Source organism: Ambystoma mexicanum, chromosome 2q, assembly GCF_040938575.1.
Source record: "Ambystoma mexicanum isolate Mex_15411 chromosome 2q, UKY_AmexF1_1, whole genome shotgun sequence".
Classification (NCBI taxonomy): domain Eukaryota; kingdom Metazoa; phylum Chordata; class Amphibia; order Caudata; family Ambystomatidae; genus Ambystoma; species Ambystoma mexicanum.
The window spans coordinates 378,689,630-378,833,808 of NC_090924.1; positions in this window are offsets into that span (position 1 = coordinate 378,689,630).

Here is a 144,179-nt window from a genome sequence, read left to right on the forward strand (position 1 = left end):
TTTCTACACCGCATGTTTCCACTCCACCAAAGAATTTCATGAAGAAAATGCAGATGGGACCTATTTATATCAAGGTTCAAGTGCAACAGGTCCTATCGGCATAATTATCGGTGACTTACAAAATGAGCCTGTGAGTTTCCTCTATCCATACACATGTAATTAGATCAACTGACTGAGGTACACCAAAATCATTGAAACGTCCTGCAAAGTCCCTGAGATAGTGCAAGGGAATGCCAGTTTTTTCAATGTACTTTTACTGTATAGACCTTTATCTTATGGACTGTGAACAGGGCTATAGGGAACTCTGGCTATTTCCTGTTAGGTCTTTGCATCATGGGTCTCTTTTTGTGTTGTAACCTATTTTATTTCCACATTTTCTCATAGGAAAAGGGTTGGGTTTGCTGAAAATGTGTAATGAAGGGACATTTTGAAAATGATTTCCATGGCCTAATTTGGTTCCCAGTCCACCTCTGGCTGTGGACAGCCCTAAGGTGCCTTTTTATAATGAAGTGCAGCATAAAAGGAAAGCGTCAGAACAGTTTATGCTTTACGTTTACGCTACACTTCATCTTGCAGTCGTCTTTAGGCATAGGAGGGCAGCAAAGTGGAGATAGCAACTCTGCTTTGCTTTCCTACTCATCAAAAGATAATTTTGCTTTTACGGATGCATGAGATTTTGATGCAGGCGTAAAACCAAAGATTCCAGTGAAATACACCTTGGTAGTACACGTTTTGTAAATCAGGTGGACTCCATTGCAATCCATTATAAAACACCTGTAAAGTGCAGTTGCCGGAAATGTTTAATTTCTCTCAAAGTGGGGAATTAAAGTGAAGAGTAAATGCAATTTTGCCTTCCTTTACCGTTTTCCTTTACACCCCGGTTTGAAAGTGTTGAACATTGAATGCAGGTGAACGGCAACAAGTAAGTGCAAGTGTTGGTGATCCCTTGTATGCAATCAACTTATTTTTTTTAAATGACCAAACCAGCTTGACTTTGACTGCTGTAAAGATTCCCAGGGGCCCATTTTCAAACTCCCCATAATTTGTCGGTGGGGACCAGTTACTTTCACACTCCCATGTAAACGGGTCCCCGCCGTTTCCAAAGGCGGAGTGCAAAAGGAGAGGCTAAAAGGTGGCATACAAGCATTTAGGATGCATTTAGCCCTCCACTGTTCACTCCACTGTGCAAATTGATTCATGACCAACTAACAGGCCCTGCCACTTTAGAAAACAAACAAGAAAAAGGAGACCAGGCCAAGCCTTTGTCTTAGACATGTGCCTGGCCCAACACCTGGATACTGTTGCTAGTTTAGAAGTTCTTCAATGGCGTACAACAGTTCAAATCTTTCTTGTAGATGCTGTTCAAAAGAAAAAATCCTCAGTGCATTTCTTCTTACCACAAGCCTACAACAGTTCACGTCTTTCTGGCAGATAATGATCAATATTCAAAAAGAAGGAAAAGGTTTACGATATGTTTCTATTAAAATTAGTCTCTCAGAAAACAGGTCCAAGGTTCTACGACTCTCTGGCAGACTTGCTCACTTTTATAAAATGTTATTTACAAAGGTCACTTGCCGACTCAGGTTTCTCAATCCAGTAACCTCACCGGCTTCACCAGCTTGTATGCAAAATCTTAGTTTTTAGCTTAGCTCGAATCACATTGGGTGCTCGATGCTGAGAGTTTATCTCTCTTTCGATCAGAGTCACAGGCCCATGCAGGTTTGTCAGGCTCCCATAACCTCGTAGGTTTTCCCAGCCTTGGAAAAAAGCATTCATACTTCTCTTGCTCTGATTCAGATACAGCGCTTGCCATCTCAGGTTTCTCAGGCTCTCGCAACCTCATAGTGTCTACCAGTCTAGATACAAAGCATTTGTAATTCTATTGCTCCGTTTCACACAGGATGCTTCCCCTCCTGTCCCGACACCTCGTAAGCGTAGTCTCTCTGTGTGAGCGTTTGCTTGCCTGGTGCTGCTTCTTTTGACAGTGACCGTCCTTCGGGCATGGAGCTCGGGGATTCGGGCTCTCCCTGGTGGTCTGGTCTCTGCGTCGGTTGATAGGCTCCAGGTCTACCACGGATTCTAAGTGGTTGCGCCACCAGAGGAAACAGATTACTCCTCACCTCCGCCTCTTCTCCCAACATTGGCTTCTCAAACAGATGGGCTGCCAGCCTTCCACAGTTCGACTAGCGTTAGGCTTGCTTTCCATGCTACTGCCCATTACATGTTCTAGCATGGCTCTGCCATTCCAGGATATCTCTTCCACAGAGGATCAACTCTGCATAGAATTAACTATACTCCCTGCACACTTGATTCCTTCCCATTCACAGTTCTTCCTGGATTTATAAATGTTATCATGATCAAAAGGGTCGTGTCCTTCTTGTTTGACTGTGGCACTCAGTTGAGATCCAGCATTACCCAAAGCCAAAGAGTTTGATGAAACATCACTATTCAGTGAATCCAAAGTGATATCACAAATAAGACATTTCTGTAGATGCTCTTTGATGGTGGCTTTCAGGTGAAACCTAGCATTACCTGAAAACAAAGGGATAGATGAACTGTCACTGTTTGGTTGATTCAGAGCAGAAGTATTCAAAATAGAAGTAAGAACAGTCATCACTATTCCTATGAAGGCAGATAATGTTCTCTGGACTGGGAGTAAATTACTGGAATGGAAGTCCTTGTCCCCAACAAGGGTATCACTCTCATTGAGTTCCCACTTGTCCAGGCCCGTAGGCAGGGTCTTGCTGAGCAGACACAACTCCCTAGCCTCAGTGGGGATGGTTCTCCTCTGGGGAGAAGGGAGCAATAGCCCAGATTTATCATACTCCCCATAGGAGAAATATCATATGGCCTATGTCTGTTTAACTTCTATGATCCTGCCAGTAATTTGCCTGGTGCTCACTCAGTACCACAGTATTCTCACAATTAAAATCCAACATACATGACGGAAATACCTTCACAGGGGAGGCTGCAATCCCACACCTTAAGGCAGCACACAAGCTTTTTGAATGAGACCGGGGCCCCATGTAGTCTTGTAACAGCGCAGAAGTGCTTAGTTCATATGTTGTTACCCCTGGTCTAAGAGGAGCATGTCCTGTGCAGCTATGGCAACCTCCTCGTGTGACACTCGGGTGGAACGGCATGCAAGTGTATGCCTTTGAGTCTAGCTCAGTCGCCGCTATGCTGCACTGCTTGGTAAGCTAAGTGCGCTCGGCTGCAGCTCCCTGCTGCCTCCTTTCCCAGACCCAAGCCGCCGGTTCGCCCTAGACCAGCTTGCCACCAGCACTAAAAGGCAGTGATGGACACACCAAGCTGGAGTTCTGCTCGAGGCAGATGAGTCCACGCTGTTCTCTGCATTCGATCCCATCCACCATAGCGAGAAGATCCACAAGAGAGGAGTGAGCATGGCTGCTATCCCAAAAATGCAGGAACAAGGTGGGAACCACTGGGGGCTTTCCAGCTTGCCACCACTGATGAAGGGTAGGCCGCACATGCCGGTGATGAGTTGTAAGATCTTTTTATTGTTACAGTCTCACAAGATGTGGGTAAACAAAGCTCCAGCTATAGCGTCCTCCTCCCTCCATTTCCATCAACATCCAACTGAACTTCCCACACCATCCTCTCCCAACTCACTTCTTGATTCAATTGAGGGACACATTCATCTATAAACATGATGTGCTGCAGCTAATCCACAGCACAGTGATGAATGTACACAACAGTCAGTTTTGTGGTTTGCTTCTTTTTAGATAATACAAAGATGTGTCATGGGACTGATACCTCAAACATGTATTGAACCAAAAAGGGGGGTCTTATTCCTGAGTATTCCCCTGGTCATTATAATCCCACATTGTGATATTAGGTAGATTGATTTATGGTTACTCATTAATTTCCAATGTTTGGGATTCTGTTTTCTCTTAACCTTTTCCCATTTAAATTTCTGACTGCTTTCTAAGTGAATCTTTTTTCAATTGTGTTAGATTTCTATGGAGTGCAGAGCTTAAAATAGTTATTGGCTGGACACAACAAACTTGCCAAAGAACTATTGTGTGTTTATTTTTTAAAACACAGTTAAAACCGTAGACTGAGGTACCTCAGAGCCATTAAACATAAGGACTGATTTAGAAAATGTGGTGCATCCGTGTTTACAAATTTTCAGATGAGGTTCAAGCCAGCTCAATGGAATGTACGCTATGCTTTTGTGAATGGCTATGAAACCCACAGTACTCCAAAGGTTGTAGACTGCGACTTCCATGATCCCTTGCTACTGACCACGTTGGCCTGGGCTGGTTGGATGTCAAGTTGAAAACATCTGAAGAAATAAGAATCACATTACTCTGTTTTAGTGCAATTTTTGGTATGTGGGGCAATTGTAACCCAAACTCAAGCACCACATCAGAGGGGAAAGAGCAAGCTTACTAGTAGGATACCCCATTTTTGGCTGCTGGATAACATTTGAAACAATCACCAATATCACTCAAAATTCAAGGATTTTAGCCCATTGCCCGGAGAAAGAAATTATAAAAACATTCTACCACTTCACAGTCAGTTGATGATAAAGAATGAAAATGGAGCTCGCTAGAGCACATTTTGAGAATAGTCTGATAACTTTGCAATTTCTCATTCAAGAATGATGGGCTGATTAAACAAAAGGTCCCATGAGCCTAAAAGTGTGCTTTGAATTCAATCTGCTTGGGCACAGGAAGACACCACGAAGAACAGAGTGCTGGGACATGTTTCAGAATCTTAAATGAAGGAATCCACCCGCTATATTTTCCATCTGTTAAAAATTGCCTTAATCTGTTTCCAGTAGACTCATTACACCAGTCAAGGCGTCAAAAACTATTTTCACCCTATGCGGGTGCACAGCCAAACAGGTTGCTTCAAGTATGGGCTGAATCTCATGATCCACGCCCGACTTTCAAGAAAGGCACCATATTGAGAGCTACAGCCTGGCCATCGACCGCTACATCCTTCTTTTCGCATCCCCCCAAGACCTGCCCCCCTGTGGCTGCACCAGATCTACTACCACAAATCCCTGCTGCCTCATTACCTTTCTGCTGCTCTACTCAGCAACTGGTGTGCCACTTCTTCATCTGACATGGAAATGGAAGAGGGACTCCATGCATAGTTCCGATTTCTATCTCCAGGGCAACCGGCCACTTGATCCTCTCTCTTTGGGCTGCACACTGACCGTTCACTGTGTCTTTTAATTTTACATTGCTGTTAACACCCCATGGATTTGCCTCAAGGAGCTAAAAGCAGTAATCACCCACTTTGCTAAGGCCTATAACTTAGGACCTGAGCCATTACCAACCGGTGAAGTCTCCCAATGGGTGATTATTGATATAAAAACATTCATCAGGTTGACTTTAATTTTCACAAGTGAAAGAACAGATTTTAGTAACTCCTATGATTTGTGGATCTTTCTGTTTTTAAAATAATTATAATACAGACATAAAATGTGCTTTATATAAAAATGACAATGTATAGTTCTAACTTAAAAAAACAAAATAGCCAACAACCTAATTGCATATGGCACACTCATATGTCAGTTCATGTAACTTTTACTTGTGTCTTCTGTTTACACGCCTTTGTAATGTGTACTTTGTTCAGGGCCTATTCCTGTTCGGCTTGCTTATTTTCAAGGATTTAATAATCAACCACAGCAGTCAAATGATAAATAAGATAAATCAGGTTACCGTTTATATACAATGCCCGAATGTATTGTTCCTTCTGCATGCAAATACTTTCCCTCCCACGTTGCTATCAGAGTTGTGTGTTTTAGTTCTCTCATTGGACTACAGGAGCACAATGGATGTTTAGCAGTCTCTATTTCTCCTGCTTTGCACACTCTACTTGTACGTTCCTCTCTTGTTGTGCATGTTCTAGCTCTGAATTAGGAAATTCCTTCAAGTATAACGCTGGTTGAATATGAGAGGAACAAGTCTATATAGTCTACTTAAATTATGCAAAAAACAAGGGGGCGGGGGTCCTGGGAGTTCCTCTGCCGGACATTAGTCCCGGTCACGAGAGCCTTATTCAGAGTCTTTAGATCACTATCATTCACAGAGGAGAAATATCCAAACCATATCAGAGAAGGACAAAGACTGATATGATTTGGATATTTCTCCTCTGTGAAAGATAGTGAGCTAAAGACTCTGGTTAAGGCTCTTGTAACGTAACAAAGACTCATGTCCGGCAGAGGGACTCCCAGGATCCCCTTGTTTTTTGCAAAATTGGGAATGGGCCTTCTTCTGCCTGGCAAAAAGGCCAAGATTTTGGGTTTCGCTATGTGAATCTTGAGGTTGCATATTGTGGCGTAATTTGTTGGCTGTAACAGCCGAGCTTGCAATCCCATAGTGGTGAAATTAAGTAACAGCAGGTTATCTGCATAGACAGGCCAAGCCAAGAGATTTGGGTGTTACCTAGTTTAGGAGGAAGAGAGAGTGATGTAGCCAAATGGAGTGATAACTCCACCTTATGTTAAACAATAGAGGTGCCAAAATGCAACCTTGTTTCAACACATTATATGTCAGCAGGTCAGATGTGAATGTGCCCCTGTCACCAATCCTGATCCTAACGGAGGCGTTATCATATAATGAACTGATTACCGTCAGTAAAACATTTGGTAGGTCCCACTCTTTCAGTTTAAACCATAATGTGTTTATGTTCACAGTATCGAAAGTCAGGCTGAAATCTACATAAGCCACATAAATCAGTTGTTTGTATAAACTCCATGTGCTCTCGATCACAGTATTAAAGTTATAATATTATCCAGGGTTGAGAATTATTTACGGAACCCGCTTTGATTAAACAGTAAAATCTGCTTCTGATCTACCCACACAGTAAGATCCACAAGCAATACCCTTGCAAAGATATTTTCTGCATCGTCTAACAAAGCGGGTATCTGGGAGCTCATGGGGTCATTGCAGGGCCCTCATTTATAGATTGGTACTACTGTACACTTTAGTCCAGGATCCCGAAAACCAGCCTGTCCGGCTAATTGTTTGAACTAAATTGAATAGACCCTTTCCCCAAGCTAATGGATTCATCTTCATCAAGAGATTACAAATGCAGTCCAACACAGGAGCTCTGGGGTCTTTACTGTTTTTGATAAAATCAATGATTTTGTCAAATTTATGATTTAGGCTTCATTTTGGTCCTTCCCACGGTCTTACCAAGAGGCATCCAAAATATATCCCAGCATACGTTAAGAGCTCTCAGGCTTCCTTGGGTGCCCCTTCCTCCAATGTATTATTCCCTGTGTTGCCATTTAACAATGTGCAGAACATTTCTGTGTTTTTACTCTTAATTATCTGAATTAAGTTTCTCCAACGTTCGAGTTTTTGTGTTTGTCTGTAACTTTATAGTCAATTTCGGTAATTACACTTTAATTGGTTGCACCCACTGGCAAAAATAGCCACCTCAGGATTCAACCAAGCAGCTTTTCTGAGGTTCCCCCTCAGTATTCTTTTCCTATCGCGGATATTGCGATCAAACTGATATGTACGTACACGCTTGTTGTTAGACTTCGTCATGCGCAAGCCTCTGTCTGTAGATTTAGTAAAGGCAAACTGACGTTTTACCTTTGGATTCCTCACCAGGGAATCTGGATTCGGACCCACACCCAAGATAAGGGTGCAATGAAAACAAAGAGTGGGCAAGCTGCTATGATTCCTCCAGAAAGTTACGGGGTTCAAGCACTGTGAAAAGATAAGTTAAAATGCAGCATCTTCCAGATGCTCCTCAAGATGGACACATGCGGGTAGAACGCAAGGATCCCGGGGAGAGGAAATAGTGGGGATGATGATTGCTACCATCTGGAAGGCCCCAATAACTGTCATGAGTTAATCAAATGGAATGTCTTCTATGTGGGGAGAGCAGCAGGAGCACAGGAGTGTGGCGTCAGGTGGGATGCAAATAGTAGGCAAGTGAATGCTCTGCTTTTGCTGTGCACACCACTGGTAACCGGAAGCTTCTATTCTGGTGTGAAGGCCCCACACTCAAAAGCATAAAGGCAAACTGCAAACTAGTGGAGAGATTTGTTACCAAAATGGAGCAGGGTTTCTGTCACACAGCCTGCAATGATAGGCAGCTGCTATGCCCTCACGCTGTATGATGCAGATGCAAAGCAACACAGAGGTCCCCCTTAAGTGCTAAGGGACTGTATGTTTGTCCTGAATTCACATAAGGAATCATTGTAGTCTCCGCCCACTGCCGCACTGTTAAAACACCAGGTTGGACAGACGAAAAGTACAACCTTTTCTTTTAAAAATAGATCTTGATGAAATTATACCTTTATTATATTTTGGGGTGATAGCTTTTAAGACACGGGCGGATATTTCAAATACGTGTCAGTTGAACACAGAAAAAGCAACTTTTCAAAAGCATGTTAGTCATTCTGATTGCATTTGATGCGGTCTAAAGGGGAACGCATTGTTTTCTGCAAGTTCTGTGGTCAGTCTTGTAATGCAATGCTTGAGAAGCAGACACAGCATTTATAAACAAAGGTGGGAAAGGCACATTTTAATGACTGGGATTCAGGGGTAAAGTCCTAAAAAAAGAACTGGGGGGACTCTAGCATAGCCAACCAGAAGTGACATCGCCGGAAGTGACATTGGTTGCACTGCCTGCTTGCTGCGGGGTACTGCACAGATCTGGCTGCACACATTAGACTGCATTTCCTGTGGTGCAACCAAGCCCATAGAAAACATAGAAAACATCAATTGGCACAGACTCTGTTCTGTTTCACCCAAACTCCCACTCCCCCCACCCACACCAAAATGGGCTTTGTGCAGGAATTGGAACTATGGCATTTAATACAGTTCAGCAGACAAACACTCACCCAAGATTGTGATTAACCTTTTAGAATTATTTGGATGGCAATCTCAGTGACCCTTGTGATTCACACACCTCTTGGCTCTGGAGTTTTCCCACATCTACAAACAATGTGCATGTTTAAATGTCTGCCCTGCTTACTTGCACAGCAAAGGATGCACATTGTGGATTTAAAGTTTCTCTTTTAACGTTAATACCCAGGTGATATGATTATCAGTGAGAGTCCACAACATGTGGCTCTCCAGATTCGTTAGACTACACCTCCCATGATCCTTCATCATTGACTATACTGGCAAAGGCTGATGGGAGTGGTAGTACCAAGCATTTGGAGAGAAAAAGGTTGTATACTCAAATTCTTTGTGTAACTGCAAAGTCTTCAAAGCTATCTCCAGGCTGCCTGAGTGAACTTCGCTTTGAAGTGTCTGTTCATTTTTTGTAATGTTGAACAAGCAGATTTTTGTAAAATAAAATGTATCAATGAAATGTCAAATGAAATCCACGTATGTTCAATTATATGTGTGGTAGCCTCTTATTTTCTAAAGAATAAGATGATGGAAGAACATGTTTTTTAAGTTAGTGCCAGCCAGTGGCCAGTGCTGAAAAGATCCTCACTTTCATGCAAAGCACACAACGCTCTACAGAGCATTACAGGTGGGTGCTAGAGGTATCGGTCACCATATGAGGCTGCAGCTGCACAGGCTAGACATGTTTTTGGGTGGAGGTGGCGTGAGCATTTTCTCACATTGTTCAGCTCTTTTTCTTGTTTTATGGTGCTTACATTTTAGGCTATTTTGGTGGGGCATTGGGTACCCATTTCCTGTAGCTAGGAGGCTGGCTGGTCTGTACTTTAATTTCACTCACTATGACTTCTGTGGACACACGCTGCCTGGTCCTCACTGCGTGCCATTAGAGGAGGGGGAAGCAGACTAAAAACTGGAAATGCACAGTGCTTACAAAAGGCTGCAAAGTTATGAAACTCGAGTAGTTCAGCACACATCAAAATGTGTGCCCTAGTGTACGTAGTTGCTCCGTTCGAGCAATGTAACTACTAGGTGAAGCTTTTGATTTTGGGTGCCGAGCAAGTCTTTTGTGTGCTATGGTCTTTTACATAACAAAACAATGACATTTTACAGTAGATGGTTTAGTGGGGCTTTAACAAGCACTTTCATGTTTGGGCACCCAGGCCAGTGCTCTAGGTCGGAGGCTGGCTGTCTGTGCTTTCAGTTTTGCATGCAATCTGCCCCAAAATGAGCACGCACACGGAGACTCTGCTACTCTGCTACTGCTGACACTGTGATGTCACTGACCTGACAACATTCCAAACATTTCCAACTCCAACAAGCAGCTCATTTTCAGACATGATTCTTTCTTTCTTTTAGCCTTTGCTTTTTTTATGCCGTTCACATTTCACAGATGCTTATCGTCTGTGAAACGTGAACGGCATAAAAAAATAAAGCAAAGCCTAAAAGAAAGAATTGTGTCTGAAAAATGCCACTCCCCTCAATCTGTTGCTGTAAGCCACGAAGTTAAAGTAATTAAATACGTCTGAAACTGTAGTGACTGACTCACTTTCACTTACCACTTAACGGCAACTCAGCAAGGAATGCCACATGCACAGGTCCGCTCTGCCTCTTCTGGCTCGGCTCAGCTAGGCCAACCACGCGCCCTGCCTAGGCTGGCTCACAGCTTCAGGGAACTCTGCTGGAGAATCTGCACAACTGTTTGCTGCGCTGCCTATGGCTCCTTTTTCTTCTTAATTATCGGATGCGTGGGCGGACCCACGCAGGCGCTTCCCCATCCTAAAGGATGATGTGCACCAGACCCACCAATACATACTTAGCTCACATAAACTCACAACTCCTCCCACCGCCCCGTCTGCCTCACAAAATCCAACATCACACTGCTCCTCCTCCTGCCTCTCACCCCGTCACCTCCCAGCAAAGCCTTCCCACTCAGCTCAGCCACACCCAGTGCAGACAACCGAACCCTCATCAGTTCTCTCCTCAACATTTCTCCCACACCTAAGCAGAAAATGTCCCACAGTCTGAGGCACCCCACACACAGCACAGTCCCTCGACTCATGCTTCCCAACTCGAAACAGACAGTCATTCAGCCCCACATGCCCTATCCTCAACCAATTCAGCATCACCTCCTCCCCCCTCCTCCATTCCAGACTCCCCGCATCCACCTTCACCGACACTTTCCCACGAACACCAAACATCCACCTGCCCTTCACCCCACTCACCCACCTCTCCTGCCACTCATCCATGACCCGTCGGACCACCACAGCCTTCACCTCATCCACCCTCAAAGGCAACCTCACATCAACCGCTCCCCTTCTCATACCCTCACCCGCCGCCAGATCCACAAACTCATTACCAAAAATGCCACTGTGACTGGGGACCCACGCCAACTCCAAATCCATTCTCCCACGCACACACCGATCAATCTTCCACTTGATGTCCAAAATCACATCCTTCCTATCACCATCCCCTGCCACAATCGCCTGCAACCCACTCAATGAATCCGAGAACACCACCACCTTCTCATACCCCAACTCACACACACTTTCAATCGCCAATGCAATAGCCACCAACTCAGCCGTATAAATAGACACATCATTCGTCAGTCGCCCCACTTTATACTCCCCAGTGCTTTCCAAATAATACGCCATACCCACTCTCCCAGACATAGGATCTTTCAAACCATCCGTGAACACCTTACATCCTTCCTTCCCTGCCACATACACCTGACCCAAAGTCTTGATCTCACCCCGCAAACCCTGCTTCTTCGACACCACACTCACCAACTCTAAACACACCTTTGGAGACCCCAACATCCACATCGGCCATCTCACCAAATCTGTACCCGTCACAGCCAACAACTCGCCCACACCCCACTGCACCCCCTTCTCCCACATGTGAAACCCCAAAGTGCCCCCCTTCCTCCTCCACCGGTCCCCATAGTAGTCAAACCTCCAAATATACTTCAAACATTCACGCACCGGATGAGCCACACTCTTCGCACTGCACTTCACCCACCACCTCATATTCAACGCATCCCTCCTCAACCCCAACGCCATCTCCCCCACAAGCACCTGCACCGCATTCACTGAAGAGGACCTCATCACACCCGTACACACCCTCAATGCCCTCGCCTGCACCCTACCCAACCGCAGCATCTGACTCGCTGTGAAACCCACTGCCACCTGGCATCCAAAATCCATCACACTCAAAATCATCCCCTTATACAACATTCGTAAACACTTCTGCTGCGCACCCCACTCTTTCCCAGACACCGCCCGCAACAAATTCAACCGACGTTTACACTTATCTACCACACCATCCACCTGTAAATTCCAGTTCAACTTCCTATCCAAAATCACCCCCAAGTACCGAAACTCCTCTACGCTCTTCACCCTCACACCTTTCAAAACCAAGTTCAACTCCTGTTGCACCCTTTTCCTTGAGAAAACCATACTCACACTTTTATCCACAGACACCAAAAAGCCCCATTTCCCACACCACTCCTCCATACGCACTATCGCAGCTTGCAGCCGACTCTGCACCAATAACAAACTCCGCCCTCTTACCCATACCACACCATCATCTGCGAAGAAATCCACTTGACTCCCGATTCCCGCCAAAGCTCGAATCAACCCATCCACCATCACATTAAACAGCAATGCACTAATCCCACTCCCCTGAGGCGTCCCATTCTCAATCTTCCAAACTTCAGACAGCACCCGCCCCACTCTCACCTGAAAGGTCCTATCAGCCAAAAACGCCCTAATCCAGCGAAACATCCTCCCCTTCACACCCATCTCCAACAGTTTCACCAACAACCCACTCTTCCACACCATACATACGCCTTCTCCAAATCCAAAAAGAACGCTCCCACCATCTCCTCATCACACAATGCCTCCTCCACCCCAGTCACTAACCTCACTAACGGATCAGCCACCGACCGATTCCTCCTGAACTCACTCTGGAAATCACTCAAACACCCATTCGACTCCAAATAAAACCCCAATCGCTCAATCACCATCCGTTCCATAACCTTACACAGCACAACAGTCAGCGCAATCGACCTATACGACTTACACTCCGTAGGAACCTTACCACCCTTCAAAATCACCACCACAATCGCTCTTTTCCACAACTTCGGCAAAACTCCACTCTTCCAGATCTCATTGAACAGAGCCAATACCTCTAACTTACATTCCACAGGCAACTTCTCCAAAAATACATGCATAACCCCATCCACCCCTGGGATAGACCACTTCCCCTTCCGAATCGCCCCATCCAACTCCACCATAGAAAACGGAACCTCATACTGTTCCTCCCAAGGTCCAACATCCGCCAAAAACTCCTACATCTCCTCCTCAACCACACCCATACTTAGCCTCACCGCTTCTGGGAAGTTCCCTGAATTGTGCACCCCCGCAAAATACTCCCTCAACAAATTCGCCACATCCCCATCCACACTGACCACCTCTTCCCCTTTCAACAACACTGACACACCACCCTGCGGCCTCATCAATCCGGACATCCGCTTGAACAGTTTCCAAACCTCACCCACACCAGAATCACTCTCCAGGGACCCACAATAGCCCCTCCAATATCCACGCTTCTTTTCCCTAATTACCCTCTACACCACCGCCTTAGCCTTTTTATATGCTACCAAATCCACCAACATTCCTGATCTCACCAACCTGGCCCTAGCCTTCTTACGCACCGCCACAGCCCTCGAACATTCCACCGACCACCAAGGAACCTCAACCTTCCCACCCTTCCCCTTCTCAATCACCGGAACTGCCGCCACAGACGCTGCTCTCATTCCCTGCACCAGATGCTCATTCCATTCATCCACCCCCCCATCCCTACCTCGAGGAACAATGAATTCCCGACACACTCCCTTATACATATCCCGATCAGCCTTCCTAAAATTCAACCGGCTCCCAGACATCTGTGGCCTGATCCCTACCTCACAGTCACCAAAATACCAGAATGGTCACTCCCCATATCCCCATCCTCACGCACCTCCCAATCACATTCTCCCACAATCGCAGCAGACACCCAGGTCAAACCCAAACATGACAAATTCCCAGTCCTCACATCCAATCGCGTACCCGAACCATCATTCAGCAAAAACAGACACAATTCATCCGCCATGTCCTCCAAAAGTTCCCCATTTGCATCTGTCCGATCACTACTCCACAACGTGTTGGCACATTTAAAATCGCCACACAAAACACAAGGTCCCACATGTCCCCTTATCACTCCAGACAGCACACCCACCTCCACCACCTCACACGGATTGTAATAATTTAACACCAATACTTCCGATCCCCGTAGCCGAATTCCCACCCTGATAGCCTCCACTGCTCCATCCACCACAATCTCTCTTGCAACCAACCCCTTCCGAACTGCCAGAGCCACACCCCCCCCACCCTCCAATCTATCCTTATGAAACAACTCAAAACCCGGAATCACAAACCTCAGATCACCCCTTAACCACGTCTCCTGAATACAAACCAAATCAACATACAATTCCCCACACATCGCCGCTTTCAACTCCTGCCCATTCCTCAGCAAACTCCTCGCGTTCCACTGCAAAATCCTCAGGCCGACACCCCACTCTGCTTCCGCACTTTAGTAACCATCCTGAACACAACCTTTTCCAACACATCCACAACACTCAAAAACCTCCTCCCCGCCTCCACCACTCCTTTCGCAAGATCCGACATACTGACAGACAAATTCCCCTGAACCAGCTCCAGCACACTCACCATAAAGCACATAAACTCAGTTTTCGGGACAACCACCGTTTCCACACCTTTCACCTCTCTCATCATACTCTTCCTTCCCACAGTCTCATCAACCACCGGCTCCCTCACACTCACCTCACTCACCACCCGTACCGGTTTCACCTTTGCCGCAGCCTCCGCATAAGACAAACCTTCCGCCACCCTCATATGCACCACCTCTCTTGCCATCCTGTGACTCTCACATCCCCTAAACGCAGTCGAGTGCCCTCCCCCACAATTCACACACTTCTCCGGGGTCTCCACCTTGCATTCCTTAATATCATGATCTCCTCCACACCTCCCACAATGCCTCTCATTCCTGCACACTCTCACCACATGTCCAAACTGCTGACACTTATAACACCTCAACGGCATCGCCACATAAACTTTCACACGGAACCTCTGATAACCAATCTCCACCACCTCCGGACACTCCGTTCTCGCAACCCTCACTGCCACAGTCGTAGATACCACATCCCCATGTGCATCTCTCCTCCCCAACCTCCATGCCTCCACCACCCCCACACCCTCCAACTGCTCCTCCACCTCAGACATACTCATAGACACCGGTACTCCATACAGCACCCCCTTACACGACACACCACTTTGATCAAACACTCGCACTGCATGCCTACCCAGACAGCGTACCTCCAGAATCTTAGCCTTACTACCAGCGTCCGTCCCCTCCACCAACAACCGGCCCCCAGCCACCACTAGCACCCGAGTAACATCCCCCACAGCCGCCTTCACCCATCTAGTAATCTCCATCGGATTCTCCCCCAGAAACGTCTTCTCACGATTATCAGGCTTCAACACCACCTTCCACACACTGACACACTGCATCTTCTCCTCCCCGGGCACACCGCTCCCTGAGGCTTCCAACCCCTCCAGAGCACACTTTTCCTGGGTCCCCTTCCAAGAGTTGCCCCGGTCCAGCCCCCCTCCATCATTCCTCTGTGGAGACCTGCTGCGATGCCGCCCCTCACTTCCCTCCTTCCCCCCATCCACAGATGTAGATTTCACAGTCAGCGTCTTCCCTCTCTTCTCCCCCTCCTTTACCCCCCCGCCTTTTTCTCAGCCTTCTCACCCTCCTTTGAATTCCTTCCCATCTCATCCATGCACACTCACCCCCTGCACTCGCCTGGAGAACCGCTCCGCCTCCTCGAGCCCAGCACCCTCCGCCCAGACACTGTTCCGCCCTGCCTGAGTCTGCCTCACCAACGTCATTCAACACGGACCTCAGCGTCTGGTTCCCCGCACACTTCTCCCTCCGAACAAAACGTTCTGTGTTCTACCCGCTCTGTCCCTAGGGCTTCAATTGTGTGGCGGACTCTCCCCCGAAAACATGGAAGAAGGACTAAGCTGTCAAGAAGGGAACGAAATGTCAAACGGGAAAGTGTAAAAGAGCAGCGGCAAGGCACCATGTAAACAGCAGCTGCCTATGGCTCTCATGCGCCACTGCGCCAACCTCATCAGTGATCACAAATTTAATTGGCTGACACAAACAGCCAATTAAATAAATGTAAGCATTTTTCTGGTGTGTGTGACCCGGCCTGACTGATGTCAACACACTGTATGTCTATAACTACTTCATCAGCATATCTGCTGTAGTGGTGAAGTGCCCCACCTTCAAACCTGACGGCTGTGGTTCGAATCTGGGGAACTGCCTAAGTTCAGAATAGATGATCACAGCCAAATGTTTCTTCTGATTACATTCAGCCTCTAAAATACCAAGAGAGACGGCGTCCACCCTCTGAAAAAAGTGGGTGGATGTGTGCACCCTTAACTTGAGACCTGCTGAGATTGTCCTCTTTTGAAACCCCTTGCCTTTTAAAAGACAAGGTGCCTGATGTACGAAACGTTTTACAATGGGATTGTACCATTAGAAAAGGCTTTTGTAAATTGGTCCCAAGCTCTTCGGGCCACAAAAGCAGACAGGGGAAGCATGTCTGCATGGAATTAAAGGGCGGGGTTTAGCGAAAATGATCTAATTCTGCTTGCCATTGTTTTGCCGGTGGAGCATCTGAAAGTTGGGCAGTAAAAAATGGGGGTTCGTATTTGTATTGAGACATAAATCCCAAGGCCCTCTTTATTCTGGTTCACACGCTATTAAAGGCCTGAATCCTTTTGTATGTATGGTTTTCTATCTGTATTTTGCACACCCCGTTCGTATCCTGGGCTGGAAAATGTTAATGTTGTGGATGTGGACATTAATGTGAATTGCTGTCCCATGTTGCTAACACCGAGCATTACAGCCCGGCATTTCAGCTGGGCTTCTAGGTCAGGCAGTCAGATGGACTACATGCAGTGGTGCAAATGGAAAAAATGGAAAAATAATAAAGTGGGATCCCACAAGGGCTAGGGTGGGTGTGGAATTTTGAGGAGGGGCGGTCTTCGGATAAGGTAGAGTTGAGAGGGGGCAGAGCTGGAAGTTGAACTATGCTCAGAGGAAATTATAGTTTAAAAATGGGCAATTTCTTTCATGCTGCTTCTTTCCAATAACTATGCTGGAAAGCTATAAAAGGTGCTTACCTTTTAAACCCAGCAATCTACAATGCAATATTCCTTGGAAATCAAAAAATCCAAATATGGGACATGTGCTTTGATAACAATTGTATTTGGTCTTGTGGGTAAACGACAACACTGGTGGCAACTTGGGTGAAATCTTGGTAGCCAAACACTTGAGCAAATAATGTGTTGTATATTAGTTGCCATACTTAAGCATTAATCACGCGTTTGGCAGACTACACTGGCCCGTTAACGGCACCAGGTGATAAAGACCTCACCTCGCTCAGGCCTGTAATTTGGGCCCCAGGCCATTACTGGCCGGTGTTGCCCATAAAACGCCTGTTTAATGCTTAAGTATGATAACTAATATACAGCACATTGTATTACAAAAATGAAAGTCATATCCTCCTGTCTAACAAGAAATTGAATACTTTTTCTGTGCAACTAGTATTTGGTATGGCAACTAAAAGCAAAACCGTCACTTACAAAAAAATAAATGATGACACATATATTTTTGCAAATGCTTGCCAGTAGTTGGTGTGGCATCTAAAAGATGGCATAGTCACTTACAGCCACTGCATGTATTTTTGTGCCTGGCTCCAAACAACGCTTTAGTGTTCTTCTCCTCAAATTGACAAAAAATCTGAAGCACATCTTATCAAGCAATTTAGTAATTTGGATGTAGTAGAGTCAGTAGTAGTGACAAAAAGATGGCTTATTCTATTTTATTTCCCTACTTGTTCTTCATCTAAATTCTATTACAATGTTTTACCTGTCGCTCGATTAAATCTTATCTAATTTTTCTATCTGTTCCAGAAGTAAAGTCTGATTTAAATTCCCAACTCTACCTCTAAAGCTTATTCCCTCAATTTATCTCGGAACCTCCTGCTTTATCCTCTGCCCAGCAAGATTGATTTCAAAATGGGACCACTCCTACCCTATTTATACCATAGCAAGAATTTAACCAAATCACTAATATTGCTCAGAACAACAGTTTTTGCTGAAAATGTGCAATATTCTGGTGTTTCACTTTATGGCTGACATTATTTGCAGAGGATTTCAAATGATGCAGTTTACCCAAAACTATGGTTCTTCTCGATGCCTGCGCTAGTTGGCAAGTGCTCAACCCGGACATAGCATATTAAGAGACAAGTGCATCATAATAATGAAAGTCTCCAGAGTTGTTTGTATTTGCTAATCAATACCGAAAAAATATCAAATTGATCATACCTTGAGATGCGACTACTTCCAGCACATTCTACCATGTTCTAACCCTCAGCTGACTACATGACACTTCTGAACACAGGATAGTGAGAGGGAAAACAACACCTTGAGTCCATATATCACCAAAAAATCTAGGGGACCAACAGCAATGGCAACGGGATACAGAAGAGGCACCAGAAGACATCAGGAATGAATATGAAATATAGCCAATCTATTCAATGAGGAAACAGACTCTACGGAATAAACCCCACATCCTGAGAGTAATGAGGAAACTTGCCAACAAGACCACTATAAGATGAATCCAAGAATAAAAGAAAGCACTATGAAAGAAAATGCACTGCAATCTAATCAAGGCAAGATCAAAGTCCAATCACGCTACAGAGATCTACGAACTGCTCTGTGACATTGGAATCGACATCCTATTATTGACAGAAACTTAGTTAGATGACAACTACAAAGTCACACTACACAGTTGTCTCGCTGACAACTTCAAATGCGCACAGGTAAACCAAAAAGTAAGAAGAGGAGGAGGACATACAGTAGCCTACAAAGAACACCTAAAAATAAAAACAGCTAACCCGCTGAAAATCAGAAACTGTGAATCCCTTGTCCTTCACCTGACAGTGGACTCAAAAACATACTTCACATTCATACTCATCTATAGACCACTGACCTATGACGCCACCTTCATAGAAGCCCTCACAAACCTGCCCATCAAGCATGATCACATGATAAATATTTGGGACTTCAACATATGGTTTGAAGAAGAGAATGCAAACTCACAAAAATCACTAATCAAGCAGCTCAAGACAATGAACTATGCCGGATGGTTATGGGAGCTATGCACACAGCAGGACACACTCTCAACACAATCTTCAGCAAAGAGAAAACTGATCTCAACTGCGCCACCAATACAAATACTATGGATCGACGACCTCATCACACTGTTCCTGATCCAACTACCATCTAAAGCACCCAAACACCCCAAAAAGTTCCTCCCGATCTGGAAAAGAAACTGGAATACCATCAAAAGAAGTAACCCCTTAACTGCCATGGGTATTTCTCCCCAGTGCTAGGGCCTTTTTTGGTGATTTCGGTATGTGGACATTCAATGGCTTGTAACTTTTTTATTACATGAGGTATCTCGGACAAATTTGGCTCCTTTTTTTCCCACATATAGGCGGTCGTAATGCCACCCAGGAATCCTAGTTTGCTGTAGGGGGGTGAGAGAAAATAAGCAAAAAGAGCGAAAATTCTGGGTTTTTTCAGAAAATGACAATAAAATGATGTACATAGAAGCCTGTGGTTTTTTCCTTGTAAGAGCTAGGAACGAATGGTTTGCTGTGCTGAATTCCCCAATTTCCTGGCTTTCAAGAACAGGTTGAGTGGAAACGAAAAAAAATATTTTGATGTGGTTATCAACCGTTTAGGCGGTAGGCGATTTTGGCAATTTTTGCCAATTGGACATGCATGGACGGAATGGAAGAAAAGGGTAGGAAAGCCAAATTGGAGGACAGAAAGGTAAGTATTTCTGAAAATTAGATACAATTCCAAGATTCAGAAGGGGTGATTTGCGTAGGTCAGGCAACAACTAGGTAGGGGAAACTGCCATAGATTGGGGGAAAAGCAGGACAATTACCGAAAAAAAAGGTATGTGTTGGACATGGTTGGCTTGGTACGGCAATGGCTTCTATGAATTTTGAGAAAAGCAATGCTCTGCTACATTCCCCCGACCCCTGCAGTTAGGAGAGAAAACATTTTTTTTAGTGTTTTTCAAAACAAGCAATACCACAAGCCAAACACTGAGCCATGGTACACAGGAGTTTTACGCTCACGGCCTGAACAGATGCACTTAGCATGTGTAAATCGGAAAAACCAATGTGGTGAGGAACGGCAAGCATACATTTTTTGAAAGAGCACAGGCAGACCTTTTCAAGGGTAGGTGACTTTTGCAGGTTACAAAAGTGTATGGTGCCTAAAGCAGCGACTAAATGTAGGTCACATTTGGGAAATGAAAGGGTTGAGTGACAAAGGCCACCAGCAAATGGGTCAAAACGTTATGAAAACCACAAAAACACAACAAATGGCCTACTGTCCCACGTTTTCACAGGTGTCCCGATGAAAACAGTACCTCACATGTGTGGGTGCACCCACCTGGCCGCCAAGGGGAAAGCCTAAAACACAAGTAACCCCAAGTTTGTTTTCAGACCGGATTTTGAGACGCTCTGCCGACCGGCCTTGGGTGTCCAAGCCACCGGGGAAAACAGGGAACCCCATGCATTTCTGAAAAGAGGACACCCGTGGGAATCCGCAGAGGTATGATAAGCCCAAATTGCCCCAGAATTAATTACCCAGACACCCCCGCAAAGTCCGAAATGAGGGGAGAAAAAAAACATTCTCCGCACATTTCGCTCGGCTCACCCATCGAAACACGCCCCCAACAACACATGGCCTACCGTCCCACATTCCCACAGGTGTCCCGATGAAAACAGTACCTCACATGTGTGGGTGCACCTACCTGGCCGCCAAGGGGAAAGTCTAAAACACAAGTAACCCCAAGTCTGTTTTCAGACTGGAATTTGAGACGCTCTGCCGACCGGCACAACATACAAATATGGGCCTCGGGTGTCCCAGCCACCGGGGAAAACAGAGAACCCCATGCATTTCCAAAAAGAGGACACCTGTGGGACTCCACAGAGGTATGATATGCTCAAATTGCCCCAGAATGTATTACCCAGACACCCCCGCAAAGTCCAAAATGTGGCGAAAAAAACGCATTTTCCACACATTTCGCTCGGCTCACCCATCGAAACACGCCCCCAACAACACATGGCTTTCCGTCCCGAGTTCCCACAGGTGTCCCGATGAAAACAGTACCTCACATGTGTGGGTGCACCTACCTGGCCGCCAAGGGGAAAGCCTAAAATACAAGTAACCCCAAGTCTGTTTTCAGATCCGAATTTGAGACGCTCTACCGACCGGCACAACATACACATATGGGCCTCGGGTGTCCAAGCCACCGGGGAAAACAGGGAACCCCATGCATTTCAGAAAATAGGACACCCGTGGGAATCCGCAGAGGTATGATATGCCCAAATCGCCCCAGAATGTATTACCCAGACACCCCCGCAAAGTCCGAAATGTGGGGAAAAAAAACGCATTTTCCACACATTTCACTCAGCTCACACATCGAAACACGCCCCCAACAACACATGGACTACCGTCCCGCGTTCCCACAGGTGTCCCGATGAAAAAAGTACCTCACATGTGTGGATGCACCTACCTGGCAGCCAAGGGGAAAGCCTAAAACACAAGTAACCCCAAGTCTGTTTTCAGACCGGAATTTGAGACGCTCTGCCGACCCGCAGAACATACAGATATGGGCCTCGGGTGTCCAAGCCACCAGGGAAAACAGGGAACCCCATGCATTTCCGAAAAGAGGACACCCGTGGGAATCCGCAGAGGTATGATATGCCCAAATCGCCCCAGAATGTATTACCCAGACACCCCCGCAAAGTCCAAAAAGTGGGGAAAAAAACGCATTTTCCGCACATTTCGCTCGGTTCACCCATCGAAACACGCCCCCAACAACACATGGCTTTCCGTCCTGCATTCCCACAGGTGTCCCGATGAAAACGGTACCTCACATGTGTGGGTACAACTACCTGGCCGCCAAGGGGAAAGCCTAAAACACAAGTAACCCCAAGTCTGTTTTCAGACCGGAATTTGAGACGCTCTGCCGACCGGCACAACATACAGATATGGGCCTCGGGTGTCCAAGCCACCGGAGAAAACAGGGAACACCATGCATTTCCGAAAAGAGGACATCCGTGGGAATCCGCAGAGGTATGATATGCCCAAATCGCCCCAGAATTTATTACCCAGACACCCCCGCAAAATCCGAAATGTGGGAAAAAAACACATTTTCCACACATTTCGCTCGGCTCACCCATCGAACCATGCCCCCAACAACAACACATAGCCTACCGTCCCGCGTTCCCACAGGTGTCCTGATGAAAACGGTACCTCACATGTGTGGGTGCACATACCTGGCCGCCAAAGGGAAAGCCTAAAACACAAGTAACCCCAAGTCTGTTTTCAGACCGGAATTTGAGACGCTCTGCAGACCGGCACAACATACAGATATGGGCCTCGGGTGTCCAAGCCACCGGGGAAAACATGGAACCCCATGCATTTCCGAAAAGAGGACACCCGTGGGAATCCGCAGTGGTATTATATGCCCAAATCGCCCCAGAATGTATTACCCAGACACCCCCAAAATGTCTGAAATGTGTGAAAAAAAATGCATTTTCCGCATATTTCGCTCGGCTCACCCATCGAAACACAACCCCAACAACACATGGCCTACCGTCCGTGTTCCCACAGGTGTCCCAATGAAAACAGTACCTCACATGTGTGGGTGCACCTACCTGGCCGCCAAGGGGAAAGCCTAAAATACAAGTAACCCCAAGTCTGTTTTCAGACCGGAATTTGAGACGCTCTGCCGACCGGCACAACATACAGATATGGGCCTCGGGTGTCCAAGCCACCGGGGAAAACAGGGAACCCCATGCATTTCCGAAAAGAGGACTCACGTGGGAATCCGCAGAGGTATGATATTCCCAAATCTCCCCAGAATTTATTACCCAGACACCCCCGCAAAATCCGAAATGTGGGGAAAAAATGCATTTTCCGCATTTTTCGCTTGGCTTACCCATCGAAACACACCCCCAACAACACATGGCCTACCATGCCGCGTTCCCACAGGTACCCCGATGAAAACTGTACCTCACATGTATGGGTGCACCTACCTGGCTGCCAAGGGGAAAGCCTAAAACACAAGTAACCCAAAGTCTGCTTTCAGACCGGAATTTGAGACGCTCTGCCGACCGGCACAACATACAGATATGGGCATCGGGTGTCCAAGCCACCGGGGAAAACAGAGATTCCCATGCATTTCCGAAATGAGGACACCCCTGGGAATCCGCAGAGGTATGATATGCCCAAATCGCCCCAGAATGTATTACCCAGACACCCCCACAATGTCCGAAATGTGCGAAACAAAAACTGCATTTTCCGCATATTTCGCTCGGCTCACCCATCGAAACACAACCCCAACAACACATGGCCTACCGTCCCGTGTTCCCACAGATGTCCCGATGAAAACAGTACCTCACATGTGTGGGTGCACCTACCTGGCTGCCAAGGGGAAAGCCTAAAACACAAGTAACCCCAAGTCTGCTTTCAGACCGGGATTGGAGACGCTCTGCCGACCAGCACAACATACAGATATGGGCCTCGGGTGTCCAAGCGACCGGGGAAAACAGGGAACCCCATGCATTTTCAAAAAGGGGACACCCGTGGGAATCCGCAGAGGTATGATATACCCAAATCGCCCCAGAATGTATTACCCAGACACCCCCGCAAAGTCCTAAATGTGGGGAAAAAAACACATTTTCCGCACATTTCGCTCGGCTCACCCATCGAAACACGCCCCCAACAACACATGGCCTACCGTCCCACGTTCCCATAGGTGTCCCGATGAAAAGGGTACCTCACATGTGTGGGTGCACCTACCTTGCCGCCAAGGGGAAAGCCCAAAACACAAGTAACCCCAAGTCTGTTTTCAGACCGGAATTTGAGACGCTCTGCTGATTTGCACAACATACAGATATGGGCCTCGGGTGTCCAAGCCACCAGGTAAAATAGGGAACCCCATGCATTTCCGAAAAGAGGACTCATGTGGGAATCCTCAGAGGTATGATATGCCCAAATCGCCCCAGAATGTATTACCCAGACACCCCCGCAAAATCCGAAATGTGGGGAAAAAATGCATTTTCCGCATTTTTCGCTTGGCTTACCCATCGAAACACACCCCCAACAACACATGGCCTACCATCCCGCGTTCCCACAGGTATCCCGATGAAAACTGTACCTCACATGTATGGGTGCACCTACCTGGCTGCCAAGGGGAAAGCCTAAAACACAAGTAACCCAAAGTCTGCTTTCAGACCGGAATTTGAGACACTCTGCCGACCGGCACAACATACAGATATGGGCCTCTGGTGTCCAAGCCACAGGGCAAAACAGGGAATCCCATGCATTTCCGAAAAGAGGACTCACGTGGGAATCCGCAGAGGTATGATATTCCCAAATCTCCCCAGAATTTATTACCCAGACACCCCCGCAAAATCCGAAATGTGGGGAAAAAATGCATTTTCCGCATTTTTCGCTTGGCTTACCCATCGAAACACACCCCCAACAACACATGGCCTACCATGCCGCGTTCCCACAGGTACCCCGATGAAAACTGTACCTCACATGTATGGGTGCACCTACCTGGCTGCCAAGGGGAAAGCCTAAAACACAAGTAACCCAAAGTCTGCTTTCAGACCGGAATTTGAGACGCTCTGCCGACCGGCACAACATACAGATATGGGCATCGGGTGTCCAAGCCACCGGGGAAAACAGAGATTCCCATGCATTTCCGAAATGAGGACACCCCTGGGAATCCGCAGAGGTATGATATGCCCAAATCGCCCCAGAATTTCTTTCCCAGACACCCCCGCAAACTCTGAAATGTGGGGAAAAAAACGTATTTTTCGCACATTTCGCTCGGCTCACCCATCGAAACAAACTCCCAACAACACATGGCATACCGTCCCACGTTCCCACAGGTATCCCGATGAAAACGGTACCTCACATGTGTGGGTGCACCTACCTGGCCGCCAAGGGGAAAGCCTAAAACACAAGTAACTCCAAGTCTGTTTTCAGACCGGAATTTGAGACGCTCTGCCGACCGGCACAACATACAGATATGGGCCTTGGGTGTCCAAGCCACCGGGGAAAACAGGGAACCCCATGCATTTCCGAAAAGAGGACAACCGTGGGAATCCGCAGAGGTATGATATGCCCAAATCGGCCCAGAATTTATTACCCAGACACCCACGCAAACTCCGAAATGTGGGAAAGAAAACGCATTTTTCGCACATTTCGCTCGGCTCACCCACGAAACACACCCCCAACAACACATGGCCTACCGTCCCGCGTTCCCACAGGTATCCTGATGAAAACAGTACCTCATATGTGTGGGTGCACCTACCTGGCCGCCAAGGGGAAAGCCTAAAACACAAGTAACCCCAAGTCTGTTTTCAGACCAGAATTTGAGACGCTCTGCCGACCGGCACAACATACAGATATGGGCCTCGGGTGTCCAAGCCACCGGGGAAAACAGGGAAACCCATGCATTTCCGAACAGAGGACACGCGTGGGAATCCGCAGAGGTATGATATGCCCAAATCGCCCCAGAATGTATTACCCAGACACCCCCACAATGTCCGAAATGTGCAAAACAAAAACTGCATTTTCCGCATATTTCGCTCGGCTCACCCATCGAAACACAACCCCAACAACACATGGCCTACCGTCCCGTGTTCCCACAGATGTCCCGATGAAAACAGTACCTCACATGTGTGGGTGCACCTACCTGGCTGTCAAGGGGAAAGCCTAAAACACAAGTAACCCCAAGTCTGCTTTCAGACCGGGATTGGAGACGCTCTGCCGACTGGCACAACATACAGATATGGGCCTCGGGTGTCCAAGCCACCGGGGAAAACAGGGAACCCCATGCATTTTCAAAAAGGGGACACCCGTGGGAATCCGCAGAGGTATGATATACCCAAATCGCCCCAGAATGTATTACCCAGACACCCCCGCAAAGTCCAAAATGTGGGAAAAAAACACATTTTGCGCACATTTCGCTCGGCTCACCCATCGAAACATGCCCCCAACAACACATGGCCTACTGTCTCGCTTTCCCACAGGTATCCTGATGAAAACAGTACCTCATATGTGTGGGTGCACCTACCTGGCCGCCAAGGGAAAAGCCTAAAACACAAGTAACCCCAAGTCTGTTTTCAGACCGGAATTTGAGACGCTCTGCCGACCGGCACAACATACAGATATGGGCCTCGGGTGTCCAAGCCAACGGGGAAAACAGAGAACACCATGCATTTCCGAAAAGAGGACACCCGTGGGACTCCGCAGAGATATGATATGTCCAAATCGCCCCAGAATGTATTACCCAGACACCCCCGCAAATTCTGAAATGTGGGGAAAAAAACACATTTTCCGCACATTTCGCTCGGCTCACCCATCGAAACACGCCCCCAACAACACATGGCCTACCGTCCCACGTTCCCATAGGTGTCCCGATGAAAAGGGTACCTCACATGTGTGGGTGCACCTACCTTGCCGCCAAGGGGAAAGCCCAAAACACAAGTAACCCCAAGTCTGTTTTCAGACCGGAATTTGAGACGCTCTGCTGATTTGCACAACATACAGATATGGGCCTCGGGTGTCCAAGCCACCAGGTAAAATAGGGAACCCCATGCATTTCCGAAAAGAGGACTCATGTGGGAATCCTCAGAGGTATGATATGCCCAAATCGCCCCAGAATGTATTACCCAGACACCCCCGCAAAATCCGAAATGTGGGGAAAAAATGCATTTTCCGCATTTTTCGCTTGGCTTACCCATCGAAACACACCCCCAACAACACATGGCCTACCATCCCGCGTTCCCACAGGTATCCCGATGAAAACTGTACCTCACATGTATGGGTGCACCTACCTGGCTGCCAAGGGGAAAGCCTAAAACACAAGTAACCCAAAGTCTGCTTTCAGACCGGAATTGGAAACGCTCTGCCGACCGGCACAACATACAGATATGGGCATCGGGTGTCCAAGCCACCGGGGAAAACAGAGATCCCCATGCATTTCCGAAATGAGGACACCCCTGGGAATCCGCAGAGGTATGATATGCCCAAATCGCCCCAGAATTTCTTTCCCAGACACCCCCGCAAACTCTGAAATGTGGGGAAAAAAACGTATTTTTCGCACATTTCGCTCGGCTCACCCATCGAAACAAACTCCCAACAACACATGGCATACCGTCCCGCGTTCCCACAGGTATCCCGATGAAAACGGTACCTAACATGTGTGGGTGCACCTACCTGGCCGCCAAGGGGAAAGCCTAAAACACAAGTAACCCCAAGTCTGTTTTCAGACCGGAATTTGAGACGCTCTGCCGACCGGCACAACATACAGATATGGGCCTTGGGTGTCCAGGCCACCGGGGAAAACAGGGAACCCCATGCATTTCCGAAAAGAGGACACCCATGGGAATCCGCAGAGGTATGATATGCCCAAATCGCCCCAGAATTTATTACCCAGACACCCCCGCAAACTCCGAAATGTGGGAAAGAAAACGCATTTTTTGCACATTTCGCTCGGCTCACCCATCGAAACACACCCCCAACAACACATGGCCTACCGTCCCGCGTTCCCACAGGTATCCTGATGAAAACAGTACCTCATATGTGTGGGTGCATCTACCTGGCCGCCAAGGGGAAAGCCTAAAACACAAGCAACCCCAAGTCTCTTTTCAGACCGGAATTTGAGACGCTCTGCCGACCGGCACAACATACAGATATGGGCCTCGGGTGTCCAAGCCACCGGGGAAAACAGGGAACCCCATGCATTTCCGAAAAGAGGACACCCGTGGGAATCCGCAGAGGTATGATATGCCCAAATCGGCGCAGAATTTATTAATTTATTACCCAGACACCCACGTAAACTCCGAAATGTGGGAAAGAAAACGCATTTTTCGCACATTTCGCTCGGCTCACCCACGAAACACACCACCAACAACACATGGCCTACCTTCCCGCGTTCCCACAGGTATCCTGATGAAAACAGTACCTCATATGTGTGGGAGCACCTACCTGGCCGCCAAGGGGAAAGCCTAAAACACAAGTAACCCCAAGTCTGTTTTCAGACCAGAATTTGAGACGCTCTGCCGACCGGCACAACATACAGATATGGGCATCGGGTGTCCAAGCCACCGGGGAAAACAGGGAAAACCATGCATTTCCGAAAAGAGGACACCCGTGGGAATCCGCAGAGGTATGATATGCCCAAATCGCCCCAGAATGTATTACCCAGACACCCCCACAATGTCCGAAATGTGCGAATCAAAAACTGCATTTTCCGCATATTTCGCTCGGCTCACCCATCGAAACACAACCCCAACAACACATGGCCTACCGTCCCGTGTTCCCACAGATGTCCCGATGAAAACAGTACCTCACATGTGTGGGTGCACCTACCTGGCCGTCAAGGGGAAAGCCTAAAACACAAGTAACCCCAAGTCTGCTTTCAGACCGGGATTGGAGACGCTCTGCCGACCGGCACAACATACAGATATGGGCCTCGGGTGTCCAAGCCACCGGGGAAAACAGGGAACCCCATGCATTTTCAAAAAGGGGACACCCGTGGGAATCCGCAGAGGTATGATATACCCAAATGGCCCCAGAATGTATTACCCAGACCCCCCCGCAAAGTCCAAAATGTGGGAAAAAAACACATTTTCCGCACATTTCGCTCGGCTCACCCATCGAAACATGCCCCCAACAAGACATGGCCTACTGTCCCGCGTTCCCACAGGAATCTTCATGAAAACAGTACCTCATATGTGTGGGTGCACCTACCTGGCCGCCAAGGGAAAAGCCTAAAACACAAGTAACCCCAAGTCTGTTTTCAGACCGGAATTTGAGACGCTCTGCCGACCGGCACACCATACAGATATGGGCCTCGGGTGTCCAAGCCAACGGGGAAAACAGAGAACACCATGCATTTCCGAAAAGAGGACTCCCGTGGGACTCCGCAGAGATATGATATGTCCAAATCGCCCCAGAATGTATTACCCAGACACCCCTGCAAATTCTGAAATGTGGGGAAAAAAACACATTTTCCGCACATTTCGCTCGGCTCACCGATCGAAACACGCCCCCAACAACACGTGGCCTACCGTCCCACGTTCCCATAGGTGTCCCGATGAAAAGGGTACCTCACATGTGTGGGTGCACCTACCTTGCCGCCAAGGGGAAAGCCCAAAACACAAGTAACCCCAAGTCTGTTTTCAGACCGGAATTTGAGACGCTCTGCTGATTTGCACAACATACAGATATGGGCCTCGGGTGTCCAAGCCACCAGGTAAAATAGGGAACCCCATGCATTTCCGAAAAGAGGACTCATGTGGGAATCCTCAGAGGTATGATATGCCCAAATCGCCCCAGAATTTATTACCCAGACACCCCCGCAAAATCCGAAATGTGGGGAAAAAATGCATTTTCCGCATTTTTCGCTCGGCTTACCCATCGAAACACACCCCCAACAACACATGGCCTACCATCCTGCGTTCCCACAGGTATCCCGATGAAAACTGTACCTCCCATGTATGGGTGCACCTACCTGGCTGCCAAGGGGAAAGCCTAAAACACAAGTAACCCCAAGTCTGTTTTCAGACCGGAATTTGAGACGCTCTGCCGACTGGACAACATACAGATATGGGCCTTGGGTGTCCAAGCCACCGGGGAAAACAGGGAACCCCATGCATTTCCGAAAAGAGGACACCCGTGGGAATCCGCAGAGGTATGATGTGCCCAAATCGCCCCAGAATTTATTACCCAGACACCCCCGCAAACTCCGAAATGTGGGAAAGAAAATGCATTTTTCGCACATTTCGCTCGGCTCACCCATCGAAACACACCCCCAACAACACATGGCCTACCGTCCCGTGTTCCCACAGGTATCCTGATGAAAACAGTACCTCATATGTGTGGGTGCACCTACCTGGCCGCCAAGGGGAAAGCCTAAAACACAAGTAACCCCAAGTCTGTTTTCAGACCGGAATTTGAGACGCTCTGCCGACCGGCACACCATACAGATATGGGCCTCGGGTGTCCAAGCCAACGGGGAAAACAGAGAACACCATGCATTTCTGAAAAGAGGACTCCCGTGGGACTCCGCAGAGATATGATATGTCCAAATCGCCCCAGAATGTATTACCCAGACACCCCTGCAAATTCTGAAATGTGGGGAAAAAAACACATTTTCCGCACATTTCGCTCGGCTCACCGATCGAAACACGCCCCCAACAACACGTGGCCTACCGTCCCACGTTCCCATAGGTGTCCCGATGAAAAGGGTTCCTCACATGTGTGGGTGCACCTACCTTGCCGCCAAGGGGAAAGCCCAAAACACAAGTAACCCCAAGTCTGTTTTCAGACCGGAATTTGAGACGCTCTGCTGATTTGCACAACATACAGATATGGGCCTCGGGTGTCCAAGCCACCAGGTAAAATAGGGAACCCCATGCATTTCCGAAAAGAGGACTCATGTGGGAATCCTCAGAGGTATGATATGCCCAAATCGCCCCAGAATTTATTACCCAGACACCCCCGCAAAATCCGAAATGTGGGGAAAAAATGCATTTTCCGCATTTTTCGCTCGGCTTACCCATCGAAACACACCCCCAACAACACATGGCCTACCATCCCGCGTTCCCACAGGTATCCCGATGAAAACTGTACCTCCCATGTATGGGTGCACCTACCTGGCTGCCAAGGGGAAAGCCTAAAACACAAGTAACCCCAAGTCTGTTTTCAGACCGGAATTTGAGACGCTCTGCCGACTGGACAACATACAGATATGGGCCTTGGGTGTCCAAGCCACCGGGGAAAACAGGGAACCCCATGCATTTCCGAAAAGAGGACACCCGTGGGAATCCGCAGAGGTATGATATGCCCAAATCGCCCCAGAATTTATTACCCAGACACCCCCGCAAACTCCGAAATGTGGGAAAGAAAATGCATTTTTCGCACATTTCGCTCGGCTCACCCATCGAAACACACCCCCAACAACACATGGCCTACCGTCCCGTGTTCCCACAGGTATCCTGATGAAAACAGTACCTCATATGTGTGGGTGCACCTACCTGGCCGCCAAGGGGAAAGCCTAAAACACAAGTAACCCCAAGTCTGTTTTCAGACCGGAATTTGAGACGCTCTGCCGACCGACACAACATACAGATATGGGCCTCGGGTGTCCAAGCCACCGGGGAAAACAGGGAACCCCATGCATTTCCGAAAAGAGGACACCCGTGGGAATCCGCAGAGGTATGATATGCCCAAATCGCCCCAGAATGTATTACCCAGACACGTGACAATGTCCGAAATGTGCGAAACAAAAAATGCATTTTCCGCATATTTCGCTCGGCTCACCCATCGAAACACAACCCCAACAACACATGGCCTACCGTCCCGTGTTCCCACAGATGTCCCGATGAAAACAGTACCTCACATGTGTGGGTGAACCTACCTGGCCGCCAAGGGGAAAGCCTAAAACACAAGTAACCCCAAGTCTGCTTTCAGACCGGGATTGGAGACGCTCTGCCGACCGGCACAACATACAGATATGGGCCTCGGGTGTCCAAGCCACCGTGGAAAACAGGGAACCCCATGCATTTTCAAAAGGGGACACCCGTGGGAATCCGCAGAGGTATGATATACCCAAATCGCCCCAGAATGTTTTAGCAGACACCCCCGCAAAGTCCAAAATGTGGGAAAAAAAACACATTTTCCGCACATTTCGCTCGGCTCACCCATCGAAACACGCCCCCAACAACACATGGCCTACCGTCCCGCATTTCCACAGGTGTCCCGATGAAAACAGTACCTCACATGTGTGGGTGCACCTACCTGGCCACGAAGGGGAAAGCCTAAAACACAAGTAACCCCAAGTCTGTTTTCAGACCGGAATTTGAGACACTCTGCCGACAGGCACAACATACAGCTATGGGCCTCGGGTGTCCAAGCAACCGGGCAAAACAGGGAATCCCATGCATTTCCGAAAAGAGGAGACCCGTGGGAATCTGCAGAGGTATGATAGGCCCAAATCGCCCCATAATTTATTACCCAGACACCCGGCAAAGTCCGAAATGTGGGGAAAAAAACACATTTTCTGCACATTTCGCTAGGCTCACCCATCAAAACACGCCCCCAACAACACATGCCCTACAGTCCCGCGTTCCCACAGGTGTCCCGATGAAAACGGTACCTCACATGTGTGGGTGCACCTACCCGGCCGCCAAGGGGAAAGCCTAAAACACAAGTAACCCCAAATCTGTTTTCAGACCGGAATTTGAGACACTCTGCCGACCGGCACAACATACAGATATGGGCCTCGGGTGTCCAAGCCACCGGGGAAAACAGGGAACCCCATGCATTTCCGAAATAGGACACCCCTGGGAATCCGCAGAGGTATGATATGCCCAAATCGCCCCAGAATTTATTTCCCAGACACCCCCGCAAACTCTGAAATGTGGGGAAAAAAACGCATTTTTCGCAAATTTCGCTCGGCTCACCCATCGAAACAAACTCCCAACAACACATGGCATACCGTCCCGCGTTCCCACAGGTATCCCGATGAAAACAGTACCTCACATGTGTGGGTGCACCTACCTGGCCGCCAAGGGGAAAGCCTAAAACACAAGTAACCCCAAGTCTGTTTTCAGACCGGAATTTGAGATGCTCTGCGGACCGGCACAACATACAGATATGGGCATCGGGTGTCCAAGCCACCGGGGGAAACAGGGAACCCCATGCATTTCCGAAAAGAGGACACCCGTGGGAATCCGCAGAGGTATGATATGCCCAAATCGCCCCAGAATGTATTACCCAGACACCCCCACAATGTCCGAAATGTGCGAAACAAAAAATGCATTTTCCGCATATTTCGCTCGGCTCACCCATCGAAACACAACCCCAACAACACATGGCCTACCGTCCCGTGTTCCCACAGATGTCCCGATGAAAACAGTACCTCACATGTGTGGGTGCACCTACCTGGCCGCCAAGGGGAAAGCCTAAAACACAAGTAACCCCAAGTCTGCTTTCAGACCGGGATTTGAGACGCTCTGCCGACCGGCACAACATACAGATATGGGCATCGGGTATCCAAGCCACCGGGGAAAACAGAGATCCCCATGCATTTCTGAAAAGAGGACACCCCTGGGAATCCGCAGAGGTATGATATGTCCAAATCGCCCCAGAATGTATTACCCAGACACCCCCGCAAATTCTGAAATGTGGGGAAAAAAACACATTTTCCGCACATTTCGCCCGGCTCACCCATCGAAACACGCCCCCAACAACACATGGCCTACCGTCCCGCATTTCCACAGCTGTCCTGATGAAAACGGTACCTCACATGTGTGGGTGCACCTACCTGGCCGCGAAGGGGAAAGCCTAAAACACAAGTAACCCCAAGTCTGTTTTCAGACCGGAATTTGAGACACTCTGCCGACCGGCACAACATACAGATATGGGCCTCGGGTGTCCAAGCCACCAGGCAAAACAGGGAATCCCATGCATTTCCGAAAAGAGGAGACCCTTGGGAATCCGCAGAGGTATGATATGTCCAAATCGCCCCAGAATGTATTACCCAGACACCCCCGCAAATTCTGAAATGTGGGGAAAAAAACACATTTTCTGCACATTTCGCTCGGCTCACCCATCGAAACACGCCCCCAACAACACATGGCCTACCGTCCCGCATTCCCAAAGGTGTCCCGATGAAAACGGTACCTCACATGTGTGGGTGCACCTACCTGGCCGCGAAGGGGAAATTCTAAAACACAAGTAACCCCAAGTCTGTTTTCAGACCGGAATTTGAGACACTCTGCCGACCGGCACAACATACAGATATGGGCCTCGGGTGTCCAAGCCACCGGGCAAAACAGGGAATCCCATGCATTTCCGAAAAGAGGAGACCCGTGGGAATCTGCAGAGGTATGATAGGCCCAAATCGCCCCAGAATGTATTACCCAGACACCCCACAAAGTCCAAAATGTGGGAAAAAAATACATTTTCCGCACATTTCACTCGGCTCACCCATCGAAACACGCCCCCAACAACACATGGCCTACAGTCCCGCGTTCCCACAGGTGTCCCGATGAAAACAGTACCTCACATGTGTGGGTGCACCTACCTGGCCGCCAAGGGGAAAGCCTAAAACACAAGTAACCCCAAGTCTGTTTTCAGACCGGAATTTGAGACACTCTGCCGACCGGCACAACATACAGATATGGGCCTCGGGTGTCCAAGCCACCGAGGAAAACAGGGAACCCCATGCATTTCCGAAATAGGACACCCCTGGGAATCCGCAGAGGTATGATATGCCCAAGTCGCCTCAGAATTTATTTCCCAGACACCCCCGCAAACTCTGAAATGTGGGGAAAAAAACGCATTTTTCGCACATTTCGCTCGGCTCACCCATCGAAACAAACTCCCAACAACACATGGCATACCATCCCGCGTTCCCACAGGTATCCCGATGAAAACAGTACCTCACATGTGTGGGTGCACCTACCTGGCCGCCAAGGGGAAAGCCTAAAACACAAGTAACCCCAAGTCTGTTTTCAGACCGGAATTTGAGACGCTCTGCCGACCGGCACAACATACAGATATGGGCATCGGGTGTCCAAGCCACCGGGGGAAACAGGGAACCCCATGCATTTCCAAAAAGAGGACACCCGTGGGAATCCGCAGAGGTATGATATGTCCAAATCGCCCCAGAATGTATTAACCAGACACCCCCACAATGTCCGAAATGTGCGAAACAAAAAATGCATTTTCCGCATATTTCGCTCGGCTCACCCATCGAAACACAACCCCAACAACACATGGCCTACCGTCCCGTGTTCCCACAGATGTCCTGATGAAAACAGTACCTCACATGTGTGGGTGCACCTACCTGGCCGCCAAGGGGAAAGCCTAAAACACAAGTAACCTCAAGTCTGCTTTCAGACCGGGATTGGAGACGCTCTGCCGACCGGCACAACATACAGATATGGCCCTCGGGTGTCCAAGCCACCGGGGAAAACAGGGAACCCCATGCATTTTCAAAAAGGGGACACCCGTGGGAATCCGCAGAGGTATGATATACCCAAATCGCCCCAGAATGTATTACCAGACACCCCCGCAAAGTCCAAAATGTGGGAAAAAAAACACATTTTCCGCACATTTCGCTCGGCTCACCCATCGAAACACAACCCCAACAACACATGGCCTACCGTCCCGTGTTCCCACAGATGTCCCGATGAAAACAGTACCTCACATGTGTGGGTGCACCTACCTGGCCGCCAAGGGGAAAGCCTAAAACACAAGTAACCCCAAGTCTGCTTTCAGACCGGGATTTGAGACGCTCTGCCGACCGGCACAATATACAGATATGGGCATCGGGTATCCACGCCACCGGGGAAAACAGAGATCCCCATGCATTTCCGAAAAGAGGACACCCCTGGGAATCCGCAGAGGTATGATATGTCCAAATCGCCCCAGAATGTATTACCCAGACACCCCCGCAAATTCTGAAATGTGGGGAAAAAAACACATTTTCCGCACATTTCGCCCGGCTCACCCATCGAAACACGCCCCCAACAACACATGGCCTACCGTCCCGCATTCCCACAGGTGTCCCGATGAAAACGCTACCTCACATGTGTGGGTGACCTACCTGGCCGCGAAGGGGAAAGCCTAAAACACAAGTAACCCCAAGTCTGTTTTCAGACCGGAATTTGAGACACTCTGCCGACCGGCATAACATACAGATATGGGCCTCGGGTGTCCAAGCCACCGGGCAAAACAGGGAATCCCATGCATTTCCGAAAAGAGGAGACCCGTGGGAATCTGCAGAGGTATGATAGGCCCAAATCGCCCCAGAATGTATTACCCAGACACCCCACAAAGTCCGAAATGTGGGAAAAAAACACATTTTCCGCACATTTCGCTCGGCTCACCCATCGAAACACACCCCCAAGAACACATGGCCTACCGTCCCACGTTCCCATAGGTGTCCCGATGAAAAGGGTACCTCACATGTGTGGGTGCACCTACCTTGCCGCGAAGGGGAAAGCCTAAAACACAAGTAACCCCAAGTCTGTTTTCAGACCTGAATTTGAGACGCTCTGCTGACTTCCACAACATACAGATATGGGCCTCGGGTGTCCAAGCCACTAGGTGAAATAGGGAACCCCATGCATTTCCGAAAAGAGGACTCACGTGGGAATCCGCAGAGGTATGATATGCCCAAATCGCCCCAGAATTTATTACCCAGACACCCCCGCAAAATCCGAAATGTGGGCAAAAAAACGCATTTTTCGCACATTTCGCTCGGCTCACCCATCGAAACAAACTCCCAACAACACATGGCATACCGTCCCGCGTTCCCACAGGTATCCCGATGAAAACAGTACCTCACATGTGTGGGTGCACCTACCTGGCCGCCAAGGGGAAAGCCTAAAACACAAGTAACCCCAAGTCTGTTTTCAGACCGGAATTTGAGACGCTCTGCCGACCGGCACAACATACAGATATGGGCCTCGGGTGTCCCAGCCACCGGGGAAAATAGAGAACCCCATGCATTTCCAAAAAGAGGACAACTGTGGGACTCCGCAGAGGTATGATATGCCCAAATCGCCCCAGAATGTATTACCCAGACACCCCCGCAAAGTCCGAAATGTGGGGAAAAAACACATTTTCCACACATTTCGCTCGGCTAACCCATCGAAACACGCCCCCAACAACACGTGGCCTACTGTCCCGCATTCACACAGGTGTCCCGATGAAAACGGTACCTCACATGTGTGGGTGCACCCTCCTGGCCGGGAAGGGGAAAGCCTAAAACACAAGTAACCCCAAGTCTGTTTTCAGACCGGAATTTGAGACACTCTGCCGACGGGCACAACATACAGATATGGGCCTCGGGTGTCCAAGCCACCGGGCAAAACAGGGAATCCCATGCATTTCCGAAAAGAGGAGACCCGTGGGAATTTGCAGAGGTATGATAGGCCCAAATCGCCCCAGAATGTATTAACCAGACACCCCACAAAGTCCAAAATGTGGGAAAAAAACACATTTTCCGCACATTTCGCTCGGCTCACCCATCGAAACACACCCCCAACAACACATGGCCTACCGTCCCACGTTCCCATAGGTGTCCCGATGAAAAGGGTACCTCACATGTGTGGGTGCACCTACCTTGCCGCGAAGGGGAAAGCCTAAAACACAAGTAACCCCAAGTCTGTTTTCAGACCGGAATTTGAGACACTCTGCCGACCGGCACAACATACAGATATGGGCCTCGGGTGTCCAAGCCACCGGGCAAAACAGGGAATCCCATGCATTTCCGAAAAGAGGAGACCCGTGGGAATATGCAGAGGTATGATAGGCCCAAATCGCCCCAGAATGTATTACCCAGACACCCCACAAAGTCCAAAATGTGGGAAAAAAACACATTTTCCGCACATTTCGCTCGGCTCACCCATCGAAACACACCCCCAACAACACATGGCCTACCGTCCCACGTTCCCATAGGTGTCCCGATGAAAAGGGTACCTCACATGTGTGGGTGCACCTACCTTGCCGCCAAGGGGAAAGCCTAAAACACAAGTAACCCCAAGTCTGTTTTCAGACCGGAATTTGAGACGCTCTGCTGACTTGCACAACATACAGATATGGGCCTCGGGTGTCCAGGCCACCAGGTAAAATAGGGAACCCCATGCATTTCCGAAAAGAGGACTCACGTGGGAATCCGCAGAGGTATGATATGCCCAAATCGTCCCAGAATTTATTAACCAGACACCCCCGCATAATCCGAAATGTGGGGAAAAAATGCATTTTCCGCATTTTTCGCTCGGCTTACCCATCGAAACACACCCCCAACAACACATGGCCTACCATACCGCGTTCCCACAGGTATCCCGATGAAAACTGTACCTCACATGTATGGGTGCACCTACCTGGCTGCCAAGGGGAAAGCCTAAAACACAAGTAACCCCAAGTCTGTTTTCAGACCGGAATTTGGGACGCTCTGCCGACTGGCACAACATACAGATATGGGCCTTGGGTGTCCAAGCCACCGGGAAAAACAGGGAACCCCATGCATTTCTGAAAAGAGGACACCCGTGGGAATCCGCAGAGGTATGATATGCCCAAATCGGCCCAGAATTTATTACCCAGACACCCCCGCAAATTCCGAAATGTGGGGAAAAAATGCATTTTCCGCACATTTCGCCCGGCTCACCCATCGAAACACGCCCCCAACAACACATGGCCTACAGTCCCGCATTCCCACAGGTGTCCCGATGAATACGGTACCTCACATGTGTGGGTGCACCTACCTGGCCGCGAAGGGGAAAGCCTAAAACACAAGTAACCCCAAGTCTGTTTTCAGACCGGAATTTGAGACACTCTGCCGACCGGCACAACATACAGATATGGGCCTCGGGTGTCCAAGCCACCGGGCAAAACAGGGAATCCCATGCATTTCCGAAAAGAGGAGACCCGTGGGAATATGCAGAGGTATGATAGGCCCAAATCGCCCCAGAATGTATTACCCAGACACCCCACAAAGTCCAAAATGTGGGAAAAAAACACATTTTCCGCACATTTCGCTCGGCTCACCCATCGAAACACACCCCCAACAACACATGGCCTACCGTCCCACGTTCCCATAGGTGTCCCGATGAAAAGGGTACCTCACATGTGTGGGTGCACCTACCTTGCCGCCAAGGGGAAAGCCTAAAACACAAGTAACCCCAAGTCTGTTTTCAGACCGGAATTTGAGACGCTCTGCTGACTTGCACAACATACAGATATGGGCCTCGGGTGTCCAAGCCACCAGGTAAAATAGGGAACCCCATGCATTTCCGAAAAGAGGACTCACGTGGGAATCCGCAGAGGTATGATATGCCCAAATCGTCCCAGAATTTATTACCCAGACACCCCCGCAAAATCCGAAATGTGGGGAAAAAATGCATTTTCCGCATTTTTCGCTCGGCTTACCCATCGAAACACACCCCCAACAACACATGGCCTACCATACCGCGTTCCCACAGGTATCCCAATGAAAACTGTACCTCACATGTATGGGTGCACCTACCTGGCTGCCAAGGGGAAAGCCTAAAACACAAGTAACCCCAAGTCTGTTTTCAGACCGGAATTTGAGACGCTCTGCCGACTGGCACAACATACAGATATGGGCCTTGGGTGTCCAAGCCACCGGGAAAAACAGGGAACCCCATGCATTTCCGAAAAGAGGACACCCGTGGGAATCCGCAGAGGTATGATATGCCCAAATCGGCCCAGAATTTATTACCCAGACACCCCCGCAAAATCCGAAATGTGGGCAAAAAAACGCATTTTTCGCACATTTAGCTCGGATCACCCATCGAAACAAACTCCCAACAACACATGGCATACCGTCCCGCATTCCCACAGGTATCCCGATGAAAACAGTACCTCACATGTGTGGGTGCACCTACCTGGCCGCCAAGGGGAAAGCCTAAAACACAAGTAACCCCAAGTCTGTTTTCAGACCGGAATTTGAGACGCTCTGCCGACCGGCACAACATACAGATATGGGCCTCGGGTGTCCCAGCCACCGGGGAAAACAGAGAACCCCATGCATTTCCAAAAAGAGGACAACTGTGGGACTCCGCAGAGGTATGATATGCCCAAATCGCCCCAGAATGTATTACCCAGACACCCCCGCAAAGTCCGAAATGTGGGGAAAAAAACACATTTTCCACACATTTCACCCATCGAAACACGCCCCCAACAACACGTGGCCTACTGTCCCGCATTCCCACAGGTGTCCCGATGAAAACGGTACTTCACATGTGTGGGTGCACCTACCTGGCCGTGAAGGGGAAAGCCTAAAACACAAGTAACCCCAAGTCTGTTTTCAGACCGGAATTTGAGACACTCTGCCGATCGGCACAACATACAGATATGGGCATCGGGTGTCCAAGCCACCGGGCAAAACAGGGAATCCCATGCATTTCCGAAAAGAGGAGACCCGTGGGAATTTGCAGAGGTATGATAGGCCCAAATCGCCCCAGAATGTATTACCCAGACACCCCACAAAGTCCAAAATGTGGGAAAAAAACACATTTTCCGCACATTTCGCTCGGCTCACCCATCGAAACACACCCACAACAACACATGGCCTACCGTCCCACGTTCCCATAGGTGTCCCGATGAAAAGGGTACCTCACATGTGTGGGCGCACCTACCTTGCCGCCAAGGGGAAAGCATAAAACACAAGTAACCCCAAGTCTGTTTTCAGACCGGAATTTGAGACGCTCTGCTGACTTGCACAACATACAGATATGGGCCTCGGGTGTCCAAGCCACCAGGTAAAATAGGGAACCCCATGCATTTCCGAAAAGAGGACTCACGTGAGAATCCGCAGAGGTATGATATGCCCAAATCGCCCCAGAATTTATTTCCCAGACACCCCCGCAAACTCTGAAATGTGGGGAAAAAAACGTATTTTTCGCACATTTCGCTCGGCTCACCCATCGAAACAAACTCCCAACAACACATGGCATACCGTCCCGCGTTCCCACAGGTATCCCGATGAAAACGGTACCTCACATGTGTGGGTGCACCTACCTGGCCGCCAAGGGGAAAGCCTAAAACACAAGTAACCCCAAGTCTGTTTTCAGACCGGAATTTGAGACGCTCTGCCGACCGGCACAACATACAGATATGGGCCTCGGGTGTCCCAGCCACCGGGGAAAACAGACAACCCCATGCATTTCCAAAAAGAGGACAACTGTGGGACTCCGCAGAGGTATGATATGCCCAAATCGCCCCAGAATGTATTACCCAGACACCCCCGCAAAATCCGAAATGTGGGGAAAAAAACACATTTTCCACACATTTCGCTCGGCTCACCCATCGAAACACGCCCCCAACAACACGTGGCCTACTGTCCCGCATTCCCACAGGTGTCCCGATGAAAACGGTACTTCACATGTGTGGGTGCACCTACCTGGCCGTGAAGGGGAAAGCCTAAAACACAAGTAACCACCAGTCTGTTTTCAGACCGGAATTTGAGACACTCTGCCGACCGGCACAACATACAGATATGGGCATCGGGTGTCCAAGCCACCGGGCAAAACAGGGAATCCCATGCATTTCCGAAAAGAGGAGACCCGTGGGAATTTGCAGAGGTATGATAGGCCCAAATCGCCCCAGAATGTATTACCCAGACACCCCACAAAGTCCAAAATGTGGGAAAAAAACACATTTTCCGCACATTTCGCTCGGCTCACCCATCGAAACACACCCACAACAACACATGGCCTACCGTCCCACGTTCCCATAGGTGTCCCGATGAAAAGGGTACCTCACATGTGTGGGCGCACCTACCTTGCCGCCAAGGGGAAAGCATAAAACACAAGTAACCCCAAGTCTGTTTTCAGACCGGAATTTGAGTCGCTCTGCTGACTTGCACAACATACAGATATGGGCCTCGGGTGTCCAAGCCACCAGGTAAAATAGGGAACCCCATGCATTTCCGAAAAGAGGACTCACGTGAGAATCCGCAGAGGTATGATATGCCCAAATCGCCCCAGAATTTATTTCCCAGACACCCCCGCAAACTCTGAAATGTGGGGAAAAAAACGTATTTTTCGCACATTTCGCTCGGCTCACCCATCGAAACAAACTCCCAACAACACATGGCATACCGTCCCGCGTTCCCACAGGTATCCCGATGAAAACGGTACCTCACATGTGTGGGTGCACCTACCTGGCCGCCAAGGGGAAAGCCTAAAACACAAGTAACCGCAAGTCTGTTTTCAGACCGGAATTTGAGACGCTCTGCCTACCGGCACAACATACAGATATGGGCCTTGGGTGTCCAAGCCACCGGGGAAAACAGGGAACCCCATGCATTTCCGAAAAGAGGACACCCGTGGGAATCCGCAGAGGTATGATATGCCCAAATCGCCCCAGAATTTATTACCCAGACACCCCCGCAAACTCCGAAATGTGGGAAAGAAAATGCATTTTTCGCACATTTTGCTCGGCTCACCCATCGAAACACACCCCCAACAACACATGGCCTACCGTCCCGCGTTCCCACAGGTATCCTGATGAAAACAGTACCTCATATGTGTGGGTGCACCTACCTGGCCGCCAAGGGGAAAGCCTAAAACACAAGTAAACCCAAGTCTGCTTTCAGACCGGGATTTGAGACGCTCTGCCGACCGGCACAACATACAGATATGGGCATCGGGTATCCAAGCCACGGGGGAAAACAGAGATCCCCATGCATTTCCGAAAAGAGGACACCCCTGGGAATCCGCAGAGGTATGATATGTCCAAATCGCCCCAGAATGTATTACCCAGACACCCCCGCAAATTCTGAAATGTGGGGAAAAAAACACATTTTCCGCACATTTCGCCCGGCTCACCCATCGAAACACGCCCCCAACAACACATGGCCTACCGTCCCGCATTCCCACAGGTGTCCCGATGAAAACGGTACCTCACATGTGTGGGTGCACCTACCTGGCCGCGAAGGGGAAAGCCTAAAACACAAGTAACCCCAAGTCTGTTTTCAGACCGGAATTTGAGACACTCTGCCGACCGGCATAACATACAGATATGGGCCTCGGGTGTCCAAGCCACCGGGCAAAACAGGGAATCCCATGCATTTCCGAAAAGAGGAGACCCGTGGGAATATGCAGAGGTATGATAGGCCCAAATCGCCCCAGAATGTATTACCCAGACACCCCACAAAGTCCGAAATGTGGGAAAAAAACACATTTTCCGCACATTTCGCTCGGCTCACCCATCGAAACACACCCCCAAGAACACATGGCCTACCGTCCCACGTTCCCATAGGTGTCCCGATGAAAAGGGTACCTCACATGTGTGGGTGCACCTACCTTGCCGCGAAGGGGAAAGCCTAAAACACAAGTAACCCCAAGTCTGTTTTCAGACCTGAATTTGAGACGCTCTGCTGACTTCCACAACATACAGATATGGGCCTCGGGTGTCCAAGCCACTAGGTGAAATAGGGAACCCCATGCATTTCCGAAAAGAGGACTCACGTGGGAATCCGCAGAGGTATGATATGCCCAAATCGCCCCAGAATTTATTACCCAGACACCCCCGCAAAATCCGAAATGTGGGCAAAAAACCGCATTTTTCGCACATTTCGCTCGGCTCACCCATCGAAACAAACTCCCAACAACACATGGCATACCGTCCCGCGTTCCCACAGGTATCCCGATGAAAACAGTACCTCACATGTGTGGGTGCACCTACCTGGCCGCCAAGGGGAAAGCCTAAAACACAAGTAACCCCAAGTCTGTTTTCAGACCGGAATTTGAGACGCTCTGCCGACCGGCACAACATACAGATATGGGCCTCGGGTGTCCCAGCCACCGGGGAAAACAGAGAACCCCATGCATTTCCAAAAAGAGGACAACCATGGGACTCCGCAGAGGTATGATATGCCCAAATCGCCCCAGAATGTATTACCCAGACACCCCCGCAAAGTCCGAAATGTGGGGAAAAAACACATTTTCCACACATTTCGCTCGGCTCCCCCATCGAAACACGCCCCCAACAACACGTGGCCTACTGTCCCGCATTCGCACAGGTGTCCCGATGAAAACGGTACCTCACATGTGTGGGTGCACCTACCTGGCCGGGAAGGGGAAAGCCTAAAACACAAGTAACCCCAAGTCTGTTTTCAGACCGGAATTTGAGACACTCTGCCGACCGGCACAACATACAGATATGGGCCTCGGGTGTCCAAGCCACCGGGCAAAACAGGGAATCCCATGCATTTCCGAAAAGAGGAGACCCGTGGGAATTTGCAGAGGTATGATAGGCCCAAATCGCCCCAGAATGTATTACCCAGACACCCCACAAAGTCCAAAATGTGGGAAAAAAACACATTTTCCGCACATTTCGCTTGGCTCACCCATCGAAACACACCCCCAACAACACATGGCCTACCGTCCCACGTTCCCATAGGTGTCCCGATGAAAAGGGTACCTCACATGTGTGGGTGCACCTACCTTGCCACCAAGGGGAAAGCCTAAAACACAAGTAACCCCAAGTCTGTTTTCAGAAAGGAATTTGAGACGCTCTGCTGACTTGCACAACATACAGATATGGGCCTCGGGTGTCCAAGCCACCAGGTAAAATAGGGAACCCCATGCATTTCCGAAAAGAGGACTCACGTGGGAATCCGCAGAGGTATGATATGCCCAAATCGTCCCAGAATTTATTACCCAGACACCCCCGCAAAATCCGAAATGTGGGGAAAAAATGCATTTTCCGCATTTTTCGCTCGGCTTACCCATCGAAACACACCCCCAACAACACATGGCCTACCATACCGCGTTCCCACAGGTATCCCGATGAAAACTGTACCTCACATGTATGGGTGCACCTACCTGGCTGCCAAGGGGAAAGCCTAAAACACAAGTAACCCCAAGTCTGTTTTCAGACCGGAATTTGAGACGCTCTGCCGACTGGCACAACATACAGATATGGGCCTTGGGTGTCCAAGCCACCGGGAAAAACAGGGAACCCCATGCATTTCCGAAAAGAGGACACCCGTGGGAATCCGCAGAGGTATGATATGCCCAAATCGGCCCAGAATTTATTACCCAGACACCCCCGCAAATTCTGAAATGTGGGGAAAAAAAGACATTTTCCGCACATTTCGCCCGGCTCACCCATCGAAACACGCCCCCAACAACACATGGCCTACAGTCCCGCATTCCCACAGGTGTCCCGATGAATACGGTACCTCACATGTGTGGGTGCACCTACCTGGCCGCGAAGGGGAAAGCCTAAAACACAAGTAACCCCAAGTCTGTTTTCAGACCGGAATTTGAGACACTCTGCCGACGGGCACAACATACAGATATGGGCCTCGGGTGTCCAAGCCACCGGGCAAAACAGGGAATCCCATGCATTTCCGAAAAGAGGAGACCCGTGGGAATCTGCAGAGGTATGATAGGCCCAAATCGCCCCAGAATGTATTACCCAGACACCCCACAAAGTCCGAAATGTGGGGAAAAAACACATTTTCCGCACATTTCGCTCGGCTCACCCATCGAAACACACCCCCAAGAACACATGGCCTACCGTCCCACGTTCCCATAGGTGTCCCGATGAAAAGGGTACCTCACATGTGTGGGTGCACCTACCTTACCGCGAAGGGGAAAGCCTAAAACACAAGTAACCCCAAGTCTGTTTTCAGACCGGAATTTGAGACGCTCTGCTGACTTGCACAACATACAGATATGGGCCTCGGGTGTCCAAGCCACTAGGTGAAATAGGGAACCCCATGCATTTCCGAAAAGAGGACTCACGTGTGAATCCGCAGGGGTATGATATGCCCAAATCGCCCCAGAATTTATTACCCAGACACCCCCGCAAAATCCGAAATGTGGGCAAAAAAACGCATTTTTCGCACATTTAGCTCGGATCACCCATCGAAACAAACTCCCAACAACACATGGCATACCGTCCCGCATTCCCACAGGTATCCCGATGAAAACAGTACCTCACATGTGTGGGTGCACCTACCTGGCCGCCAAGGGGAAAGCCTAAAACACAAGTAACCCCAAGTCTGTTTTCAGACCGGAATTTGAGACGCTCTGCCGACCGGCACAACATACAGATATGGGCCTCGGGTGTCCCAGCCACCGGGGAAAACAGAGAACCCCATGCATTTCCAAAAAGAGGACAACTGTGGGACTCCGCAGAGGTATGATATGCCCAAATCACCCCAGAATGTATTACCCAGACACCCCCGCAAAGTCCGAAATGTGGGGGAAAAAAACACATTTTCCACACATTTCGCTCGGCTCACCCATCGAAACACGCCCCCAACAACACGTGGCCTACTGTCCCGCATTCCCACAGGTGTCCCGATGAAAACGGTACTTCACATGTGTGGGTGCACCTACCTGGCCGTGAAGGGGAAAGCCTAAAACACAAGTAACCCCAAGTCTGTTTTCAGACCGGAATTTGAGACACTCTGCCGACCGGCACAACATACAGATATGGGCATCGGGTGTCCAAGCCACCGGGAAAAACAGGGAATCCCATGCATTTCCGAAAAGAGGAGACCCGTGGGAATTTGCAGAGGTATGATAGGCCCAAATCGCCCCAGAATGTATTACCCAGACACCCCACAAAGTCCAAAATGTGGGAAAAAAAAACATTTTCCGCACATTTCGCTCGGCTCACCCATCGAAACACACCCACAACAACGCATGGCCTACCGTCCCACGTTCCCATAGGTGTCCCGATGAAAAGGGTACCTCACATGTGTGGGCGCACCTACCTTGCCGCCAAGGGGAAAGCCTAAAACACAAGTAACCCCAAGTCTGTTTTCAGACCGGAATTTGAGACGCTCTGCTGATTTGCACAACATACAGATATGGGCCTCGGGTGTCCAAGCCACCAGGTAAAATAGGGAACCCCATGCATTTCCGAAAAGAGGACTCATGTGAGAATCCGCAGAGGTATGATATGCCCAAATCGCCCCAGAATTTATTTCCCAGACACCCCCGCAAACTCTGAAATGTGGGGAAAAAAAAGTATTTTTCGCACATTTCGCTCGGCTCACCCATCGAAACAAACTCCCAACAACACATGGCATACCGTCCCTCGTTCCCACAGGTATCCCGATGAAAATGGTACCTCACATGTGTGGGTGCACCTACCTGGCCGCCAAGGGGAAAGCCTAAAACACAAGTAACCCCAAGTCTGTTTTCAGACCGGAATTTGAGACGCTCTGCCGACCGGCACAACATACAGATATGGGCCTCGGGTGTCCAAGCCACCGGGGAAAACAGGGAACCAAATGCATTTCCGAAAAGAGTACACCCGTGGGAATCCGCAGAGGTATGATATGCCCAAATCGGCCCAGAATTTATTACCCAGACACCCCCGCAAACTCCGAAATGTGGGAAAGAAAACGCATTTTTCGCACATTTCGCTCGGCTCACCCACGAAACACACCCCCAACAACACATGGCCTACCGTCCCGGGTTCCCACAGGTGTCCCAATGAAAACGGTACCTCACATGTGTGGGTGCACCTACCTGGCCGCCAAGGGGAAAGCCTAAAACACAAGTAACCGCAAGTCTGTTTTCAGACCGGAATTTGAGACGCTCTGCCTACCGGCACAACATACAGATATGGGCCTTGGGTGTCCAAGCCACCGGGGAAAACAGGGAACCCCATGCATTTCCGAAAAGAGGACACCCGTGGGAATCCGCAGAGGTATGATATGCCCAAATCGCCCCAGAATTTATTACCCAGACACCCCCACAAACTCCGAAATGTGGGAAAGAAAACGCATTTTTCGCACATTTTGCTCGGCTCACCCATCGAAACACACCCCCAACAACACATGGCCTACCGTCCCGCGTTCCCACAGGTATCCTGATGAAAACAGTACCTCATATGTGTGGGTGCACCTACCTGGCCGCCAAGGGGAAAGCCTAAAACACAAGTAACCCCAAGTCTGTTTTCAGACCGGAATTTGAGACGCTCTGCCGACCGGCACAACATACAGATATGGGCCTCGGGTGTCCAAGCCACCGGGGAAAACAGGGAACCAAATGCATTTCCGAAAAGAGTACACCCGTGGGAATCCGCAGAGGTATGATATGCCCAAATCGGCCCAGAATTTATTACCCAGACACCCCCGCAAACTCCGAAATGTGGGAAAGAAAACGCATTTTTCGCACATTTCGCTCGGCTCACCCACGAAACACACCCCCAACAACACATGGCCTACCGTCCCGCGTTCCCACAGGTATCCTGATGAAAACAGTACCTCATATGTGTGGGTGCACCTACCTGGCCGCCAATGGGAAAGCCTAAAACACAAGTAACCCCAAGTCTGTTTTCAGACCGGAATTTGAGACGCTCTGCCGACAGGCACAACATACAGATATGGGCCTCGGGTGTCCAAGCCACCGGGGAAAACAGGGAACCCCATGCATTTCCGAAAAGAGGACATCCGTGGGAATCCGCAGAGGTATGATATGCCCAAATCGCCGCAGAATGTATTACCCAGACACCCGACAATGTCCGAAATGTGCGAAACAAAAAATACATTTTCCGCATATTTCGCTCGGCTCACCCTTCGAAACACAACCCCAACAACACATGGCCTACCGTCCCGTGTTCCCACAGATGTCCCGATGAAAACAGTACCTCACATGTGTGGGTGCACCTACCTGGCCACCAAGGAGAAAGCCTAAAACACAAGTAACCCCAAGTCTGCTTTCAGACCGGGATTGGAGACGCTCTGCCGACCGGCACAACATACAGATATGGGCCTCGGGTGTCCAAGCCACCGGGGAAAACAGGGAACCCCATGCATTTTCAAAAAGGGGACACCCGTGGGAATCGGCAGAGGTATGATATACCCAAATCGCCCCAGAATGTTTTACCAGACACCCCCGCAAAGTCCAAAATGTGGGAAAAAAAAAACAAATTTTCCGCACATTTCGCTCGGCTCGCCCATCGAAACACGCCCCCAACAACACATGGCCTACCGTCCCGGGTTCCCACAGGTGTCCCAATGAAAACGGTACCTCACATGTGTGGGTGCACCTACCTGGCCGCCAAGGGGAAAGCCTAAAACACAAGTAACCGCAAGTCTGTTTTCAGACCGGAATTTGAGACGCTCTGCCTACCGGCACAACATACAGATATGGGCCTTGGGTGTCCAAGCCACCGGGGAAAACAGGGAACCCCATGCATTTCCGAAAAGAGGACACCCGTGGGAATCCGCAGAGGTATGATATGCCCAAATCGCCCCAGAATTTATTACACAGACACCCCCGCAAACTCCGAAATGTGGGAAAGAAAACGCATTTTTCGCACATTTTGCTCGGCTCACCCATCGAAACACACACCCAACAACACATGGCCTACCGTCCCGCATTCCCACAGGTATCCTGATGAAAACAGTACCTCATATGTGTGGGTGCACCTACCTGGCCGCCAAGGGGAAAGCCTAAAACACAAGTAACCCCAAGTCTGTTTTCATACCGGAATTTGAGACGCTCTGCCGACCGGCACAACATACAGATATGGGCCTCGGGTGTCCAAGCCACCGGGGAAAACAGGGAACCAAATGCATTTCCGAAAAGAGTACACCCGTGGGAATCCGCAGAGGTATGATATGCCCAAATCGGCCCAGAATTTATTACCCAGACACCCCCGCAAACTCCGAAATGTGGGAAAGAAAACGCATTTTTCGCACATTTCGCTCGGCTCACCCACGAAACACACCCCCAACAACACATGGCCTACCGTCCCGGGTTCCCACAGGTGTCCCAATGAAAACGGTACCTCACATGTGTGGGTGCACCTACGTGGCCGCCAAGGGGAAAGCCTAAAACACAAGTAACCCCAAGTCTGTTTTCAGACCGGAATTTGAGACGCTCTGCCGACAGGCACAACATACAGATATGGGCCTCGGGTGTCCAAGCCACCGGGGAAAACAGGGAACCCCATGCATTTCCGAAAAGAGGACATCCGTGGGAATCCGCAGATGTATGATATGCCCAAATCGCCGCAGAATGTATTACCCAGACACCCGACAATGTCCGAAATGTGCGAAACAAAAAATACATTTTCCGCATATTTCGCTCGGCTCACCCTTCGAAACACAACCCCAACAACACATGGCCTACCGTCAAGTGTTCCCACAGATGTCCCGATGAAAACAGTACCTCACATGTGTGGGTGCACCTACCTGGCCACCAAGGAGAAAGCCTAAAACACAAGTAGCCCCAAGTCTGCTTTCAGACCGGGATTGGAGACGCTCTGCCGACCGGCACAACATACAGATATGGGCCTCGGGTGTCCAAGCCACCGGGGAAAACAGGGAACCCCATGCATTTTCAAAAAGGGGACACCCGTGGGAATCGGCAGAGGTATGATATACCCAAATCGCCCCAGAATGTTTTACCAGACACCCCCGCAAAGTCCAAAATGTGGGAAAAAAAAAACAAATTTTCCGCACATTTCGCTCGGCTCACCCATCGAAACACGCCCCCAACAACACATGGCCTACCGTTCCGGGTTCCCACAGGTGTCCCAATGAAAACGGTACCTCACATGTGTGGGTGCACCTACGTGGCCGCCAAGGGGAAAGCCTAAAATACAAGTAACCCCAAGTCTGTTTTCAGACCGGAATTTGAGACGCTCTGCCGACCGGCACAACATACAGATATGGGCCTCAGGTGTCCAAGCCACCGGGGAAAACAGGGAACCCCATGCATTTCCGAAAAGAGGACACCCGTGGGAATCCGCAGAGGTATGATATGCCCAAATCGCCCCAGAATGTATTACCCAGACACCCGACAATGTACGAAATGTGCGAAACAAAAAATGCATTTTCCGCATATTTCGCTCGGCTCACCCATCGAAACACAACCCCAACAACACATGGCCTACCGTCCCGTGTTCCCACAGATGTCCCGATGAAAACAGTACCTCACATGTGTGGGTGCACCTACCTGGCCTCCAAGGGGAAAGCCTAAAACACAAGTAACCCCAAGTCTGCTTTCAGACCGGGATCGGAGACGCTCTGCCGACCGGCACAACATACAGATATGGGCCTCGGGTGTCCAAGCCACCGGGGAAAACAGGGAACCCCATGCATTTTCAAAAAGGGGACACCTGTGGGAATCCGCAGAGGTATGATATGTCCAAATCGCCCCAGAATGTATTACCCAGACACCCCCGCAAAGTCCAAAATGTGAGAAAAAAAACACATTTTCCGCACATTTCGCTCGGCTCGCCCATCGAAACACGCCCCCAACAACACATGGCCTACCGTCCCGGGTTCCCACAGGTGTCCCAATGAAAACGGTACCTCACATGTGTGGGTGCACCTACCTGGCCGCCAAGGGGAAAGCCTAAAATACAAGTAACTCCAAGTCTGTTTTCAGACCGGAATTTGAGACGCTCTGCCGACCGGCACAACATACAGATATGGGCCTCGGGTGTCCAAGCCAACGGGGAAAACAGAGAACACCATGCATTTCCGAAAAGAGGACACCCGTGGGAATCCGCAGAGGTATGATATGTCCAAATCGCCCCAGAATGTATTACCCAGACACCCCCGCAAATTCTGAAATGTGGGGAGAAAAACACATTTTCCGCACATTTCGCTCGGCTCACCCATCGAAACACGCCCCCAACAACACATGGCCTACCGTCCCGCATTCCCACAGGTGTCCCGATGAAAACGGTACCTCACATGTGTGGGTGCACCTACCTGGCCGCCAAGGGGAAAGCCTAAAACACAAGTAACCCCAAGTCTGTTTTCAGACCGGAATTTGAGACACTCTGCCGACCGGCACAACATACAGATATGGGCCTCGGGTGTCCAAGCCACCGGGCAAAACAGGGAATCCCATGCATTTCCGAAAAGAGGAGACCCGTGGGAATCTGCAGAGGTATGATAGGCCCAAATCGCCCCAGAATGTATTACCCAGACACAACACAAAGTCCGAAATGTGGGAAAAAACTCATTTTCCGCACATTTCGCTCGACCCACCCATCGAAACACACCCCCAACAACACATGGCCTACTGTCCCACGTTCCCATAGGTGTCTCGATGAAAACGGTACCTCACATGTGTGGGTGCACCTACCTTGCCGCCAAGGGGAAAGCCTAAAACACAAGTAACCCCAAGTCTGTTTTCAGACCGGAATTTGAGACGCTCTGCTGACAGGCACAACATACAGATATGGGCCTCGGGTGTCCAAGCCACCGGGGAAAACAGGGAACCCCATGCATTTCCGAAAAGAGGACACCCGTGGGAATCCGCAGAGGTATGATCTGCCCAAATCGGCCCAGAATGTATTACCCAGACACCCCGACAATGTCCGAAATGTGCAAAACAAAAAATGCATTTTCCGCATATTTCGCTCGGCTCACCCATCGAAACACAACCCCAACAACACATGGCCTACCGTCCAGTGTTCCCACAGATGTCCCGATGAAAACAGTACCTCACATGTGTGGGTGCACCTACCTGGCCGCCAAGGGGAAAGCCTAAAACACAAATAACCCCAAGTCTGCTTTCAGACCGGGATTGGAGACGCTCTGCCGACCGGCACAACATACAGATATGGGCCTCGGGTGTCCAAGCCACCGGGGAAAACAGGGAACCCCATGCATTTTCAAAAAGGGGACACCCGTGGGAATCCGCAGAGGTATGATATACCCAAATCGCCCCAGATTGTATTACCAGACACCCCCGCAAAGTCCAAAATGTGGGAAAAAAAAACACATTTTCTGCACATTTTGCTCGGCTCACCCATCGAAACACGCCCCCAACAACACATGGCCTACCGTCTCGGGTTCCCACAGGTGTCCCAATGAAAACGGTACCTCACATGTGAGGGTGCACCTACCTGGCGGCCAAGGGGAAAGCCTAAAACACAAGTAACCCCAAGTCTGTTTTCAGACTGGAATTTGAGACACTCTGCCGACCGGCACAACATACAGATATGGGCCTCGGATGTCCAAGCCACAGGGCAAAACAGGGAATCCCATGCATTTCCGAAAAGAGGACACCCGTGGGAATCTGCAGAGGTAAGACAGGCCCAAATGGCCCCAGAATGTATTACCCAGACACCCCACAAAGTCCAAAATGTGGGAAAAAAACACATTTTCCGCACATTTTGCTCGGCTCACCCATCGAAACACACCCCTAACAACACATGGCCTACCGTCCCACGTTCCCATAGGTGTCCCGATGAAAAGGGTACCTCACATGTGTGGGTGCACCTACCTGGCCGCCAAGGGGAAAGCCTAAAACACAAGTAACCCCAAGTCTGTTTTCAGACCGGAATTTGAGACGCTCTGCTGACCGGCACAACATACATATATGGGCCTCGGGTGTCCAAGTCACCAAGTAAAATAGGGAACCCCATGCATTTCCAAAAAGAGGACTCACATGGGAATCCGCAGAGGTATGATATGCCCAAATCGCCCCAGAATGTATTACCCAGACACCCCAGCAAAGTCTGAAATGTGGGGAAAAAATGCATTTTCCGCATTATTTGCTCTGCTTACCCATCAAAACACACCCCCAACAACACATGGCCTACCATCCCGCGTTCCCACAGGTGTCCCGATGAAAATTGTACCTCACATGAATGGATGCACATACCTGGCTGCCAAGGGGAAAGCCTAAAACACAAGTAACCCCAAGTCTGTTTTCAGACCGGAATTTGAGACGCTCTGCCGACCGGCACAACATACAGATATGGGTCTCGGGTGTCCAAGCCACCAAGGAAAACAGGGAACCCCATGACTTTCCGAAAAGAGGACACCCGTGGGAATCCGCAGAGGTATGATAGACCGAAATCGCCCCAGAATATTACCCAGACACCCCTGCAAAGTCTGAAATGTGGGGATAAAAACGCATTTACCGCACATTTCGCTCGGCTCAACCATCGAAACACGCCCCCAACAACACAGGCCTACTGTCCCGCGTTCCCACAGGTGTCCCGATGAAAACGGTACCTCACATGTGTGGGTGAACCTACCTGGCCGCCAAGGGGAAAGCCTAAAACACAAGTAACCCCAAGTCTGATGTCAGACCGGAATTTGAGACGCTCTGCTGAACGGCACAACATACAGATATGAGTCTCGGGTGTCCAAGCCACCAAGGAAAACAGGGAACCCCATGCCTTTCCGAAAAGAGGACACCCGTGGGAATCCGCAGAGGTATGATAGACCGAAATCGCCCCAGAATATTACCCAGACACCCCTGTAAAGTCCAAAATGTGGGGAAAAAAACGCATTTACCGCACATTTCGCTCGGCTCACCCATCGAAACACGCCCCCAACAACACATGGCCTACTGTCCCGCTTTCCCAAAGGTGTCCCGATGAAAATGGTACCTCACATGTGTGGATGCACCTACCTGGCCGCCAAGGGGAAAGCCTAAAACACAAGTAACCCAAGTCTGTTTTTCAGACCGGAATTTGAGACTCTCTGCCGACCGGCACAACATACAGATATGGGCCTCGGGTGTCCAAGCCACCGGTGAAAACAGGAAACCCCATGCATTTACGAAAAGAGGACACCTGTGGGAATCCGCAGAGGTATGACATGCCCAAATCGCCCGAGAATGTATTACCCAGACACCCCCACAATGTCCAAAATGTGCGAAACAAAAAATGCATTTTCCGCATATTTCGCTCGGCTCACCCATCGAAACACAACCCCAACAACACATGGCCTATCGTCACGTGTTCCCACAGATGTCCCGATGAAAACAGTACCTCACATGTGTGGGTGCACATACCTGTCCGCCAAGGGGAAAGCCTAAAACACAAGTAACCCCAAGTCTGTTTTCAGACCGGGATTGGAGACGCTCTGCCGACCGGCACAACATACAGATATGGGCCTCGGGTGTCCAAGCCACCGGGGAAAAAACAGGGAACCCCATGCATTTTCAAAAAGGGGACATGCGTGGGAATCCGCAGAGGTATGATATACCCAAATCGCCCCAGAATGTGTTCCCAGACACCCCCGCAAAGTCCAAAATGTGGGAAAAAAAACACATTTTCCACACATTTCGCTTGGCTCACCCATCGAAACATGCCCCCAACAACACATGGCCTACCGTCCCGGGTTCCCACAGGAGTCCCAATGAAAACGGTACCTCACATGTGTGGGTGCACCTACCTGGCCGCCAAGCGGAAAGCCTAAAATACAAGTAACCCCAAGTCTGTTTTCAGACCGGAATTTGAGACGCTCTGCCGACCGGCACAACATACAGATATGGGCCTCGGGTGTCCAAGCCACCGGGGAAAACAGGGGACCCCATGCATTTCCGAAAAGAGGACACCCGTGGGAATCCGCAGAGGTATGATATGCCCAAATCTCCCCAGAATGTATTACCCAGACACCCCCGCAAACTCCGAAATGTGGGAAAGAAAATGCATTTTTTGCACATTTCGCTCGGCTCACCCATCGAAACACACCCCCAACAACACATGTCCTACTGACCCACGTTCCCACAGGTATCCTGATGAAAACAGTACCTCATATGTGTGGGTGCACCTACCTGGCCGCCAAGGGGAAAGCCTAAAACACAAGTAACCCCAAGTCTGTTTTCAGACCGGAATTTGAGACGCTCTGCCGACCGGCACAACATACAGATATGGGCCTCGGGTGTCAAAGCCAACGGGGAAAACAGAGAACACCATGCATTTCCGAAAAGAGGACACCGGTGGGAATCCGCAGAGGTATGATATGTCCAAATCGCCCCAGAATGTATTACCCAGACACCCCCGCAAATTCTGAAATGTGGGGAAAAAACACATTTTCTGCACATTTCACTCGGCTCACCCATCGAAACACGCCACCAACAACACATGGCCTACCGTCCCGCATTCCCACAGGTGTCCTGATGAAAACGGTACCTCACATGTGTGGGTGCACCTACCTGGCCGCGAAGGGGAAAGCCTAAAACACAAGTAACCCCAAGTCTGTTTTCAGACCGGAATTTGAGACACTCTGCCGACCGGCACAACATACAGATATGGGCCTCGGGTGTCCAAGCCACCAGGTAAAATAGGGAACCCCATGAATTTCCGAAAAGAAGACTCACGTGGGAATCCGCAGAGGTATGATATGCCCAAATCGCCCCAGAATTTATTACCCAGACACCCCCGCAAATTCCGAAATGTGGGGGAAAAAATGCATTTTCCGCATTTTTCGCTCAGCTTACCCATCGAAACACACCCCCAACAACACATGGACTACCATCCCGCGTTCCCACAGGTGTCCCGATGAAAACTGTACCTCACATGTGTGGGTGCACCTCCCTGGCTGCCAAGGGGAAAGCCTAAAACACAAGTAACCCCAAGTCTGTTTTCAGACCGGAATTTGAGACGCTCTGCTGACCGGCACAACATACAGATATGGGCCTCGGGTGTCCAAGCCACCAGGTAAAATAGGGAACCCCATGCATTTCCGAAAAGAGGACACCCGTGGGAATCAGCAGAGGTATGATAGACCCAAATCGCCCCAGAATATTACCCAGACACCCCTGCAAAGTCCAAAATGTGGGGAAAAAAACGCATTTTCCGCACATTTCGCTCGGCTCACCCATCGAAACACGCCCCCAACAACACATGGCATACCGTCCCGCGTTCCCACAGGTATCCCGATGAAAACAGTACCTCATATGTGTGGGTGCACCTACCTGGCCGCCAAGGGGAAAGCCTAAAACACAAGTAGCCCCAAGTCTGTTTTCAGACAGGAATTTGAGACGCTCTGCCGACCGGCACAATATACAGATATGGGTCTCAGGTGTCCAAGCCACCTGGGAAAACAGGGAACCCCATGCATTTCCGAAAAGAGGACACCCGTGGGAATCCGCAGAGGTATGATAGACCCAAATCGCCCCAGAATATTACCCAGACACCCCTGCAAAGTCTGAAATGTGGGGAACAAAAAGCATTTTCCGCACATTTCGCTCGGCTCACCCATCGAAACACGCCCCCAACAACACATGGCCTACTGTCCCGTGTTCCCATAGGTGTCCCAAAGAAAAGGGTACCTCACATGTGTGGGTGCACCTACCTGGCCGCCAAGGGGAAAGCCTAAAACACAAGTAACCCCAAGTCTGTTTTCAGACCGGAATTTGAGACGCTCTGCTGACCGGCACAACATACAGATATGGGCCTCGGGTGTCCAAGCCACCAGGTAAAATAGGGAATCCCATGCATTTCCGAAAAAAGGACTCACGTGGGAATCCGCAGAGGTATGATATGCCCAAATCGCCCCAGAATTTATTACCCAGACACCCCCGCAAAGTCCGAAATGTGGGGGAAAAAATCATTTTCGGCATTTTTCGCTCGGCTTATCCCTCGAAACACACCCCCAACAACACATGGCATACCATCCCACGTTCCCACAGGTGTCCCGATGAAAACTGTACCTCACATGTATGGGTGCACCTCCCTGGCCGCCAAGGGGAAAGCCTAAAACGCAAGTAACCCCAAGTCTGTTTTCAGACCGGAATTTGAGACGCTCTGCCGACCGGCACAACACACAGATATGGGCATCGGGTGTCCAAGCCATTGGGGAAAACAAAGAACCCCATGCATTTCCGAAAAGAGGACACCCGTGGGAATCCGCAGAGGTATGATAGACCCAATTGCCCCAGAATATTACCCAGACACCCCTGCAAAGTCCGAAATGTGGGGAAAAAAACGCATTTTCCGCACATTTCGCTCGGCTCACCCATTGAAACACGCCCCCAACAACACATGGCATTCCGTCCCGCGTTCCCACAGGTATCCCGATGAAAACAGTACCTCATATGTGTGGGTGCACCTACCTGGCCGCCAAGGGGAAAGCCTAAAACACAAGTAACCCCAAGTCTGTTTTCAGACAGGAATTTGAGACGCTCTGCCGACCGGCACAACATACAGATATGGGCCTCAGGTGTCCAAGCCACCGGGGAAAACAGGGAACCCCATGCATTTCCGAAAAGAGGACACCCGTGGGAATCCGCAGAGGTATGATAGACCCAAATCGCCCCAGAATATTACCCAGACACCCCTGCAAAGTCCGAAATGTGGGGAAAAAAAAGCATTTTCCGCACATTTCGCTCGGCTCACCCATCGAAACACGCCCCCAACAACACATGGCCTACTGTCCCGCGTTCCCACAGGTGTCCCGATGAGAACAGTACCTCACATGTGTGGGTGCACCTACCTGGCCACCAAGGGGAAAGCCTAAAACACAAGTAACCCCAAGTCTGTTTTCAGACCGGAATTTGAGACGCTCTGCCGACCGGCACAACATACAGATATGGGCCTCAGGTGTCCAAGCCAACGGGGAAAACAGAGAACACCATGCATTTCCGAAAAGAGGACAACGGTGGGAATCCGCAGAGGTATGATATGTCCAAATCGCCCCAGAATGTATTACCCTGACACCCCCGCAAATTCTGAAATGTGGGAAAAAAACACATTTTCTGCACATTTCGCTCGGCTCACCCATCGAAACACACCCCCAACAACACATGGCCTACCGTCCCATGTTCCCATAGGTGTCCCGATGAAAAGGGTACCTCACATGTGTGGGTGCACCTACCTGGCCGCCAAGGGGAAAGCCTAAAATACAAGTAACCCCAAGTCTGTTTTCAGACCGGTATTTGAGACGCTCTGCTGACCGGAACAACATCCAGATATGGGCCTCGGGTGTCCAAGCCACTAGGTAAAATAGGGAACCCCATGCATTTCCGAAAAGAGGACTCCCGTGGGAATCCGCAGAGGTATGATATGCCCAAATCGCCCCAGAATATTACCCAGACACCCCTGCAAAGTCCGAAATGTGGGGAACAAAAAGCATTTTCCGCACATTTCGCTCGGCTCACCCATCGAAACACGCCCCCAACAACACATGGCCTACTGTCCCACGTTCCCACAGGTGTCCCGATGAAAAGGGTACCTCACATGTGTGGGTGCACCTACCTGGCCGCCAAGGGGAAAGCCTAAAACACAAGTAACCCCAAGTCTGTTTTCAGACCGGAATTTGAGACGCTCTGCTGACCGGCACAACATACAGATATGGGCCTCGGATGTCCAAGCCACCAGGTAAAATAGGGAACCCCATGCTTTTCCGAAAAGAGGACTCATGTGGGAATCCGCAGATGTATGATATGCCCAAATCGCCCCAGAATTTATTACCCAGACACCCCCGCAAATTCCGAAATGTGGGGGAAAAAATGCATTTTCCGCAAATTTCGCTCGGCTCACCCATCGAAACACGCCCCCAACAACACATGGCCTACTGTCCCACGTTCCCACAGGTGTCCCGATGAAAAGGGTACCTCACATGTGTGGGTGCACCTACCTGGCCGCCAAGGGGAAAGCCTAAAACACAAGTAACCCCAAGTCTGTTTTCAGACCGGAATTTCAGACGCTCTGCCGAAAGGCACAACACACAGATATGGGCATCGGGTGTCCAAGCCACTGGGGAAAACAGAGAACCCCATGCATTTCCGAAAAGAGGACACCCGTGGGAATCCGCAGAGGTATGGTAGACCCAAATCGCCCCAGAATATTACCCAGACACCCCTGCAAAGTCCGAAATGTGGGGAAAAAAACGCATTTTCCGCACATTTCGCTCGGCTCACCCATCGAAACACGCCCCCAACAACACATGGCATACCGTCCCGCGTTCCCACAGGTATCCCGATGAAAACAGTACCTCATATGTGTGGGTGCACCTACCTGGCCGCGAAGGGGAAAGCCTAAAACACAAGTAGCCCCAAGTCTGTTTTCAGACAGGAATTTGAGACGCTCTGCCGACCGGCACAACATACAGATATGGGCCTCAGGTGTCCAAGCCACCGGGGAAAACAGGGAACCCCATTCATTTCCGAAAAGAGGACACCCGTGGGAATCCGCAGAGGTATGATAGACCCAAATCGCCCCAGAATATTACCCAGACACCCCTGCAAAGTCCGAAAGGTGGGGAACAAAAAGCATTTTCCACACATTTCGCTCGGCTCACCCATCTAAACACGCCCCCAACAACACATGGCCTACTGTCCCGCGTTCCCACAGGTGTCCCGATGAAAGGGGTACCTCACATGTGTGGGTGCACCTACCTGGCCGCCAAGGGGAAAGCCTAAAACACAAGTAACCCCAAGTCTGTTTTCAGACCGGAATTTGAGACGCTCTGCTGACCGGCACAACATACAGATATGGGCCTCGGGTGTCCAAGCCACGGGGGAAAACAGAGAACCCCATGCATTTCCGAAAAGAGGACACCCGTGGGAATCCGCAGAGGTATGATAGACCCAAATCGCCCCAGAATATTACCCAGACACCCCTGCAAAGTCCGAAATGTGGGGAAAAAAAAGCATTTTCCGCACATTTCGCTCGGCTCACCCATCGAAACACGCCCCCAACAACACATGGCCTACTGTCCCGCGTTCCCACAGGTGTTCCGATGAGAACAGTACCTCACATGTGTGGGTGCACCTACCAGGCCGCCAAGGGGAAAGCCTAAAACACAAGTAACCCAAGTCTGTTTTCAGACCGGAATTTGAGACTCTCTGCCGACCGGCACAACATACAGATATGGGCCTCGGGTGTCCAAGCCACCGGGGAAAACAGAGAACACCATGCATTTCCGAAAAGAGGACACCGGTGGGAATCCGCAGAGGTATGATATGTCCAAATCGCCCCAGAATGTATTAACCAGACACCCCCGCAAATTCTGAAATGTGGGGAAAAAACACATTTTCTGCACATTTCACTCGGCTCACCCATCGAAACACGCCCCCAACAACACATGGCCTACTGTCCCGCGTTCCCACAGGTGTCCCGATGAAAAGGGTACCTCACATGTGTGGGTGCACCTACCTGGCCGCCAAGGGGAAAGCCTAAAACACAAGTAACCCCAAGTCTGTTTTCAGACCGGAATTTGAGACGCTCTGCTGACCGGCACAACATACAGATATGGGCCTCGGGTGTCCAAGCCACCAAGTAAAATAAGGAACCCCATGCATTTCCGAAAAGAGGACTCACGTGGGAATCCGCAGAGGTATGATATGCCCAAATCGCGCCAGAATTTATTACCCAGACACCCCCGCAAAGTCCGAAATGTGGGGGAAAAAATGCATTTTCCGCATTTTTCGCTCGGCTTACCCATCGAAACACACCCCCAACAACACATGGCCTACCATCCCGCGTTCCCACAGGTGTCCCGATGAAAACTGTACCTCACATGTATGGGTGCACCTCCCTGGCTGCCAAGGGGAAAGCCTAAAACACAAGTAACCCAAGTCTGTTTTCAGACCTGAATTTGAGACGCTCTGCCGACCGGCACAACACACAGATATGGGCATCGGGTGTCCAAGCCATTGGGGAAAACAGAGAACCCCATGCATTTCCGAAAAGAGGACACCCGTGGGAATCCGCAGAGGTATGATAGACCCAAATCGCCCCAGAATATTACCCAGACACCCCTGCAAAGTCCGAAATGTGGGGAAAAAAACGCATTTTCCGCACATTTCGCTCGGCTCACCCATCGAAACACGCCCCCAACAACACATGGCATTCCGTCCCGCGTTCCCACAGGTATCCCGATGAAAACAGTACCTCATATGTGTGGGTGCACCTACCTGGCCGCCAAGGAGAAACCCTAAAACACAAGTAACCCCAAGTCTGTTTTCAGACAGGAATTTGAGACGCTCTGCTGACCGGCACAACATACAGATATGGGCCTCAGGTGTCCAAGCCACCGGGGAAAACAGGGAACCCCATGCATTTCCGAAAAGAGGACACCCGTGGGAATCCGCAGAGGTATGATAGACCCAAATCGCCCCAGAATATTACCCAGACACCCCTGCAAAGTCCGAAATGTGGGGAAAAAAAAGCATTTTCCGCACATTTCGCTCGGCTCACCCATCGAAACACGCCCCCAACAACACATGGCCTACTGTCCCGCGTTCCCACAGGTGTCCCGATGAGAACAGTACCTCACATGTGTGGGTGCACCTACCTGGCCACCAAGGGGAAAGCCTAAAACACAAGTAACCCCAAGTCTGTTTTCAGAGCGGAATTTGAGACGCTCTGCCGACCTGCACAACATACAGATATGGGCCTCGGGTGTCCAAGCCAACGGGGAAAACAGAGAACACCATGCATTTCCGAAAAGAGGACACCGGTGGGAATCCGCAGAGGTATGATATGTCCAAATCGCCCCAGAATGTATTACCCAGACACCCCCGCAAATTCTGAAATGTGGGGAAAAAACACATTTTCTGCACATTTCACTCGGCTCACCCATCGAAACATGCCACCAACAACACATGGCCTACCGTCCCGCATTCCCACAGGTGTCCTGATGAAAACGGTACCTCACATGTGTGGGTGCACCTACCTGGCGGCGAAGGGGAAAGCCTAAAACACAAGTAACCCCAAGTCTGTTTTCAGACCGGAATTTGAGACACTCTGCCGACCGGCACAACATACAGATATGGACCTCGGGTGTCCAAGCCACTGGGCAAAACAGGGAATCCGATGCATTTCCGAAAAGAGGACACCCGTGGGAATCTGCATAGGTATGATAGGCCCAAATTGCCCCAGAATGTATTACCCAGACACCCCACAAAGTCCGAAATGTGGGAAAAAAACATTTTCTGCACATTTCGCTCAGCTCACCCATCGAAACACACCCCCAACAACACATGGCCTGCCGTCCCATGTTCCCATAGGTGTCCCGATGAAAAGGGTACCTCACATGTGTGGGTGCACCTACCTGGCCGCCAAGGGGAAAGCCTAAAACACAAGTAACCCCAAGTCTGTTTTCAGACCGGTATTTGAGACGCTCTGCTGACCGGCACAACATACATCCAGATATGGGCCTCGGGTGTCCAAGCCACCGGGGAAAACAGGGAACCCCATGCATTTCCGAAAAGAAGACACCCGTGGGAATCCGCAGAGGTATGATAGACCCAAATCGCCCCAGAATATTACCCAGACACCCCTGCAAAGTCCGAAATGCCGGGAACAAAAAGCATTTTCCGCACATTTCGCTCGGCTCACCCATCGAAACACGCCCCCAACAACACATGGCCTACTGTCCCGCGTTCCCACAGGGGTCCTGATGAAAAGGGTACCTCACATGTGTGGGTGCACCTACCTGACCGCCAAGGGGAAAGCCTAAAACACAAGTAACCCCAAGTCTGTTTTCAGACCGGAATTTGAGACGCTCTGCTGACCGGCACAACATACAGATATGGGCCTCGGGTGTCCAAGCCACCAGGTCAAATAGGGAACCCCATGCTTTTCCGAAAAGAGGACTCACGTGGGAATCCGCAGAGGTATGATATGCCCAAATCGCCCCAGAATTTATTACCCAGACCCCCCCGCAAAGTCCGAAATGTGGGGGAAAAAATGCATTTTCCGCATTTTTCGCTCGGTTTACCCTTTGAAACACCCCCCCAACAACACATGGCCTACCATCCCGCGTTCCCACAGGTGTCCCGATGAAAACTGTACCTCACATGTATGGGTGCACCTCCCTGGCTGCCAAGGTGAAAGCCTAAAACACAAGTAACCCCAAGTCTGTTTTCAGACCGGAATTTGAGACGCTCTGCCGACCGGCACAACATACAGATATGGGCCTCAGGTGTCCAAGCCACCGGGGAAAACAGGGAACCCCATGCATTTCCGAAAAGAGGACACCCGTGGGAATCCGCAGAGGTATGATAGACCCAAATCGCCCCAGAATATTACCCAGACACCCCTGCAAAGTCCGAAATGTGGGGAACAAAAAGCATTTTCCACACATTTCGCTCGGCTCACCCATCGAAACACGCCCCCAACAACACATGGCCTACTGTCCCGCGTTCCCACAGGTGTCCCGATGAAAAGGGTACCTCACATGTGTGGGTGCACCTACCTGGCCGCCAAGGGGAAAGCCTAAAATACAAGTAACCCCAAGTCTGTTTTCAGACCGGAATTTGAGACGCTCTGCTGACCGGCACAACATACAGATATGGGCCTCAGGTGTCCAAGCCACTGGGGAAAACAGGGAACCCCATGCATTTCCGAAAAGAGGACACCCGTGGGAATCCGCAGAGGTATGATAGACCCAAATCGCCCCAGAATATTACCCAGACACACCTGCAAAGTCCGAAATGTGGGGGAAAAAAAGCATTTTCCGCACATTTTGCTCGGCTCACCCATCGAAACACGCCCCCAACAACACATGGCCTACTGTCCCGCGTTCCCACAGGTGTCCCGATGAGAACAGTACCTCACATGTGTGGGTGCACCTACCAGGCCGCCAAGGGGAAAGCCTAAAACACAAGTAACCCAAGTCTGTTTTCAGACCGGAATTTGAGACTCTCTGCCGACCGGCACAACATACAGATATGGGCCTCGGGTGTCCAAGCCACCGGGGAAAACAGAGAACACCATGCATTTCCGAAAAGAGGACACCGGTGGGAATCCGCAGAGGTATGATATGTCCAAATCGCCCCAGAATTTATTACCCAGACACACCCGCAAATTCTGAAATGTGGGGAAAAAACACATTTTCTGCACATTTCACTCGGCTCACCCATCGAAACACGCCCCCAACAACACATGGCCTACTGTCCCGCGTTCCCACAGGTGTCCCGATGAAAAGGGTACCTCACATGTGTGGGTGCACCTACCTGGCCGCCAAGGGGAAAGCCTAAAACACAAGTAACCCCAAGTCTGTTTTCAGACCGAAATTTGAGACGCTCTGCTGACCGGCACAACATACAGATATGGGCCTCGGGTGTCCAAGCCACCAGGTAAAATAAGGAACCCCATGCATTTCCGAAAAGAGGACTCACGTGGGAATCCGCAGAGGTATGATATGCTCAAATCGCGCCAGAATTTATTACCCAGACACCCCCGCAAAGTCCGAAATGTGGGGGAAAAAATGCATTTTCCGCATTTTTCGCTCGGCTTACCCATCGAAACACACCCCCAACAACACATGGCCTACCATCCCGCGTTCCCACAGGTGTCCCGATGAAAACTGTACCTCACATGTATGGGTGCACCTCCCTGACTGCCAAGGGGAAAGCCTAAAACACAAGTAACCCAAGTCTGTTTTCAGACCGGAATTTGAGACGCTCTGCCGACCGGCACAACACACAGATATGGGCATCGGGTGTCCAAGCCATTGGGGAAAACAGAGAGCCCCATGCATTTCCGAAAAGAGGACACCCGTGGGAATCCGCAGAGGTATGATAGACCCAAATCGCCCCAGAATATTACCCAGACACCCCTGCAAAGTCCGAAATGTGGGGAAAAAAACGCATTTTCCGCACATTTCGCTCGGCTCACCCATCGAAACACGCCCCCAACAACACATGGCATTCCGTCCCGCGTTCCCACAGGTATCCCGATGAAAACAGTACCTCATATGTGTGGGTGCACCTACCTGGCCGCCAAGGAGAAAGCCTAAAACACAAGTAACCCCAAGTCTGTTTTCAGACAGGAATTTGAGACGCTCTGCCGACCGGCACAACATACAGATATGGGCCTCAGGTGTCCAAGCCACCGGGGAAAACAGGGAACCCCATGCATTTCCGAAAAGAGGACACCCGTGGGAATCCGCAGAGGTATGATAGACCCAAATCGCCCCAGAATATTACCCAGACACCCCTGCAAAGTCTGAAATGTGGGGAAAAAAAAGCATTTTCCGCACATTTTGCTCGGCTCACCCATCGAAACACGCCCCCAACAACACATGGCCTACTGTCCCGCGTTCCCACAGGTGTCCCGATGAGAACAGTACCTCACATGTGTGGGTGCACCTACCTGGCCACCAAGGGGAAAGCCTAAAACACAAGTAACCCCAAGTCTGTTTTCAGAGCGGAATTTGAGACGCTCTGCCGACCGGCACAACATACAGATATGGGCCTCGGGTGTCCAAGCCAACGGGGAAAACAGAGAACACCATGCATTTCCGAAAAGAGGACACCGGTGGGAATCCGCAGAGGTATGATATGTCCAAATCGCCCCAGAATGTATTACCCAGACACCCCCGCAAATTCTGAAATGTGGGGAAAAAACACATTTTCTGCACATTTCACTCGGCTCACCCATCGAAACACGCCACCAACAACACATGGCCTACCGTCCCGCATTCCCACAGGTGTCCTGATGAAAACGGTACCTCACATGTGTGGGTGCACCTACCTGGCCGCGAAGGGGAAAGCCTAAAACACAAGTAACCCCAAGTCTGTTTTCAGACCGGAATTTGAGACACTCTGCCGACCGGCACAACATACAGATATGGACCTCGGGTGTCCAAGCCACCGGGCAAAACAGGGAATCCGATGCATTTCCGAAAAGAGGACACCCGTGGGAATCTGCATACGTATGATAGGCCCAAATTGCCCCAGAATGTATTACCCAGACACCCCACAAAGTCCGAAATGTGGGAAAAAAACATTTTCTGCACATTTCGCTCGGCTCACCCATCGAAACACACCCCCAACAACACATGGCCTGCCGTCCCATGTTCCGATGAAAAGGATACCTCACATGTGTGGGTGCACCTACCTGGCCGCCAAGGGGAAAGCCTAAAACACAAGTAACCCCAAGTCTGTTTTCAGACCGGTATTTGAGACGCTCTGCTGACCGGCACAACATACATCCAGATATGGGCCTCGGGTGTCCAAGCCACCGGGGAAAACAGGGAACCACATGCATTTCCGAAAAGAAGACACCCGTGGGAATCCGCAGAGGTATGATAGACCCAAATCGCCCCAGAATATTACCCAGACACCCCTGCAAAGTCCGAAATGCCGGGAACAAAAAGCATTTTCCGCACATTTCGCTCGGCTCACCCATCGAAACACGCCCCCAACAACACATGGCCTACTGTCCCGCGTTCCCACAGGGGTCCCGATGAAAAGGGTACCTCACATGTGTGGGTGCACCTACCTGACCGCCAAGGGGAAAGCCTAAAACACAAGTAACCCCAAGTCTGTTTTCAGACCGGAATTTGAGACGCTCTGCTGACCGGCACAACATACAGATATGGGCCTCGGGTGTCCAAGCCACCAGGTAAAATAGGGAACCCCATGCTTTTCCGAAAAGAGGACTCACGTGGGAATCCGCAGAGGTATGATATGCCCAAATCGCCCCAGAATTTATTACCCAGACACCCCCGCAAAGTCCGAAATGTGGGGGAAAAAATGCATTTTCCGCATTTTTCGCTCGGTTTACCCATTGAAACACACCCCCAACAACACATGGCCTACCATCCCGCGTTCCCACAGGTGCCCCGATGAAAACTGTACCTCACATGTATGGGTGCACCTCCCTGGCTGCCAAGGTGAAAGCCTAAAACACAAGTAACCCCAAGTCTGTTTTCAGACCGGAATTTGAGACGCTCTGCCGACCGGCACAACACACAGATATGGGCATCGGGTGTCCAAGCCACTGGGGAAAACAGAAAACCCCATGCATTTCCGAAAAGAGGACACCCCTGGGAATCCGCAGAGGTATGATAGACCCAAATCGCCCCAGAATATTACCCAGACACCCCTGCAAAGTCCGAAATGTGGGGAAAAAAACGCATTTTCCGCACATTTTGCTCGGCTCACCCATCGAAACACGCCCCCAACAACACATGGCATACCGTCCCGCGTTCCCACAGGTATCCCGATGAAAACAGTACCTCATATGTGTGGGTGCACCTACCTGGCCGCCAAGGGGAAAGCCTAAAACACAAGTAGCACCAAGTCAGTTTTCAGACAGGAATTTGAGACGCTCTGCGGACCGGCACAACATACAGATATGGGCCTCGGGTGTCCAAGCCACCGGGGAAAACAGGGAACCCCATGCATTTCCGTAAAGAGGACACCCGTGGGAATCCGCAGAGGTAAGATATGCCCAAATCGCCCCAGAATATATTACCCAGACACCCCCGCAAAGTCCGAAATGTAGGAAAAAAAACACATTTTCCGCACATTTCACTCGGCTCACCCATCGAAACACGCCCCCAAGAACACATGGCCTACCGTCCCGCATTCCCACAGGTGTCCCGATGAAAACAGTACCTCACATGTGTGGGTGCACCTACCTGGCCGCCAAGGGGAAAGCCTAAAACACAAGTAACCCCAAGTCTGTTTTCAGACCGGAATTTGAGACGCTCTGCCGACCGGCACAACATACAGATATGGGCCTCGGGTGTCCAAGCCACCGAGGAAAACAGGGAACCCCATGCATTTCCGAAAAGAGGACCTTTCGCTCTGGCCACTCGCCGGTTCCCTGTTTTCCTTGCTGGCTTCGACACCCTAGGCCCAAATCTTTAGGTTGCCCACATGAACAAATTGTGCTGTCGCGAAAGGCTTGGGGTTACCAGCGGGTTACCCTTTTCCTTTTGCGCCCCCGGTAGGTGCAACCACACACGTGAGCTACCTTTTTTGTCGGGACACCTGTGGGAACGCGAGAAGATATGATATCTGTTGTTGGCGACGTGTTTCGGTGAGTGGACACAGGGAAATGATTCTGAAATTGGCTGGAAATGCAGACAATTCTCAGATATTTCGCTCTGGCCACCCACCGAAACACACCGCCAACAACACGTGTCCTACCTTCCCGCGTCCCCACACATGTCCTGATGAAAACGGTACCTCACATGTGTGGGTGCACCTACCGAGGGTGCAAAAGGAAAAGGGTAACCCACTGGTAACCCCAAGCCTTTCGCCACTGCCCATTTTGTTCATCTGGGCAACCTACAGATTTGGGCCTAGGGTATCGAAGCCAGCAAGGAAAACAGGCAACCCCATGCATTTTCCAAAATAGGACACCGGTGGGAATCCACAGAGGTCTGCCTTGCGCAAATTGCCCCAGTTTGTATTAGCTACAATCCCTGACAAAGTGTGATATTTGGTGGGGAAAAAACACAATGTTCACTTTGTCTGGGGTTCTGGGTAATAAATTCTGGGCCGCTTTTCGCAAGTCAGACCTCTGTGCATTCCCACGGGTGTCCCCTTTTGGAAAATGCATGGGGTTCCCTGTTTTCCTTGCTGGCTTCGACACCCTAGGCCCAAATCTGTAGATTGCCCACATGAACAAATTGTGCCGTGGCGAAAGGCTTGGGGTTACCAGCGAGTTACCCTTTTCGTTTTGCACTCCCGGTAGGTGCACCCACACATGTGAGGTACCTTTTTCGTCGGGACACCTGTGGGAACGCGAGAAGGTATGACATCTGTTGTTGGCAACGTGTTTCGGTGAGTGGACACAGGGAAATTTCTCTGGAATTGGCTGCAAATTAAGACAATTCTCAGACATTTCGCTCTGGCCACTCCCCGAAACACGCCGCCAACAACACATGGCCTACCTTCTCGCGTTCCCACAGGTGTCCCGATGAAAATGGTACCTCACATGTGTGGGTGCACCTACCGGGGGAGCAAAAGGAAAAGGGTAACCCACTGGTAACCCCAATCCTTTCGCACCCGCCCATTTTGTTCATGTGGGCAACCTACAGATTTGGGCCTAGGGTGTCGAAGCCAGCAAGGAAAACAGGGAACCCCATGCATTTGCCAAAAGAGGACACCCATGGGAATCCACAGAGGGGTGGGGGTCGGGGGGCCACAACAAAAGGTGGGGCAGGACCCCCAATAGATGGGGCAGTAGGGTTTGGGCACCCTGGGGCCAGATTGGCACACTAATGTGGCCATCTGCGTCAGGCGAAGTTGGGTAAACAAAAAAAAATACAAAATCGTAGGCTGCTTTTTAGGGGGGGCTGAGGGGCACCCTAAATTGGCAGCGAATGTTGTAGTGCAACGGGGGGTGGCACTCTCCCCCCACCCCAAATGGAGGTCCCCATCTCATGCATCCCTCCCTGGCGTCAGATAGGGGAGGCCCCACCTCATGCATCCCTCCCTGGGGTCAGATGCCCCTTCCTAGGAGCAGATATCTGCCCCCAGGGAGGGTTACAAGGGGTGCCCCCCTTTCTACTTCGGTTGGGGGGGAGGGCCACCCCCCTTTCAATCATAAAAAATCCATGGTGGCTAGTGGAACCCCAACCCCTCCCCACCCCTTTCCAGGGACACCACTTTTTGTCATATCCCTGGTGGTCTAGTGGGCCCCAGGGCCCCAAACCCCCTCCCACCTCCCCCATCCCTCGATTTTTTTGTTGTTTTTTTTTCACCCTTGGGGGCAGTGATCATCTGCCCCCAGGGGTCTCTGGCACTGTGGCCCCATGCTTTGGGGCCACGGGGGGAAGGGAGCCGCTTACCTAGTAAGCAGGCCCCACTCCCCCCGCGTCACAAACGGATCTGTATTGATCCGGTGGAATTGCTGCCCGTGGATCGCGCGTCCTGCGCCCGATCCGCGGGCAGCAATACCACGCAATGGGTATCATTGGAAAGTTGAAGATCTCCCCTTTCCAACGATACCTGCCTCGATCTCTGGCTTGAAATACAGCCAGAGATCGAGGCGGAACAAGTAGGTCTCTTACCTTCTCTCTTCCCCGTAGCAGCCGAAAATGGCTGCTGCAGGAAATTCACTTTCAGTTTCACGCTGACGTGCATTACGCACGCCGACGTGAAACTGAAGGTAATCCAGCCCCCTGGCAGTGAAGGGGGACCTCCCCCTCACATAGCCCGGGAGTTGGATTACAGTTTTGCTCGATCCCTGCAATGCAGGGATCGAGCAAAACAGAGTGCCTAAACCGACGAGCCGGGTCGTCGGTTGCAACCTGGAGCACTTGCCACCGACGAGCCGGCTCGTCGGTGGCACTTAAGGGGTTAATTTAAAAGAACAACTGTAATCCTCGAAACCATCAACCACAACCCTGGATGGAACAAACCTCAACGATAAAGCAGACCAAACCCAGAAATGGATTGCCGAAACAAAAGCCAGCATTTCCCCGGAAAAACCCGTCATCCCATCATGAAAGGAAGCAGTGGCAAGATAGTGTACACCACACCTCAATTCAATGAAAAAACAAACCAGAAACTTAAACTAGAATGGAGGAAAAACTTCTACCAAGCCAAAAGACTAAATTATCAAAACAAATCTGAGCATGCAAAAAGAAAACTCTCAAAGCTAAAAAGAAATACTATGATGGCCGAATAACAAAAGCCACCAACACACAAAAAGAACTATTCAACATTGTAAATGAGATGAGAATTCCCCTGGATGCAATAACACATTGGTACCTTCACAAAAACAATGCGATGATCTCACAGACCACTTTAAAAAAAAAATAAACGACATCCAACGGATCATACAAACTAGACCAATCAACCAGACCGTGCACTATCCCCTAACTACCGTGAAACCACAGAACAAGCTTCAAAGCTTTACCCATATGTCAAGAGATAAATTACTCAAGCTGGTGAAACAAAGTAACAAAGCAGGCTCCCCAATTGACCCCGGCCCACCAGGCATCTATAAATCAATCCTTACACAGGGCACTCCACATAAATGCCACATAAACATCTTCAACCTATCCCTCTCAACAGGGAGAATACTACAGGCTTTCAAATCTGCGTACATCAAACCACTCCTCAATGATACAACGGGTGATGTGGAAGAGCTCTATAACTACAGACCAATATCAAACAGTCCCTATCTGGCAAAAATGTTAGAGACCTATGTCTATGAGCAAACACTAGAACATATAGAAAGTGACCAACTATTGGACCAGGCACAAGCCAGCTTCTGACCCATGAGAGGGACAGAGATGGCACTTCTCTCTTTTTGGGACAACCCAAAGACCAACGCAGACTCCAACACAAACTCGGCATTGATACTATTCAACTTCTCTGCAGCGTTAGACACAGTCAGCCACAAAATCCTCATAAAAAGACTGGAAGGAATAGGGATCACTGAGACAGCGCTGCTCTGGATTAATTCTTTTTTTTGTCTGAAGACACCACCTCTGGAATACAACAAGGATCCTCCTTATCCCTACTCCTCTTCAACATCTACACGACTCCACTAATCAACATCATCAACGACACAGCTTCACTTGATACAATTACGCAGATGACACTAAAATCATCCACAAAATCGAAGATGTACAAGAGGAGAACAGAACGCCAATAGACTGTCTCAAAGATCTCAATGAATGGATGGACACTAACAGCTTCAAAGTCAACCCGGGCAAGACGGAAATCATGATTTTATCCAAAAACCAAGGAAGCAACCGGTACATTCTATGGCACACACAACTAGGAACAGCACCCACACCATCCAACATTGTCCAAAACCTTGGAATTCTAATGGACAACAAGCTAACCTTAGAACCACAAGTACACATAATAATCAAGAAATGCTTCTTCCACCTACATACAATGAAAAAGATTCCACCATTCCTCTTCATTACGCACAAAACACTGACCATCATCTCCCTCATCATGTCCAAGATAGACTTCACCACATCCAAACAAGGAAACAAACCACACATAGTCTTGCACAACAGCACATGACAGCTACCGACCAAAAATTCACACATAAGCTTAGTGAATGGTTTAAACCGAACTGAAGCTGCCAACTGTACATCACAGCTCTCTTGCTCTTTTTTCCCACTCAGTCCTCCTAACAACCCGCACCACACCGTACCCTCTTTCTTTACAGATCCATCAGAGCACCAAGGGACCACACAGGTGGTGATAGAGGCTGGGAGGATAGCTCAGGGGCAACAAATGTGTCTTGGAAGTCAATGCATAGCAACACAGGTTCGAATCCCGGTATCATGCTTAGAAACCTTCTCAGGCACTCTGGCTGATCTGGAGGGGGAGGGTCATAGGTTAGTTGGGGAAGACGGACAATGCAAGGTAGCTTTGCTGTAATGTTGGTGCGTTCAGACCAGAAGTACATTGTGCTCTGATTGTGGGGCTGTTTTTAGATGCTCTGAGTCAAAACCATGGAGGCATTTGGGTCCAGAGGGGGAGTCTCTTGTGCCGAAACTGATAGGGCAGATTAGCAGTGGGACAAACAGGAGTGGGAAAAGTGGGAGTAAATCCCCCCTATCTCTCTCCAACCCTCTCTCTCTTTCTCAGCCTCTCTTTCAAATATCTTTCAAATACCTCTCAAATAGAAACATTGTGCACTGTATGCAATTAGGATCAGGGAATTGCAGATGAGGCTATGGGGCAGACTGGGGACTCCACTCCTAACTAAAATGCTAAGTGCAATAGGAGGCAGAACATTTGAGATTTAGATGAAGAGCAGCCTGAAATATAAATACCTCCCTTCATCTTCCTAAGTATGATGGATGACAGGGCGAATATCATCGCCAATCTCCTTTTAACTTGTTTGCAGGAGTATTTTGCAGGTCATCAATTTGAAACCTGTTATTAATTACTGTTATTCCCATAACAAGTAGCTGTATATTCTTTTAGTGAACCATTGTGCAGATTTACATTTGGGTTTCACCCACCCCAATCCCCTCTCCTGGCAAGATCTGTTCAGCATTGCTGTGATGCTCTGCACTCGGTATACTGGTCTGCAGAGGGGTAAGCAGGGTAGGGCCTGAGGGGCAAGGCCCACCCAAAATCTGTAAATGCCCACTCAGCAGCACTGTGTGGGTATTTACAGATATTTTTGTCAGTGCAGTGGGCCCAACTACATGAGCATCAGGCCCCATTTGCTAGACAATCCTGGCTACGCCTCTGCTGGTCTGTACCATCAATGGAGGTCCTGTAAACAATATGACCATTGGGAAGATGATGAGGCTGCTTCTCGATCGACATCAGATTCTGTCTGTACTTATTGAAGGCTTGTTTTCAGTTAACATGGATGCAAACATGCTCTCGAAAAGCTAGTGATTCTGCTGTGGCTTTAGTAAAGGAACACATAATATGGCATTAAATGAACCCATACTATTGCAACCACATACTGACACTCTACTACACCAGCCCTTTAATTCTCCAGAGATGATTGAGTAAGGAAAGGCAATGCCACCTTGCTTCCATTGCTGAAGTAGTGGCATTACCTAACCCTCGCACTTCACCTAAAGGCTTAGACTAGAACTCCAATCTATGTTCGTCAATATACTTACCAAACCTTCCCACTTACCTGCGCTCAGGCATGCCATCTAAGATCGTATTATGCCTGCACTAATAAGGAGGCTCTTGAGGAAAAGCCCAGGTCTTCCAACTTTAATCATAGCTCTAGGTAGGCCTGTGCGAAGTTGCCGCACTTCCGCAGTGAACAGTGAACTATTCCGCAGAACGTTGCAAACTTTACGATTTATGAAGGTTTCACCAGTACCTTAAAAGACTACAAATACATTGTTGTGGGCATAGACATGTGCACATGTGATTATTATTGAAATAAAGAATGCTGTGGAGGTTCTGCGTGTATGCCCGACACTAGTAGGGTACAGAATTAATTTCAACTACACCCTTCTGAATCTGAAGTTATGCATCTCGGTTCTAATCATGTGTTAGCTGACCATGCAAGCCTTCTGCTTGCCCCTAAGCGTGAGTGTTTTGATATCGTGTTTGTAAAAACCATGGGGTTTTGGTTGTGAACAAGCAGTTGAGCGTGATGGTGAAAACTGCCTTTTTAAAAATGTCATCAACTTTGCAACGCTCGCACCAATCTCCCACGATCTGACCTTAACCAAGTTGTGGTCTCCTTCAATAATGCTGAACTTGACTACTCTAATGCACTTTAAGTGGGGTTCCTGAAGTACCAACTAGAAGAAGTTCATGCAGTCCAGAATGGTGGACTCCGATTTATTTATTGGGCTATTAGAGAATTGCACTCGGTCTTAACTCCTACCATGCTCTTCATTGTTTCAACAAATGACTATATGTAAATCTAGTCACCTGTACTGTACCCGCTCCATTTGTGACACTCCCTTTCTGTGTACCTTAGTGTTGTTTGGGTTTGTTAATGTTTTGTTTGCTTTTGTCTCTTGAACATTCTTTTGTTTTGAGTCTTGCATTCTAAAAATCAATAGATAAAGTCTGTAAATAAATCTTTCTTTAGTTTTTAAGTGTCTCCATTTTCTTTTTGGGAAAGTTTGTCGATAATAACCCAAGCAGCGTTTTCCGCTTCCACGATACATGTACGTTGAGGAGTCCACATTATACAGGCAAGACTACAGAGGACTGAATTTGTTCAGGGCGTGTCCACATCTTGGAATTCCCATCCCAACGATTTGCTTTCTTCCACCTCTCTGATCTCCTTGCTTGACATATTTTCTATTCTGATGAATTTCCCTTTTCTGGAATTGTTTTACTCCGCTACATCCTTTCCATAGAACCTTTTAACATCTGCATACAGATTCACTGAATTCTGATCATTTCCTGTGCAGCATTAAATGATATGTGTTTGTAAATTTTCAACATTTTGATGAACAATGGTTTCGGATGATAGAGTGAGGCATTAAGGGCCACAATAATAATCACTTCATTTAATATTTTCTGTGTAATGTTTGCCTTTCAGAGGACACAACCGGAGAGGGGCAATGAACAGGAGATCGGCTACAGGGTCAATTCCTCAATGGATCTGCTGCAACTGGAAAGCATTTTCTTTGTTCAGCTATTTATTTGCTACATGTGCTAGCAGGCAAGCCATTGCAATGCCAGGGAGTTTGGTTTCCATTAGAAAGGAGGTCAGTGGTTGTGTGTAGGGGGGGGGGTACGGGGACAGGCGTTTAACTCTGTAAAACATTTACTTTTATTCTAATTATACAAGTTTCTATAAAAAGAAATGTGACGATTTATACTTTGCAGTGATCATTTTTGTAATTTGATTGTCAATGACATATAAAACAAGCAAGTCAATACATTGATTTTCATGTATAACTGATGTTCATTCTAGATTGGTTGATTATTCAAAATAACTGTGAATATTGTCCACATATATTTAATTCCTAATATTTTATTTTTCGACTATCATAAATCTTTAAATATTTTTATCGTCCTTGATTATTTGTTATTATTATCTGTTATCAATATGAATGTTTTTTACCCCTGTGGTATTATTTCAGAATTACTAAACTTGTTTTTATTGTCATTGTTATTATTATTATTATTATTATTATTATTATTATTATTATTATTATTATTATTGTTAGTGTTATTATTATAATTATTATGGCATTTATTGAGCATGGACCTAGCTTCCGGAACCAACAGAGCACTTTACAATCATATGGGGATGAACAGAGTGAAGGAAGCACAGAAAAAAGAAGCGTGGAGCTAACACGGCAGGGTGGGCAATTGGCAGCATGGGGAAAAGACAGTGGGGAGCAGATCACAGAGTCTCAGATAGGGTGAGAAGTGCAGGGTGTGTGGACCAAGGTGTTAAGGCAGAGATATTCTTTGAAGAGGAATGTCTTGAGCTTTTTCCTGAACTAAACAAGTGATGGTGCAAGTCTGATGTTGATGGGAAGGAGGTTCTAGAGTCTTGGAGCATATACAGAGAAAGAATGTCTTCTGGTTCTGTACATCCTGTACTGTTGTATTCAAGTGTGTACATTTCCTTACTTCTGGTGGATCACAAGCCACCGGAGATGCAGAGCTTCTCAGCGAGGTAGCTTGGGGAGTGCAGGGTGACAGCCCTGTCGATGATGCAACAGGACCTGAAGATGACACAGGCCTGCATCGGGAGCCAATGCAGTTCGATGTGGGTCAGGGTGATGTGGTCAAACTTGTGGAGTTGTTTAATGAGTCTTGCTGAAACATGCAGGACAAATTTTAGGGGTGCCAGGGTAGTCACCAGAAGCCTTCCAAAATGGGCACCGCCACCATTTAGGTGGGGGAGGACCAAAACCTGGAGACTAGTTGTATGTGTGTTCCTTGCTATGTGCTGTTTGCATGTGAGGTGTCTGTCGATGTTGAACCCAAGGGTCTTGGAACAGGAGGCAAGCTGGGGTATGAATCCCTTGAGGTTCATAGAAATGAGAGCCAGGTATGGATGTCAGCGTGTTCGATGTTGTTGGTCAGTGGTAGGAATTCACTCTTGGAGGGGTGAGCTTCAGGTAAGCACTGGGCATCTAGGACTGAATCAATGTGAGGCAGTGCTTGAGCCTGTCGATGTATTTGAGGTAGATCTCTTAGTCAGTTGTGTAGTGGTGAATGTGGATGTTGTGTGGAGAGAGGAGGATGCCAAGCAGTTCCATGTAAATATTGAAGATCACTATGGACTGGATGCATCTTTCCGGGACACCACACGTAATGGGTAGAGTTGGTGATCTGGAAGAATCCATTTGTACAAGCTGTTGTTGGATTGCAAGGTAGGATTTGAACCAGGTGAGGATGATCTTGCTGATCCCCATGCAGCGATGTGGATTGTCAGTGAGTGTGTGGTGGTCTACTGTGTTAAATGCTGCAGAGAGGTCAAGGAGATCTAGGAGGCAAGGATGGCCATCTCTGAGCATTTTAAATACATCATTTATCACTAGGATGGTATATATTGTTGTGCTACATCTGAGTCTGAAGCCAGATTGTTAGGACTGAAGGAGGTTATTTGCTTCAATGTGTTGGAGGAGTTGTGTGGCTACTGCTTTCTCAAGAATCCTACCTAGAAAGGGAAGATGGGTAATTGCTGAGAACATCAGGGTCCAATCTTGGTTTCTTAAGAAGCACGAGGATTTGCCCGGTCTTGAGGGTCAAGGAAAAGGTGTCTTGAGTTAGGGAGCTGTTGATGATTGTCAGGTAAGGGAGGAGTGTTTCATTCAGAATGGTTTTGAGTAAGGAGGCATGGAGCATTGGTGTCTGTGTTGTAGAGGAGCAGTTGCATTCGCTTTCCCTAACTACCGCCCCCTCACACAATCATATTGGAAGAGCAGGAGAAGACCCCTATATGGTACTGAATGTGTTATGCCTATACCGCATCGAAGGTATGAGAGACAATATTCACTCAAAAAATCATATCAAACATATCCTCACACTAAGAGTGGCAAGATATAGATCGGAAGGATATCAGCATGCACCATTGGATATCATTTAGTGCTTAGTGAAATCTGACATGGGCAAAGTGATGTCATAAAGAAGATGTGTAAAGACATACTGAAACAATATTAAAATATTTCAGAGTGATGACCTAACTGAAGCGACAAGAGAAACATGTATGAAATGATAAAGTGATAATATACAAAGAAGACAAAGTAACTTGCTGATCAATAAGTGTAAATACCTAGCACGTCAAGGTATATGAGACATATGGAATTTTGCTATAGTTGAAAATATAAAATGGCAAGGATGCCCATGATAGGAAAATAGACTTTGGCTAGTGAAAAAAGTCAATTCAGCTACCTCAGAGACAGACCAGGGGTGCAGAGTCAGGAGACGTTGGAAAACAGATTTGTGTGCAAAATAAAGTGGAGTCTATGTTGGCCTGGGATCAAGGATGTTATTTTTAATGAATAATTGCAAAGCACAAAGGGAGGCAGACAGATACATCATGGACATGAGATATATTTCTCATATTAAAGAAGAAGAAAACATTTACAAGAGCCAAGTATTGGATCATTAAAAGTGTATAAAGTCTATACAAGGTGGAGTAAGCAAGTCTCTAGAGGCCAAGAGGAACAATGGCAACCAGCATAATTGAATTGAATTGCAGTTAATAAGAGATTGAAATTAACATATTTTTGTTCTCTTGAAATGTGATTCAGAAGTAAAAAACAAGGGCTATTAATTGAGCTTTGAATGAAGATGGTGATGTGCTTGCACTCAATTGAATGGTCCAGAACAGAGAGCAGGCTACACGGTCAACTGCAGATGGGAAACTCTGGCTCATGGCCGGACTGATGAGAGATGATGGACTGATTGGGAAAGTGGGAAGTAATCTGATGTGACTCAAGTACCTGGGTTTTGTTTCGCTTACGTGCTGCTAGCCGAGCTGAAAGTCCAAGGTTGGATGGGGATACCAATCAATCAGTGGGTATGTGTGCCAATCTGCTATACAATGTTGCATAGACCAATCCGCTGCCATTTTGTCTACTATAATCAGTATTATGCGTATTTAGAGGTAGTTCAAGGCGTGTCTTACAGATAAAAGACAGCCAATGGTAGACTAACCTCTATGTATTCTATAAGTAGATATGTTCCCCTAACCAATTCCTCCCATCAAAAGGTTTTACAGTTTGCAACGTAGAATGGCATCTTTGATGATGCATATTGGGGCATGACACCTCTGTGCAATCAGGTTTGTGTGTGCGTGTGCATGCATCAATCTGATGTTTGCCGCTTGACCCTACTTTATTAAATTGAGAATACAGTAGTTATTTGCAATATTCTTTGATTCTGTGTGGTTATTTGGTCTGACATCTTTATTGGTAATTCCATGTAGCACAAGAGATTCTTCAAGGTGCTAGAGTACATTTTGGTAGCAGTGTGGATGGTTCAGCTCTATTCGACCTAGGCCCAGATCCAGACCTCCGGACACTCGACTGCTCCCGTTATTAGCCAGAAGACTGCAGAGCTTCCTGTGGAGAACGGCGTGCACAAACATATGTAAAAAGATACGGTTTGGCAGGTCTCCCTTTGTCGGAATCCCTGCCTGCTGAAGCATAACATGGAGGTGTAAAGTTTTTTTTTTTAGTGAAGTGTACAGGTTTTTTGTTAGGGCAACTTAACCAAACGTCCCCTCAACAAAGTTTTTTTTGTAGTGAATTTCACTGGTTTTTGGGAGGGCAACTTAACCATAACGTCCCCTTAACAACATTTCTTTTGTGTAGGGAATTGTACAGGTTTTTGGAAGGTGGAACCTAAGCATGTAATTGTTTCAATGAAGTTGTTGAGCAGAATATACACTGTAATCATGTTATTTTTGAGGGTTATGTAGTGTAATCTATGTACTTGACATACATTTAACATAGAACATATAGAACCCCTTCCCTATTAATTTTAGAAAGGAACGGACTAAGTGCCTATTTGCGGACGGGGCAGTCAAGATCAAGATTACCCAAAGAGGCGGGGGTATCTGAAAATGTACTATTGTTTTACACAAAAAGTGTGAAACATTGAAGAAGGGCATAAAGATATTGTAAGTAGTAATTAGTAAATATGGAAACTTGAAGGTGGCAAAAGAAAGCGACACATTTAATAACCATGTAGAATGAAGTGGAAGGTACCAAAAAAAAAGAAAGGACGCCTTCACTGTAATCACTTCACAGAAACTCAGCAGCCTGGAACGATAGTGGACGGACAAAGTAGGACGAAAGGAGAGTACATCAAAAGAGTGAGTGCAGGTAATTTTTTTTATGTGGGTGTGTTTTTTTTTTTGGTATGTGGAGCAGAAATAATAATTTCTTTCTTTTGTTTTGGCTCAGAAATGGCTAGTACTTTGGAGTGGCTGGAGGAGTATTTCCCGCACAGGGAAATGTCTGAAGACAGCGACAACAATGGTACACATTGGTCTGCATATGCAGAATAGTGACCAGTATTTTATAGGCATTTAACTTATGGTGTTTCTTTTTTCAACAGAACAGGAAAAAAAAGAGGAAAGGGCAACAAACGAGATAGAAGAAGACAGGATAAAAAGGATAGAGCAGAAAATGGACATTTTGAACGACAATTTTCAAAGTTTATGGGAGTTTGTAAAGGACGTTGTGAGAGGAAAAGTTTGGTACCATTGCCCCACCTGCACCTGCCCTGCTTCTCCATTCCCTAATGACCCATCCCCAAATCTGCAAGAGGAAAATAGATGTTTCAACAAAGTATCCATCCCTTCTTCCCCTCACAAATCTTCCCCTCATAACCAGCCCATTTTAAATCCAAATTCCACTATATTTGTTTCAGTGTCCGCTTCCCCCGCTGTTTCTTTAGAATGATGTGTGTGTGTGTAGTAAATGGTTTTGTACAATAGTTGTAGAGAAAGAGATTGTGTTGAATGTTTTTTTTTTAAAAAGACATACAATGTTTGTAAACAGCGCGCCTGTTCGACCTATCCACAAGAAATGGAATGTGGGTGCTGTCTAATGGCAAGTAAGACGGATGTGATGGTTGACTGCCGTAATGGGAGTAAATGAGTAAAAAGGGAGTGTGTGAAGGACAGTATAGCAGTCCGTATTGGGCGCAGTCAAAATGGTGACGTTCGTATAACAGACACGGTGGCCGGCAAATTTGTAGGCAAACAAAATGGAGTTGTTCTAAGGACACTGGAACTGTCCGTACAGTGAACATAGCATGCGTGCACATGCGCAGTACAAATGAAAGTATTGCCAACATTGCGCCAGTTCCTAACTGCCCGTCTCACTTGTGTCGCACTTTGAAATAGTTTGAGAACCAGAACACTGTCCGTAGGACACTTGTGCGCATGCGCATGTTGGATTCTTTGCATTTGCTATCCAGGGGACTTTCATTAAGGGGGCGGATGTGTTGAGGACGTCATCTTGTGACCGCACCTATGCTGACCGTGGGGACTAGTTTCCATGGTTTGTGTGCTTCCGCAACACTAAAAATGAACTTGTAGACACAAGGAAAAGTATTGAGGAGTGTAAAAATGTAATTGCACACATCCCAAACAATAGGCCACCTGAGGAGTTGCTGTGTAAAATGTGTGTACCGCTTTGTAGGGATGAAGACGGTCACAAGGCACACCCCTGCACCCCTTCAAAAGGCCACACCCCCGAGCGCATCTTCATTGTCCTTCTAGCTATAGCAGATAGAGGTGCTTTCCCTTTACTGCTGTAGTGACGAAAAGGAAACTAATCGATATGGCTTCCATGGCTGCTGTTGGGTTATTATCCTCTGCACCACCCCCAAACCCGCCACCATCACCACCTCACCAAGGGCCTGCAGAGAGATAAGTGGGTGAGGATGTAGAGATTGAGGAAGAAGAGGAGGAAGAGAATGAAGTGGAGGAACTCCGCTCTAGGAGCACTCGGCGGGAGTCGTGGGTGTGGCGGTTATTTTCCATTTATGGGAATGTACCAAAAGCACGTGCGAACCTGGTGAAGTGTAACCAGTGCGATGTGGTGTTGAGTCGGGGGAGATTTGGAGCATACATTTTTGGTATGACAACCATGAAGCGACACCTCACTTCGTTCCACATTGTGGACATTCGCAAGGTGGTGCCATGTGAAGAGTGTAGTCATTTGAGTTCCTCCACAGCATCATCGGAATCCGCTCCTCCCACCACAAGAGACACTCCTCTGGGGGAGCGCCTCCCTCCAGCTGCTTCACAAGCCATTCGCAATGCTATGGACCCTTACCTTTCAAAGGTGACAGTAGTGTGCACATATTGTGATGCAGTACTCTGCAGGGGGGAAGAGTTTTCAAAGTGTTTTTGAGGCTGCAGTCACCGAGCACCAGAAGATTTGCTCCTTACCTAAATAAAGATCACCCATAATATTTGTCTATAGAGTTGCCCTTTCTTATCCCCGTGGCTGGTGTCCCTTCCTTACCCTCCTTTCGCCTCTTCTCTTAGAGTGTCGAGTGCTGGTAATTAATGAACGTAAAAACAACAAAAATGACAGAAAAGGCTCTTTTCAGAGCTGCCTTTCTCAGTGTAACAATAGAACTATGAAGTAAAGGCTGTAGACCCCTGCGAAGTTCAGCAAAAGTTTGCGGACAGTCATAGAGGGGAAAAGGGAGGGTCCAAGTGGCGCAAATGCAATAAAGTGTACGTTGGCAGTAAGTGGCGGTTCTGAAAAGAGCCTTTTGGTGGTGTGTTGTGTGGGTCAAAAACAGTGGATTGTGGAAAACGGATTGTCAGATAGGTTAGTGTAATTACAAAAGAGGGCGAAATGCAATTTGTAAATTGTGAACAAACATCTGATTACCAGCATATGTGAAGTGCACTCCATCTCTGCGGAAAATGAAACTGATACGGAACAAAATGTTTTCATTGTGGAAAGAGGACATGCCAACATCTCATAAAAAGGCACACACAGCCTTATTCACATTGCGTCTTGCTTTCTCCATTTGTGGACCAAATGCAGAAGAAAACAACCATTTTTGTCTTTGGGCAATACGAGAAAAAAGTATTTGACGATTTGGAAACATGTCCTTGAGCTTCGCGAGTCCTTCCTTCATGGCAAATTGTAAAGAAATGCCAGATACATGGCCTAAACTGTTTCCTCCACAATGAATGATGAGTATATCTGGAGGATGCTCTGTCTGTAAAGTAACACAAAGAGGAACCAAGTCCACCCATCTCATGTCACGCACGCCATGCCAGTGCACATCCGCATGTGGAAATCCAAGATTTGTAGATAAACTGCAGCTTTCTGTATGCACCTTCAACCAATGTATCCACGAGTCTCCCACAATCCAGATAATCTGTTATAGAGCATGAAAAGCCATGGCTGTGTGGTGTCCTGTGAGGGAGAAGACGGTCATACTAAAGTACGTCGGTCACAACACACCTACTGAACTTTATGGACCAATCCCTAGCTCCACTCATTCTCATTTACATGTGGCTCCACCCTTCAACCCCTGGTGGTGATATGTGCTGGCTGCTAACTACCGCCATGTTCGTGGACATGTACAGGATCAGAGCGTGACGACGGTACATTAAAGTACTATTCCCCTCTTTCCCCTTTAAGGTAGGCTTTGAAAAGAGCCGTTTCTTTTTTATTTTTGGCCACATATCATACAGACATGTGGTATTTTATGTATTTTTTTGTATTTTCTGTCCTTGCTTTACTCATGCAAACATTACAGAACCTTCTCTAAAGCAAGTCTTATGTTCCAAAAAAACATTGCATTTCCCAAAGAGGATAGAGCAACACCATCTCCTTCAAAGTAATGTGCATTGCTTGGAGCAATGTTATCGTGACTACAAAAAAACATACCAACTCGTAGCATGAATGCACGCATGCCGCGATTAATGATGCACCTCCCGATGCTTTGATCTGGACAGAAAACAGAAGTGTTGTTCCATTGCACTCCCGGGAGTAAATCAGAAAAAATAACTTTCGATGTTGGGAAGATGGTCATGAGTGCTTCAACCAACTGAGCCAAATCTGCCAACAAAGTACGTGAAGTCAGGTATCCCAAGTGGCAAGCACCGTAGTGCAAAATTACCACATGAGGAGTGGTCATTCGACGCATGTCTCTGCAAACTTGCAGAATTGCCGCAGCATTGGCATCAGTGTGAGCGCTCCACACCACCTCCACTCCTCACACATAGAAATGGTGTGCCACATGCCTACTCTCGGCATAGTGTTTTAAGCCTTTCACAAAAATGTCTCCAAGCAGCAAAACCCTGACCCTCTGCACCTCTGCCATTTTCAGTGTGCACACCGTCTTTCGACACAAAAGACTAATGTGAACATCTGATTGGCTGATGCCTACAGTCGTCTTTCCATGCAGGATTTGTTGAAGAAACCTGTATGTGACACGCCCTACCAGCGGACACGCGTTGCCTACGTGCGGCACGTAACTCTTACCCAGTCCTTCCACCCTTTCTACAGCGGTACCAAAGCGAGTCCCTCTTTGGACACAACTAAGCAGGCGCACAATCATGCACCAATCACATAGAACATCGCTAATTTTAACTCCGTCATCAACATTGCGCACTTCAAAATTACTGTCGATGATTCTGAATGAAATTTGCGTACCATTGCAAAGCACCTACTTCACCTACTTCACAAGCGACTGTGCAAGGATTGCAAATGTTTATGTACATCTCCATGCATGTGCACATGAATCAGTATAGAGTACAGGTATCTACATATTAATCAGAGTACATTTAGAACCCTTATGATTTAAAATAGACAAATTAATGGTGGTAAATTTCCACAGGGAACACATAACAACGCTCCCCCTTTTAAAGTGTAACAATGCCGATTTGTCATTACCAAATCGCACGACCGCTTACTGTCTTCTGCATAACCTGTACATACGTTGCAAGCATGCCTATTTAGGCATAGCTCTCAACCATTTTTGTCTTAAAGGCGGGTGAAATCAGCCGATTTTGTTTTTGGCTTTTGAGACGCCCATTGGATTGAATGGCAGTGCAGGAGGCTTGGCGGGTGAGTCTGCCCATTAAAAGGCCGGTAACACCCCCTAAAAGCGTGTGAGTTCAGAAGTAGAATTTAGGGCAGACCTCACTTTTGTATGTGAAAATGTCTGAGTTCTGTACTCTGTACTGTCTACAGTAATGCTATTTGCAATGTGATCGTACGAGAATAGTAATCGCTCCCGAATGTGGTGCTCACATGTCCTTCGGAGAGTCTCCCGATTTTTGGACATCGTGCTTTTCATTAACAAGTACAAAATGTTTGCCCAACTAGTACTTTGCACTATCGCTTACAAACCTCTCTCCTATGCATACTACACTTTGTAAATAACAAGGCATTTCCAAACCCTTAACAAATGTAGTTATTGTGAAGGACTTTCAAGTACCATATTGAAAGTATTATGGAAAGACTGCACAGAGAGAAGTGAAATGTGCACGTGGACTGGGTTGAAATATGAAACTTAAATCCTCTGACTAAAGAAATACAAGTAAAGTCTGCCAGTATCATGACCACTGCAAAACACACAAAGTAATTGATATTGTTATTTTAATTCACAGTAAAGACTACTGTCTTGAGAATCAACAGCATTTACACTGCAGACGACATATCCGAAGAAACCTGGTCATCTTGTACAAAAAAGTAAGTACAGTACAACCTTCATATTGTATCTACTCCTCAAAGAGGCTGCATGGGTTATTTGTTTATTTTGGGCACCAAAGCAAGCATTCATTTGTAAACCATTCTACCTACAAATATCCATTTATAGAACAAAGAATAACAGGTGGAATGGCTGACAAATACCTTTGTGTTTGGTACTGAAATAACATAGGGAATCCTTAGGAGGTTAGATTGTGAAAGTATGTTGTGGTAGCAAGTTTTTGGCATTTCAGTTATCAATACTGGTTCTCGTCACAAGTAGGGCACTTTGTACTCTCATCTAAAGCACATTGTACTAGTATACAAACAGTAAAGTAGCCTTACCAAATGATAATTAGAGGTCACTGTGCTTTGACACACCATGACAAAGAGCTTCCACACTTATGCATACATGCACACAGCACACATACATTGGACAACAGACCAAGGCATATTTTTTTTATCTCAACAGATACCAAAGAATGCCTTCCAAAAAGCATCTCAGTAGAAAGAAACGCAGAATTAGAGCAAATAAAAATAAAGGTGCCCAATGTAAGCATCCGCCCGTTGTAGAGTTAGTGGTGAATCGTGGTACAAACCACCTAATGGAATTGGGTAACATAATAAAAGAAGTCTCAACTACCGAAACTGTACCTCCTCCATCAAAAAGTGTCACAAAACACAGAAATGTTGTCAAAAAACGGCTCCCAGTACAACAATGTTCCTAATAATCCTGATAGTGTAAGAAGAACCCATAGTAAAAGAAGTATTTTGGCAAAAATGTTTCGACACAGAGTCCTTCACAATCTACTAAGAAGAGGACCAAAATCATCCTCACCCCTTAAAACGTACCGTAGAAAGTTAATTCTACAAGCACTCGTGGACAGTGCAATCCTTCTCAAAATGAAGTTGTTCATATTAGTGTTAAAAAGGATAAAAGCACTAACAAAACTAAGTACCAAACTACAAAAGAAACTCAGCAATAAACAGAATGTGAAAAAAAAATATTTCTTGCATGTTTGTGGTGGTGAATGGAGTCACACAACAACCACAGAGCCATATTTTAATGAAGAAGCATACAAACAAAATCAAACAAACACAATTGCCATCCATAGCAGTGGACGAGGGTATGAGAAAATCAATACTACCATCATGGAACAAGAAACACTGCTTACAAAACTATCTCCTGAAAACTCAGAATTACCTCTCGATTCAGCAGAACCACACTGTCCAGTATACAAATGGCCATGCACATCAATGTGTGCCAGTCCAAACAAAGCTTTCAAATCTTTACGTCAGTTCTTCAATCAATATGTAAAAGGTAAAGACAAAAGTAAAATGAAAGTGCTGCAAAATATGGATATTTGTGCAGTGCGGAAAGACACAGGACTAAAGGGACATTCATTAGCCTGCATTTCTGGGCCTATTTGCAAAAGTACCTTCCATGATATTAAAAGAATATCAGTACATCATTCCAATGTAAGAAATTTACAGGGTAATTCATAGAATTTCGCAGAAAAGTGTCGCAATCGGCTGGCGCAGAGTGTCCGCGTGCGATTGACTGCGCCAGGCACGTGCGATAAAACCGATTTCCGCGCACAGCGTATTCATGGATTACATGCTCCCAAACCAGCCGTGGCGCAGAGTATCGCAGCGACCCTGCAGCAGCGCCAGTAACGCCCCCAAGAACGCCCTCTCGCAAGGAAAAGCCAGCAAAATCGCTAAATCATCGCAAAGGGCTGCGCTAACTCTGGACCAGTTTACAGGGCAGCCAAACAAGGAACGCAAAGCGGGTAACGTGCATATCAGGGGTACACGTGAAGTCATACACGCGATTAGCCAGGGTACGTGTATTACAGGGGTACGCGGGAAGTTTAACACGCGATTGGCCAGGGTACGTGTATTACAGGGGTACGCGGGAAGTTTAACACGCGATTGGCCAGGGTACGTGTATTACAGGGGTACGCGGGAAGTTCAACACGCGATTAGCCAAGGTAAGTGTATTACAGGGGTACGCGTGAAGTCATACACGCGATTAGCCAGGGTACGTGTATTACATGGGTACGCGGGAAGTTTAACACGCGATTGGCCAGGGTACGTGTATTACAGGGGTACGCGGGAAGTTTAACAGGCGATTAGCCAGGGTACGTGTATTACAGGGGTACGCGGGAAGTTTAAAACGCGATTGGCCAGGGTACGTGTATTACAGGGGTACGCGGGAAGTTCAACACGCGATTGGCCAGGGTACGTGTATTACAGGGGTACGCGGGAAGTTTAACACGCGATTAGCCAGGGTACGTGTATTACAGGGGTACGCGGGAAGTTTAACACGCGATTGGCCAGGGTAAGTGTATTACAGGGGTACGCGGGAAGTTCAACACGCAATTAGCCAGGGTACGTGTATTACAGGGGTACGCGGGAAGTTTAACACGCGATTGGCCAGGGTACGTGTATTACAGGGGTACGCGGGAAGCTCAACACGCGATTGGCCAGGGTACGTGTATTACAGGGGTACGCGGGAAGTTTAACACGCGATTAGCCAGGGTACGTGTATTACAGGGGTACGCGGGAAGTTTAACACGCGATTAGCCAGGGTAAGTGTATTACAGGGGTACGCGGGAAGTTCAACACGCAATTAGCCAGGGTACGTGTATTACAGGGGTACGCGGGAAGTTTAACACGCGATTGGCCAGGGTACGTGTATTACAGGGGTACGCGGGAAGTTTAACACGCGATTGGCCAGGGTACGTGTATTACAGGGGTACGCGGGAAGTTATACACGCGATTAGCCAGGGTACGTGTATTACAGGGGTGCGTGGGAATCATCACACGCGATTAGGCTGGGTGGGTCCTCACAGGTGTTCCCTGTACACCCTCCACGGCCCCTGCAGGCAGTCTACAAAACAGGGGACTACCCTGCACACCTGCTCATGTCCCCCTGCACCCCCACCCCCCCAGCAGTGCAGGGGCAGCCTCCACCAGGCCCCCACTCATGTCTCCCACCACCCCCACCCTCCCGCCACCAGGGGCAGCCTCCACCAGGCCCCCACCCATGTCTCCCACCACCCCCCGCCACCAGGGGCACTCTCCACCAAGCCCCCACCCATGTCTCCCACCACCCCCACCAGTGCAGGGGCACCCTCCACCAGGCCCCCACCCATGTCTCCCAACACCCCCACCCACCAGCACTGTGGGGCACGTGGCCAGCAGGCAGTCAGGCAGCAGCAGATGGCAGGTGGGAGCGTGCTCAGGGCTCTGGGGGGCAGTAATTTCGCCTCCTGGCCAGGAGCGTGGTCTCTCGTGTGTGAACGCGTGGACAGCCTGATAGGTAGTGAAATCCCACACGTCAGCAAAGGCCCTTAGCGCGTAAACCCGTCAACAGCATATGCGCGCCTATAGTCACCTGCACGTGCAGGAAATTGTTGCGTGACACGTCCCAGTGTCAAAGCGTGTGATTGGTGAAAATGGATGTACACGTAGAAGTGACAAAGCGTGTGATTGGTGAAAATGGATCTACACGCAGGAGTGACAAAGCGTGTGATTGGTGAACGTACACGCCGCGTAAGTGACGCTGTACGTGTGGGCCTGTATATAAGGTACATGTAGAACACCATTTCCTTGTACGTGCTTTTCGTGGAGAGCGAGTGGGTGAAATCTGTACTTCTTGTCGTTTCACACGCGATTTACTTCACGGCGTTTCCAGTTCGTATTCCCTGTTACCTCTGACAGCTTTTTCTCTTTTTTCTCTTTTACTGGTTTACCTGGGCCTGTTCCCTCAAACAGTGTCCCCTTCTACTGTTGTCCTGTCTTCTCAGACAGCGTACACATCTTCTTTTGGCGGGGGTTTAGCCAGCCAAACGCGCTCATTCTTCACGCTCTTTTACCTGGCAGACGGTGAGTCACGCACGTATCCAACTTCTGTGCTTGCCCCGTGTGTTGCCTACCCCTTCAGAGGTCATTCTAGGCTGCGTGTGACAGGCATACGTTCATTCTTGTGTTACTGGGTGCCACAGCGTAGTGCAGGTTTTTCTTTCTGCACACGTGGTCTAGGAGGGGTTGCGTGCACGTCATCTCCCTTTTTTGGGCCTCCTGTGCGTTGCGTGACCCGTCATCTTTCCCCAGGGGTTACAATCAGCCGTGCTAGAGCACTAGGGTACAATTACCATCTGGTACCCAACCCCTTTGACCCCCAATTGCCCAGGACAATTGTCTACAGCCACTCCCATACGCACATTAATATCAGTGCCATGGCTGGGAGGCGAGGATTCCGTAAGGGTGGCAAAGGTGGAAGAGCCACAAGTGGTGGCCGTGGTGGATCCGGTAGGGGACGTGGTCGTAACTTGCAGGGTGAGCCTGTCCCCCCATGTGTGGAGGACCAGTCAAGGGCACCCATCATCCCCCCCCTGCCCCCCCTCCCCCCCTCCCGTTGAGGCTGAAGTGGCCGACACCATCCATGCTCAGCCCTTGTTGGACCAGCCCATTGTGGCACCAGACCTGGCTGACTCCATGGCTGACTTCCAGGTCAGCAGGGCTACGACACGTGCGCTGGTGCACGTTGATGCCATCATGCCAAGTGGATCTGGGGCAGCAAGGTCATCTACTGCACCAAGGAGGCAGGGCGGAGTGGCTGCAGGGGCAGCTGCGGCTCCATCCACCCCAGCCCTCACACACCCAGCCAGGACAGTGTCGGTCCTAGTCCATGCTGCTGAGATTCCCCCTGACACCATCACACTCGAGCCAATGCCTGCACCAACTCCCATGCTGAGTGTGCAATCCCACACTCCTGATACAGAGTCCACCAGGGCTCCTGCCCCTAGTGTCCAGAGCGGCGCAGGACACTCAGGATCACCACCACCTTCCAAGCGGAAGAGGAAGAGTGCTCGTCCGGCACAGGCTGATGCCCCAGACACGGCTACACAGTCCGGCCCGTCCAGGAAGCCCAGCTTCACGGATGACGAACTGAATGCACTTGTCGAGTATGTGTCCGGACATGACAACGAGATGGTCATTGTTGCAGGATCCAAGACCACACCTGCACAACGCCAGGCACACTGGAAGACCGTTGCGGACATCGTAAGTGCCCTTGGAATCGTGAGGCGCACAGCCAATGATTGCTATAAGCGCTGGAATGACCTAAAGCGCAGGGCAAAGAGTAAGCTGGCCTCAAGTCATGCCGCAACTCTAGTGACTGGAGGTGGGTCTCCAGTAGTAGACATGGAACTCACTCCACATGAGTCAGTCGCTGGGACCTACGTCACGGAGGAACAGATCCAAGGCGTGGGAGATCTGGCTGATTACGAGGCATTGTCCGGTGAGTGCACATGCATGTGTGTGTCATACATGTGCATGGTGTGTGTGTGAGGGCTTCTGTTTGGGTGCCAGGAGAGAGTGTGTGCGCCTCAGTCGTATGGGTCAGCCATGTGCTTCATGCAATACTACCTGCGCAGCTGCATTTGGCCATAGCAGTATCCCTTCTGCCAACAGTAGACATCTAGCACAACTGCACGCCAGTTGCCCTTGAAGTGTCACCTTGACACAACAGATTTGCTTATTTTTCACTGTTCATTCAGTCAGTTTGTTTGCATTCCACCACTTTCACTAGGCATGTCGCTGTCCACTAGTCACATGTCTGACATGGGTATGGTAAAGGGGAGTGACTTTGTTACCTGGATATCATTTGTACACACATGTCCCTGTGCAATTTGACCATTACAGACTGGCAGCTCCAGGTGAAAAATCTGACCTGTTAGAATCAGAAAAGCTATTACATGCGGGAACTGGACTGAATGAATAGGTGCTGCCCTCCTCTCCATCTTCACTCAATAGCAATGGTACATGCCATCTGTGTGATGGCATGTGTGTTTCACCTGCCAATCACAGGCCAATGTGTGATGCCACTGCCAGGCAGCATGCAGAAAATGTGTTCATCTTCCATCTTGGTGTCATCAGTGTGTGCCGTTTGCCTGCACTTCATACGCAGTGAGGGTGCATGCATGGGAGGGTTTTAGTCATGTGGGACATGTCAATCAAGTACTGGTTCTCTTGCTTCTCAGCCCTCAATGTGTGCCATGGTGCTAATGCCTGTTTCCATTACTTTGTTTTCATGTCTTTGCAGGGGAAGACGCACCTGATACTGCTGGGGTTGTGGAGATGGTGCAGACCCAGGAGGTGTCCCAGGGCCGACCAACCACCAGTGAGGGACGTGGTGTGGTGGTGGGGGAGAACCCACAAGTGCTGCAGGTCGTGCTCTCAAGGGGTGTCTCTGGCTGCACCTCCCCCGAGCTGTACTCAGGTGTTGATTCGGATGAGACCTACGTGCCGTCGCTGGTGAGTGTTCCAGGGAGGGATTCTGTTCTGTCTCACCCACCTGCACCAGGGTCAGTACCCTCCATGGGGATGTCAGTGTTGGCAGCTACGCCTTTGGTGGTTACGGATGCAGGGTCACACTCCGCGACATCTGATCCTGTTCCTGGGCCAGCAGATCAGAGGGGGAATGCAGTCCTGCAGCCTCAGGCAGTGCCGGCACAGCAAGGCGCAGTTCGCCTTGCCCCAGACAGGTGTGGTGCCCGCCGACGTGGTGGCCGTACGCCACCTGGCAATACCGCATGGGAGCAATCCATTTACGGTATGGCTACCCAACAGGCTGCATCATCCGAGATGATGGCTCAGGCCATGGATAGGGTGGCCACTTCCATTGTCCCCCCAGAAAGGCTGATGGAGCGACTAGAGCAGGCAACTGACTCCATCTGCCAGTCACACAGGGAGGACATGTTGGGGTCCAACAGGGACAGGCGGGCGGCACTGGCGACTCTGCAGGAGGCCATCTCCATTGAGTCCCAGGGCCACAGGGAAGCCCTGAGGCAGGAGCTCCTACACCTCAGGACGACTCTTGTTGAGCTTGAGGCTTCAACACACCAAAGGACAGAACAGCAGCTGGAGCGTCTCACCCGTACGCTCTCAGCTGAGATGCAGGCAACGAGGGCGGAGGTCCGGGCATCCCGTGAGTTGTTGCATGGGGACCTCCGCACACTCATCCTCCAGAACCAGACCTACCACACCCGCATGCTTGCAGCCATGGAGGAGCAGACTAGGGCCTTGCGTGGGCTGCCTCCCATAGTGCAACCACCTCCGGATGCAGCTGCACAGGGTGATAATAGCGACAGCAGTGACACTCCCACAATAGGGTAGCCGTGTGGGCCATGAGCCCATGGAGGTGTTTTATTTTCCCAGGATCCACGCAGGTGGGTTCTGGTGTGCATCCTGTCCTCGGACCTCCTGGGTGGCCTCCCCAACCCCCCCGGGCCCATCAATGGCCATTTTTGATTTTTTATTATTTTTATTTTTATTTTGATTTCTTTTATTCCCAATTTTTTTGGGAGGATCTGTTGGCTCCGATCTGTTGGCTCCGATCTGTTGGCTCCGATCTGTTGGCTCCGATCTGTTGGCTCCGATCTGTTGGCTCCGATCTGTTGGCTCCGATCTGTTGGCTCCGATCTGTTGGCTCCGATCTGTTGGCTCCGATCTGTTGGCTCCGATCTGTTGGCTCCGATCTGTTGGCTTCCGTGGTTCCTGTGGGCATACGCTGCATTGTGGCTGGGCACATGCAGGCTTGTAATGTATTTGGTTCCGATGCTTGGGTTTGAGTCACACACACCCCTCCTGCTTCCCGTTTCCATGGGCTTGCAAAGGGTGTGCCCAAGTGACAGTGAATTACACAGTGACGTTGGACTCCCATGACCTGTGTGGCCAGTCTGTAGTCAATACTGTGTATACATTCCTAGTGCATATTGCTGTTGTGTTGTACACTGCATGTTGCATTGATGTGTAACTCTTCTTCTGTGTCTACCTCCCAATTTGCAGGTCCCTTCCTCAAGTCCACACAAGGACCTCTAGTCTGGCGATGGGGACCATGTTGGCAGCAGTGCACCTACAACTCTACATGGCGCCAACACTGCACAGTTGGTAGTGGTGGGAGTGCAGGCATTTCCAGGTGGTGAGACTACTAATATGTTACATTTTTGATGTCATGTTAATGGTACTACGTGCTCAAGTATGTTGTTGGTCCGGCATTGCTGTGAGCATTTCAGGTGTTGCAGGTTTCTAATAGTGCCACTGTACATAGTGAGAGTGATGTCATGTTGTGGGGATTACTTTGTTTACCTGCAATTAGCATGACATGGCACGGTGTGTCGTGTGGCAGTGCTGGGGTTGGGTTGGCTGACATGGCACTGTCCTCTTGTTGCATTTTGCAAGTGGGTATTCATTTTAGCTGCTTCAATGTGTAACTTCACAAAACTGCATTGGTGGTGTCTGTGTGGGTAGGGATGCACACATTGTGACACTTCCAGGTGAACAATCTCAGGCTGACATGGAATTCCCGGTTCATTCTCCAGACATTCAGGATCAGTGTCAGGTTGAGTCATCATTGATTGTCAGATGGAATGTGCCAGGGCAGTGTGCACTCCACAGGGGTGTGATTTCTATGTGAAGTAATTAGCCACTAGCTGTGTACGGGCTGCCTCCCCCCGTGCCCTTTCCCCTCCCATGCGCAGCGGCTGTGCATGTGGTTGGGGATGTGGGGCCACCACCATGTCCACGGCCAGGCCCCGGCGTGTTGCAACGTTGTGCAGGACACATGCTGCCACTATGATCCTGCACACTACTGGGGGAGCGTATAACAGCTGCCCGCCAGAACGGTCAAGGGAGCGAAAGCGTGACTTCAGCACTCCGAATGTGCGCTCCACTATGCCCCTGGTTGTAATGTGGGCTGTGTTAAATCTTACCTGGGGTGGCGTGGTGGGGTTCCGAATTGGCGTCATCATGTGGGGGCTGAGAGGGTAGGCACTGTCCCCTGTGGAGGTGGGGATTGGTATCATTGGTGAGGTTGTGACCTTGCTCAGTATCCAACATGCATGCATGTGCAGTGGCATACATACTCACCAAGCAGCCATGTATCGCCATGCCGCCCAGCTTCTAGGTCCCGGCTTAGGGTGGACATTCGGTAAATGAAGCTGTCGTGGGTGGAGCCGGGATAGTTGGCATATACTGAGGTGATGATTCCCTTGGCATTACATGCTACCTGCACGTTGATGGAATGCCAGTGCTTGCGGTTCCTATAGATGTGCTCAGATGCCCTGGGGGGACGTAGAGCCACATGGGTGCAGTCGATGGCACCTAGCACTTTGGGGAATCGTGCCACTGCGTAAAAATCCAGGGCGGCAGCATGCCTTTCTGCAGGTGTTCTGGGCAGGTATATGTGCCTGCGGACTGATGGGCGTGCAGTCATGATGTTCAAGACCTGGTGTAGGCAGCGTGACTGGGTGGCCTGTGACACCCCACCCACTATGGCACTTGTCCGCTGAAATGATCCAGTGGCTAAGAAGTGCAGTACATTGAGGACCTTCTCCAGGGGGCTGAGTGCTTGGGAGCACAGGGTGGGTGATGTGAGGTCATCCTCCCACTCAGTCACCAGGTCCAGTATGATGTGTGGTGGAAACCTGTACCTCCCATACACCTGGTCATCAGGCATCCCGAAAAGGCTGGTTCTGGGTGTGAATATTCTGGCCCTGACTATCCTCCTCCTCCTCCTTTGGTAGCCCACTGCCACTGCTGCTAGGAACGGTATGTTCATCCTGGCGTCTGAGCTTGTTATTGTTAAAGTCCGCAATTTATGCTTAGCGCGTGTTCTAAGCGAGCGTGTGACCCGCGCAGCCCTGGAATCCTGTTGCCAGTCCAATAGCGTGTGGAAATTCACACGCACCACGGGATACAGCGTGTGACCCGCGCAGCCCTGGAATCCTGTTGCCAGTCCAATAGCGTGTGGAAATTCACACGCACCACGGGATACAGCGTGTGACCCGCGCAGCCCTGGAATCCTGTTGCCAGTCCAATAGCGTGTGGAAATTCACACGCACCACGGGATACAGCGTGTGACCCGCGCAGCCCTGGAATCCTGTTCCAAGTCCAATAGCGTGTGGAAATTCACACGCACCACGGGATACAGGTTCGCTGACGTACTTGCGTGTGTAAGTGGCCGCGCACCCATTAAATACACGTACATAGGCCAATCGCGTGTACGCGCACTTTTGTCCAATTACACGCGATGACACTCTGACGTGCAGTATCTCCACGTGTGCCCCGTCATCACGTCCTGAGTGGGGAACACCCGTGCGGGTCACGTCACAGACGCGCTTACGCGCTGAGGGACTCTGGTCCAATAGAATCGCGTATGGTGCTGACGCGCTTACGCGCTAAGGGCCTTTCCTCGGATTTCACGCTGACGTGCAGGATTTTCACGTGCCAAATCACTCCGTATCAAGCTGGCCACGCGAAAACACACGGAAGCCCACGCTCCTGCCCAGAAGGCCGAGTTACTGCCCCCCAGTGCCCCGAGCAGCCTCCCACGTGCCATCTGCTGCTGCCTGCCTGCCTGCCTGCTGCCACCGTGCCCTGCCATTTGGTGCCTGCACATCAGCCATCTGCAGGGGTCCAGTTGCTGTGTCCACCCCTGCTGGAACTGAAGACTCCCGACTGGTATTACATCGCTCCACAGCCCAGCCCCAGGACCCAGTTGCCCACCCACACCTGCCTCTGGGGTTGCCATGTCGGGCACTTCCACATCTGGCACCAGTGGCAACCCCAGGCCAGAGGGGCAGAGGGGCACCAGCTTCACTGTCACCGAAGTTGGTGTCCTGGTGGAGCATGTCCTGGGGCAGTATGATGCCCTCTTTGGATCGTCCCGCGCCAGCAAGGAAGGACGGCAGAGGATCTGGGCCGACTGTGTGGTTGCCATCAACGCGGAGGGGGTGCCAACCCACGACGTCCTGAAGATCAAGAAGCGCTGGGAGGACTTGAGGTCCAGGACCCTTGTGAAGGCCCGGCGCCTCGTGGAGGGGGGCCGGGGCCGCATGAGTACCATCCAGATGAGGGTCCTGGAACGCGTACGCCCAGCGCTCCACGCCCAGATCCTTGAGAGGGAGGCCCGTCTGGAGTTGAGCGGTAAGTGTCCATGCATTACTGTGTGAGACAGGGCATGTTGCGGTGTGCTGGTTCTATGATACTTGCCTGTATGTGTGCCATAGCCCATGTATGCATGTATGTGTGCAGGGACATCATGGTAATGCATGTGCGACCAGTGATGTGTGATGCACATGGTTGTTGCATGTGTTGAAATGCCGCATGGGGAGCCCTAATCAGATTATGAACATGAGAGCATGCCAGTCTCTGTACCTGAACATGGGTGGGGGTGAGGGATGGGTGCTGATGCCAGGTACATATATGGTAGCCATGTCTGTGTGCCTGACCTGCGTGTCTGTGACTTGTGCATGCCATGGATGCATGACACATGTGTGTGACAATGCAGAGATTCAGTAAAGCAGCAAAATTACCCTTGTATCCGCTGTGTTTGGTGTGTTTGGGGCCAGATGGATGTGACTGAGGTGATGTGTGTGCATGTGATGGGCATGAGCCATGATGCATGTGAGTTACATATCATTGAATGTTTCAAGAGTCCATTGGACATGCATGGAAATGTCCATGGCATGCACCATGCCTGTTACTGTGTGTGTTTTGCCTGGACTGGCCCATGTGTTGTGGAGGGACATGATGGAAGTGTACTTTGACAGTGGTGCTCATCTGCTATTGCTTCCTGTCTAGGGGACCATTGTACAGTGCCCTGATGCTTGTGTTCTTTGTCTCCCTCTACGCAGCGGCTAGTGAAGAAGAGGGCGGAGACGGCGCTGTGGAGCAAGGCGGCGGGGATGCCCCCACGGCTGCAGCGGAAGGGGTGGGTGAGCCCCCACAGGGGCCTGCTACGGTGGGAGACGGTGAGGAGCCATCCAGGTTGGTGGTTTGCACAGAGGAGGAGGAGGCCGCCACTGGGGCACACATGGGGCCTGGTGGGGGCATCCCTGCTGGTGCAAGTGGTGCAGTCCAGGGCCAGGGGCAGGAGGCAGCACAGGTCACCGTGGAGGGGCCTGTGCATGTCGCTGTCCCTGACCCTGTGAGTGCACCACCATGCACCAGCAGGGATGCCCCGTCCCAGGCCTGTCCGCAGGTAGAGGGGATGTCCATGTCACCTGACTCCCCTCCACCTGCGGACGTGGGAACCCCTGGCCGTGCGGAGAAGGTCCTGATTGGGGTCGCGTTGCGCACGGCTGCGATTCGTGATGCCGTGCGTGCTTCCCGGGAGGAGCACGCACGTCATCACGAAGTGCACCGTGCCGACGTGGCCCAATTGGGATCGGCCATGTTCGGGGGTTTCCTGCATGTGTTGGCCAATGTGGCGGCCCTCTCCTCCTCTGTGCAGGCTATCCACCAGTCGTTCTCCTTGCCGTCTTCCAGCCCAGATGCCACCAGGGCCCCCTGTGGACCTGCCCCGACCAATGCAGCCAGCTCGGTGGGGATCCCATCCCTGCCACAGTCGGGAGTCAGAGATCCAGCAGGGGTGGACACCAGAGCAACTGGACCCCAGCAGATGGAGGATGTGACGGCATCATCGGGCAGGGCACGTGCACGACGGCGTCGGTGGTTTCCATCAGCCTGGATGCCGTCGTGCTGGCACAGGCAGTTGCGTCGGAGGCAGCAGCAGGCTCAACGTGGGAGGCATCATGGCTCGGGGCCATCAACATCAGGGGTGTAGGCATCGGCCGGAGGGCAGGAGAACCCTGGAATGGGAGTGGCTTCCGTGTGGGAGAGGTTGTGCCAGCGGATAGGTGCGGAGCGGCAGCGGGCAGAGGAGGAACGGCTCACGATGGTCAGGGCGGAGGACTCCATGCGGAGGGCGCTGAGGCGGGCTGAGTGCCTCGAGGGTCTTCGCAGGGAGTTTGAGCTTGACACTGCGTTATCCCTGCGGGACCTCGGGGCCAGGGAACATGCCCGCCTCCAAGCCATTGAGCAGGAGTTCGAGGATGCCCTGGCCCATGACAACAACCAGTGAGCCGTCCGAATAGCCCGCTGCCTTTGTATATAGTTGTATAGTTAGGGTTAGGTTTCCTTTGTTTTTTTGAATTTTTTTTGGGTTGCGATTGGACAATGCACCACTTTTTTGTATATAGTTCCCTTTTTAGTTAGTAGTCAGTTAGGTTTAATTTGGTAGGGCTCATGGACCCAGGATTATCTTCTTGATTGGCTTATTTTATTTTTTCATAATTTTTTCATGGACATTCATCTTGTTTTGTTTGATTTGCTTTGTGTTTTTTCTTATTTGCTGTTCAATACATATTATTTTTTTAATCTTCAATGTGTCGTATCATCTCATTGCTTTCAGGCATGTCATGTTGGGTGTTTTGTCATTAACTTGCAGCCATTGTGTGTGACAGACATGTGTTAAATTGCATTATTTACATTGGGGGTGTAACATGTAATTGCCTTTGATATGTGGGTGGGTGTGATAGTTGGTTGGGCCTTTTGGCAGGGGAGGATGGGCATTACGGACATGATTGGGGAATGTTGGGACCCAGGTGCAGGGGGGCATGGATTGGACATGGGTGGGGGCCTGCTGGCAGGTGCCCCACAGTGCTGGGGGGTGGGGATGGTGAGAGACATGAGTTGGACATGGGTGGGGGCCTGCTGGCAGGTGCCCCACAGTGCTGGGGGGTGGGGGTGGTGGGAGACATGAGTGGGGCCCTGGTGGAGGGTGACCCTGGTGGCTGGGGTTTGGGGGTGGTGGGAGACATGAGTTGGACATGGGTGGGGGCCTGCTGGCAGGTGCCCCACAGTGCTGGGGGGTGGGGGTGGTGGGAGACATGAGTGGGGCCCTGGTGGAGGGTGACCCTGGTGGCTGGGGTTTGGGGGTGGTGGGTGACATGAGTTGGACATGGGTGGGGGCCTGCTGGCAGGTGCCCCACAGTGCTGGGGGGTGGGGGTGGTGGGAGACATGAGTGGGGCCCTGGTGGAGGGTGACCCTGGTGGCTGGGGTTTGGGGGTGGTGGGAGACATGAGTTGGACATGGGTGGGGGCCTGCTGGCAGGTGCCCCACAGTGCTGGGGGGTGGGGGTGCAAGGGGACATGTGTTGGTGTTCATTAGTTCAAGGAGACATGTGCCTTTGCTGGGGGGCATGCCCATGTTGGGTGGGCTGCCTGCGGGACATGACCAGGGATGCAGGGTAGTCCCCTGTGGTGTGGGCTGCCTGCAGGGGCCGTGGAGGGTGTACAGGGTACACCTGGGAGGAGCCACACTGTCAAATCACATGTGGAACTTCCCGCGCACCCCTGAAATACACGCGCCCAGGCTATTCGCGTGTGGAACTTCCCGCGCACCCCTGAAATTCACGCGCCCAGGCTATTCGCGTGTGGAACTTCCCGCGCACCCCTGAAATACACGCGCCCAGGCTATTCGCGTGTGGAACTTCCCGCGCACCCCTGAAATACACGCGCCCAGGCTATTCGCGTGTGGAACTTCCCGCGCACCCCTGAAATTCACGCGCCCAGGCTATTCGCGTGTGGAACTTCCCGCGCACCCCTGAAATACACGCGCCCAGGCTATTCGCGTGTGGAACTTCCCGCGCACCCCTGAAATACACGCGCCCAGGCTATTCGCGTGTGGAACTTCCCGCGCACCCCTGAAATACACGCGCCCAGGCTATTCGCGTGTGGAACTTCCCGCGCACCCCTGAAATTCACGCGCCCAGGCTATTCGCGTGTGGAACTTCCCGCGCACCCCTGAAATACACGCGCCCAGGCTATTCGCGTGTGGAACTTCCCGCGCACCCCTGAAATACACGCGGCCAGGCTATTCGCGTGTGGAACTTCCCGCGCACCCCTGAAATACACGCGCCCAGGCTATTCGCGTGTGGAACTTCCCGCGCACCCCTGAAATACACGCGGCCAGGCTATTCGCGTGTGGAACTTCCCGCGCACCCCTGAAATACACGCGCCCAGGCTATTCGCGTGTGGAACTTCCCGCGAACCCCTGAAATACACGCGCCCAGGCTATTCGCGTGTGGAACTTCCCGCGAACCCCTGAAATACACGCGCCCAGGCTATTCGCGTGTGGAACTTCACGCGCACCCCTCAAATTCACGCGCCCAGGCTATTCGCGTGTGGAACTTCCCGCGCACCCCTGAAATACACGCGCCCAGGCTATTCGCGTGTGGAACTTCCCGCGAACCCCTGTAATACACGTAGCCCGCTCCCCCAGGCCCGATCGCGTGAGGAACTTCACGCGAACCCCTGTTATACATGTAGCCCGCTCCCCCAGGCCCGATCGCGTGCAGAACTTCCCGCGCACCCCTCAAATTCACGCGCCCAGGCTATTCGCGTGTGAAACTTCACGCGAACCCCTGAAATATACGTAGCACGCTCCCCCAGGCCCGATCGCGTGTGGAACTTCACGCGAACCCCTGTAATACACGAAGCCCGCTCCCCCAGGACCCATCGCGTGAGGAACTTCACGCGAACCCCTGTAATACACGTAGCCCGCTCCCCCAGGCCCGATCGCGTGAGGAACTTCACGCGAACCCCTGTAATACACGTAGCCCGCTCCCCCAGGCCCGATCGCGTGAGGAACTTCCCGCGCACCCCTCAAATTCACGCGCCCAGGCTATTCGCGTGTGAAACTTCACGCGAACCCCTGAAATATACGTAGCACGCTCCCCCAGGCCCGATCGCGTGTGGAACTTCACGCGAACCCCTGTAATACACGAAGCCCGCTCCCCCAGGCCCGATCGCGTGAGGAACTTCACGCGAACCCCTGTAATACACGTAGCCCGCTCCCCCAGGCCCGATCGCGTGAGGAACTTCACGCGAACCCCTGTTATACACGTAGCCCGCTCCCCCAGGCCCGATCGCGTGAGGAACTTCACGCGAACCCCTGTAATACACGAAGCCCGCTCCCCCAGGCCCGATCGCGTGTGGAACTTCACGCGAACCCCTGTAATACACGTAGCCCGCTCCCCCAGGCCCGATCGCGTGAATAACTTCACGCGAACCCCTGTGATGCACGTACCCTGCAAATCGCGTGTGACACTTCCCGCGCACCCCGGTATACATGCACACGTATTTTTTGTCAGCGGGTGTCCGTGTTTGTGGGTACCCCTTTGCACGTCATTTTTCCTGGAGGGCCACAGTATGGGACATTCATCATGGCAGTATATAGGTGCTATTTGTTGGCGCACCTTTTGGCGCACATTTCTTACAGCCGCAGAGACGCTACCGCCTCCTTTCTTGTGGCGGTCGTGTTTGTGCCTTGCGCTGGTTTGAGCGTGCGCTTTTTTCCCCTATTCTATTCCATGAATACGTGTTGTAGGCGAGCGTGTGGGCGTTCCGCGCACTTGTGCCCTGTACTTCCCCCGTGACGCCCACGTTTTGGCAAGTTGTTCCCCATTCCGAGTGTTACGCCCGTGTTCCGCCTACTTTTATTGCGTGCGCCGCGCTATGTGCGATTTTCGCTGTGGCCTGTGCGATTTTCGCTGTGACCTGGCGCACGCTGTTAGATGGCCTGTGCGCTAACGTGCGCCGCGCACTTTTTATCGCACATCCGCTGGTTTTCTCGCGCACGGACTTCCATGAATCGACGTGCGCTGCTTTTCGTGCGATTTTCGCACGTTCACTGCGATTTTCGCTATTCCACTGCGATTCGCACGTTTTTGCCCACTTGCGCCGCGCTAATTATTCCATGAATCGGCCTGTTAGTGTATAAAATATACTATGCAAAAAGTCCAGCTTCAGAATTAGGCAATTTAAATACCACTCTTCTGCATGGTACACCCAAATACTTACAAGAAGAAATGGACCGTATTCAGAAAAAGTATTTTGGAAGTGAGAGCCACGTAGAAAATGCAACAGTTTTAGAACATAGTAGCGACAATTCTGCACATTGCAACCTTCTACTACACACATACAGAAAAGAAATAGTAACATTTAAAAGGTCATCGGCTGAAGTACCAAACCATGTGTGTGTGCGTTGCCGCAGAACGTTTTACAAAAGGAACACAAACAATGTGGACATAGCATACAAACTAGAAAACAATGAAGACTCTAAATGGTTTGAATTAGCTTTGTACTTTTTAGCTGAAAACAAATATGAAATAACTGAACACCTAATATGTTGCAGTTACTGTACTGCAAAATTAGACAACAACCACACTCCTTCGCGTGCAATTACAAATAATTTGGAATTGTTTCCATTACCAAAAATCCTGCAACAGCTCAATTTGTATGAGAGCATAATAATTCAAACAGTTCACTCAATTATACGCCTTCATCCAAAAACAGCAAAATTACCTTCCTCTGAATTGGTGAAAGGTATTCGTGGCAAAGTAGTTTACTTTCCATTAGAACTAACGGAAAATGTACAAACTCTAGGAGTGGAACGTTCAATAGAGCATTCTTTAATAGTCTTGGTAAATGGACTACCAACAAAGGACAAAATAATTTGGCAACAATTAGTGGACTTACACAAAGTTAGACAAGCATTGTAATATCTAAAAGACAATAATGAGTACTACAAGGAAATAAATATTGATGAAAGCATAAGGCAAACAACAAAAATAATTCAAGAGCCATCAGTAACTGGACAATTCAAACTTCTGGATCCAGCTCCAGTATCCACTCTTTTGGACCATTACACAATTCATCCATTGCATTCCAATGAAAGCAAAGATGATGCACTAGAAACTTACCAAATGCGACAAACCAAAGGGTCACCAATGAGTATTTGGGAAAAAAGTATAGAAGCACGTGCTTTTCCACTGCTATTTCCTACTGGGAGATACGATGATAGACCCACTCAGATTGGGGCATCAGAATATCGCTCATTACGAATGTATTCGCAAGATCCCAGATTTAGACAAAAAAAATGTGGAATACATATTCCACCTACTCTCTGAAAGTGAATTAGCAACACTACGTTATGGAGTTGCACACATTCTTAAATCTGGAACGCACTTTCAAAATATGTCAGCTATGCAGTTAATACAAAAAGTACAAGAAAAAGATGAGGTTTTACAATCAAGTATAACAAATTTGTTTGTAAACATGTGTGGTACAAAAGAATACTGGTTTAGACGGCAGGGAGATGTGCGTTGCATGATCAGAAACCTTGGACCACCAACTTGGTTGGTTACGCTAAGTTGTGCAGAATATGCATGGGAAGATTTACATGAGTTCCTACATATTCACATGCTGTTATTATTGATCAATGGTGCTCCAAAAAAAATGTTTTGCAGTTTATCCAAAAATATGTCACATGTGAGCTGCATGGGCAAATTTTACTATTTCAAAGACACAAATGTGGCAAATATTGTTGCCGTAAATACAAAAAAAAGATAAATACTACACCAAATGCCGCTCTGTTTTCCCTAGACCAGTTACAGAAACAGGTGAAGTAAATAAATTCATGTCTTCAGTTCGGCATAGTGTTAAAGGTAAATCACCTAAAAACAAGTATTACATAAAAAGAAGCGAAGAATCAAAATATATCAATGATTACAATGCAATCATTGCCCTATTGTGGAATTCAAACATAGATGTGCAGTACGTTGCAGACAATTCAACTGCTGTTGCACAATATGTTACAGCCTACTTAACAAAAGCAGAAAAAACAGAGCTTCAAGACCTCTGGGATGACCTAGCATCAGACAAATCATTATCACAGAAAATCTACAGTCTAGGCATAAAAATGTTCTCTCATAGAGAATGTGGGGCCTATGAAGCAGCAGATCGTTTAACCGGCACTGCTTTGTATGGAAAATCAGACAACATAGTATGGCTCAGTCTTGGTCCTGCAAAATCTAGAAAAAGAGTGCTAAAATCATATGAGGATATATAAACAATTGGCAGAAATGATCCCGACAGCCAAGATATTCTAAAAAAACAATTTACTTGACACATACTATCCGAACAGGAGTACCCCTCTGGAAAGCATGTGTCTATACCACATAGCTCAAAACTTTGCATACAAAAATAATGTAAAAACCGATGAAAGCAAACGCAGATATAGAGTGACCGATTGTGAAGGGAGCTTAATGAAACTTAACAAACGAAGCTTAATTAATCATGTGAAATTGTCATTAAAAACTCCTCAACAGAAAGAACTTTATTACATGTCTCTGTTACAACTTTTCAAACCATGGGGAAAAGAGGAAGACATACTAGTTAATTATGAGTGCTATGAAGATTCTTTCAAAGCAAATGAAAGCACTATCACCGATGTTAACTATGTGCAGTACAAAACAATGTTACACAATGAGCAGCAACAGGAAGAAGAAATGCAGGCCCAACTAGATAAAGACTCTTCCAACAGTAGTCAACCTTTTGTAACAGGAAGTCAAGAACCATTAGGAAAACCACTCATAGCAAATGAGGCTGAAGTTGCTACGGCAGAAGTAGAAAACACAATGGGCCTCATTACGACCCTGGCGGAGTGGGTTTACGCCAGCGGTATTCGCGGCGGACCCTTCCGCCCTACTACGAGTTCCCGTAGCGCCATGGAGCCGTTTTCTGCCTGGTTTTTCCGGGCGGAGAAATCCATGGCGCTACGGGACCTTGTTGTTAATTACGCCACCGTATTTTACGGTGGCGTAATTAACGCCTTCCCCACTCCCATTATACCCTATGGGGCAAAAATGGGAATGGGGAAGGGTAAAATGGGGAATGGGGATTTACCGCCCCGCCAAGGTCGGAATGGGGCGGTAAATCCGCCAACCCCCATGGCGGTATTGGCAGCTTTCCGCCGTGCTCCATGGTGCATATTGCACCACGATCTCCGCCAGGGTCGTAATGAGGGCCAATGTGTCAGTATCAAGAAGATACAGAGGACTTAACTGTACAACAAGGAAAACTTAACAACGATCAGCGCACCATTTTTGAAGAGGTAACAAAACAAATTGTGCATGGCGTACAACACGAAAATAAAGAATGTACCTGCCAAAATTACAAACCTATACTGCTGTACGTCAGTGGTGAAGCTGGATCAGGGAAAACATTCCTAATCAAAATTATCAGCAAGTTCCTTCAACAATTGACAAGCAACAAACTGTCAGCTGTTGTAACAGCCCCCACAGGTTTAGCTGCCTACAACATAGGCGGTGTGACTTTACACCGATTACTACTGCTTCCAGTAGAGCATCAAAATAAATTAGGCTACTACAAACTTTCTGCAGAAGCTGCAATGGAATTACGTTGAGTATTGAAACAAATGAAAATGCTACTAATAGATGAAGTGAGCATGGTCTCCAATCTAATGTTGGCTTTGATTAATCTCAGATTGCAAGAAGTTAAGTAATAACGAAGAACTCTTTGCAGGGAAACACATTATCGTTTTCAGAGATCTTCTACAATTGACATCAGTAAAAGGTGAACCGATTTTTAAAACCTTAGGCCACAAACTCTGCCGGAAAACTGTTGGTAGCATAGGTAATGTTAACCTTTGGCAACATTTCCAATACAGAGAATTAACTGAGAACATGCAGCAATCTGCAGATCTCACTTATGTCAACATCTTGAAAAGTATTAGAGTTGGTGTTTTATCGCAAGAAGCACAAGCTGCATTGAAAAAGCGGCATATACATGCACTTTATGGCGATAATGCATGTGCAACTGATGTTATGGAACGCACAAAAATGTCAATTGTATGGCCTTAATGCCAACTCTTGCAAGCTGTTTCAAATTCAATGAAACAATGTTAAAGAAAGAAAAGCAAGCAATAATAGAAAATAGCGCCGCAGACAAACATGGTTTGACAGTACCCATGTGTGAGCAAGCCACAACAAGACTAAATAGTTTAGAAAATTCAATCTCCAACACAGCTGGGTTGGAAAAAGTATTGAAATTATCATTAAATTGTAGATTAATGCTTAAACGTAACCTTGACGTAGAGCAAGGGCTAGTTAATGGAGCACTGGGCACAGTTGTTGGCTTTCAATCATGCCCACGTGATAGCAGCATTCAGTTTGTCAATATTCGCCTTGATAAAGTGTCAGAAGTAAAACGGATAGGGCGCTCAATGGCTCGATTCCTTCTCTTCAAAGACATGTATGTACGTAGAGAGCAATTTTCTCTAACTCTTGCATATGCAGTTACCATTCATAAATCCCAAGGTCTTACCCTAGAGAAAGCAATGATAGATATAGGAAAGACAGTGTTTAAGGAAGGCATGAGCTACGTAGCATTATCACGCTTACGTACACTTGACGGTCTATTGCTAACAAACTTTGATTCAAGTAAAGTCAAAGCTGATATTCCTTGCATTCTAGAATACAATAGATTGTGTTTACTGTACACCCCTCATCTGAAACAATACCCTGTTCCAGATAAAGTGAAACATGGTAAAAGAAAAGTAATTGAAACAGAAATGCAACAGAATGCAACAGGAAATTCCGTAAAAAAAGAAAAGAAGCTAAAGTTTCTTCAATTGCTGCAAACATAGAAGAACCTATTAGGAATGTAAACCAGGCACATCAGCAAAGAAGCAAGAGAAAAACCAAAAACTTGCTGACCCATTCAAATTTACAAATGAAAGTGGGGTAAGTTGCTATGCAAATTTAGCAATGAATATTCTATTTCAATTGCCACCAATTGTTAACAATATTTACCTGCACAGCACAGACCAATTGTGTTTGCAAATGTTAGTGCTGCATAGAAATGCAACAAGCAATCCTGACAACACATGCAGTGTTCATGGAGTAAGGCAACAGTTGGACGACTGTGCTGGAATGGTGAGATTCACTATGAACTCACAAGAAGATCCACAAGAATTTCTAATGTACATACTATTAGTATTGGAAAACAAAAGCATACCTGTAAATGAAATCTTCCAAATTTCATACATGTGGAAACAAAAATCCCAAATGAGCGATTTGTGTATATTTCCATACCAAATTGTGAGAGCATTCCATTTCAGCAACTTGTACAAAATGCAAACCACGGCAGATTATTACCTTACTGATACAATCACATAGTGCCTACATAATAGTTATGCTTCTACGTTATAATGCATATGGCACCAAAAACAACTGCAAACTAACTGGATTTACGATTAAGTGTCACTTGGAAAGAAAACCTTTACAACAGTAGCAATAATCTACCATGCAGGAGCTACAACCAATGCAGGTCACTACACTGCATACATTACAAAGAAATCTGGATGGTTTGAATGTAATGATAGCACCATTACTCTAAAGCAGAGGTTGCCAGCTAACCTAACAAATGCGTATTTAATGTTCTTGAAGCCAAAATTTACGTAATAAGGTGTACTTCAAAATTGTCAACAAAGTATATGAAAGACTACAAACAGTGACAATATGCCCACAGGTATCTAACTACCCAACAGGATGGAAGAATGACACAAATAAATGATTATCACAGATAGTTGGAAACAAATGCACAGGCAGAATACGCCTAAACGTATCTAACTGTTAAACATTGGCAGAAAGGCAACAAAGAAAACATTGATGGGAAAGATAAAGGAAACAGGATATGTCAACAACACAAATGAATATCACAAATCTGTAGGAACAAATGCACAGTTACAATACGCCTACAGGTATCTAACTACCCAACAGGATGGAAGAATGACACAAATTAATGATAATCACCGATCGTTGGAAACACATGCACAGGTAGAATATGCCTATAGGTATCTAAGTGTTGGTAAAAATCGTCAGGAAGGCAACAAAGAAAACATTAATGGGAACGATAAAGGAAACAGGATGTAACAACGACACAAATGAATGAGTATGAAAAATCTGTAGGAACAAATGCTCAGTTTTAATATGCCTACAGGTATCTAACTGTTGTTAAAATGGGCAGGAAGGCAAAAAACATAACATTGATTAGAAAAATGAAGAAAACACAGAAAAGAAAAATGAAGTACTTAGTTGCATAAGAAATTAAGTTGTTTTTTAATCCGACAAGGATTTTTTTCCCCAGTACCAAGGATTAGAAAAGCAAACACAGAAACTGAGCGCAATGCACAGTACACTGGTTTGCAAACTAAATATGAGGCCCAAAAAAATAAAGTGAACTATCTATTATGCAATGTATCAAATGTGGGAAAACTGCAAACATTAACACACCTTTTTCTTTCATCACAGAAATGGAAAAAGTGATACTTCCATCAAGTACGATAACCAATTTTTAAAAAATGTTTTTGGGAATCTGAACAAAGTAAGGAGTAAGTATATTGGCAGGCATTTTCTACACATGGGAATCAACTCCTCTAATCTATGGTAGTAATATGCTGCAGTGCCTTTAGGCTGGCCTTTCGTCTGCGGTAAGTAACCTACCACCTACGCCTTACAACCAAGGTTCAAGGAGTAAAGTTCCTATCCACAACCATCGCTGCATATGTAAAACATGGTCCATGTAATTTAGTTGCTTATAAATGTACTTTGCGGACCATCGTCGGCAGCCATGAAGTGAAGACACTAGGGCATCAACACAACGACCACAATCCACCACACCCATATTAACTTGTAGCTCCATTGCTTATGACTTCAGTCTTGCATGCATGGGCTATAGTCATGCACCCAAGACTGCAGGGTCTCCCCACAACTACCTCGGTGATGTGTGGTTGTGGGGGTTATTCTATATGTGTGTTATTGTTAAGTACCTCTGCCCAGAGGCTTACCTCCTAGATGTATGTCTGTAGATCTTACATGGGATGGGTGTGCAGTGCCTTCCAACTCTAGTATTTACCACTTTGTTATTGGTTGCATGGCCTTCAGACATGCACCCAAGACTGCACGCACTCCTCACCACTTGCCAATCAAAACGCAACACAACGGGTGTGTGCATGGGTGGCACATGTGGCAGTGGTTGTGGCCAGGGCCTACAGTCTTGTAAGTAAGGCCTTTGGCCTTTGGTCGATGGCCATGCATCCAAGACTCAAGGCCCTGGCCACAACCACCGTAGCATGTGCCACCCATGGCGACGTACTAATGAATATAATGATAACCATTAGATAAAATAATGCATTCCTGGCATGTTGTGAATTTCAACGTTCCCTAACACCACACATGTCCTTAAAAATCTGACAACCCCCCCCGTGCACTGCACAGGCTGAAATACTGGCCTTATTGGACGCCTCATTTTCTGTACATACAAGGAGGTCACACAGGACATACATCATAAAGTAGGTTTAAGTGTACTATTGGGTACATGGCCTTCGGCCCTGCACCCAAGAGTGCAGAATCTCCCCATAACCACCTCTTTGTTCTTGGGTGCATGGCCTTCGGCCATGCACCCAACACTGCACGCACTCCCCACAACTTGCCAATGAAAATGCAATACAAGGGGTATATGCATGGGTGCCACATGCGGCGGTGGTTGTGGCCAGGGCCTACAGTCTTAGAAGTAAGGCCTTCGGCCTTGGCCGACGGTCATGCATCCAAGACTCTAGACCCTGGCCACAACCACCGTAGGATGTGCCAACCATGGTAGCGTAGTAATGAATGTAATAATAGCCATTGGAAACAGTAATGTATGTGTCCTTACAAATCTAACAACTCCCCCATGCACTGCACAGGCTGAAATACTGGCCTTATTGGACCCCTCATTTTCAGTGCGTACAAGGAGGCCACAGAACATATGTCATAAAGTAGGTATAAGTGTATTATTGGGTGCATGGCCTTCGGCCCTGCACCAAGGAGTGCAGGATCTCCCCACAACTACCTCTTTGTTCTTGGGTGCATGGCCTTGGCCATGCACCCAACACTGCACGCACTCCCCACAACTCGCCAATGAAAATGCAACACAAGGGGTGTATGCATGGGTGCCACATGCGGCGGTGGTTGTGGCCAGGGCCTTGAGTCTTGGAAGTAAGGCCTTCACCTTCGGCCGCCGGCCTTGCATCCAAGACTCTAGGCCCTGGCCACAACCACTGTAGCATGTGCCAACCATGGGAGCGTACTAATGAATATAATAATAGCCATTGGAAACAGTAATGTATTCACAGCATGTAGGCAATTTCAATGTTCGCTAACACCACACGTGCACTTACAAATGTAACAATTCCCCCATGCGGAGCAGAGGTGCAAATACTGCCCTTATTGGACCCCTCCTTTTCTGGTCGTACAAGGAGGCCATAGAACATAACTCATTAAGTAGGTATAAGAGAACTGTGCGTACAAGATGTCCATACACATTACTTCATGACGACCGACCCCCAGAACAAGTGCATTAATTACCCATATGTTAAGACTGTAGCCCCTGGCCACTACCACCGTAGCATGTGCCACCCATGGCAGCGTGCTATTGAATATAATGATAACCATTAGAAATAATAATGCATTCATGGCATGTTGTCAATTTCAATGTTCCCTAACACCACACGTGTCCTTACAAATCTAACAAGTCCCCCGTGGACTGCACGGGCTGAAATACTGACCTTATTGGACCCCTAATTTTCTGTGCGTACAAGGATGACACAGGACATACGGCATAAAGTAGGTTTAAGTGTACTATTGGGTGCATGGCCTTCGGCCCTGCACCCAAGAGTGCAGAATCTCCCCACAACCACCTCTTTGTTCTTGGGTGCATTCGGCCATGTACCCAACACTGCACGCACTCCCCACAACTTTCCAATGAAAATGCAACACAAGGGGTGTATGCATGGGTGCCACATGCGGCGGTGGTTGTGGCCAGGGCCTGCAGTCTTGGAAGTAAGGCCTTCGGCCGACGGCCATGCATCCAAGACTCTAGACCTTGGCCACAACCACTGTAGGATGTGCCAACCATGGCAGCGTACTAATGAATGTAATAATAGGCATTGGAAACAGTAATGTATTTGTCCTTACAAATCTAACAACTCCCCCATGCACTGCACGGGCTGAAATACTGGCCTTATTGGACCCCTCATTTTCTGTGCGTACAAGGAGGCCACAGAACATATGTCATAAAGTAGGTATAAGTGTATTATTGGGTGCATGGGCTTCGGCCCTGCACCCAAGAGTGCAGGATCTCCCCACAACTACCTCTTTGTTCTTGGGTGCATGGCCTTGGCCATGCATCCAACACTGCACTCACTCCCCACAACTTGCCAATGAAAATGCAACACAAGGGGTGTATGCATGGGTGCCACATGCGGCGGTGGTTGTGACCAGGACCTAGAGTCTTGGAATTAAGGCCTTCGGCCGACGGCCGTGTATCCAAGACTCTAGGCCCTGGCCACAACCACCGTAGCATGTGCCAACCATGGGAGCGTACCAATGAATATAATAATAGCCATTGGAAACAGTAATGTATTGACAGCATGTAGGCAATTTCAATATTCCCTAACATGACACGTGCCCTTACAAATGTAACAACTCCCCCATGCAGTGCACGGGCTCAAAAACTGCCCTTATTGGACCCCTCCTTTTCTGGTCGTACAAGGAGGCCATAGAACATACGTCATTAAATAGGTATAAGAGTACTGCGCGTACAAGATCTGTGTCCACCACCAGTGTATTCCAATGTTTGCGTATAATGCCGTTGATGTATTTGGCCGATTGTCCATACGTTAAAAACAGATGAGTTATTTCTTCTTTGTCTGTACTCAGTGTTCTATTGGTGCGATCCAATAGTAACATGGACCTCTCACATTGACGTGCCTTGAGATATGCTCTCTGAATATACATACAGTTGTTTTCTCAAATTGATGGTGCCTGTGCAAATTGATCAGTGTTGTGTATTTGATAAAATAAGGTAGAGAATACAAGGTCAGCTAAGTATTGACAGTCGAGACCGACTTTATGGAGGATATTCCACATCATGGCCAAGCTACACAGCTAAGATAAGCAAATATCATTCGGAGTGGGTTTGAGGCATTACCAATAAGACACTCATGCAATGGCCTCAAGCGGGTTTCTTGGCTTGTTGTCAAAACAATATTGGGACATATGACAATGTATTTGCATGCTACATATAAGAGAAAGCAGTTACAGAACAGATTGGCTGTTCTAGAGTTATGGAAAATGTATCAGAGTGAGAAAGAAGATCCATCTCAGAAGGAGTGGATGCTTAATCTGCTTAAAGGGGAGGCTGCAACACCTTCACCTCCCCTTTTCTATCCTGGAAATAAGAGTGCTGATACAGATGATAAGGGATTTTATCCTTTAAAGGAATTGAAAGCAACGGCAGGGTAAGTTAATCTAATATATGAGCCGGTTTATGGTCATAATACCGAATTAATAAATCTCGAAAAAAAATCTCGAAAAAAAAGGCCGAAAAAAAAAATCTCAAATTTATTTTTATGACGTTTTCTTTTCGAAATGGGGGTTTCCCCCAATCCTCTTTTTTCTATTTTTTTTATTTTAACCCTTTTTTTTACTTACCTGACCCAAAAAATACATATATAAAAAAAAAAAAAACATTTTCGGCCTTTTGACCGACCACCATATGAGCCACCTGCTTATAATAGTGAGGGTAACATGAAAGGGAGCAAAAGTAGGTAACGCAAATATATCTCGACACACGATGAAAGTAAACAGCATAATGAGGACAGATGGAGATAGAGGAAGAAGCATGGAAGCATAAAGAAATAAAAGGCAAGGCTAAGGGAATAACAACAGTACATACATAAAGAATGAATGGGACGACAAATATTACTCAAACTATACGATAACAGCATTGATGTGGTTCGAGTGAGAGAAGAGCGTGAAAATAAAGGAAAGGAAGAAGAGAGCATATGAAGAAGAGAGGGAAAGAAAACGTAAGCAAAGGGAAGAACAAAGAAAGTATGAGGTGAAGAAAGAAAAGGAGAGACTAGAAGAGGCGAGAGGAGGTAGAAGGACAAAGAATAAAAGTGCATATTTTGCAAAGAAGGCAAGAGGAAGATTAACTAAGGATAATGAGGAGAAGGAAAGAAGAAATTAACAGTAATAGGGGACTTAAAGAGGAAAAGATAGAGTATCTATATCATAGAAGCATAGTGCCGATCGAAGCACAAGAACGATGTGAGGAAGAAAGAGGTTTACAACAGCCCTGCAGGGAGCTGCAAGGAATAGCAAGAATATCAACAGGGGCTGGCAAGCATGAAGCAGGAGATATAGGGAAATGGATTGGGTGTTTTGCAGGCATATAAGGGATAAAGATGGGTGTAAAACCAAAGAGAATGTCGAAGGCTCTAAATTTAAGGGAAACGAGAGGCAGGATAGATGGCATCATAACAGACAAGCAAAGAACACTGGGCCTCATTCCGACCCTGGCGTTAACCAAGGCGGTATTAGTGCCTTGGTTGACGCCGTTATTTTTCCGACTCCGCCATGGTGAATGGCGGAATTACCGCCCCATTCCAAGGTTGACGGGGTCGGTAATTCCCCATTCACCAAGGGCCCTTCCCCATTCCCATTTTTGCCCCATAGGGCTCAATGGGGAAGGTGCTAATTACGGCACCGTAAATTACGGTGCCATAATTAGCTCCTAGGTCCCTTTCGATAGATTCACATGTAGAAAAAGGGGTAAAATGGTCAGACCTAGAAGACCCTGAAGAAAAAACACCAGAACCAACACGATATACTGAGCAACCACAAGCACGATTGTGCAATGGAGGGGATCTATCCCGCCTTATGTAAATAGATGAAGGTCATTGCCAGGATGGAGACACTTGGGCGAGGCTAGCCCTACCACTAGCCCTGCCAGGAAAAAAAAGGAGTTTAGGTAGGTGTGATTGTAGGCCAGGAATTTCAAAGTTTCCATAATTAGAGAAAATGGAGGATGACCACTATATATACCATGGCCACAGATGGACAAAGACAATTTAAGATGTAAATTACCGAGTTTGACTTCTGGTGCAGGAAAATTGATTAATGAGTTAGAGAGAATGACGTGTTAGCCATAGGTGCCATAAAAGCTTTGCTAGCAGCCATTGAAAGGGAGAGAGCTGATGACATTTGGAAGTGAGCAGGATAGGCAGGTGTGACTGCACAAAACATGACACACAATGGAGCACCATTTAATAATTGCAGAACAGATGTATGGTGGGCACTCAGAGTACAATATCCCAATACATCTGATATGGGTGCGATTATGACTAGGAAAATGGGGGACAATGAAAACCATGCTGCTTATATTCAAGACATTCAAGAGAGATGGCACCTTGAGATGCATGAACTGTGGGATAAAACAGTGGCATTATTTTACCACATTTTGTGTCAGGGACTGCTCCGGCCAGTGCAATGGAAGATGAAGAAACAGGTGGGAATCAAAGCAATTGCGTTGTTGCCAATTGATATAGGAAAAAAATAAGAAGAAAGCTGAGAGTAGAAAGCTAAAAGAGGCAAAGTTAGTTCAGAAAAAGTTGTCTAAATTAGCCATATAGGGAGCGGTATTGACGTGTAATGAAGGGTGTGTAACACAGAGGATGCAATCAGTGCAGCAAAACAACTTAGTGTATCACACATATCAGAGTGGGTACAATTTGAGGCAAGAGGTTTAGGGAATGGGCCTAGAGGAGGAGGATGAAGTGGATTTCAAAACCCTCAAGCAAGAGGTGGATTTAATGGCAGGCAGCTGTAACAATGTTGGAATTGCAGAAGAAGATGACACATAGCCAGGACATGTAGAAGAAGAGGAGGCATGCAGAAAAATTGGCACACTTCAAGAGGGGGGATGAGCTATGTTCCACAATATAATACAAAACCACAGAAGTATTATGCCCAAGATCACTCACAGGCTCGGACATAGACGCGGCAACCACAGCAGATGCAGCAAGCGCCATTACATAATACAAACGTCACAAGGGCAATTGCAGTAAGTACCCATGCAAACACAGCTGGTACAAGCTCAGCAAGCACAGAGACAGCAGGCCATGGTACCACAATGGAATGCAACTACAGGAGCCCAGGAAGCATCTACACCCACATTTGGAAGTGTGGTCATGGTAGGAGGACATCCTTTCACAGATACAGGGATGAATGTCTATTCACAATAGGACATCTCACAGAGCGAACTGATGTGGTCAGTACAATCTGTGACACCAGACACCCAAGATGAACCAAGGGTCAAGGTAAACATAGGAGGCAAGACATTTACATTTCTTGTAGACAATGGAGCAACTCGTACCTGTGTCCATGAGGGAAAATATCCAATGTCAGATTTTGCCATGAATGCACAGGTATTCTCTGGGGCGATGAGTTGAGTTCCTTTTACAGACAAATTACCAATCTCTATAGGAGAACATGACATGGCGATGCCATTAATATACTCTAGGCAGATGGCAATTAACATATTAGGACACGACTTGATGATGAAACTTAACTTGACGATATCTTTTACTGACAAATGAATAGTGTGTTCCACTCCAGGGATATATTATATGAAAGTGAGAGAGTTTATATTGGCTTTTACAGGCCAGAAATCCTTACGAGGAGTTCCTTTAGACAAAGAAGTATTTTTTTTAATGAAATGACTGTTTTTGTATCATGGTTGCCCAGATTGATAGGTAAACTATTAAGAATACCTGATGAGTTTTTATTCTGAGCAGAAATCTCTATGGATCATGAAGAAGGGTAGCGTATCCCTTAGAGTTAGATGCAGCAGTGGTCAGAGGGGAAAGGGTGGTTCTACCTGGGGCAGAGGAGAAGGGGAAAGGATGGAGAACAGTGATAGCACTTAGTGAAGGATACAGGCTGATGGATTTGATGGATGAGGAGTTGTTGAAGGATGAGTACTCAGATGATGAATACGTATTTTTTGTAAGTCTCACGTATTGGATTAAAGGTGAGACTAGAGAAATACTGCAGAGAATGGCATTGATAAAAACAAAACAGTCATTCTTGCAGGAAGATTTGGAGAAAATACCAGATATTTTATTGACTACACGTCCATATGACATGGGTCTATTAAAAGGAGTAGGAGCAGTTAAAATCAAGTTTAAATCAGGAGCCATTTTGCCACATGCAAAGCAATACCCATGTCCAGAGTGGCAGATGAAGGTATATTTGAGACTATTTCCACTTTAATGAAGCAAAGAATATTGATACCATCCGACTATCCATGTAACACGGCTGTGTATCCAGTGAGAAAATCAACGGGTGGAACTGTATACAGGACCTTCACCCCCTAAACAATATAGAAAAAGCTGAGTTTCCTTTAGATCCACATACCATGACAATATTGTTCAACATCCCATCTAAGGCTAAATATTTCACGGTTATAGATTAAAAAAAAAACAATCTTTTAAATTCCCCTTCATGAATACTCACAGGATTTGACTTCCTTTTTGTATAGAAATATTCACCTGAAACATACTTGTTTGCCCGTGGGGTACTGTGAGTACCCTTCAATCTTTAACAGCATCCTTCAGGTGGACCTAGGCAATGTTCAGCTTGAAAGGAATATAGTGCAATATGTGGGTGATATTTTGGTGGGCAGTGAATCAGAAGAAAGATGCACAGAAGATTTGGTTAAGCTCATGTCTATACTATCACAGAAAGGATATAAAGTAGACAAAGAGAAACCACAATTCTGTCAGGAAGAGGTCTTGTATATAGGGCAGTTGATATCTCAAGAGGGGAGAAAAATGACACCTGAGAGAGCAGAGGCCATTATGAAGACTTCAGAACCTAAACCAATGTGGGAAATGCAACAATTTCTAGGCCTTTATAACTATTGTATTGTGGTTTCTGATTATAGTACACATATTTCACCACTTTTATAAGGGCTTAAAGAAGCACAGGTGGGCAAGAGGAAATAATATGGACAGATAAGATGACTGAAGGATTTTAAGAATTAAAAAACACAAAAGACAATCAGTACAGCCCCTGTGTTAGGAATTCCAGATTATCGTCATTAATTTTACTTGTTTTCTCATTTAAATGGAGAAGCCATGACAGCAGTGCTTACACATAAAATGACATTAGGACATGGACAAAACCATTAGCTTATTATAGTGGGATTTTAGATCCAGTTATGAAAGGGCATTATCCGTGTGAGCAGTCTTTGGCTGCTGCCGCATTCACGATTGAAAAAGCTTCCCTCCATTGCCCCACTATTACTCCCTCTTCCACACTGCTTCCCACTCCTCCCACACCCTACTCATGAACCCTCTGTCCATTAAATTACATACACTTCCTATTTACTCATTTCACTATTTTGCTTACCAAGCTTGCCATACAAGCATGCACACTAACACTGCAACAGGACTTAAACTCAGTAACCTATACCCCACTGTCTCCAAAAATTACCTACGCACTCCAATGCTCCTTCCTTCTTTCTGCTGGTCTCTTGGTCTGCCACCTCCATCTCCTCTGACCTTACCAAAACAACCAACAACTTCCTGCTTCCTGTCCTTCTTTGTATGCCCCCCCCTACTCCGTCCATTGGTTTGCTTTCCCTGTCAAATCTATTCCTATTTTTCATACCTGGGTTGTTACATAATCAGCAGAACCATAAAAAAGCCAGATAAGCCTCTGTCCCTTTTGCACGTGTGGGCCTGTAGTGAAAGAATGATGACAGTCCAAGTCTCACTGTTAAGTCTAGGGAATATCCTGCTTGCTGAAGTATGCCACCACTGGCAATGGAAAGCATTATGTGGCTTTGCTCACCAGCATGTGGTTGTTACTCTGCTGGATCTCTCTCTCAGTGTTGAACCTCTGGTAGCATTGGATGCTGCAGGGTTGATTTGAGTTCTTAAGATCCATGTCTCTTCTTTCAATTTGAGGACCTGGTCCTAGTGTGATTCTTTCCCTTTGGTTCTGTGTGCTCTAGAGCCTCTCATGTTTGTTGACTCTAAAATAAACAGAAAGAATCTGGTACGCATTGTGTACAGGAAGTATGGTGTGAGACAAATGAGTACTGCATAACCGCATTTGCGCACATGGGGGTAGGAACCGGGACCCTCTCAACTTCCACTGTCCTCCTCAGGGGAAGTGCTGGCTATGGATTTGTGCCTGGAAGGCCTCCCTGTTAGGTTGCCCTTCTCTCTTGTCAAGGCCAGTAAACTGGCCTTGTCACTGTCACCATTTTTCATTTAACTCCTTAGCGACTTGAATTTTGCCCACTTTCAGGGTTCTGCTAATTCATGTGCACAGGTTATATGAACGGGCAGGTAATCAACCAAGCTTAATCATGTCATGCCCTATTTCCTCATGTGTCATCACGCCATATCATACTACAACAGACTCTGCGAACCACACCCTCTGAAATCAGAACATTATGTGATACCATGCGCCTCCACAACAAACAATGCACCAAAACAACACACCATTCAACATCATGGCATACCATGCCTCCTTATACCACAACCCATCAAAGCACACCATGCCACATCATGCCACACATGAACTGTCTTACCACACCATCATGTTAACCCATACTCAGTCCTTTTATCCTCTGCTGCATCACATTAGATTTTGTCACATCTCGTCATGCCCTATCACATCACACCACACCCACCCAAGTCAAATGGCACCCTAACATGCTGCACACCACACCATAACCTGTCACACAACAGAATCAAAATAATAATGATTATAATTCCCTAGTATGACAAACGACCATTCAACACACACTACTGTGATCATTCACATCGCCCCATGCCCTGTCATGCCACATTACACCATGCTGTAGCACTCCACACAATTCCCAATCATGCTACATCTTGCCTCTTCACACCATGGTTCACTCTGCTATGCCACACCATGACACCTGTGCACCACTGCATCAAGATGTGCCTGCCACACTCCATCACACCACACACACAACATCCCATCAAAATACAGCACACTCTTTCAGGTCACATCAAGCAATGTCCTGTCATGTTACCTAATCTTGTACCATGCCCTGGCACATCAAACCATGCCTCATTAAGCCATGGCGTGTAAAGTTGCACTCATCCCGTCATGCTCCACTCCTCTTCATGTCACAATGCACCTCATCAAATTATGACATGTCACGTCTCATCACTTCACATACCATTATGCCCCACCATGGCATTTCCCATCACACCACACCCATTCATTCCGCCCTATGCCTGGACTTGCCAGACCATACCTATCACTCCTGTCCATAAGCCACCCCATGCCCTGTTAAACCTGACTCATTAACACCATACAACTGCTTGATATGCCACCTCTTGCCCTGTCAAATTACACCATGCACCACCATATCACATGATGCCACCTAGTGTTAACGCTGCCACATCACAAACCCCCTGGCATGCCCAACCTTGCACACTGTGTTAGGTTCCACTATTCCTTGTTACAACAAACTCTAACCATGCTCCATTATGCCACGCCATGTACCATTTTGTCACACCCCACCTTGTTACATCACACCAAGATCTTTCACATCATACAAGGCACATCACATAATGACATGTTAGACCATGTGACTCCTTGTTGTCACATCACAACATGCTATGCCACATCACACAATACCAGACCTCTTCAAAACACATCATACATTTCACACCACATGATTTCATGTTTTGAACAACTCTGGCACCTTAAGCCACTTTATACTGCATCACATGATCACACTTTTTACCTCTCATCAACCCAGCCACATCCAATCTCCCCTCACTACGCATGCCACCAGCACATTAAACCCTTTGAAGAACTGCTGGTTTGGGCAAGTCACAACCGAAATTAGAGCCACGAAATACGGTGTGGTGTAACATTTTTAATCCAACCCCTCTATAGAAACACACCCTGTCACTTCCCCGTAGCCATCATCATGTAAATGTTAAACATTGCACTTTGCAAATACTTCATAAAACAGGGCCCTCTTAGTACTGCACTCTGCAAGAAAAACGGCAGCCTCCGTTGTTTACTAGCTAAAGAGATTGAGCACTATACAAATCTGTGCCGGCCACGTCCTGCCATTCCCCACAGAGGAGCCGGCATTGATCTCGCTAAGCTGTAAACACCATTAATTTGGGTTCAGAAAGCAGAGAGCAAGCTCTCCAGAGGTTGCTGGAAGGTGAAAATTAAATCCAAATCATGCCCGTCCACCTTTTAAACGTGTTAAAAGGAAACACGACAGATCATATATAATATACTATGGCAGGCCCCATTAAAGTTTAAAGGCTGCTCCCCTAGACGCTGTGGGAAGTCAGACCAGTCACCGTATGATGCATTACACGGTCTTTCAGCATTCATCACCGGGCACGCAGAGATTTGGGCATGGGATGTTAACCATGCAAAGCCAGCATTACTGCTGAAATCACTCGTTCTTCACTGGGTGTTAGGACAGGTTTTCTTTTGCAAATTTAACTTCATAATTTTCTTTGAATTCTTTTTGTTCTGTTTTTGATCCTGTCCTGACTTTTAAAGGAAAGGTAAGACTTCAGCATCACTTCCCTTACCTTGTATCGGGAAACTGACTAGTCCTTCAGACTATCAGTACGAGGAAAATGTGGGCCTGATTCCCAGAGCGTTTTCCTATGGGATTGTGCCATTATAAAACGATTCTGTGAATCAGGCCCTTTGTTTCCCTTTTGAATGATTTTATTTTACAGTGCAATACAATGGGGATGCTTTAGTTTCACCCTAGCTTTTTGTAGATGGGGTGTTTGGTTCCTTTTATGTGTGCATAAAAGGCAAGCTGGTGGCAGCAGTTACACGTTTACAGTTTTTGCATTATATTTATGTGATATGATATGGCATTTATAATGTTCACATTAGTGTGGACCATATTTGGCTACTAAACAAGGCTATCCGCCACGAGATTTACGCTTGTTCTTTGGCTGTATTGTAGTTTGGCTTTATCCCTACCTTCTGAGGTCAGGAACGTCCTTATACGGTTATGCACTTGCACGGGAAAGCTGCTGCTTTCACAGGCTGGTGAGCCTTTGTGAGACGTTCTAGTCCCAGTCCATGTGAAGTCACTGGTGTTAGATTGCTACTGGGGCAGATGTCAAGTCAGAAGTTGTCCCCCTGATTGGACAACTACTGGGTGTTTGAGGGGTGCAGATCCTTACAATTGGTGGTCATGGACTTGCTTTCTACTCCTGCAGCCATTCTTTAGATCTACGTTGGAGCCAAGAATCCTTTGAAAAAGTAGGCGACTTCTGCAATAGACCAGGATCCCCTCCAGCAAAGCCCTGTTACTCTGCCTGATCTCTGAAGACCCTCTTCGGTGCTACAGTCCTTGGACTAGTGTAAGAAATTAGTCTGGATGCCTTCTCAAGTAAACAGCCCATCAGAGCCTACATGGGTGCCCACCGCATAGCTCATCTCTTCTCCAACTTTCACTCTCATCTCTGACTGTCTGTTATCCAGGAGTAGTGTGCCACCAACGATCTCTGTCTTAATGCCAGTAAGATGGAGATTCTCCTCATTGGCACACCTGCACCCTCCTTTCCTGTAACTCTCTGGCCGGCCTCCCTTGGCACATATGATGCATACTACCCCCTCCTGTACATATTTCTCTGGGTTGCACGTAAGGTATATTCAATCCCCATCACCGCCTAAGTTAACCCAGTGCTCAGTGTAGTTTTCTGGATCTGGTGGGGGTGTGGTTAAATTCCCTGGGGGGTATAAATTCCTTTAAATCCTAACCATACGTGGCTTTTTTGCAGTGGTCGAAGTGTACGGAAAGAAGTAGTGGAATGATGTTCCCTACTGGCCTGCACCGCTCCCCACAAACCACATCCCTACACCCCCTCCAACGCACAATACAAACCCCAAAACACATGTGCCTGCTGCTTAGGGGAAGGTTAATTGCAGTGCACTGAAAGTGCAAGTTTCAACTTCTTCCTACACTTGGATTATAAAACAAAACTGTTCCGGAAAAGTTTCTTTTTAAAATAAAAGTATAGGAACGGTAAAACTTCATTAAAAGAAGTAGAGGAGCACCGCTCCCAACCACTCCCACCCACTTCGACCACTGCTTTTTTGGGTGCTCAGTTTGAGCTTGCCCATCCTTTGTACCCGGGAGAGCCATTCCTGCCCCAATAGTAACTATCATGTTTACATTGTTCGGAATAGTCTTTGCACAGCATTGAAGCATCACCTGGCATGTGAAAAACAACACCGGTAGGAGCGCCATTATCAGAACCAGTATCTTCACCACTGCCTCAAGCCAGGATGGTGCCAATGGGAACAACGTGCCATACCAATCTTTGGTCTGCACATCTGCTCCACTTTCCATACCAGTCTTTAAATTAAGCAGGGCCCCTATGATTTGTGTTAGGGATCCGTCCTCTGCATTATTTCAAGGTATCTACATGCAGGAATATAACCCTATCTTTTTGCATATGCCCCTTTTATCTCCGTCAGAAGATCCAGGACATAACAGTTTTGAAGTGTCATACATCTAATCACCCTCAACTGATCTTAACATAATTTAGGCCTTCTGCAGTGTCATTCACCAACTGGATCACTTCCCAAACAATGATCTGTAAACACTTAGTGTTCGCTGCAGCCTGGATCACTGTCATTAGAAGGGACATGAAGAACACCTCTGTCTTAGTGTACAGCCAGCATTTTTCTGGAATTGTTTTGAGCAGCTTGGATGAATCTTCTGACAGATAATTTGATCTCTTCCTCAGTAGCTTTACTGACCGGGCCGCTTCTTCTTCCTCATCCCGGGGGGTTGGATAGAGTCTCGGATAGATTGCGGCACCCCATGCTTGGATGCTGTTGTCAGTTGAGCTTCAGGTGCCACTAGGATAGCTGAATGCAATGTTCTTAGAGCACACATACCTCGCCAAGCAAAAGGAAGATGCAGATATGCCTGCTGACCACATACCCAGACAGATCCATCAGAGCCGAGTTCCTTTTGCAAGATCTGCAATGAACATTGTCTTGTTGTACCTACTCTTAGTGCATACAGGAACAGTACCATGCCCTCGAAAACAGAAGTGATAGGCTTTTACTGGAGTTTTTCATGCTAAAATCCATGTCAGCTTTGGTATTTATGCAGTCCATGTTGTAAAACAGTTCTTATTGATGTTCCATTTGACTTCTTCTTCGAACCCTGCCAAGCCCACTGACTCACAGCTCACCACTGCCTTCTCCCATCTGTTTGATACAAACAACACGCCATCCAATTTTAATATAAGACATGGTTTACAATGAGGCACACTGTCATCTTTGGCACACTTTTCTTTGTCTTTGTTCATTAGTACAACTTGTACCTTGTGCACCTGGAACAGACTGCGAACACGATACATCACTAAATGCACCTGACACTAGGCTTTCAAGGGCAACATTTCCTGGGGTACTAACATTTTGGGTGCCTCAGATGTGTTGGGATGGGGGAGCAGACATAACAACTCCCGTTCTACCTCTGTTTTATATGACTGTACCACATGTTACTAAATTCTGGGTGGTGAACACCAGACATTGTAACAAATACTAAAACTTTGTACTGATTATATTTGTTTTCTTCATCCAAACCCCTTTTAACCCGGAACTTAAGGTTCCTTGTTATTGTGTCTTGGATGCTCATTCATTTAAAATTCGCTACCATGGTCATGTAATCATCACTTCATGTTTTAGCATCAAAACATTGATTTAACCATATAAATTCAATAGATACATATAAAAAGAGAACAAGAAAAAATCCACACAAAAGAGGAAACAATATCCTTCTACAAACAAGCCTTAAACATGTAACGTTAATACCACCGAAAAAATCGGAAACTTGCAAATACATGGTAGAAAACATCATTTAAAAATGGCATAAACCAAATATCAATAAACCTTTCACCTACTAAAACATAGCTAGTCTTTAAAAGGAAATGCTGTGTATACAGTTTTCACAATAAATCTTCACATTCAAAAACACTCAGATACATTACTTGTCATCAGATTCAAGGGGGTCATTATGAGGTTGGCGGTAGCCGTGCCGGAGTCATGATTTTCCGATGCCCAGGAATGGGCAATTACTGAGGTATTACAGCCCTGGTGGACCCGCTAATTGCCCATTCCCGGGTGCCGGAAAATATTACTCCCCATTTGGACTCAATGGGAATGCAGGAGGACGGATGCACCGGCACCATTCATGAATGGTGCCGGTACATCTGTCAAGGTCTGCGAGCAGCTGCCATTCCACCTGCCAGGTGGCAGGCTGAAAGGCACCCTCTCGCAGAACTCGTAGTTTGCCAGTCTGGAAACAACTGTACCGGTAAGCTTACCGGTACCATTATTTCCGGACAGGCAAACTTCTATTGAGGCCCAGTGTTTGGGGTGCCTTCCTAATCAGATAAATGCACACAATACCGTAATTTTTTTACTTTGACCACAAGCGGAGTAGGACCATTGTAACAAGGATCAATCCACCTGCAGACAAAGTTCTTAACGTGCAATCTGTCTCTAGAGAACAGTTGTAATGGTGGCAAGCTCTCAGATTCTGGTGCAGTGCTGTTTTCACCTTCTTCCGTTTGACATGGATCAATCTGTTGAGAAAGGTATTTAATACACTTTGTTAATTGAGTCAAATAAGAGTGAAACTCATCCCCCAGAATTGACGCAGCCCTGTGAGCATCAGTTGCACTACGCACAGGAGATATTGACATGTGCATACATCTCCTCATTTCTATTTCACGCACTGGAGAGATGATGATCCTTGCAGGTCTGAGTCCCCAAACTAAACAGGGTCATGGGAGGCAGTGCACCCAGTTTTTTTTAGCATAGCACAGAGCTTAGATAGCTTAGTCTTCAATAACCCATTTATCCTTTCCACAAATCTGTAGGCCTGGGGGTGATAAATGGAACAACTCTTGTGTTTAATTCCCAAAAGAGCTGCAATTACCTGTAACAGCTCATTAAAGAAGTGAGTGTTGCCACTTTTAAGCACCAAACACCCCCCATCATGGAACCACTTCTGTTACCAAAGATTTGGCAGCCAATTTGGCATCAGGATGCTCAAATGGATAAGTCTTAATCCGAAAGGACAAAGGACATACTACAACCATGAGGTAATGGAAAGTATTACATCTTTCAAACATAACTGCTAAATCTTTATGGAGATTTGAAAGGGGACATTTGGGTGTGGCAATGTTTCTCTTAACATTTTTAATATCTGTCTAGTACTATATGTCTGACAGACAACACAATTTGATGTAAACATAGACAACAATTCCTGAATATTTGGCACATACCTGTCTTCTTGAATGTCTGCAGCAATATGCTGTTTGGGCACATGGGTGGGATAATGAAGTTGACTGAACCCCAATACAGCCAAATCTTGGGGCATCACCACCTTTCTTGTACTAGTCTGCATCCACACTAAATTAGTTGGGCACTGCACACACTCCCTTCTCTCCAATAGCAATTTCTCACTTTGCAATGCCTGTCCTCAGTGACGGGAAGTGGAGTATATGGAACCTGCAACTGCATTTTTACAAACGCTGGATGCCTAGGTATTTCTGGTACTGGCAAGTAAATGGCCAGTCTTGCTGCTGTGTCTGCTGCTTGGTTTCCGAGGTAGACAAAATCACTGCCAATTGTATGGGCGGCACACTGAATGACTGTGGCAATTGTGGGCTGTGAAAGGGCATGAATTAACTGAATCAACAGGGCTGCGTGCTGCACTGGGGACCTGTCTGCTCTATGAAAACCCCTGCTCAGCTATCCCGACAACCCTAAATGAACGATGGTTGTAACATAAGCTCAGTCTGTATAAATGGTAATACAGCACCCTTGCGCTTCTAGAAGTGCTTCAATGAGAGCGATTAATTCCACTGCCTGTGCTGAATAATGGGCTGATTATCTTCACTGAACACGAACCTTGTACTCCTAGGCCACTAGTCACACCACTGCTACCCCAGTATGTCGCTGGCCTGTCTCCTGGTCAAAAGTTGAGAACCCATCAACAAAACACACCACTCCCTCATCTAAAGCATAGTTATGTGCCTTGGGAATGCCATCCTCAGGATCCTCATACGTAACACAGTCATGCACTTCATCATCATCAGTCATGGGTTCAGTCAGGAAAGTAGCAAGATTCACTGTCTTACAATGAACAATTTGAATGGATGGGCTTGTGAGAATCACTTCAAATGCAGATGCCATTTGTGTAGTCAATGTATATTTGGACCTCTCCAATACAGCAAATACAGTGTGTTTGACGTACAGAGTCAATGAACACCTATAACAATAGAAGCAGACTTCTCAATGGCAAATGAAGCAGCAGCCAATGCTTGTTCACAAGGGAATATCCTTGCATAACAGAGTCCAATATTTCACTGTAATATGCCAGTGTTGCATCAGAACTGAGTTCATCATCTCACAATTGAATTGGAAAAAGGATAGAACCTTTTAGGTTAGTCAGGCGTTGCTAGTACAGGAGCAGTGGAGATACCATGTTTCAGCTCCTGAAAATTGTTAACCATCTCATCAGTCCAAATAATAATATTCTTCGTCAGTTGTGCTTCTTTGAGGGCCTGGAGCAATGGCCCGGCATATGATGTGCAGTCAGAAATTGATGTTCTGAAGTAGTTACATAGACCAAGAAATGTGTGTAAATCTTTAACATCACTGGCTGAGGGGTAGCACACACTGCTGCTGCACATTCTGGAGTCCCTTCTTTATCATTCACTGAAATCAATTGGCCCAAGTACAGCAATTCTTTTTGGCAGTCTTGAAACTTTGCTCAGTCCACCTTGTATCCTTTGTCAGCCAACAATTTTAGCGAGGCACTGTTGTTCGGTAGTTCTACACACCAATAAAAAATCCACATATTGATTAATACTGAGGGGGACGTCAATATTCCCTAGATCCTCTATTACAACCCTGATGCTAGTAGACACACAGTACCCTTGAGGAAGCCTAGCATGTTGAAAGTGGCTACCGGAAAACATAAATGCTGTGAGATATTGTGAGTCTCGATGCAAGGGTACTTAGAAAAAGGCATTCATCAAATCCACTACAGTGAAATGAGTCACCTCAACAGTTATGTTACACAAAGTATTGTAGCAGGGTTTGGAACCACTAGAAATTCTGCCAATACTACATAATTGAGAAGGCACAAATCCTGAATCATCCTCTCACTAGCCCCATTGGATAGCTTCACGGGGTAGATGGCTGTTTTACACAGTGAATTATATGGTACTATAATACCATGATGCAAAAGGGCTAATATGGTGTCATAAATCCTTTCCTCTGCTATCTTTGATAAGGGATACTCTTTAACTCTAGGCAACACAGTGCCAGGTTTCAATGTAATACTTATTGGTGCAACACTCTGTAAAAGCCCTCTGTCATGCAGATTATTCATCCATATCTTGTCAGGCAGCTGAGACAATTCTTCTGAAGCAAAAGAAGGGGCAATGCCCACTAATAACATGGCACAGGCTGCATGCCTGTATTGTATCATTATCTCACAAGGGACACATATTTCAAATATTATCTCCCCCTCATCCTGTTTCTGCCCTCCACATTTCCTGAATGTGTAATATGTACTAACCAGGGTCCTCGTCATCTTGCATCGTCCTCTGCATGGTCAATTGAAGATCAGACATATCTGGGTATGTGCTCTGTAGTGCTGCCCATACTTGAAGCCTAATGTCATTAAAATGTGCCCAGTCTTGAACTATCATCACCCAACTTCACACCGGGTGCCCAGCTTTAACCCATATGTTGTCAGCCTGATCTCACAGTATTGAAATAAATAAGATGTTTAAGTCCCCTACAACCAAGGTTGCGCCAGCTGTTTGCTTCTCAAAAGCATAAATCTACTTGCCCACTCTAGCGTTGAGAGACAGGTGTCCTTTTATGAGATTGTTTTTAGCCATTTGAGCACATGGTATGAACTGCACTCTCCCCGGTCCCTTGTGTAATAATGGAAACTATGCTCAAATCTTCTTCACCATTTTCTGTTTTCCTGTCACCAATCTTTAAGCCACTGCCATACGCCTGTATCTGTTTCATAACACAGGTCCCCACAGGTGTCCCACTCGTGGGGAGATAGAAGGTGTCTGTTCCTCTTATTTTATCTATTGAACCACTCCACTTCTCCCCCTCGCATACGCTCATCCGACCGTACCGTACCGTTATCCATGCTCTCATCTTGCCTTCTCCTCTCTCTCCTTTTCTATATGCACATCTTTCATACCTGTTCTGTCTATCTGAAGCTAAATATCTTCGCCTCTCCACTCATCTGTCACTATAGGCACACACTGCCCCCTGTCCTATCTCATTTTAATCGTGCCAATTCACCTTCAACCTTCCTTAATGCATCTACCAGCTCCTTCTGTGTTTTCGTATCAGTTCCTTCCGGGGGCTTACCCCTCACAGAGGCAGATGCTGTGGGGTTAAGGAGATTATGATATTGATCCAGCATGGTTGGCGAGGGAGCTGTGGTAGGCAAGGGAACATACATGGGGCTTGTATATCCTGATGAGGCAAGCATTGGATAACATTGTAATGGCGAACACTGAAGTAACTCGTGGGGGGTGCAGGGGCACTCAGATCAATAATAGTTGTGGTTGTCAGAACGCAAGTGGTGACCCCCTTGCTCATTGTGTTAAGGGATTCTGTAGAATCATCTTCCAAATCCTCCACCATTTTCCATAACTCTAAGACCTCATTTATATTTTTCAATGTTTCCCCTTATATTTGGCTGCCAAATATGTGTATATATGACTTAATATTTCTCTATTATTTGTCCCCTGTTCTGGCCATGGCTTATACATCTCTCCTTTTGTTTCAGCTAGTCATTCCTTATGATACTCGAGAACTTTTTCTCAATACAAAGGAAGAGCTTAGCACATATATATATACTGGGCAGAGAGATCCCAGACCCACTAAATATACTGGGTCTCTATACATTCCCTTTTTTCCTTTGTTACACAGCGCTGTCTTCTTCCCTAATACCATAGGAAAGGATCCCGTCACAGCACAATCCTCTATATGAAAACAAATCAACTTAACGTATATACAACACTATTTCGTTTTCCACACTAGCAATACAATCCTCCCATAACACACACACATACAAACCACTCTTTACACTCTCAAACATTCATGCTCCCTTCCCGTACCCCGCTTGTTTTTCTCCAAAGAATGTGCACTTACATCTACATGTTCACCCGAAGTCCTCAGTCACAGGGTCCTGTTGGCAGCCTGCACATTCCGGGGACAATGCCTGTTTCAAATAACAGACAGGAATTCTGATAACACGGCTCCTGTAAACCTCTCGAAGGTGCGCACAAAGGTGACTGTAATGGTTGTATAACATGGCACACTGCAGCCAGGGACTCCTTCTCCTGACAATGAATATGGTGCACAATAAAAACGCTTTCTATCTTTAATCAACCACAGGTTATTTTATTTGAGTAGGCCCCCTCAACCCGTCTCGCACCCAACCTTAACAAGCACCCCAGGTCACAATTGACAAGGAACCAGGCCGGTGTGTATCAATATGATATTTATTAATTTTATGGTTTAGTGAAAATAAAAACTAAATCAAACACTTGGGCAACAGCCACCAATGTTGTGCCAATACAAATGCAAAGATTCCTACAACACAGTTAGGTCAAAGTCCCTACAATTCACATGAATCTTTAATGGCAAAAGAGGAAAACATATTTTAAAGCATGTAATGGTACTAAGGTTAAGCACTCCCCCTGCAACACTCACCCCCAAACATCTGCTAACTTCATTCTTGTTGGATGGAAAGCAATGTCAAGGAGTCAGGATGAAAAGGGAAACATTGGATTTTGAACTCAGCCTACCACCCCAAGGTGGGAGGCCATAAAAAAATGAAACCCCGATTTAAAATCAAAACGGCAAAATCACATTTTACTTGTTACTCACACAGCAGCTTACAAACACGGTGGAACAGCTAGAAAAGAAATGTGTGTCGCTACACTTGAGAGATATGGTAGCTGACAGACTACTAAGCAGGGAACAAAGGCAACATGAACACAAGGTAAGTAAATCGATTTTGGGCAAGAAAACAAATGAAAATATAACACACAGCAAATGGGAATTTCGTTTTCACATGGGATTGATGATGACAAACAGCCAACAAAAGGGCTTAGCTGTCAAATTCGGAAATCGTTTTTAGAATAAGGACAAAGGCACATAACGGATATGATTCTGACAGAAAGGGATGCTTCTCAATGGGACTACAGTTTGGTTTTTCTATGGGAAAGATGCCAATTAGGAATTTGTGGGAATGTACACAGTACACGGGCAAATTTGATTTTAATGGCTATAATTTATTAAAGAAAGGCACTTGGCATGAGGTGGTTAATTTCGAATTTCAACCAACTCACATTGTGAATCTCTTTATAGGGGAATTAATTGATTTACTTCAAAATTATACTAAGGACTTATACAGACAACTGAACGATTTTTCAAAGGAATACGCTAACATGCACAGGCTAATACAGATTCGTCTATGGAAAGGTGAATGGATTATACTGGCAATTTGGGAATTTCAATGGGGTTTTCGATGGGATACAATATTAAAAAGAGAGGGGTATGCAATTTTGGCACTGGGGTTATTTGCTACTTACAATGTAAGCTTGGGTTTGGGATTCTGGAAAGCGAGCAAGGTCTCTTGTCACTCTGGACAGCTCGGGCAATGGATCTGGTCACTGTGCTTTCCTGGATGGGATTGTGGACAGCTAGGCCAGAGTCTGGTCACTGCACTCTCCTGGATTGGATTCTGGACAGCTAGGCCAGGGTCTGGTCACTGTGCTCTCCTGGATGGGATCAGCTGCCTCCTCTCCTGTTTCCTCCAGATCTTGTGTATTTCTGGAACTGGAATCTGTGTATCTTGCTGTGGATGAATCATGCTGTGGATGGATGGATCTCTTGTGTCTCTGTGTGTCCCCCTTATATAGCCCACATGACATCATTCATTTTACAATCTTGGGTGGAAGTACTCTGGAATTACTCCTATTCTGGGATCGGACAGTGTCATTCCTCCCTCCGCCCCCTGGGCTTATTGGTTCAAGGGAGAGAGCATCATTTGTCTGTTTGTATTTATGTCACTTCTTTGTTTCTTATGTCCACTTTTCAGCAAAATTGAGATATGGATCATAACTCCAAGCTTATAATAGCCACCGCCATAAGAAGTGAATACGCAGTTTCAGTGTGTCACACAGAATTAAACAAGCAGACCGCCAACTCGATGCGAGGTAGCATAGCCCTTTGGCTCATTTTTGCCCTTTTCTTGAAATGAATAACAACTAAAATTCTGCCAATGATTACACATGTTCACAACAACACTTTCCATCTTCCCACCTAGTTTAATATTTTTCCCATTTATAAATCAGCCCGCAATGCGTCTTTCCTGGCCATTTCATTTCCCAAAGTGCTAGAAACATGCACTTGGTCTCTTTACATCCGACGAAAAATCACAAGGAAAACTAGTATCACAGCAACATCATTACTTAGTCAGAGTGCTGGGAAAAATGTCTTAAATGAAGAAGTCCTTTAATGTCAATTGGGAGGATCAGTCACATGTGAGGGCAGTGCTGCAACCCCCACAGCAAACTGTCTCCTCCTGGCTCGGCTTGCAACAAAGGGCTTCTATGATGCCCTTTGAAGTTTGACACTCATCCTCTAGAGTGGGTGCTAGAGGAAATCACACTCCTTGATCACGCCCTAGCCACACTGGCTTTCTTTGTCCCTTCTGCTAGGACTGCCTGTTGGTCTGGCAGAACCTATAATTATCACGCCCTCAGCCACCTCATTTGTCATTGTAGAATAGTTCACATCTAGGTGTGATTTCCCGTGGGAGGCCAGGTTTTCAATTGAGTTGTTCTTGCCCAAGTCAAACTGGTTTTACTGGTTATTCTGTGGCTCAAAGTGATTGAAGTCTTGTGCGGGGGAACATAATGTACATGTGTAGCCACCTCCCGCCCTCACTGACATTTCTGTGCAAACAAAAGCCACAATTTCACATTGGCTTTTAAATGTCATTTTTTTTTCCTTTTTCCTCTTTCACACATGTCCAAGCAATATTTCATTTGCTGTTCAGATGCGGTTCTGCCGGTCTTGAGTGGGTTTGCATGTATTGTTGGTTCATGGACACAGAGGGGTGCTGCAGCAGGTTCTTTGATTGGACACACATTATAAAGAGGGAAAAAAATGGTGTTTCTTTCATTTACAATGTTTTGAGCGCTGTTGTTCACATCAAGGGGAAACAACAGCTGTGTCAGGTTGACATGTAGAAACCTTTGCCCCTCATGTGATTTATCAGAAAGACAATGGGCCTCATTACACGGAAGGCGGTGGTCCAGGGTGCTATTAGCACCCTGGACCATGCCGGTAAAATACCGGCACCGCCTTGGCGGAAAGGGGATTTACCGCCCCATTCCAAGGTTGGAGGGGCGGTAAATCCCCTTTCCGCCATTGCCCTTCCCCATTCCCATTTCTGCCCCATAGGGCTCTATGGGACTGGGGAAGGCGCTAATTACGGCACCGCAATTTTGCGGTGCCGTAATTAGCTCCGAGGTCCCTTAGCGGGTTGGTATTTAACGCCTGCAAAAAGCAGGCGTTAAAACTCCAACCCGCTAAGGGACCTCGTAGTACGGCGGTAAGGGTTAACGGTCACCGTTGCCATTAACGGTGACCGTTAACCCTTACCGCCGTCCGTGTAATGAGGCCCAATGCTGTTTTTGGGATGTATTGTCTAGCTTTTTGGCATTCAGATGGAAAAGAGCATGCAGGGCTGTTTTTTTCAATGCAGGGCATAACGTTGTGGTATTTCAGATTAAATAAAGAACAAATGCAGAGTTGTCTTGAATTCTGTGAGCAATTTTGGTATTCAGATGACAGAACAGCAAATGTAGAGCCGTTCTGAATGCAGGTCATTTTCTAATGATTCAAATGAAAGGAAAGCAAATGCAGAGCCATTTTTGGGTGGCAATGTTCACATGTGCCAGGTAGACAAAACCACTGCCGTTTTTGTGGCGATGTTTAAATGTGTTTTTTAGGTAAATGGGATTACTGCTTAGGGCCTTAAATGCACCCCACTGGACTGGTCACTGCAAGTGTGGGCATGGTGGCTCTGGATGTGTGGCCAAGCATTCTCCTTCTTTGCAGGCAAGTCTGGGATGACGTCTGGGGTTCACCAATAATATAGGTTAACTCCACAACAACCAAACATAGAAAAAACAACCCACCAGTGAAAAAAGCTGGGTTCACCCTTTTTCGAGAAGAACAAGAGCTTTAATCTGTATACAAATAGGAAATGGTGGCAGGGTATTATTAATCCAGTGCCGCAGAGCTCTCTCTCATCATCAATTTAAGTTAATCTTATAAGCGTACATATTGTTATTCATGACGCATTCGATATACAGTATTCATCCCCCACCCTCATTGGCTACCGCCTATTTACATGCTAATAGCACATATCGACCCATCTCCAATTGGCTGTGTCGTCTTCTCCTCCATCTTCTCCACACCTGGGTAACGGCCTATTCACCTCAAAGCACTGCAAGGAAATTGTTTAAATGGAAAAGGACACCACCCTATCTTTGCTCCTAACCACTTGATGTGAAACTGGTCATCGAGACAAACTCAGCAGATAACTTTGAGGTCAGCCAGGTCCTTGCAAACAAAGCAACTCTTTTTTCATCCCAGACACGTAGGTGCCCCCATCATGCCTCCTCACTGCAATCTTATAACTTTGGCATCACCCTTTGCTCTTCTTGGTACAAATCACAGACCTTGTTTTTCCCTGTCCACTCTATATCAGTTCCCCCACACAAGCGGTAGGCCTGTTGTCCAACTAACCCATCCAATTCATGAAGGATTTTAGAGACCTATGGCCTCATTGTGAGTTAGGTGGTATGTGGTAAAATTTGCGGTATCTGAGTTGCCACCAATTGTACCACTACACAAAAATTATAAGTTTTCGTTTTGACTGGAAGATTTACCTCCATCAAAACCCTGGAGGTAAATCTTCCCACTCAATGCCCAAAAATCTGCAGAATCAGTAGAATTACCACCGTGGAAATTCCACAAAAAATGGCCCATTGGGTAAAATGGACCCAAAATAAATTGGGAATGACACTGCCACCACCACTTATAATCAGTCAGAAATGATGCCTGACCAAGTGGCAGTAACAGTAATCCTAAGGGCTATTGTTTTGAGGATTTACCATAGAAATGTCTACCTAACTCGTAATGAGGCCTTGAGTCCTGCACATCTGGTAGTTCAAATAGAATGACCAATATTCTGGGGGTGCTAGTGTCTTAAATTTCAGATCATGTTTTGGAAGCCCAAGACCTAAGCCCCAGCACCCAGTAGTATGGCCTTCGTTCTGTGCCGCAGCCCTTCTCCCATTTGGCTGTGCATGTTCCTGCCTAATTGTTTACAGGTCTAGCTCGATACATTTTTTGTGGGTGTACGTGTGTGTTTCCTACCATGCCTGGGGAATGGAATGTAATAATGAAGCATACGATGTGGTCTCGTTGTTCTGTGACTCCAACACAGCCTGCAAGGATTCAGCCTACTTGTAAGGTCAGTATTAGTTCAAACTATAAGTGTTGTCCCCTACGCCGTCCTCTACACATTCACCACGTGTTCATATATTTTCCTCAATCTAAATCATTTAGGCGGGCGATGATATGAACATGCATCCCAACAGCAGTAAGAACCTCATGTCCATGGTATAGGCTAAAGAGAAGGCCAATGAAAGAAGAACAGCATAGGTTTTGTAAGAGGAGGGAACATTCGAAGTTGTAGTAGGCACACATGTGTTTGCAGGTTAACAGAAAAACAGAGCTGTGAGGACCCTGCATGCATTGTGTAAGCTAGAAGAATTCTAAAGTAGGAAGAAACACACATGTGTTTTGTTGGCAGAGGAGAATGCAAAGGCTGCGTTAGGCAAACATCTCTTTTATAGTTGGAGAAGACAAAAGCCGGGAAGCCTCTCCACATTACATTTGTTGGTGATGCACAAAAGCAGTGTTAGCCGCTCATGCATTTTGTAAGCATTGGAAAAGGCAACGTCAGAGTTAGGCACACATTTAGTTTGCAGGCAAAGGAGAATGATAAAAGATGGAGACACACATCTGCTTTTTCTAGGCATTGGTGGATGTTCATGCAGTGATAAGGTAGAGTTAGCCACATGTGCTTTTTGTAGGCAGAGTAGTAGAACAAATTAGTTGCAAACAAGTGTGCATTTAGTAAGCTATAGAGAACACCACTGCAGCATATGGCACAAGGGCATTCTCTAGGTGGAAGATAAGGCCAAAACAGTGAGAGAACCATGTGCATTGTGCAGGCAGAGGAGCTGTCTCAGGGAGATTTAGCCACACATGCGTTTTGTAGGAGGAGAATGCTAAAACAGCGTTGTGCAGTTTGCTTACTGCAGTTTTGATCCGAATAAAAAAAACATGTATGAATCTGCTGCTGGGGTCAAACACCGTATGGGATGGGGTGGGAGCTGGTGGATTGATGCATCTTTCAGGAATGCTTCACCTGATACTGTAGCTGCTGTGGCTATTGGAGAAGCACAGCCAGTGTAGGTGTCTGTGCGCCGCCACACCAATTAACAAGTAGCCATCAATCTCATCCTCTGAAAAGAAAGTGTCTTCTGTGTCAAGTGATTATTGCATAAGGATGCACAAGGATGCAAGGTAATCAAACATGCACCACGGTTGCACTGGCATTTTTTGACAGATCATGTTGATACGGAGAGGGTTGAAGGAACTGAAAGCCCCAGCACCTGAGGGACAAGAGGAAGACTATCTGACATCACCTAAGCACTGCAGAAAGCATGAAACAGAGGTGATTCCTACAAGTTCCCACACTCTGACTCCCTTGTAAACAGATAACAATGAGGAAAATGGCAAAGCTTATGTTTCATCCTCTGATTCAAGACTGAAACTCAGAAACCACCTCTTTGACAAAACCAGAGCGTGGGTGAGACAAAGAGGCAGAACAAGAGGGTGCCAGCATTGACAAACCCATGCAATTGTCATGACAAGAACAAGCTTCAGGGACTGCCTGTTTGCCCTTGCAGTCTATTTCAGAAACGGTCCGGAAAAGCACATGCTGGTGCAAGCACAGCTTTCCAGTCAGTCACATAAACATGCCTGGCACCTGCGTTAACAGCACCTATGCAGCATCAAATGCAATGTACTGAGCTGACCCCAGAAACTATGAGAGGTTAGAGCTCATCGCAACCCTTGAAAGACAAACAAAGCATGCCGGTGGGCTTATTTCACATCATAAAAGAAACATGAACAACTCACCACCTGTTGTAGATGCAAAAAGGTGCCTTGCAACTGAAATTGAGAGCCAATGTGTGTACCTCTTTCACGAGGGCCCAAATGAGATGGCATTAGCCACATGCTTGACACAAAGAAGCAGCAACAAGTCGGATTCCCTTCCCACTCAAAGCTGTCACTGGACACATGTGCACCCCCTTCTTGCACAATAACGCTAGAACATCCAATTGGAACAGAATCTCTGATTGCAGACCCCACAGCATGCACACAACTAGTTTCCCCACCATCGCCTTCACAACCATCCGAAAACCACAATGCCAGCTCAGTTCTCTGTGTGCCGGAGAATCTGCCAGAAAAGTGTGAGCCAGTAACTCACTGCTGCAGTAGCCGGATCCAGCAACTGAAGGGTTCCTACATAGCGCCTACACAGTGGAAAACACAGTGGAAAACATCTGACAATATGTGTTATTGACTGCATCCCTTTGAAGAGGCCACGAGTGTGATATTTGATCCTCCCGCCGCTAGAGCGAGCGGCGGAGGCAGCGTGTTTGTGGCCCCCTGCCAGGGAGCTCCGGTGCGCGGAGCAAGGTAGCGCGCTGCGCGAAGAAAGAGACACGCGACTCATTCGTGGCTTGCATAAACCCGGACTGGCGCGAAACCGCTAGTTCCGGTGATTCCTTTAATCTCCTCCCACTCCTCGTGTCACGTGACCGTTCTCTTCCGGCACGTGACACCACATTCCTCCCCAAATTGGAGGTAAATTCACACCTGTTACAAAATACATTTTACTAGGGATCATTGTCTCTTCGGTTAGCCCTTTTACAATATACCCCATTTATGACATACCCTTTTAGGCGGGATGATGGTTTGGGCTTCTCTCTCAGGTTGTAGCGGGTGTTCCGTTCTTTGGGCGATGTGTCGGTGGTGGTTCCTTCTTCTGTCTCGACTTCTGGTGGGCCCGGACTGCTTGATTCTTCCGGCGTATATTCGCGGGTTGGCGGTGTGAGTCTTTGGGGCGTCTCAACAGTCTTTTCCTTCGTGGACAGGGGGTGTTCTTCCCACATCTCCGTGGGAACTCTCTTGAAGTGGGATATGTTCCTGGTCACCGTCTCCCCTCCTCGGGTGGCCGTGACCATGCTGTGGTTGGTGGTTTGAACTGTCCATGGACGGACCTCGAAGTTTAGTGACATCTTCCTTGGCTGTGCCCGGTTTTTGACGAGGACAGTGTCTCCGGGGTTCAGTTCCCGATGGTGGGCACGCCTGGCAACGCTCTCTTGTTCGTTGCGCTTCTTCCTCCTCACATCCATTTCTTGGATGTCTAACTCGGGTGCGACCCAGTGTGGATGTATTGGGAGTTCTGCCTGTATTGGTACTCCAAACATGAGGGCTGCTGGGCTGATTCCAGTGGCTGAGTGTGGGGTTTGCCGGTGTGTCCTCAGAAATCGGTAGACTGCCTTTAGCCAGGGGTGTTTTTGCTCTTTGGCAATTCTGATCACTTTGTTTAGTGATCCCATGAAGCGTTCTGCGTCTCCGTTGGCCTGAGGCCATCGTGGGGTAATACGCTGATGTTTCACGTTTACTTCTTTGAAGAACTCTCGCAGCTCTTGGCTGGTGAATGACGGTCCATTATCACTCTTTACTTTCCTTGGGATCCCATGCGTGGCGAATATTTTCTCCAGTGTGGTGATAGTGGTTTCTGCATTGGTGGATGGTACATGTTCTACTTCGGGGTATCTACTGAATTCATCTATCACTACCAGCAAGTATCCTTCACCTGCGATGGTGCAGTGGTCCATGCTGACTGCGTCCCATCTTATGCAGCTCCGTGGTGCGCTGGCGATTGGTTCTGGGTTCTCCGGCCTCCTAGACGCTTGGCAAACTGCGCAGGACTCAATTAGCTCTGTGATCCTCTGATGCATGTTCGGCATCCACATCCGGGACTTGAGGTATGCTGAGGACTTGACGATCCCTTGATGTCCTCCGTGTGCTAGTATGAGCGCCCTCTCTTCGAGGGACTCCGGTAGAATGATACGATGGCCTTTCAGGAGCACTCCCTCTGGTGCTATCGACAGTTCGTGCCTGATCCCGAACAGGGCTCTGAGCTTGATTTGGGCTGACATGGTGCGGTGAGATGCAGACATGAGATAGGTCTTCCAACTTCCTGTGTGGATGGCCGAGGTGGTGTGTTGCAGGATGACGTCTTCCCTTGTTTCCTGCACTATTTCTTGCAGCGTCAGGGCTCGTGGCCTGGCACACGCCACCACATGACAGACGTGCTCGTCTGTTTCTTTTGCATGATGTCGTTCGCTGTCGGTGGCGGGTCGCGGATGGCGGGATAAGTAGTCTGCCGGGTTTTCTGAGCCTGGCCGATATTCTACCTCAATGTTATACGGCTGCAGTTGCAGCATCCACTTCTCTATGCGGGCTGGGGGGTGTGGAGCAGAGCCTCTGAAAATTGGTATCAAGGGTTTGTGGTCTGAGAAGACTTTCGCTTGCTTTCCTAATAGGTACACCTTGAAGTGGCGACACCCCCACAGTATCGCTAAAGCCTCCTTTTCGATGTGGGCGTTATTTTGTTCTGGCTTGGTGAGGGCCCTGCTGGCGAATGCGATGGGGAACACTCTACCTTCGCTGTCTGTTTGTGTCAGTACGGCCCCTAGGCCTACGGGGCTGGCATCTACGAGGAGTTCAGTCTGTCGGTCTACGTTGAAGAACGCCATGGTTGTGGTAGCCGACAGGGCGTCCTTGATCTGCTGGAATGCTCGCTGGTGGACTTCGGTCCACTCCCATCTTTGGTCTTTCTTGGTCAGTTCTCTGAGGGGACTCGCGATGCTTGCGAGGTCCGGGATGAAACGTGCGCAGTATGTTGCCATCCCCATGAAGCTTCGCACTTCCGATGCAGACTGGGGGGGTTTGAAGTCTTTGATGTCTTGTACTTTGGATGGATCTGGGGATACGCCTGCGGCACTGAAGATGTATCCGAAGAAGCATAGTTCATCTTTGTCAAATTCGCATTTCTCTGCATTGAGTGTTAACCCTGCTCCCTCGAGTCTTTCCAGGACTGCTGCTAGTCTCTGGTGATGCTCGTTCTTGTCTGCGGCGTATACCAAGATGTCGTCACTGATGTTGGTGGCACCGGCTAGTCCCGTGATGACTTTACGGATCTCGTGCTGAAAGACTTCTGCGGCGGATGAGATGCCAAAGTTCAGCCGCTTATACCTCTTGAGGCCGAGGTGGGACGAAAACGTGGTAATGTACCGCGATTCTTTGGACAGTCTCAGCTGGTGGTATCCTGATCGGAGATCGAGTTTGCTGAATACCTTCGCCCCGGTGAGGTCTACAATGAGCTCGTCAATGGTGGGAGTTACGTGGCGCTCTCGGCCGATGGCTACGTTGGGGAGCCTCATGTCGATGCATATTCTCACCGCGTTCGGGTGTTTCGGTTTCTGGGCTACCACCATAGGTGAGACCCACGGGGTCGGGCCTGATGTTTTTTCGATGATTCCCGCCTCCTCGAGTTTGGATAGTTCTTCTTCTACAGCTGTTCGCAGATGAAACGGGATTCGTCGGTGGCGCACTGCTTTGGGTTCGACGGTGGGGTCTATGTGTAGCTTGATGGACCTCCCCTTCAGGCATCCGATGCCTTGAAATAGTTTCTTATGACGGCCTAGGATGTTGCTGAGCTCGTCGTGTTGAACGCTGAACGCGAAGTGTATCAGCTTTAGTTTCTCTGCCGTTCTACAGCTTAGTAGGGTTTCGCAACCAGCATCTACGACGTATATCCTTGCGCGGCAGTTTGTGTTGTTGTGCGCAAAATTGGATTTGAACGATCCTAGCACTGGTAGGGGCTTCTTGGATCCATAGGCGTATAGCCTGACTTTCTTCTGTTGGAGTGTTGGTTTCGGGCTAAGCCTGTCGAAAGCCGTCACAGGCATGACGTTGACTGTCGCGCCAGTGTCAATTATCACTTTGAGTGGGTCTCCGTTGGATAAGACTGTGCACGACGGTCTCTTCTTTTGGCGCACTCGGCCCGATTTGACTGCCGATATTAAGTGTACGCGGTGTACCGGTTTCCTCCCTTTCTTCTTCTTCCCTTTTGACAGTCTGTCGGGGGACGAGCTGCTGTCGCTCTCATCGCTGTCGCTTGAGCTCGGGGATCTTTGGGACTCGTCGACTGCTCTCGCTTTGCCTCTCCTCGTTTGTTGGCGGGAGTGTTCTCTCGGTGCAAACCTCCTCCGTTGTTCTTGTGTCGTGCGGGAGCTTGAGTCTTTGTCATGTTTATTTGGTGGATTCAGGCAGACCGCTGCGTAGTGGTTGAGGCGGTTACATTTTCTGCACGTGGACCCCCAGGCGGGGCAGGAGTCGCCTTTATGCCAAGGGCCTCCGCACCATTTACAGGCTTGGTCTCGTCCTTGAGGTTGGTGTGGCTTCTGGTACTGTTTCGGGCGAGTAGATTGTTGTTTGGAGATGGCTGCCACGTCTTCTGCGGGTCCGGGGCAGTCAAGCGGTAGTCTCTGGATGGCGGCTTCCATCACCGCTACTTGGTCCTCTGTCTGTTCACGGAGGCGTGCAGTTTCGAGGATGCGTGATAGTCGCATGTTCTTCTCTGACAGGATTGCCCTTCTTAGTTTTTCCGACGAGATTCCATTGATGATCTGGAGGCGAATGGCGAATTCTTCGTCCGGGAACTCACAGCCGACGGCCATTTCGCGAAGGCGGGCGTGAAACTTGTCTACAGTTTCTTTCTCGCGTTGGCGTGCCATGCAGAAATGGAACCGCTCATAGTCCGGATTGAGGTCGGGCTTAAACATGTTGGTGAGCGCAGTTCTCGCCGCTGCGTAGTCAGTGTCATTCCCGCGGTTTGGTAGGGCGTTGAAAAGGCGCAGGGCTGCCGACCCTACATTGAGCAAAAGGAAGGTGCGCATCTTTTTGGGTGTGGCGATATCTCGTGCCTCTAGATGCATCTCAAATTGTTGCAGCCATATTTCCCACCGGATTGCTGCTCCACTGGTGAACGGGTCGAATGGCGGCATGAACGTTGTCAGTGAGGGGTCGCTGCGCTCCTCGGTGATGCTCCTCCTTGATGATGAGGACCCAGTGCTGATCCTTGTTGGGCTTGTGCTTGGGCTCGACATGTTGTTCTGTGTGATGGTTCCTGGGGCTGAGCGTAGTTGGTAAGCTTACCCTTGCTGCCTGGTGTGGCGGCACGTGGCGTCGTGTGGAGCGCTGCGGTTCCGGGCCGTGGTGGGCTACGCAACGGTTATCTTGCGTGTCCAGAGATATCTTCTCCCTTATTGTCAGGTATGGGAGTGCGATGGATGGAAGAAAAAGAAAAACATTTTTTTTTTTTTTTTTTTTTTTCCTCTGCGTGGGCGGAGCCGGGGCTGAAGCTTACCGGCCTCCGCGGAGTTGTCGTGGGTCTGTGGACGCCGCGGCTCCTTCTGGTGCTGGGAGGCGTGCAGTCCACACCCGCCTCGTCGCCAGTGTGATATTTGATCCTCCCGCCGCTAGAGCGAGCGGCGGAGGCAGCGTGTTTGTGGCCCCCTGCCAGGGAGCTCCGGTGCGCGGAGCAAGGTAGCGCGCTGCGCGAAGAAAGAGACACGCGACTCATTCGTGGCTTGCATAAACCCGGACTGGCGCGAAACCGCTAGTTCCGGTGATTCCTTTAATCTCCTCCCACATATATAAACACTTCTCCCCGCCTGTCCACCATTCATTTTTTGTTTCTTTGTTGTACATGACTTCCCCCTTCCCTGAGACTCGAAAACTTTCACTCACCTTTGCGAAATTCTTTCAAAATAACGAATGCCACTGAGTGTTTAACATATTGTTATAAAAAAATAGTGCTGCATGCACTGTACAGATACCAATCTCTGGCTCTTAATTAAACTGGTGACACCGATTACTATACATTTCTTAAGGCCATTTTGGAACTAGTAAACTTAATGGGACCTCTTGCAGGTGCGCTTCGTGTCTAATGTGCTCTGGTATTGTGACGTCACGCCCTCGTGAGGCTGCTATGCATTGCAGCCTGGGGCCCACCTTCATCGATCCCATTTCAGCACAAAAGGGACCAGACGGCCACAAAACAAACATAAAATACAACACTGTTCACAGTGTCAGGCAAAAACTGTCAACTGCCATGTGTACTGGTGCAAAACGTTCAGGAACAGGCATAGGAGGGCATATTTAAATGATCATGGCTGGGGAAGCGGCAGGGCTGCAGTAGCAGCTGCTAACGGACAGAATGCAATGAGGGCCATTACCAGGGGCAGCAGCAACAATACCAGCTTCCGAGGCACAACCCCAGGTCATTATCACCATTATCACCAAAGCAAAACACCCGGGGTTGTATGTTTGCGTTTCATTTTAGTAAATAGAATGGCACAAGGTCAGCAAACCTGTTTACCAGAAGAAAAACTATCAACATTATTTCTGTCTTTAAATTAAATAAGCAAGCAAGCACTTTTCTCTCTCCATTGCAGTCAGGAAAAGTATGGAGGAGGTGCAGTTGGAAGATTGGGACCTAAAAACAGAGGTAGCAGGTATACTGTCTTTATTTTTGGAGGGGGCAAAGAGAGGCCAGAGATGGAGCGAGCAGCTGCCATGAACGACAGAATGTGGGCGTGAACTGGTAGAAACAGCATATGTTCTGAACATGTTTATTGGTCCGCACAACCAGCTGGGTGGTAATACCCATGTAGATGTGCAACCCCAGCTGGCAGTCGCCTGCCACTGAAGGTGATTAGTGGAGCTTGGAAGTACTGTTACTATGGCCTTGTAGACCTAGCGACGTGGTCTGTTATTGTGTAATAATGACGCACCGGAGGGTCATAACTTGGAGAAGGGTAATTATCCCAAGTGATAATAACGTCTCCTGCGGTCTATAAGGCTTTTAGCACATACTGGTAAGAGCAACAGATGATTTGGAGTTTTGGTGGTGAAGTAAAAACACATTATTTTACTAGTAACTAAAGTCATTAGCAAACTGTATTGGTAAATTACAAGTGGTTTTATTTTGTATTGTTTAAATAACAAGGTTGCTGTAATAAGTTAAGCATCTTAATTAAGCATCTTAATTGCACATTTGTTGGATTGGAACAGGTTTAACATGAGTGCATATTATGTGTCATGTAAAGAAAACAGTTTCTGTAAAATAAATGTTTTAGCGCTCTCTTTGATGCTTTACATTTAATGTTGCTTGGATATACTGATCATCCCAATGAGGGACTTTCTTGTTGAACGAAATCTTGTCCCGGGAATTGCATTGCTGTTTTCTTGTTTGCAACTGAAGTCGGAATGTTCAGAATGCAGTCAATTCTCACAACTCTAAGAGACTAGAGGATAGCGACCATTATTTTTTTTTTGTCTTGGGCCTCCTTTCAACAGCCCTCTTTAGTACACAGCCAACATCTTCATAACATATGTGCAAAGGATCCCTTGTTTTCTCATCCTCATCCGGGTTTTAACACTAAATGCATGTCCTTACTTATTAAATTTAAACATAGCACATCTCGCTTTTGTATAAAAAAATATCACAATTGTATTCTCATATAGAAAACAAATATAACATCTTATTTTTTCCTTTAAAAACACACTTCATTAGCAATCAATTTTTTATATTTGATTTTCTCAGATAATTTTGGCAATACTAATTCTAATGAAATTTTCTATTTCTTACAAGCTATCTCTTGGGCAATTTGTCGTGCAACAATACTTTTTAATCTATTGTGGTAATGGTTTTAGTCACAAAATGATCCTTTCAGTCAGTCTTTTATAGCTTGTGATACCGACTGATAGTCTTCTGATTACTTTAACAATGGTGATTTTCACTTAGCCATCCATTCTTTCATCATTCAAAAACACACCGGACATGTTTCATTCCTCAACTCAACTCTCATACTATTAGCCAGGAAATTCTTCAGGGGAAAAAACA